The sequence below is a fragment of the Mesoplodon bidens genome, assembly GCF_964165515.1.
Source record: "Mesoplodon bidens genome assembly, chromosome: 4".
NCBI lineage: Eukaryota > Metazoa > Chordata > Mammalia > Artiodactyla > Ziphiidae > Mesoplodon > Mesoplodon bidens.
This window is the reverse complement of record NC_138160.1, coordinates 144,905,513-145,008,108: the sequence shown is the minus strand read 5'-3', so window position 1 is coordinate 145,008,108 and position 102,596 is coordinate 144,905,513. Positions and strand designations below refer to the sequence as shown.

The 102,596-nt window shown below is 54.2% G+C and overlaps 9 protein-coding genes across 12 annotated transcripts; 4 read left to right on the top strand and 5 right to left on the bottom strand.

Annotated features, from left to right (window-relative positions):
- Nucleotides 1-16,179: 16,179 nt before the first annotated feature.
- S1PR2 (sphingosine-1-phosphate receptor 2) lies at nt 16,180-25,062 on the bottom strand. The gene is made up of 2 exons (XM_081232230.1): nt 23,679-25,062; nt 16,180-18,643 (listed from the first exon to the last, which is right to left on the bottom strand). Exon 2 carries the CDS (start codon nt 18,599-18,601, stop codon nt 17,543-17,545), a length of 1,059 nt encoding a protein of 352 aa, XP_081088356.1. The 5' UTR covers nt 18,602-18,643; nt 23,679-25,062; the 3' UTR covers nt 16,180-17,542.
- Nucleotides 25,063-34,520: 9,458 nt separating this feature from the next.
- MRPL4 (mitochondrial ribosomal protein L4) lies at nt 34,521-43,428 on the top strand. Its single transcript, XM_081232238.1, has 9 exons — nt 34,521-36,027; nt 36,113-36,179; nt 36,266-36,416; nt 38,726-38,777; nt 39,913-40,030; nt 40,835-40,941; nt 41,033-41,142; nt 41,238-41,314; nt 42,594-43,428. Exons 1-9 carry the CDS (start codon nt 35,971-35,973, stop codon nt 42,737-42,739), a joined length of 885 nt encoding a protein of 294 aa, XP_081088364.1. The 5' UTR covers nt 34,521-35,970; the 3' UTR covers nt 42,740-43,428.
- A 7,681-nt stretch (nt 43,429-51,109) lies between these two features.
- On the top strand, nt 51,110-59,915 carry ICAM1 (intercellular adhesion molecule 1). The gene is made up of 7 exons (XM_081232179.1): nt 51,110-51,267; nt 52,907-53,167; nt 56,746-57,054; nt 57,423-57,710; nt 57,791-58,045; nt 58,261-58,509; nt 58,593-59,915. The coding sequence occupies exons 1-7, from the start codon at nt 51,201-51,203 to the stop codon at nt 58,772-58,774; spliced, it is 1,611 nt and encodes a 536-aa protein (XP_081088305.1). The 5' UTR covers nt 51,110-51,200; the 3' UTR covers nt 58,775-59,915.
- Nucleotides 59,916-60,307: 392 nt separating this feature from the next.
- ICAM4 (intercellular adhesion molecule 4 (Landsteiner-Wiener blood group)) lies at nt 60,308-61,406 on the top strand (the record flags this gene model as incomplete). Its single annotated transcript, XM_081232245.1, has 3 exons — nt 60,308-60,701; nt 60,820-61,125; nt 61,249-61,406. The coding sequence occupies 3 exons, from the start codon at nt 60,308-60,310 to the stop codon at nt 61,365-61,367; spliced, it is 819 nt and encodes a 272-aa protein (XP_081088371.1). The 3' UTR covers nt 61,368-61,406.
- Nucleotides 61,407-62,717: 1,311 nt separating this feature from the next.
- On the top strand, nt 62,718-69,969 carry ICAM5 (intercellular adhesion molecule 5). The gene is made up of 11 exons (XM_081232270.1): nt 62,718-63,109; nt 64,041-64,310; nt 64,492-64,812; nt 65,033-65,320; nt 65,716-65,970; nt 66,092-66,340; nt 66,830-67,072; nt 67,151-67,429; nt 67,531-67,770; nt 68,179-68,445; nt 69,203-69,969. The coding sequence occupies exons 1-11, from the start codon at nt 63,028-63,030 to the stop codon at nt 69,475-69,477; spliced, it is 2,769 nt and encodes a 922-aa protein (XP_081088396.1). The 5' UTR covers nt 62,718-63,027; the 3' UTR covers nt 69,478-69,969.
- A 2,798-nt stretch (nt 69,970-72,767) lies between these two features.
- On the bottom strand, nt 72,768-75,161 carry ZGLP1 (zinc finger GATA like protein 1; the record flags this gene model as incomplete). The annotated part of the gene is made up of 5 exons (XM_081232249.1): nt 72,768-72,897; nt 73,071-73,164; nt 73,513-73,598; nt 74,402-74,776; nt 75,025-75,161. The coding sequence occupies 5 exons, from the start codon at nt 75,159-75,161 to the stop codon at nt 72,768-72,770; spliced, it is 822 nt and encodes a 273-aa protein (XP_081088375.1).
- Nucleotides 75,162-75,653: 492 nt separating this feature from the next.
- Nucleotides 75,654-79,780, bottom strand: FDX2 (ferredoxin 2). Of its 2 annotated transcripts, XM_081232258.1 has the most exons (6): nt 79,610-79,780; nt 79,468-79,522; nt 79,217-79,259; nt 78,367-78,412; nt 76,280-76,367; nt 75,654-76,081 (listed from the first exon to the last, which is right to left on the bottom strand). In XM_081232258.1, exons 1-6 carry the CDS (start codon nt 79,764-79,766, stop codon nt 75,925-75,927), a joined length of 546 nt encoding a protein of 181 aa, XP_081088384.1. In that variant the 5' UTR covers nt 79,767-79,780; the 3' UTR covers nt 75,654-75,924. The 2 variants fall into 2 exon arrangements, with proteins under 2 accessions (XP_081088384.1, XP_081088383.1); XM_081232257.1 differs by lacking the exon at nt 78,367-78,412 and having other exon boundaries at nt 79,153-79,259; nt 79,610-79,779.
- Nucleotides 79,781-79,992: 212 nt separating this feature from the next.
- On the bottom strand, nt 79,993-93,772 carry RAVER1 (ribonucleoprotein, PTB binding 1). 3 transcript variants are annotated; one of them, XM_081232147.1, is made up of 13 exons: nt 93,418-93,772; nt 91,788-91,854; nt 89,734-90,203; nt 85,892-86,083; nt 85,643-85,772; nt 85,194-85,288; nt 84,289-84,376; nt 83,731-83,942; nt 83,342-83,635; nt 82,488-82,562; nt 81,945-82,085; nt 81,474-81,557; nt 79,993-81,386 (listed from the first exon to the last, which is right to left on the bottom strand). In XM_081232147.1, exons 1-13 carry the CDS (start codon nt 93,682-93,684, stop codon nt 81,240-81,242), a joined length of 2,262 nt encoding a protein of 753 aa, XP_081088273.1. In that variant the 5' UTR covers nt 93,685-93,772; the 3' UTR covers nt 79,993-81,239. The 3 variants fall into 3 exon arrangements, with proteins under 3 accessions (XP_081088273.1, XP_081088274.1, XP_081088275.1); XM_081232148.1 differs by lacking the exon at nt 81,945-82,085; XM_081232149.1 differs by lacking the exons at nt 83,731-83,942; nt 84,289-84,376.
- Nucleotides 93,773-93,959: 187 nt separating this feature from the next.
- ICAM3 (intercellular adhesion molecule 3) lies at nt 93,960-99,299 on the bottom strand. The gene is made up of 7 exons (XM_081232178.1): nt 99,020-99,299; nt 98,089-98,355; nt 95,739-96,047; nt 95,133-95,414; nt 94,606-94,860; nt 94,237-94,485; nt 93,960-94,148 (listed from the first exon to the last, which is right to left on the bottom strand). Exons 1-7 carry the CDS (start codon nt 99,099-99,101, stop codon nt 93,964-93,966), a joined length of 1,629 nt encoding a protein of 542 aa, XP_081088304.1. The 5' UTR covers nt 99,102-99,299; the 3' UTR covers nt 93,960-93,963.
- Between the last annotated feature and the right edge of the window lie 3,297 nt (nt 99,300-102,596).

Sequence of the window (102,596 nt, the reverse complement as noted above, 5' to 3'; positions counted from 1 at the left end):
GAACTTGAGCAAGGATAATCTCTTCAACACATGGTGCTGAGAAAACCGGATATCTACATGCAAAAGAATGAAATTGGACCCTTACCTTACACCGTATATACAAGTTAACTCAAAATAGATTAAAGACCTAAACCTAAACCTAAAACTATGGCACTCCTAGAAGAAAATGTGGGGGTGGGGGGGAAGCTTCGCAACATTGGACTTGGCAATGATTTCTTGAATATGACACCAAAAGCACAGGTCACAGAAGCTAGAATAGACAAATGGGACTACATTAAAATAATCCTAACCCCAACTCATGCACAGCAAAAGAATCAAAGTGAAAAGGAAACCAATAGAATGGGAGAAAAATGTTTGCACATCGTATATCTGATAAGGACTTAATATCCAGAATGTATAAAGAATTCCTACAATGCAAAGACAACTCAATTAAAAAACAGGCAGGGGATTTGAATAGACAGTTCCATAAAGTAGGTACAAATGGACAACAAGCATATGAAAAGAAGTTCAACATGACCAATCGGGGAGATGCAAATCAAAACCACAATGAGGGGACTTCCCTGGTAGCACAGTGGTTGAGAATCCGCCTGCCAATGCAGGGAATATGGGTTCGATCCCTGGTCCGGGAAGATCCCACATGCCGCGGAGCAACTAAGCCCGTGCGCCACAACTACTGAGGCTGCACTCTAGAGCTTGTGCTCCGCAACAAGAAAAACTACCGCAATGAGAAGCCCGTGCACCACAACGAAGAGTAGCCCCTGCTCGCTGCAACTAGAGAAAGCCCGCTTGCAGCAACAGAGACCCAATGCAGCCAATTAATTAATTAGTTATTTTAAAAAACAAAACAAAACACAATGAGATCACTTCACAGGCATTAGGATGGCCACCATCAGAACAAAAAGTATGGGGGAGAACACGGAGATTAGGACCCACGTACACTGTTGGTAGGGATTTAGAATAGTGCAGCTGCTATAGAAAAGTGTAGGGACTTCCCTGGCAGTCCAGTGGCTAAGACTCCGTGCTTCCACTTCAGGTGGCACGAGTTTGATCCCTGGTCAGGGAGCTAAGAACCCGCATGCCGCTCAGCACAGCCAAACGTTAAAAAAAAGAAAGAAAAAAGTGTGGAGGTTCCTCAAAAAATTAAAAATAGAATTATCATATGATACAGCAATCCCACTTCTGGATATATATTCAAAAGAATAGAAAACAGTATCTCAAAGAGATACTTGCACACCCACCTTCATAGCGGCACTATTCACAATAGCCAAGAGGTGGAAGCAACCCAAATGTCTTTGGATAGATGAATGGATAAAGAAAATGTGGCATATACATACAGTGGATTATTCAGCAAATCCTGTCCTTTTGCGACAACCTGGATTAACCTTGAGGTCATTATGCTAAGTGCAATAAACCAGTCATCAAAAGACACACTGCATGATTCCACTTATTTGAGGTATCTAATTTAGTCGCCTTGTAGACAGAGAAAGAACAATGGTTGTTACCAGGGGCTGGGGGTGGGGTGGGGGGAGGAAGGGGATTTGTTCAATGGGAATGGAGTTTCAGTTTTACAAGATGAAAGTTTCAGAGATCTGCTGCAAAATAATGTGCATGTAGTTAACACTACTGTACTATACACTTAAAGGTTAAGATGTAAATGCTACGTGTTTTTTACCACAATAAAGAAGAAATAAACCATTAATAGGATAGGGTTGAGTTGAAAAAAAAAGTACTTAACTGCCACAACAACAAAAAAAGCATCAGAATGGAGTTAGAAGTTATGGCATATATTTACATTTTTGTATTAAGATTTACAAGTGAACATGTTTGTAAACACACACAAACTAGGTTCCTCCAACAGCTGGTGGAGAGCTTCTAGAAGTGGACCTCAGACCCTCTGGTCGCCATGCATTACCCACACAGGGCAGAATCCAGGAGGACTGAAATATTAGGAAAAGAACTAATAGCTATTAATTTAATATTTAATCCACACTTCTGTACTTACTGTACCAGAATCTAGGAGTTATTCAATTTAATCCTTAACCGCCACAAAGGGAGATATCAGGACCCCCATTTCCCATGGCCTAGGATATTTGTCACAAAGGAAGCTGCTTACCCAAGATCACAGGCTCAGTAAGCAGCAGGGACAATGAATCCAGGTGCTTTTAGTTCCAAAGCCTGAATGTAAAACAGTGACCCAGCTGTCAAGCCCTGTAGACCTGTCAGAAGCCAGCATGTGGGTTCCTAACCCACCTTAGGAAAGGGGGCGCTCACAGGACAGGGAAGGAAGAGGAGATAGATGAGCTGACCTGCTCTTCAGGGGCCTCAGCTCACAGGAGAGCAGCTGCACTTACTGGAGCCTCCCTCTCAGGTAGGTTCTCTTTTTAATCCCTTTGCCAAGGGATGATTTGACCCATTTTACAGATGGGGCAAGAGCTCAGGGAAAAAGATTTGCCTAAGGGCCCCCAGCAAGCTGGTGCCAAAGCTGGGCTTCCAGCCCAGCTGCTCTGCTCTCAAGTTGCTCAGAGACAAAAAGCCAGGCGCCACCTCTAATTCCTCTCCTTCCCTCACATGCAGGAGGTGGGCAATCTTTGTTTGTTCTTCCTCTGAAATACACCCAGATCTTTCTGCTTTTTGACTGGGCTGCCGCTCCAACCCAGACTGCCATCATCTCTCACCTGGACTATTGTAACAGCCTCTTCCCCAGTCTCCCAGACCATTGCATCCAGAGGGCATTTTAAAAAAAATGTGGGACTTCCCTGGTGGCAGAGTGGTTAAGAATCTGCCTGCCAATGCACGGGACATTGGTTCAAGTCCTGGTCCAGGAAGATCTCACGTGCCGCGGAGCAACTAAGCCCATGCACCACAACTACTGAGCCCACGTGCCACAACTACTGAAACCCACATGCCTAGAGCCCGTGCTCTGCAACAGGAGAAGCCACCGCAATGAAAAGCCTGCACACCGCAACGTAGAGTAGCCCCCTCTCGCTGCAACTAGAGAAAGCCCATGCGCAGCAACGAAAACCCAATGCAGCCAAAAATAAATAAATTAATTAAAAAAATTTTAATGCCCTTGAAATAAAATGTAAGCCTTTAACTCCATTTACAGGGTCCCGCCTGGATGCAGCTCATTTCCCTCTCATTGAGCTCCAGCTTCGTTGACCCACTTTCAGTCTTTCAAGCTCTTAAGTGCCACAGGGCTTTGCCTTTGCTCTCAATTCTGCCCAGGCCACTTTTCTGGGAGATTCACAGTTCAAGGATTGCTACTACCCAGAGGCTTCCCCCTGCCCACCTGGAAGCAACCCCTCACCCCCAGTCTCTCTCTCCTATTATCCTGTTGCTTCATAGCATTTACCTCTGTCACAGACTCATTTCTGTCTGTTGTAGTCCTTCTGTTCCACTAGAGTAGAGGAGAGGTCAGCAGTTTTTCTATGAAGGATCAGATAGTAAATATTTTAGGTTTTGTGGGCCACACGTTCGGTTTTAACTACTCAGTGCTGCCCTTGTAGCGTAAAAACAGCCATGGACAATACACAGATGAATAGGTATGGCTGTATTCCAATAAGACTTTATTTATAAAAACTTGACAGGCCAAGGAATTCTCTGGTTGTCCAGTGATTAGGACTCGGTGCTTTCACTGCCGTGGGCCCAGGTTCAACCCCTGGTGGGGAAACTAAGATCCTGCAAACTGTGTGGCACAGACAAAAAAAAAAAAAACTTGGCTGGCTAGATTTAGACCATGGGCCTTAGTGTGCCGACCCCTACAAAGACTGAGCTCCAGAGGGCAAGGACTTGGTGGTCTGCCTCGTTCACAGCAGACCTCTAAAGGCTCACTCAGTAGGAATCCAAATATCAGTTAAATAAATATATAGGACATGGGAGATCGCACCTGGGAGGCGCCTGATGCAAATGTTGGTAGGTATAGAGCTGTTTTCTGCCCCACAACAAAATGATTTCCAGTTCACAAACAGGGAGACTGAGGCCCAAATCAGCTCAGTTGCAAACCCAGGGTCTGTCTTTAATCCCTGAATCACCTGCCTCACTTGACTCACCTGACCAGTAAAATATCAGTCAAGGTCATGGGGAAGGGATATCGATGGCTTCCAGGAGGCTCCAGAGTGACTGGCTGGACCACCAGAGACTCCTTCCCCACCTAGAAATGGGCTCATCCCTTGAGAGAAGCAACTGGAACTTCCAGAAAGTTAGATTCAGCTCCTGTGGGCATTCACTCCGACCCCATCTCTCGGTAGTGTTCACAAACCCCTCAGAAGATCTGCCCCAGCTCCCTGCTTCCCAGGCCACATTCCTGCCTCGCTAGAGGGCCATACTCAAGAGGCCAGGAAAGACCAGGGGTCAGCACCACCAAGGTCCAGGCAGCCCAGAGCACAGGGCTGGTGGAGGGATGGTCACGTGTCCTGAGCCACAGTCAGTCAGTGGCTGCAGCTGAGTCACGCCACATGCTGGGGACTTAGTCTGAGCTCTCACTTGGTGCCAGCCCAGCAGAGGCCCCGGGCGGTGACAGCAGCACCCAAGGGTTCAACAGGAACACTTTGCCGCTCTCACTCCAGGCAGGCGGCCAGGCAGGAAGACCACCAGGGCAGGCCTCGCAAGCTCTCTCTCCAGGCTCAAGTGACCGGAAAGCGGACCTGGGGAAACCAACTCTGGAGTATGCTGGGCAAACCTGCCTGCTCCTTTGCAGGGCCCTTGAGCGGGCGAAGGGCTTTCTGTTTGGGATCAAAGGAGGCTTACTGCCAAGCCTGGAGGGGTTTTCCTTCAAACAGCCCTTGAGTCCATTAGCTGATCTGCCCCTCCAGGGCTACCACCCCAGCTCAGGTCATCCTCCCCTCTGTCCTGGATGCCTGCCCGGCCTCCTTCCTGGGCTGTCACTCAGTCCTCTCACCACCTATTCTCTGCAAGGAACTGGGAAGGATCTTCTTAGAATCCAGATCTGACCGTATCACCTCCTCCCTGCCCCACTGAAGGTACCTGAATGGCTTCTCAGTGCTCTTAGGGTAAAGCCAACCCCTACCCCTGCAGCCAACCCCTAGCTCTGCCCACATCAGCTTTTGCCACTCATTCCTTGGCTCACCCCAGCTGAGCTACATCCTGGACACTCCCTACCGCTTCCTGCCTCAGGGCTGTGGAAGCCAGCCTACTAGAGTGCCTCCGACATTCCTTGCCTCAGTATTCATGCCTTGGTGGAGTCCTCTCCAACAGTGAATCAGGGCCAGTCTCTGTGGCCAAGGGAATATGGTGGAAGTAAAGGTGCAGGACTTCTGAGGCTAGGCCATAAAAGCCATCACAGCACCACCTTGTTCTCATGGGGGAAGCCAGCCATCATGTTGTAAGGATGCTCAAGGAGCCCCATGGGGATGCCCATGGGAAGAGGAACCATTTTGTCAGCCATGTGAGTGAGCTGCTTTGGAAGTGGTTCCTCCAGCTCCAGTCAAGCCTTCAGATGACTGTAGCCCCAGCCTATATCTGACTGTAACCTCATGAGACCTCTCAAGCTGGAACTGCTCACTTTGCTGCTCCCCATTTCCCAGCCTATAGAAACCACTGAATGATAATGTTGGGTTGGCCAAAAAGTTCGTCTGGGTTTTTCCATAGCATCTTGCAGAATACATGGGTGGTAGTGTTCTAAGCCACTAGACTGTGGGGCTTTTTGTTATTCAGCCATAAATAATTATTGCAAGGTTTTAGCGCTTGCTGTTCCTTTAAACTGGAAAGCCCTGCTGCTCCATATGTCTACTTCTCCTACTTGGAGAGTCGCTAGTCATTCTTCCTATTTTAGCTCACCCATCACCTCCTTCAAGGAGCCTTTTCTGACCTCCCCCAACACTATCAGTTGTCTCGGTAGGCTCTTAAAACCACAGATCTTTCTTTTAGAGCCTTTGCCTCAGCTGGTAATCACACATTTTGAGGTGATAACTTTATGCCAGCACCTAGCAAAGTACCTACAATGTAGTTGGCACACAGCAAAGACTCATGTAGCCCTGCATGAGTGAGCATGTGATGCCTCTTCCCCCACATAAAATGCTCAGTCTGCAAACATCCATCAAAACAACAAATGCACACACCCTTTTATTCAGCTATTCTACTTCCGGGAATTGCCCCTAAGATGTACTCACAAACACGTGCAGTGGTTAGGACTGCACGTGGTGGTCCAGTGGTTAGGACTCAGCCCTTTCACTGCCAGGGCCTGGGGTTTAATCCCTGGTCGGGGGACTAAGATCCCACAAGCCGGGCAGTGTGGCCAAAAAAAAAAGAGAGAGAGAGAGAAGAGGACACAGCCATTCACTGAGCCTTGTCTGTAGCAAAATACTGGGAAGAACCTAGTTCCCCATCAGTGGGAATTAGATTAAGGAATTGTTTACCATTCATATAGTGACAAACTCCACAACAACAAAAAATAAAAGGATATTTTTCTATATAATATCCTAGAGCTTGTTTCCTATCTGTAAGTGGGTGTAAAAAAGGACGTAGGACGGAATGCATAGTGTGTTACTGTTTATGTAAAAAAGGGAGGGATGGAAGGAATTATGTATATTTACTTATTTGCACATAAAATCTTGGGAAAGAAACAAGAAATGGATAAATTCCTGGAGATAAGGAATGTTAATTAGCAGGGGTAAATCTATTGGCAAAGGAATTTTTCTGGATCTTTTTGCCCTTTTGGAATGCTGGACCATGTGGCTATATTATTTATGTCAAACAAAAACAACTGGCAAAGCATTGGTGAATGGATGGTCTTTTTGGTAAATGGTGCTGGACCCACTGGATGGCCCTATGGAAGAAAGCGAACTCTGATCCCTACCTCACACCACATACAAAACTCAATTCCAGATCTTGCAGATCTAAATAGGAAAGCAAAGTCAAGAAAGCTTTTCAAATAAGACATAGAACTTCTTTGTGACTTTGGAGTAGGTGAGTGTTTCTTCAACAGGACACAAAGCACTTTAATCATAAAGGAAAATATGCCAGGCTGTATTAAAATGAATTTGTTCATCAAAAGATACCACTAAAAGACAAGCCACAGACATATGTCTGCCAACCAAGGACTTGTATCTACAATACACAGAGTTCAATAAGAAAAAGACAGGCAATCTCTTTTATATTAAGTAGACAAAAGAGTTGAACAGGCACTTCATAAAAGAGGATATCCGAATGGCCAAGACTCAAATGGGAAGCTGCTCAATTTCATCAGTCATCAGGGAAATGCAAAATGAAACCTCAGTTTGATTAACAGCTCCCACATACACCCATCCAAGCCAGGATGACTAAAATGAAAGAAGAAATGCTCACAAGTTTTAGTAAGACCAGAACTCTCCTGTGTTGCTGGAAGAGCCCCAAATGGTACAGCCACTTTGGAAAATGATTTGGCAATATCTACTAAGGCTAAATGTATTCCTGCCCTCTGACCCAGTAATTCCACTCCTGGAATGAGTGCTTTGGTCCAGGGTACTTCTCCCCAGTTCTGTCACCCACTTCAAGCTTGGGCCTCGTTCCTTTCTTCCTTCTAAGACACATAGGTCCCACCTTGCCTCCCTCAGCCCACCCCAGCCATCTTCAACTGGCCTGGGTCCCATGGCCACTGCCCATTTGCAGCCACCTGTCCCTAGAGAAAAACAGTGGTCAGCCCTCCAGGCATCACTCACCTCCTGGCACACGAAGTGAAAACACACCGTGTCCACTCCTGAGCTACAAAGAAAATCGTCCTCACCACACTAAGCAGGGATGAGAATGGGGCCTGCCCTAGCCATTGAATCGAAGAACTTCACATGAAACCCTCCCTTCCCAGAAATGACCGCTAACTAGCCAAAACTGCCTCTCCAAAAGCAATCACCAAGTTATTACAACTATCTGGCAAAGAGAGACTCCAGTCAGGGCATCTCCACTCTCCCAGGTGAACCAGCTGACCAGCTGGAAGGACCCGGAAGGACAGGCACCACTGCCTGGACACCACTTTAGGATACTTGGAGCCAAATGAGCCTTTGTCATGTGAGACTGTCTTGTGCATTGCAGGATTATTAGTGACATCCCTGACCTCTACCCACTAGACGCCAGTAGCACCCCTACCCCCAGGCGGGACCATCAAAAATGTCTCCAGACATTGCCAAAGGTCCCCTGGGTGCGTGGAATCACCCTGGATGAGAAGGACTGGTTTAGACCCATGGAAGTGACAAAGCAGTGGTCTCGTCCCAGCCATATTTCCTCTGGGCAATATCTTACAGCCTAAAACCAGCCCCAAATCAGCATTTTGAAAACTGTAAGTCAAGGATGGTTCACATCAGGAGGGGTACAGTATAAAAATGCAGAGTCCGGGGCTTCCCTGGTGGCGCAGTGGTTGAGAGTCCGCCTGCCGATGCAGGGGACACGGGTTTGTGCCCTGGTCCAGGAAGATCCCACATGCTGCGGAGCGGCTAGACCTGTGAGCCATGGCCGCTGAGCCTGCGCATCCGGAGCCTGTGCTCCGCAACGGGAGAGGCCACAGCAGTGAGAGGCCCGCGTACCAGGAAAAAAAATGCAGAGTCCTGGGCCCTGGAGTCAGATTCTCCAGGCCCTGGTAGGGCCCAGGTAGCTGTATTTTTTTTTCACACCCTCCCCACTTGGGAAGTTTAAGAAGCATTTCCCCCCAGCTTTATTAAGGTATAATTGACAAATAAAAATTGCATATATTTAAGATGTACAATGAGATGATTTGACTTATGTATACATTGTGAAATGATTGCTACAATTAAGCTAATTAACACATCCATCACCTCAGTTAGTTACCATTTTTTGTGTGTAGTGAGAACATTACTGTCTTAGCAAATTTCAAAAGTACAATACAATTTTATTAACTATAATCACTATGCTGTACTTTAGATTCTCAAAACTTATTCATCTTATAATTGAAAGTTTGAATCTTTTGAGCAACATTTCCTCCTTTCCCTCATCCCCCAGCCCCAGGGAACCACCATCCTACTCTCTGCTTCTGTGAGTTTGATTTTTTTAGATTTTACATGTAAATGAAATCACACAGTATTTGTCTTCCTGTTTCTGGCTTACTTCAATTAGCATGATGTCCTCCAGGTTCATCCATATTGTTGCAAGTGGCAGGATTTCCTTTCTTATGGCCGAATAATATTCCCTGTGTGTATATATGTATGTGTGTACCATGTTTTCTTTATTCATTCATCCATTGACAAACACTTAGGTTGTTTCCATATCTTGCCTACTGTGAGTAATGATGCAGTAAACATGGGAGTGCAGATATTCTTTAGGATACTGATTTCATTTCCTTTGGATATACACCCAGAAGTGGGATTGATGGATCATATGATAGTTTTATTTTTAATCCTTTGAGGAACCTCCATACTGTTTTCCATAATGGAAACTTCCTAACATTGTATTATATATTTACTTGTATGGCCTGTCTCCCCCACTAGGATGTAAGATCTCTGAGGGTAGGAATAAAATAGAGTGTTCAATAAGTATTTTGAGAGGTTGGAATTATTTTTTAGTAAGCTTATTGAAGTAAAATTTATATATCACAAAATTTTGACCCATTTTAAAATGTAGAAATCAATGTTTTCTTAGTAAATTTGCCAAGTTGTGCAATTATCATCACAATCCAGTTTTAGAATATTTCTGTCACTCCAATAAGAATCCTCATGCCTGTTTCCAGTTAATCCCCATTCCTACCTTCAACCCCAGGCAACTACCAATCTACTTTCTGTCTCTATAGACTTGCCTCTTATGGACATTTCATATAATGGACCATACAATTTATGATATTTTGTGTCTGACTTCTTTCACTTAGCATAATTTTTTTTTTCGGTATGCGGGCCTCTCACTGTTGTGGCCTCTCCCGTTGCGGAGCACAGGCTCCGGACGCACAGGCTCAGCAGCCATGGTTCACGGGCCCAGCTGCTCCGCGGCATGTGGGATCTTCCCGGACCGGGGCACAAACCCGCATCCCCTGCATCGGCAGGCGGACTCTCAACCACTGCGCCACCAGGGAAGCCCAGCATAATTATTTTGAGTTTCATCATGTTATTATGTGTGTCAGTATTTCGTTCATTTTTATTGTTGAGTTATATTCCATCATATGGAGGAACCACATTTGTTGATCCATTCATAAGTTGATGGACATTTGAGCTGTTTCCACTTTGGGACTATTATGAAAAATGTTGCTATGAGTATTCACGGACAAGTCTCTGTGTGGACATACGTGTTCATTTCTCTTGGGTAGATATCTATAGTCAATTTCTAGGTCGTGTGGTAAGTTTATGTTTGGCTTTCTAAGAAACTGCCAAACTGTTTTCCAAAGTGGCAGTGCCATTTTGCATTTGAGGTTGGGATTATGAACATACCATTTTACAGATGATGAAACTAGCTTAGACTTGTCAGGTGATTTGCCAAAAGTCTACTTGGGTTGTCAAGTGTTGGATTTGAGATTCAAATCTGTTTATTGTTTTGGATTTTTTAAAAATATAGGGGCTTCCCTGATGGCGCAGTGGTTGAGAGTCTGCCTGCCAATGCAGGGCACACGGGTTCTAGCCCTGGTCTGGGAAGATCCCACATGCCACAGAGCAGCTGGCCCCGTGAGCCACAATTACTGAGCCTGCGCACCTGGAGCCTGTGCTCCGCAACAAGAGAGGCCGCGATAGTGAGAGGCCCGCGCACTGCGATGAGGAGTGGTCCCCACTTGCACAACTAGAGAAAGTCTTCGCAGAGAAACGAAGACCCAACACAGCCATAAATAAATAAAAATAAATAAATAAATAATAATTTTTAAAAAATATATATATATAAATTTATTGACTTTTTTTTAAAATTTTTGGCTGCATTGGGTCTTCGTTGCTGCACGCAGGCTTTCTCTAGCTGCGGCAAGTGGGGGCTACTCTTCGTTGCGGTGCGCAGGCTTCTCATTGCAATGGCTTCTCTTGTTGTGGAGCATGAGCTCTAGGTGTGCAGGCTTCAGTAGTTGTGGCTCATGGGCTCTAGAGCTCAGGCTCAGTAGTTGTGGCACATGGGCTTAGTTGCTCCGCGGCATATGGGATCTTCCCAGACCAGGGCTCTAACCCGTGTCCCCTGCATTGGCAGGCAGATTCTTAACCACTGTGCCACCAGGGAAGCCCTTTCGGTTTTTTTTTAACTTTAGAGTATGCACTCTTGAAACTAACACCACAAATGCCGCTGACAATGAGTCATACCTACCCAAATTCACTTCCCTTTCGTGACAGATTTAACTATTCTCGGACAAGACATTTAGGGAAAGGTGGTGGATGTCGGATGTCTGACTTCGGGGAAGTACAGTTGCTTTGTAGACAAATGAGAAAGATGGCTAGAATGTGAGGATGGGGAGATGGATTAGAAAACCTTTGAAGATGACTAGTGAAATGATAGGTCCAAGCAACAGTCCACGGGTGATCAAACCATCAGGGGACAGTCGGATGGGGAATTTACAAACACAGGATCAGGCTGATGGCACGTGAACCCCTTGATCGGTCTTAGTCCTCAGTAAAAGAGAGAGACAGCCAGACATCATGTCCTCCTGGTGAGTTTCCAACACCACCTAGAAAGAATTGAATATCTTTCAATTATTGAATTTGGGGACAAAGGAACATGTTAAATGACATAAGGGGATGCCATCAGCCAGTACCAAATTATGGGAAACTGCAGTGTGTCCGTGCAGGTTCATCAATAGTAACAAATGTGGGCTGCCCTGGTGGCACAGTAGTTAAGAATCCACCTGCCAATGAAGGGGACACAGGTTCGAGCCCTGGTCCGGGAAGATCCCACATGCTGCGCAGCAACTAAGCCCATGCACCACAACTACTGAGCCTGCGCTCTAGAGCCCGCGAGCCACAACTACTGAGCCCATGAGCCACAAATACTGAAGCCTGCACGCCTAGAGCCCGTGCTCCGCCAACAAGAGAAGCCATGACAATGAGAAGCCCGCGCACCGCAACGAAGAGTAGCCCCCACTCACTGCAACTAGAGAAAGCCCTTGCACAACAATGAAGACCCAACGCAGCCAAAAATTAATTAATTAATTAGTTAATTAATTAATTTTAAAAAGGGCTTCCCTGGTGGCGCAGTGGTTGAGAATCCGTGTGCCAATGCAGGGGACACGGGTTCGAGCGCTGGTCAAGGAAGATCCCACAAGCTGAGGAGCAACTAAGCCCGTGCACCACAACTACTGAGCCTGTGGTCTAGAGCCTGCGAGCCACAACCACTGAAGCCCGTGTGCCACAACTACTGAAGCCCGTGCTCCACAACAAAAGAAGCTACCGCAATGAGAAGCCTGCGCACAGCAACGAAGACCCAGCGCAGCCAAAAATTAATTAATTAATTAATTTTAAAAAATAAAGTGGAGAAACTTGGCAGGTACTTCCAAGGGATCAGTTAACATTGCTAGTGATGGAACTAATTGAGAAAGACGCATCACTTCTTTGGCATTTCTGCCAAAATTGCATAACCTGAATTTAATCATGAGGAAACATCAGACAAACCCATGTTGAAGGACATTCTACCAAATTACTGACCTATATTCTTCCAAAATGTCAAGGTCATGAAAGACAAAGAAAGGTTCAGAAACTGCTCTGATTGAAGGAAACTAAAAAGACAACTGAATGCAAAAAGTGAGCTGGGATTTTCTTCTGCTATAAAGGTTGGTAATGGGACAATTGGTGAAATCTGATTAAGGTTTGTAGATTTGCTGATTATGATAATTTTACTGAGGTTATGTTAGAGAATGCCTTCTCCTTAGGAAACACAGTGAAGTATTTAGGTAGATGTATGTGTGAATAGATAGATAGATAGATAGATAGATAGACAGACAGACAGGAGCCTGGACTGCGGGTAAGTGGGCATCGTCCTTCTTACCCAGGATCAATTTTCTCTGAAACGCTTATATATGAGAGAGAAATTAATTTCTCTTATTTAACTTACGAATATTTTGTGTTTTCTGTCAGTAGCAGCAGAATATCATTGATATCATTATTAAAAGAAATAGTCCAAAAATCATAAAGTGATGTATGGAAGCTACAATGTCATTCACAATGATAGTAGTGGAAGACAGGAATTCTTGTTGAAATGGCAGCTTCACGCTAAGTGAGTTCAGCTGCTCAGATGCTGCAGAAACTACAGATATGGAATCTAGAATTGTGCAGTCAGTACTGTAGCCAATGGCCACATGTGGCCAACTACACTGAAATTAATTAAAGTTAAAATTCAGCTTCACACTGGCCACATTTCACGTGCTAAATGGCCACAGAAAGTTCTACTAGACAGCACTGCTCTAGATTAAGGAGTCTAGGATGTTTCTCAGAATATGGTCCCAAGGTGATGCTTTTTCTTTAATATTTATTTATTATTCATTTTGGCTGTGCCAGGTCTTAGTTGCAGCACATGGGATCTTCGCTGTGGCATGCAGGATCTTTTGGTTGCGGCATGCATGTGGGATCCAGTTCCCCAACCAGGGATCGAACTCGGGCTCCCTGCATTGGGAGCTCGGAGTCTTACCCACTGGACCACCAGGGAAGTCCCAAGATGATGCTTTTTCTAATCACTGGCAGGGCTTAATGAAAAACATGCATCACTAGGGTCACTCCAGACCTATTTAATCAGAATCTCTGACTGGGAAGCCTAAGAATCTGCATGTTAACAGGCTCTTCCAGGTGATTCTGATGCTCCCTAATAGCCAACAGCCTCTGTAGGGAAAAAGGAGGTGAAAGTCACCTTGCATCCCTACAGGTTGGTCCATTCCATTCTAGGCTCTGAGATTTGAGAGATATTAGCAAATCAGTTCTTCAGACTGCCATACTGAGGAGAATGAGATGTGATTTGGTATTCAATCAAGGACTGCCTGAAAAAAAGAAAAAGAAAAAAAAAGGGGGGGGAATTCCCTGGCGGTCCAGTGGTTAGGACTCCATGCTACCACTGCAGGGGGCCCAGGTTCGATCTCTGGTTGGGGAACTAAGATCCACAAGCTGAGTGGTGCAGCCAAATAAAAGGACTGCCTGGGTTCAAATCCAGACCCTTTCACTCACATGCTCCGTGACCTTGGGCACATTACTTGACCTCTCTGTGCCTCAGTTTCTTTCTCGGTCAGAGTGCCTATAATAATGCCTTCCCTGCAGAATACAGTACCCCAAAATTGTTGCTTCTCCTATTTTATTTTCTTCACAGCACTTAACATTCACCCATTCGCTTTGGCTTTCATTCATTCAACATTTATTGAGCACCTACTGTGAGCTGGCCACTGTTCTGAGCACTGAGGCCATTCAGTGAGCAAGATAGACAAAAACTCCTGCTGTCTGGCATTTAGAATGGGACTGGCATCTTAAAGGGGAAATAGAAAATAAACAAGACAGGTACTTCCCTGGCGGTCCAGTGGTTAAGACTCTGCGTTTCCAATGCGGGGGGCACGCGTTTGATCCCTGGTTGGGGAACTAAGGTCCCACATGCCGTGCAGCATGGCCAAAAATATAAAATAATAATAATAATAATAATAATAATAATAATAATAATAATAATAATAATAAATGAATAAAATAAAGAAGCGAAATGTGTTGCATATTAGCGAGTAGCAAGGGAGGTAGATAAGATAAAATAAAAATTGTGTTCATGGCCAGAGGCCTCACCCAGGGTGTGATATTTGAATACAGACTTGAAGGAGGAGAGAAGAGTCACAAAGATGTCTGCAGGAAGATCATTCCCAGCAGAAGGAACAGCAGGTGCTAAGGTCCTTTGGTGGGAACGTGTCAAGTACTATGAAAGATGCTAGAGACGGTGGTGAATAGGATGCAGTCCTATCTGCAAGGTGTTCATATTTTAATTAGGAAAAAAATTAAATAAAAAAGGGACTTCCCTGACGGTCCAGTGGTTAAGACTGTGCCCCCAATGCAGGGGACGCAGGTTCAATCCCTGGTCGGGGAACTAAGACCCCACATGTTGTGTGGTGCAGCCAAAAAAAAAAAGTAAATATTTTAATTAGGGAGAAGTAGACCGATGTATATTACACCGCCAGGTGGTAAGAAGGTGAGGGGCTAGATAGAGGGAAGAAGGTGGTCAGGGCAGGCTTCTCTGAGGAGATGGCATTTGAGCGGATGCCTGAAGGAGCAGGTGAAGGAAGCATGTGGGTATTTGGGGGAAATTTATTGACTCTGGCTTGGCCTGTGCTTCTTCCTCCTCCCAATCCCAGCGAGGGCTCAGGTTTCCAGAGGTTGTCTTTGAATTGCTGGAGGAAGGGGAATTCCGATGGGGGGGTGTGGGTCTCAGCTTCTGGCCACCGTCTGCCCCACTCCTCGCTTCAGCTGGCTGCCCTAGCTTTGCGCTGGTGTTGCTGGGCGGAGCGTCAGCTTGAGGGCCTGGGTTCCCCATCAAAGCTCCAGATCTATCTTCAAAGGAGCCGCTGGGCCCTGTGCCTGTGGGCAAAGGAGGGAGTGTCACTCTGGTGCCGAGCTAGGGACCCACCTTTCAGCTGCTTCCCAGCTGGGCATATCCTGGATCCTGCTGATGCTGTGGAGGCTGGCAGCCCACACTCCTCACTCCTTCCATGGCAAAGAGGGGCTTGAGGATCTTTTCTCTGACCCAGTGGTGGAGCTGGCAGGATCTAGAGTCAGCCCGCCTGAGTTCAAATCCAGACAGGCACTACCCCAACCGGCTGTGTGACCCTGAGCAGCTCACTTAACTTCTCTGAACCCACATCTCCATAACAGCAGTTTATAGTAACTCCAGCCTCCTGAGGATTCTGTCTTCCTGCTTGGAAAGTGCTTGAAGAAGGTGGGCCATTCCTTTTGGGAACACTGTGCTTCAGAGGGGTGTCTGGGCCCGTGTCTCCCAAGACCATCTCTCCAGCTCCCCAGGAGGGATGTGTACTGGGGATGAAGAAGGGGGGCCCCCACCGACCGCCAGGCTCTCTCTTTGAAGGATAGCATGGAGGTCCTGGGCCTAATTAATCACTGGGAGGGGCCAGATAACTGCCCTAGGGAGAAAGTCAGTGTTGACCCTGTTTTCTCTGCAATCCTGTCTCTGGCTGGGCCAGGGCTGGGGGCACCGAGGAAAGGCTGGCAAAGGATGAATTGTCTGAGCAGTAACCACCCTCCCCTGTCCCATCCACCCCCAGCCACAGGATGCTAATGGGGGAACTGCCACCTTAAGCCTAACAAGACAACAACCACCAGAAAGAGACATTGAACCGTTTATTGGCCTGGGCCTGGGTCTCAGGCATGAGGGGCATCCGGGGAGCTGTATGAGGGGAGACAAGCCCCCAACTGGCTCCTTGCCCCCCCAGAGATCCGCTCTCCCAGCCTTTGCAGTCATGAGAAATCACTTTGAGGTGTGAAGTTTCCTTCCCCCAGGTGAGCTGCACCCCAGCTCTCAAGTGGGGATATAAGCAAGGAATTACAAAGGAGTCTGTGAGGGGACCAGACCCCTCTTTGGCAGCTTCAACACAGACGTGAGGAGACAAAATAGCATCCATTCTGGGGAAACAGGGTGAGCAGAAGGGATCACAGACATCACACACACAGACACACACAGACACTGACAGACACACATAAATATACATTTGTACCGCAATATCCCTTCCATCTGTCCACAGAATTTAGCAAAGTCCTGCTGAAGCGGGCAATAGGAGGGCATCCCATAATTGTCCCTGGCACCCCTACCCCCATGCTCCGTTCAATACAACCTGAAAGGAGGCACAGCGGGCTCAAGGCTGCCCTGCCTTATGAGATCTGGTACCTCAGCTGGGTCTGGAGGTGAGAGAGTTTGGGGGTGGTTGTTTTTCGGGGGTCTGGGGCCCTGTACCAACAGCTCCCCTAGAACTTTCTCCAATTCCACCCTGCCCCACTGGAAGGCCCAGAGCCCTCTTCAGGCCCCCAGACCGGTTTTTCCAGCCCTGGGTGATTCCTCTGTGCCCAAATAGTGCAATTGGCCAATGAGGTCTGAGAATGGGCATTAGTTCCCCACCGCCATGTGCTTTCCTGGCATCTTACTCACAGAGTCAGAAGAAAGGGAAGAAGTTGCCAAAGTGGCAGCTGGTGAAATTTGGGGAAGCTGTGGATTTGAGCCCGGGAACTGTTAGCCAGGGCCGCCCAGTACGGTCAGGGAGGAGGTCTCCAGCCCCTCAGGACAGTGGTTCTAGGGAAGTGGAACCACAAGAGAAGGTGGCAAGGGGGCTAAATTCAGAGAAGGGAGTCAGGCACAGGGCGGAGGCTCAGACTGCCCCTGCGCTGTGCTCCTCTCGAGCACCTGCCTGCTGTCACCTGGGCTCTTTCCAGGTCTGCCCCCCGCCCGGCCCTCCCCACGATCCAGTTCCGAAGAGGTCACTCCAGCCACCTCGCTGGCCTCCAGGACCCGGCTGCAGTTGCGCCATCCAACTGGTCAGTGCCTCAGTCAGCCAGCCCAGGTGTGAAATATCTTCAGCATCACCCAGGTCTGTGGAATGGGGGCATCTTGCTTGGCAGCCCCATGTCTCTGTCCCAGGGCACCCGGTGCCTCTCCATGGAGCCCTCTGCTGTGGTGGCCTGGTTGTCAGCCCACCCCCTCAGACCACTGTGTTGCCCTCCAGAAACGTGGGCGATGTGGGCATGTGTGTGCCCCTCTCCAGGGAGCTGGAGCTGCGGAGAGGCAGGAGGCGGTGGCCCGGGGTCCCGTCTCGCCCCCCTTGCACCCCTGCTGCCCGCCGCCAGCACTGCAGCGGCCGTAATACCTCCCGCCTCAGGTCCCGGCTGCGCCATGTGTAGATGACAGGGTTGAGCAGTGAGTTGAGGGTGGCAAAGGCAAAGAAGTAATGGGCCTGGTAGAGGACAGGGCAGGCCCGGACAGGACAGGCATAGTCCAGGAGGAGGATGCTAAAGGCGGGCAGCCAGCAGAAGATGAAGACGCCCAGCACGATGGTGACTGTCTTGAGCAGAGCCAGTGTCTGCGGGCCAGCCACATCGGCCTGGCTGGAGCGGACCACACAGTAGATGCGGATGTACAGGGCTACGATGGCTGATAAGATGACCGAGAAGATGGTCACCACGCAGAGGACGTAGGGCTTGGCGTAGAGCGGCAGGACGGTGGAGCAGGCCTCCAGGTGGCCCAGGCAGTTCCAGCCAAGGATGGGCAGGCCGCCGAGAACCAGCGAGATGAGCCACGAGGCCGCAATGAGCAGCAGCATGCGGCAGCTCTTGTCGCTGCCGTAGAGCTTGACCTTGGCGATGGCCACGTGCCGCTCGATGGCGATGGCCAGGAGGCTGAAGACAGAGGCGGAGAGCGTGATGAAGGCAGAGCCCTCACGGGCGAACCACTGCACGGGTGTCAGCCCCAGCGTGACAGAGCCCGAGAGCAAAGTATTGGCTATGAAGGCCACGCCCGCCAGCAGGTCTGAGGCAGCCAGATTGCCCAGGAACAGGTACATGGCCGAGTGGAACTTGCTGTTGCGGGCAACCGCGATGAGCACCAGCAGGTTTTCCACCACGATGGCGCAACAGAGGATGATGATGAGGGCTGAGGCCACCTGGCGGGAGGGTGTCTCCTTCGTGTCCAGATTCTCCTTGGTGTAATTATAGTGTTCCTTGACCTTGCTGGAGCTTAGGTACTCTGAGTACACGTTGCCCATGGTGGGGCTTAGTAGCCGGCTGGGGCCATGGGGCTGTCAGAGCTGCAGAGAGAAAAGACAGATAGACAGGTCAGTGCCGTGGCTGCTGCCTGGGCTGACTCTGGACGGCTGTGGTTCAAGTCCCAACTCTGTCACATGAAGTCAGAATGATCATCATCTCTGCTTTGCAAATGGGAAACCGGAGCGCTCAATTCACTTTCCCAAAGCCTCAAAGCTAGTCAGGGCAAGAGCCTCAGAGACCCACTCCAAAGCCTCTATAACCTCTAGGCTACAGTGTCTTTCAAAGGAGCAGAAGCTCCCCCAAAGGTTGGGCATGAAAGACACAAAACGGACTTCCGGAAGCCCTACCCACCTACCCAGAGTGGGAGTCTTAGCCAGGACCTGGAGGGATTGTCTCCTTTCTTGAAAACACTGGAGCCTCGGGTCTCATGCTGCCTGCCAACCTGGGTCAGTGAGATGCTCTCGCCAATAGCAGCATCCTCTGCTCATTACCACCCACTGCCCTGGATTTCAGGCTGGGTCTAAGCCTAGAGGCCATACGTGTTCCCAAGATAAGGTCTTGGGGAGACACCTCAAGTTTGAGCATCACAGAGGTCATGTCATTTTCAAGGACTCAGACCTTGCAGGCAATCCAAGGTTCAACCCCACTCCACCTCTGACACGCTGTGGGATATTGTGCCAAGTCACTCAACACTTGGCCTCTAAGTCTCAATGGCCTCATCTGTGCAGTGGGGAGAAGAAAGCCCACTTCAGAGGGGTGATGGGAAGATCCCGTTGAACGATACACGAGGCACCCTTAGCATACAGCAGGCACTCAATAAGTATTAGTGAATATTATTAGCTTCCCTCTTCCTGCCACACCCACAGCTAGGGACTAGGTGCCCTCCTCCCAATCTTTTGGTAAGGGATGTTGAGTGAGCCAGCCAGGCAAGATTCCCAACAGCCTGTTCTCATCAGCACCATCTAGCCCTGCCCTGGGACAGAGGGTCCTAGCAGGGTGGGCAGGGCGCTGGCACCACCCCCTCCCCAGCCAAGATGAAATCCAGATGTGAGGCCCTTGGAACAAACAGGGTTGAGTCCCGGCTCCCCAGTCACATCCGGTGCAGGGAGGCTGGGAGGGGGTGATGGGGTGGGGGAGCCACAGGAGACCCGTCTGGGAGGTCCTGGCTGGGAGGATGGGGCAGCTGTGCGAAGCCATGTGAGTGGTGAGGGGGCGTGAAGCCCCGCGGGGAGGGGGGAACGGTATTCGCTTTCATGAAAGCCTGAGTCACCCCTCTCTCAAGGAAAACTGAGCCTGAGCCGTAGGGGGAAGGGGCGGGAAGATGCGCGTGGGCAGAGAGGGTGAGAGGCCGACTTCATGGCCTCCCCCCAGCTTGGTAGTTGGGGGGCGGGGTCTCAGAGGAGCTGGTGCAGTGTCCGCCTTTCACGAGGGGCACAGGGGAGCCAGGAGGAAGCTCCAGACCAGCCTTTAGTTCAATGGGGGAGGCCGTGGGAAGAGACCTCCCCAGGTCCCTGGAAACACGCCTAGCAAGGACCACGTGCACGCCAGGAGTGCCAGGAGCACCGTTCCAGAAAAGGCTGGTTAGGCCAGTTCCCAGTGAGCCTGGGAGTGATGAGGAGCTTCCGGGGTCGTCCAGCCATCTCAGTCCCGGACACCCCCTCAGAGGGGGTGCCCTGGCTCCTGGCCCGATAGAGACAGCTGCTCCCCCTGGGCGAAGGGACATCCGTCCTAGTTTGGGAACAGAGAAGGGCTTGTGCACATCCCCAGGGACTGTCGCCCCGCCCAGATCGCCACACAGAGGCTCCTTGTTCCCCGGCCGGACGGGCCCCGGTCGCCCCGATGCCCTCTGCCCGTTGCAGCCGGCTTGGCCCAGGTCTGGGCCTTACCAGACCGGCCGTCGGGCCAGAAACAGCCCGCGCCCTGATTGGCTCATTTTCAATTCCAGGGCATTGAGCAATTCGCCTATTGGCCTGAGCTTCCATCCTCGACATTCGATTGGCCCAGTTGGGGGCGCTCTATGGCTAGCACTACTGATCTGGTCCTTTACAGGCGGTTGGAGCTCACTTCTTTCCAGGACATTATTAAGACTGTGTGGATGTCCCCGGGGAGGGTTTGAACCACGGCCTGACCGCTGGGTCACCCCGACCAGACGCCCCCAGGCTGCCCTGGCCTACTGCCCCTCCTGGGGATCATAATTGAGAATCAAGGACCCATCGCAGGTCTGGGAAGCACACTTGCTGGTAGGCTAGAAGCCCAGGGTGTGTCCCAAGGCCGCCCCCTCCACCGCCGCTCAGACCCCTCTCTTGTCTGGCAGCCAAGAGAAAGATTTATGGCCGCTTCCTAGGGAAATAAGAAATGGTTTCAGGACTTCCCTGGTGGCACAGTGGTTAAGAATCCGCCTGCCAATGCAGGGGACACAGGTTTGAGCCGTGGTCCAGGAAGATCCCACATGCCGCGGAGCAACTACTGAGCCTGCACTCTAGAGCCCGCGAGCCACAACTACGGAGCCCGTGTGCCACAACTACTGAAGCCCGTGCGCCTAGAGCCCGTGCTCCCCAACAAGAGAAGCCACCACAATGAGAAGCCTGCGCACCGCAGCGAAGAGTAGCCCCGCTCGCCGCAACTAGAGAAAGCCCGCGCGCAGCAACAAAGACCCAACGCAGCCAAAAATTAAATAAATAAATAAATTTATAAAAAAAAGAAAGAAAGAAATGGTTTCAGTCCTCGTACCCCAGGGACTGACCAAAATGTCTGTCTTCTTCCCTGAGGGGAAGATCCTCACTTCGGGCAGCCTCAGGGGGGGTGGTTCATTAGAGAAGGGGAATCTGAGGCCCACAATGCCTCCGTCTTCTCCACTAGGACCTTGCTTAAGGCAGGTTCATGCTTCCCAGAAAGAGGAAGCAGGGTCTGGAGGTTGGGGCTGGCACAGTCACCCCCAGGCCTTTCCGGCTTCCCCTCCCTGTGTCAGGCTCCCAGGCCTGGCTAACATAGGGCCTGACTCCCTCCCAGATGCTCAGTAAGACATCCCTAGGCTCAGCACTGGGGAATGGCCAGGCCTGAAATGGAGCAAGAGGGACAAGTGACAGGGTTTGGAGGGAAGGGAAGCGAGACAGACCAAGACTGTTCAGGGGGAGATTAGGAGAGTAGAAGGCAAGAGGAAGCCTCAGTGGCTTCCAGGAGCCCCTCCCCCAAGTTCCATGGAGGCAGGCCCTGTGGTTACTGCTCCCCTGGGCACTCACTGGTCCCATGCCCCATGCCCTAGGGCAGCCCCCTAGGCTTGGTTTCCCCTCAGTTGCCCTCTACACTGGCATTCTCCATGCAGCATCCAGGGGGAGCTTTTAAATTTATAGCTCCAATATGTCACTCCTCAGCTCCAGATCCTTCCATGGCTCCCCACTACCTAAAATGGCCTGGCCCCTGCCCACCTCCCCTCCTCCCATTCTCCCCCAGGGTCAGTCCACTCCAACCACACTGGCCTCCGACGTGTCAGCCCCGTTCTTACCTCAGAGCTTTTGCCTCTGCTGTTTCTCCACCTGGCATGGCCTTCCCACAAAGCCCTGAATGACTGTCTCCCCATCTTTCAGGTTTCTGTTTGGTGGCTTCCTCTAACCACCAGGCATCCTAGCCGCCTTCCCTAGGCCCTTTCTACCACAGCATCTTTTTATTATATTCACAGCACTTGCCAATTTCAGCAATAATGATTGTATTTCTTGTTTTCTGTCTGTTTCCAGGGTAGAATGTGCGTCAGAGGACAGCAACTAAGTCTGTTTTCACTCCCTGGAATGATGCCTGGCATACAGAAAGCGCTCAGAAAACGTGTAGGATGGATGGATGGATGGATGGATGGATGGACGGATGGATGGGTAGATGGATGACCAAACGAACGAGGCCCCAGTGGGCCCCCGAGGGCGGAGGCTCCTAAACTCAGCCCAGGCCCAAACAACAGCAAGGGAGGTTGGAGACGCCCCTGGTCCGCTGGGAGGCCACCCCCACCAGGCGAAGCCCAGCCGGGCGTCTCCTTGGAGACGGCACCACGACCCGCCCCCGCCCTCGGGCTGCAGTCTCGGCCTCCTTATCTGGCGGTGGAATGCACGGTATCCACACTCGCTGCCTCTGGGGCCGCGCCTCCTCTCTCCCGCGACAGCCACACGCGGGTGACCCACACATCTCCAAGTGGGGGTGGGGGGCTCCTCTGCGTCCAGCCAGGGTCCCAGCCTCGATATCCCCAGAGGACTGGGGAGAGGTGGGGAGACATCCCAGCAGCAACTGCACCGTGAATGCCGCACGCGTGTCGCACCACGAGGGGGACCGTGGGCTCAGCGCGTGGCGCCCGGAGCGTCCGATTAGGGCACAGTCGGGAGAGGGGATGGAAATCCCCGGGTGAGTCAACTCGTGCCAGAGGAGTGGGCGAGCTTCCCACGCTTGGCTGGGCCCGGAACCACGCGGGGTCCGCGCCACGGGTGCCGTCACCCACGCCCCATCCCCGGGTCCCAGGGGAAAGAAGAGACGCCGGAGCCACGCAGTCAGGTTCACTTTCCTTCCAGAACAAAGCCACGACCCCGCGGGGGGACTGGAAGAGACGAACCACTCGGGGAAACTGAGGCAGAGGACCAGATGTGGAGGAGGTGGGCAACTGCCTTCCTCTGGGGCCCCGCCCCTTGGCCTGGAGGTACTGCGGCGCGCGGCACCTTTCGCCTTCAACCAGCCGGAGTCAGCAAAGAGGGGAGTCCTCCCCTCCCCCATACACACTCCCCAAACCCCCGGTCCGGGGGCACGCCATCCAGCCTCCCAGTCTCCGGCCGAAAGCGCTCGGATTCCGCCTTCTCCTCGGGGCCAACTTCCTGCCGCTGGAGAAGGCGGGGAGCTCAGTCTGGGGGTTCGCGGCTGAGGCAGTGGGGCCTCCTGGGGTCGTGGAGAGGGCGCACGATGACCACTCTCTCGGTGCAGCAGGAGCACGGGCGGCGCGTGCGCGCCCGCGACGCCCCCGACCCCTAGCCGGCGCCCCTAGCTCCGATCCCGCGACCTCCGGGGACCAGGGCCCGCCCTTTCTGCTTCCCCCTCGCCACGCACGCTCACCTGGCTAGGCCGACCCGGGTCCTTGCCCTGGCCGGAGGGGCTTTGGCGTCTGCGTCCCCGGGACGGCCGCGGCTAGGGCTGGGACTGCCCGCCGGGCTCCTCTGCGTCCCGGGGCTGGGGACCGGGGACGGAGGGGGACCGGGAGAGGCGCCGCCTCGGCCCCCACTTGCCCCGCCCTATCTCCGCCTCCTTTCCGGCGGCAGCAGCAATGAATTCCAGATGTGGCCTGCCCAGCGGGGCGCGCGCGAGGGCGGGCGGGGAGGAGGCGCGCGGGGTCCCTTTGTCCGCACCCCCACCTCCAGCCCTGCCCCTCCCAGCCCCCACCCGTGAGAAGCGGTCGGCGCATGACGTCACGCAGCCCCGTGCTGTCCAGTCGCTCCTGGCCAGGTGACCTCAACCTGAAACGACTGTCTTGGATTGCAGATGTACTCTTGGCCCATCCCTGGGAGCCTGGAACTGGAGGAGCGCGCGGAATCCCCTTTATTTACTCAGCGAGGAGCCACGAAGCACCTACTAAGTGTCAACACAACAAATAGGCATTAAGTGCCCATTGTGTGTTCATCCAACAAATAAGCAAGTTCCTACTATGTGCCAGGCCCTGCCTCAAAGAATGGGTTGGGTTTTGCCTTGATAAGGCCCCAGAATTCAGGCGCTGGCCCCTCTGCCCTAGAAGACTGGGAGCACCCGGAAGCTTCCACTGCCTCTGTCAATCGATTGCTAGGCAGGTTGAGTCCTGCCTTTCAAGTTTTGAGGCCCAATCTTCTATCCACTCCCTTTTTTTTTTTTTTTTGCCGTGGCACGAGGGATCTTAGTTCCCCGACTGGGACGGAAACCGTGCCCCCTGAAATGGAAGCGTGGAGTCTTAATCACTGGACCGCCAGGGAAGTCCTATCCAGTTCTTTAGTTTCCCTCTTTTCCTCATTCAGCTTTTCCTGGGCATATCTGGGTGCCTGGCTGCAGAGATGAAGCACACCTTCATTTACTGATGCGTGTGTGTGAAATCAGTGACTAGACAATATGCCCCTCACTCCTTCAACAAATGTTTTTGGTGTACCTGCTGGGCACAGCGGTGAACAGAACAGGAAAAAAAGCCCTTGCCTTCATGGAACTTATGTTCAGGAGGGTACTATTTGTGAAGATGAATACATAATCTGCTTATATGTTTACTTACCACATACAGTAAGCACCTGCTATGTGCCAGATACCATACTAAAAGGCTGGAGATAGATCAGGAAACAAAACAGATAAAACTCCCTGTTCCAATGGAGTTGATGTTCTACTGTATATGCTCAGAATATCCAGAATATTGCAAGAAGAAGAAACTGATAAATTTCCTGGGCGAGGAACTGAAAGATAGGGGACAGGGGACAGGAGGGAGGTAACTTTCACTCTGTGAATCCTTTTGTACCTTTTGACTTTTGTAACATGTGCCCTATTCCAACAATAAATTAAATTGAAAGTTAGACTGCTTGATACACAGACAGTGCAAGAAAAAGGAGGGAGAGGGTATTATCTATCTTCTCTCTATCTATTTGTGTGTGTGTGTGTGTGTGTGGCACCACGTGGCTTGTGGGATCTTAGTTCCCCAACCAGGGATTGAACCCAGGCCCTCAGCAGTGAAAGCGTGGAGTCCTAACCACTGGACCACCAGGGAATTCCCTATATGTATATGATACTTCAGTAAAGAGTGTTGAAAAGCAAAATGACAAAAAAGTGTATCTGCACTGCCATGTTCATTGCAGCATTATTCACAATAGCCAAGGTATGGAACCTAAGTGTCTGTCAACAGATGAATGGATCAAGATGTGAGATATATATATATATATATACACACACACATATACACACACACAATGAAATATTATTCAGCCATGAGAAAGGAAGTCCTGTCATTTTCAACAACATGGATGAAACTTGAGGGCCTTATGCTAAGTGAAAAGAGCCAGACAGAGAAAAACAAATACCACATGGTATCACTTTTATGTGGAATCAAAAAAGAAAAAGTCAAACTTACAGAAACAGAGAGTAGGAAAAGTGGTTGCTGGGGCTGTGTGGGGGGGTGGGAAATAGGGAGAGATTAGTAAAAGGGTGCAAACTTTCAGTTATAATGAGGTCTGGGGATCTAATTTACAGCATGGTGACTACAGTTGGTAATACTGTATCAAACAATTGGAACTTCTGAGAGACTAGAGCTTAAATGCTCTCACATCCACAATAAAAAGGTAAATAGGTGAGGTGAAGGATGTGTACATTAACTAGATGGGGGGAATCCTTTCACAGGGTATACATATATGCAATCACCTGGATGTACACTTGAAATATCTTGCAATTTTACATGTCAGGGATACCTCAGAACAGCTGAAAATTTAAAAAAATTGTGGATGCTTAAATCCCAGACAATGCAACCAATTTTAAAAAAGGGAAAAGTTCAGCACACCCTTCTGTATGCATATTATACTCCATAAGCAGTGTTGAAAAGCAAAACTTTGAAAAAGGAAATTAAAGTTGATCCGTTTATGCCAATTACAAGTAAAATTGGAGTAGTTTTGATATGAAACAGTATTCAACACGTTAAGATGAAAAAAGCACAATGTAAACCAGTTGCTTGCTTGCCTGCCTGCATTTCTGGGTATATTTGTAAGGGCTGTATAAATACACACACATTTGCCTGTGGACATACAGGCCATCTCCAGGAGAAGGGCACAAGACATCGTCACAGCAGTTACCCCCAGGGAGGGGGACGGGGGGGCAGGGGAACAGGTGAGAGGGGATCAGACTTTTCATGGTGTACCCTGGGGGTGGGGGGGGACTGTCTGAAATTTGTAGCTCATATTACCAATTCAAAAAATTTACAAAGACATGAAAAATCAAATCGAAGGTAACAAATCGCCAGACTTCTAATGTAAAATTGTTCCTGTAATAATAATAATAACAAATAGTATCAATAATATAAATAAACAATAACATTGTTAATAAACATCTATGCTATTATTCAACGTGTCGCTATGAAATAAATTTATATTAAGAAGAAACATATTGGGCTTCCCTGGTGGCGCAGTGGTTGAGAGCCCGCCTGCCGATGCAGTGGACACGGGTTCGTGCCCCGGTCCGGGAAGATCCCACATGCCGCGGAGCAGCTGGGCCCGTGAGCCACGGCTGCTGAGCCTGCGTGTCCGGAACCTGTGCTCCGCCACGGGAGAGGCCACAACAGTGAGAGGCCCGCGTACCGCAAAAAAAAAGAATAAACATATTTAAGTTATGAATAAGGAAATGAATATTAAGAATCAATATATTAATGTTACATACAAGTATAGAGCATATATATTTATATAATGCAACATAGAATGCTCTGTGCCAGCTCTAGTGATACCTCGCTGGTTTCTGCCATCCAAAACTGACAGTCCAATGGAGGAGACCGAAGAAACCAGACCATTCTAACACAGGGTAGCAGGGCTTTGATGGGAAGGTAAGAAAAGCCAGAGAGTGAATTCACTCCTTTTCCTGAGCCAGATTTCAGTGTCCACTCAGCTCCAGGCCAGATCTTGGGTTCCACTCAGACCTCAGCACAAGCTTACCGAATCCTCTGCCCAAATGAAGTGCGGCTGTACAACCTCTAGAAACCAGGTGTTCAACCCACAGAGGATAAAGTACTAAAAAAACTGGGTCCTCTCCTCGCTGGAGAGCTATCAGAGCGGAAATCTAAGCCCTCTGTGAGGATCTGAGAGCTGGGGAGGAAGTGGCCCCCCCCAGCTTGCCTTGGCTGGCTCAGCAGTTTGCTATCCCCTCAGGGACCTGTGGGTGGGGGGGTACTATCAAGGCTGCAGACATATCCGGCCGTCTGTTAGGGGGACCATGGCTCCTAGACAAAGGTGATGTCCCCAGGGATACACAGATACACCAGCAAGCCACTTCTGCCTCCCCCCCTCACCTCCCACTTCTGGGGTATCATGAGATCTCCACTAGGTCAGCTGAGGGAATGGGCTAGAGAATTGGGAAACACTGGCATAGATGCCCTGATGGTCCAGGGGGTCAAGGGGAAAGGTGAACCCTCCCTAGGGGGGATCCCTGAGTGAGAGAACAGCAGAAGAGGAAGGAAATGGGGCCCTTTCCTCGGGGAGCTCCCAAGCAGGGGAAAAAGAAGAAAAGGAAGAGGCTTGGAGCAGCCTCCACTAATTACAGGGCCGCTGACAATAATGGCTAACACTCACACAGACAGACTGTGCTGGGTGCGGCTCTATGAATCCTCCAACCCTAGGAGGTGGGTATTATGATTATCATCATCATCCCATTTTTTTAAATAGACGTTATTTTTTAGAACAGTTTCAAGATCACAGCAAAACTGAGCAGAGCTAATTCCCTGGTGGTCCAGTGGTTAGGATCTCATGCTTCCACTGCAGGGGCACAGGTTCAATCCCTGGTCGGGGAACTAAGATCCTGCATGCCACGTGGCATGGCCAAAAAAAGAAAACGAAAAAGAAGAGAAAAGCAAAAAAACCCAAAAACAAAATTGAGCAGAAAGTACAGAGATGTCACATATGTCCCTTGCCCCCCACACACATACCCTCCCCACCATCAACAGCCCCTACCAGAGTGGCACATTTGTTACCTTTTTTAAAAAATTTATTTATTTATTTATTTATTTATTGGTTGCATTGGGTCTTCGTTGCTGAACACGGGTTTTCTCTAGTTGCAGTGAGCGGGGGCCAGTCTTCGTTGCAGTGCGCGGCCTTCTCATTTTCGTGGCTTCTCTTGTTGCGGAGCACGGGCTCTAGGCATGCAGGCTTCAGTGGTTGTGGTGCACGGGCTTAGTTGCTCCGTGGCATGTGGGATCTTCCCGGACCAGGGCTCGAACCCGTGTCCCCTTCATTGGCAGGCAGATTCTTAACCACTGTGCCACCAGGGAAGCCCACATTTGTTACTATTGATGAACCTACACAGACACATTATCACCCCAAGTCCATGGTTTACATGAGGGTTCACTCTTGGTGTTGTACAGTCTGTGGGTTTGGAAGAATGTATAATGACACATATCCACCATTACATCAATAGTATCATACAGAGTAGTTTCGCTGGCCCAGAAAGCCTCTGTGCTCTGCCTATTCATTACCCCCCCACACCCGTCCTTAATCATTGGCAGTCATTGATCTTTTTCTGTCCCCATAGTTTTGCCTTTTCCTCACCCCATTTTAAAGATGAGGAAAGTGGGGCTTCCCTGGTGGTGCAGTGGTTGAGAGTCCGCCTGCCGATGCAGGGGACACGGCTTCGTGCCCCAGTCCAGGAAGATCCCACATGCTGCGGAGCGGCTGGGCCCGTGAGCCATGGCCGCTGAGCCTGTGCGTCCGGAGCCTGTGCTCCGCAGCGGGAGAGGCCACAACAGTGAGAGGCCCGCGTACCCCAAAAATAAAAATAAAAAAATAAAGATGAGGAAAGTGAGGCACACAGTCGTGGTAGGATTTGAACTAGAGCTCTCTGCCCTCTTTTTCATCCCAAGTCCCAGACCCAGTCCGGCTGTAGTGACGCCCGTCCCCATTCCTCCCCCATTGATTTGGAATAGAAGGGAAGTGGTTATCACTGAGGACCACGTCGGTCATTGGTGAGATGTAGAATGTTCTTCTCTGTAGTCCAGAGGTGAAGGAAACCCTCTGACCTCTGATCCCACACCCCCCCAAAACTTTGTGAACTCCCCCAAGTTGATGAGGTCTGGGACTGTCCTCCATCCACTGTGGGCCTCCACTCTCCCCCCACCCCCAGCTCTCGGGTTTTGGCAGGAGGAACTGCACGAGGAGAAGTGTCTGAGACAGGTCCCAACTTTCTCGACATCACCCTAGGAGCTCGGGGGAGGGGCCCAGCTGCAGAGAAGCTTTCCAGATGCTGATCTTGGCAGGCAGCGGAGCTGCAGCGGCCTTGTTTCATCCATCCATGGGCTTGAGGCCCACTTTCAGCTTCAGGAATGGGGTGGGGAGGCTGCCGGTGGAGGCCAGTCCCTGCCACGTCTGCACCAGATGCAGTTTTAGCCCATTGAGCCTGGGAAGGGTGGGCTGTCTCTTCCAGATGAGGGAGACATACATAGTTAGGGGAGAGAGGAACCCCAAAGGCCCACTTCAGCCCCCCTCCAGCATAATAATAACAGCTGACACATATATCATGTGCCAGTTACTGTCCTAAGCTCTTTGCAAATATCAGCCCATCAAAAGCTCACAACAGCTCCTTTTTTTTTTTTTTTTTTGCGGTACGCGGGCCTCTCACTGTTGTGGCCTCTCCCATTGCGGAGCACAGGCTCCGGATGAGCAGGCTCAGTGGCCATGGCTCTCGGGCCCAGCCGCTCCGCGGCATGTGGGATCTTCCCGGACTGGGGCACGAACCCGTGTCTCCTGCATCGGCAGGCGGACACAACCACTGCCCCACCAGGGAAGCCCTCACAACAGCTCCTTTAACTAAAGGATGAATAGACACACTGCAGTTTATCTTCACATGGAAGACCACTCAGGCATATTTGAAACCTCGAGTTCTGAAAGGAACAAGCGATATAGAACAACATGGATGAATCTCACATGCATTATGATGAGGGAAAGAAGGCAGACACAAAAGGCTATATACTATATGATTCAATTTCTATGCCATTCTAGAAAAGGCAAACTATAGAGACAGTGAGCAACCAGTGATTCGTAGGGCCTGAGGGTGGAGGGAGGGGTTGACTACAAAAAGGCGTGGGGGAATTTTTCGGTGATGGAACAATTCTATATCTTGATTGTGGTGGTGTTTATATGACTGTATATGTTTGCGGAAACTTGTGGAACTGTACACTGAAAAGGGAAGACTTTATTTATTTTTAATTGTATCTTAAACAAAAACCCCTCACAACTGTCTTCCATCAGTAAAAGTCCACTTAGGAAAATAGACATATCTCAAACAGAGGGGTTTTAATACAGGGGTTGGTGACCTAGATGAGAAACCAAAGGAGGGGGGGGCAGGTGAGACAACTTGCAAATTAACAAATAGGGAGGCCATGTCCAGTGGGAGATGCTGTCAGAAGCAGATGAGGAGAACTACCCTGGCTTCTCCCATCTTCTCGCCCTCCAATCTACCCTCAGTGCCTGCCATTGGCTAAATCTGGGCACAGAAGGCAGAGAACAAGAGGGCTATCCTGTGCAGGGGTCAGCCCTTAGCCATGGGGCAGGGACAGAGCAGGGAATGGGTGACCTGAGGGTACAAGGTGCAAGGCTGACACAAAACATATGAGGAAGGGGTGATTATACCCCCATTTTACAGAGGGGGAGACTGAGGCCCAGACAGCCCATGTGACCTACCCAGACGTTCAAGCCCTGAGGGGGTCTGACTCTCTGCCAAAACCCAGGGGGCTGTTTCTGTGCCTTTTTTTCTGCTCCATGGACCCGCTTTGACGCTGAACTGAAGGGAATGGAAACATCTATGCAAATCAGGCCCATCCCTAGGGGTTGGGGGAGAATGCCTCAGTGGGGACTCCTCCTCCTCCTCACACGCTTGGCAGTTACCCACAAACTGAGCTGCAGACAAACACACAGCAGATGTTTTGGCAGTTGATGGGGATGTACTTTAAACAGCTCCCCCAAAGAGGTCAGACCGCTCCCCTATCTATCCTGCACTCATACCCTGCATCTTCTATCTGAAGGTTGCCCCCCAGTATTCCAGCCTTGACTCTGGCCTTTGAAAACCCTGGCACAGTGATGGGGGGCTAGGAATGGCCAGATGTTGGGGGGCCCTCCAGCTTCCAATATATGCTCCCTAAATTGCTATCATGCCCGTGGCCAGCAAAGACCCTCGCCGGGCTGCAAGGCTGATGCTGGCCCAATGGGGACAGAGGTCACCTACAACTGAGCCTTTGATCCACAGGAATGGGCTGGGCACCTCGACCTTTGACTCCACCCAGGCTTGGGCCAAAACGGTCAAACTTTGAGCCTCGCAGTGTGAAGGTCTCGAGGTCATTACCTCCCTTTCATTAAGGCTCACAATCAATAATGCCAGTGGGGGAACCGTGTGCAAACTGCTTTCTCTACATTCCATTTGTTCAATTACTATGTATTGAGAACCTTCTGGGTGCCTGGCACCCTTCTCCTTCTTACCATGGGGGCCCAGCAGTGAAAGAAACAAAGATCTCTGTCCTCCAAGCGTTGATGTTCTAGTGGAGGAGAAAGACAAGAAGCAGGATAAATAAGAACATGATGTCATCTGTTAGAATGTGGTGTAAGTTCTGGAAACAATGATACTGGGAATGCAGATTAGATATGTGGGGTAGGAAGGGACTGTGATTTTTAGACCCAGTATCACCTGAGAAGGTGACATTTGAGTAAAGACCTGAAGGAGATGAGGGAGTGAACCATGCAGATATTTAGGGGAGAGTGGTCCATGTAGAAGGGACAGCCAGTGCAAAGGCCCTGAGGTTGGTGTGAGATTGACAGGTTCTGGTGAGAAGACCTGTGTGGCGGAAACCACAGAGAGACAGAGGGGGACAGTGAGAGGAAGTGAGGACAGGTCCTGCAGGGCATTGTGAGCTGCAGTGAGGACTTCGGCTTTTTTTCTAAGGACTTTGGCTTTTGCTGTAGGAGGCATGGAGGGTTCTGAGCAGAGAAGGGATGGATCTGACTCAGATATTTACAGGCTCCCTTTGTGGGGGTGGGGGGAAACACTGTGGAGATTGAGGATGGAAGGAAAGAGAACTCATCCTCCACACAGCTCAGTAGGGGGGAGTTTGTGTGTGTCCCACCTACCCACTAGGGCCAAACTCTGAAAGTGCTAACCACTTGCCCAGGGACACCCAACCAATTAGCAGCAGCCCCTGGATTTGAACCTGTCCATGTGACTCCAGTGCCATTGGGTAAATAATCATTCATTGGGTACCTTATGTGCCTGTGACCTCAGGGGGTTACAGATCTTGAGACCCAAGAGACAGAGAGGGGGGCTCTGTTTCTGGTAATACCCCTGCATTAGGATGATGAACAAAGGAATTCACTCAAGAAACATGTATTGATCACCCACTGTGTTACAGGCACTGTGCTGGCTGCAGGGAAGAAGACAGAGCAAAATTTCTGCCAAGAGGGCGAGACAGAATTTCTCCTCTAGTAAGGGAGACAGACAAAAAGCATTAAAAAAAAAAAAAAACCCAGGAGGGACTTCCCTGGTGGTCCAGTGGTTAAGAATCTGCCTTCAGTAAGCTGTGACAAAGCGAGAGAGAGGCATGGACATATATACACTACCAAACGTAAGGTAGATAGCTAGTGGGAAGCAGCCGCATAGCACAGGGAGATCAGCTTGGTGCTTTGTGACCGCCTGGAGGGGTGGGATAGGGAGGGTGGGAGGAAGGGAGACGCAAGAGAGAAGGGATATGGGAACAGATGTATATGTATAACTGATTCACTTTGTTATAAAGCAGAAACTAAAAAAAAAAAAAAAGAAATATATTATAAAGGGACCATGGCAGTAATTTGGCAAAATAGCATGAGGAACAAAACCAACGAGTTGAAGCAGGCTATCCTAGTGACTTTCCCTAGAGTGAAAGTTGAGTCAACCTCACATTGGCTGATTTTTTTCTTTAATAAAATTTTTCAAAAGGAAAAAAAAAAAAAAAAAAGAATCTGCCTTCCAATGCCTGCCTTGGATCCCTGGTCGGGGAACTAAGAGCCCAAATGCCGCGGGGCAACTAAGCCCGCATGCCGCAACTACTAAGACCCCACGCTCTAGAGCCCACGTGCCACAACTAGAGAGAAGCCCGAGTGCCGCAATTAGAGAAGCCCATACGCCACAACTAAGACCCGATGCAGCCAAATAAATAAATAAATATTTTTAAAAAGATAAAGATCCTTAAAAAAAAAACACCCAGGAAATTATATAGGATGTTAGAAGATAAGTACTGATGGAAAAAAATAGGGCGGGATAAGGCGGTCAAAAGGGCCAAGGGTGGGGATTGCAATTTGAAATAGGGTGGTCAGGACAGGCTTCTCGGAGGAGGTGACATTTGAGCAAAGAATTGGAGATGAGGGATCAAGCCATGTGTAGCTCTGGGAAAAGTATGATCCAGGCAGAAGGAACAACAGTACTAAAGGCCCAGAGGTGGGTTCAACATAAATGACTGAGTCAATGAACAAAGCTTGTGGCCATCAGGAAAGTCCAGTCACCCCCTCCTCCAGTCCCCACTTCTGGCTTTTGCAACTGCTGTTTCCTCAGCCTGGATCACATTTTTTCCTTTGGACAAACTCCTGATGGACCCTCAAGCCTTAGCTCTCTGGTTGCAGCTTCAGAAAAGTTGCCTCTGAGACCCCCGCCGCCACAGATTAGCAGTTCTTTCCCTGTGCTCCCACAGACCCTGTAGACCTCCCCTCCCCCATTCTGATCTTTCAACCTTCTGCACTGGGCTGTGAGTATCTCAAGGGTGTCTGCTGGATTTACCCCAGCAGTACACAGTAGGTGCCCAATAAATCATTAAGCAGCTAAGTGCTGTTCCATCCTTCACCACATAAAATCTAAATTCTCTTGCACAGGACAGACATGTAAATCTGTCTGTAAAATAATAAACTGGTTCTGGGAGAAGACACACAGCTGGTTGTGGTGGTGGCTTCTGGGAAGGGAAAGAGGTGGGTGGGGCAGGGCAGGGAACAGAGGGTGGAGACAGACTTTTCACTCTAGCTTTCTTTTTGTAGTTTTTGGAATTTTCTTTACTAGGTGTGTGAATTACTTATGCAAACATAAAATGAATAAACAAAATTGTACAAAATTAAGACTTTTTAAAATTGCAAAGTGTGTGGAGTTTGAAACATATATCCACAGTTCTTGCAAGGATAGAATGAACAATGAAATACATTATAAGTTTTCATTAATACTTCACAAAAATATCCATATGTTATATATCAGATGCAAAAAAACAAAACAAAAGCCTTCAAGTCTTCCACGGTCCACCCCCATCCCTGCCTTGGCTTTTTTTTTTTTCCTTTTTGACCTTTTATTATTTATTTTTATTTGGCTGCATTGGGTCTTAGTTGTGGCACGCAGGCTCTTCATTGCAGCATGCAGTCTTCTTTCCAGTTGCAGCGCCCGGGCTTACTTGCACCGCAGCATGTGGGATCTTAGTTCCCCCCACCAGGGATCTAACTCCCGTCCCCTGCATTGGAAGGCGGATTCCTAACAACTGGACCACCAGGGAAGTCCCCCACCTTGGCTCTTGCCTTGCTTTGATGATAAAACTCACCTTCAAAATAAAAGTAATAATAATAATAATAATAAAGCTACGTATGTTCTACACATGGCATGCTTTGCCTCCATCATTTCATCGAATCTCACACCTCCCCATTTTCCAGATGAGGACACTGAGGTTGGCTCCCAGGCCACGTTCTCCGCGGCTAAACTCGGTCCATTTCTCACTGGCAATCCAGTGCTCAGGTCTGGCCCGCCAGGGCAGGCTGCTATGGGCTCGTGGCGCCGCCTGGAGGCCTGACGGGGAACGCAGCAAAGAACCTAAAAAATGAGCGTTGGGATTTCTGTTGGTGAGAGTGGACGAGGGAGGCAACGCAGGATCTGTGGACTCCCCAGTTTGCTCTCCGAGAGCCCTGGCAGTCTGAGATGCGACAGGACCTTGGTCTAGGAGATGGGGGGAGACACATCTCCTAACCTGACGCATTTGAGGGGGACGTGCCCTGGGGGAATTTAAGAGGAGAAGCACGATCCGCCAGGCCCTACCCTGAGGGCTTTCTGTGAGAGATAACGCCCTGCATTTAAACAAACAAGCAAACAAAACCACGTCCCTGGAGAAACCAACGGCTAGGGTTTTGGAGGCCCAAAGCGGGCGGGCCCTGGGGACGTGGCTGACAAAAAAGCGTAACTGTTATTGGCCATATTCCCTTAGGTGCCCGCCCTAGCACCGCCCAGCCACTTTTCCAGACTGAACGAGCTCATTGGCTGGACAAGGAGCGTGCCCTTTGAGGAGGGAGGTTTCATTGGCTGGATTACCGCACCGGCTCTTTGGGGGCGGGACCGAAGAGGGGGCGGGACCGAAGAGGGGGCGGGGTTTCTTGCTGTGGGGTCGCGCTCCCAGGTGTTGCAGAGGGTTCTTTAAGCCAGCAGTGAAAATTAGCTTCTGGGGTTAGTCTTGGGGCGGAGGTGGGGACGGCGTTAGCGGGCCCCGCCGTCTTTGCTCTTGCTCGCCCAGCTTTCTAACGCCGAATACAAGCCCGGCCGGCGGCGTCGCGGGCGTGACGTCATCGCGAGGCGTCGAGAGAGTCCAGTAGAGGAAGCCTTGACCTCTCTAAGCGTGGGGAGCTGCGCGACAATGCTGCAGCTAGTCCGGGCTGGGGCGCGGGCCTGGCTTCGGCCCAAGGGCTGCCGGGTGAGGCCGGGGACTGAGGGCGGGGTCGGAGGACAAAGGTTGGAGGGTCCGGGGATCGTCTCTCACTCTTGCTCACCGTTTACAGGGCCTGAAGGCGCTGGCAGAAGAGGCAGTGCAGCCGGCGGAGAAACCAGAACCGGTGGCGAGCGCGGGTGAGGTTGCTGGGGTTGCCCCAGGAGGGGTGGCAACCGGAAACTCTGACCCTTGCTCCTGACCCCTGACCTCTCAATCCCTCCAGGTCCCCGGCTGCCCGTGCTGCGCAGGTGCGAGCTCCCGGTGCTCGCGCACCGGCGTCCCGTGCAGGCCTGGGTCGAGTCCTTGCGGGGCTACGAGCAGGAGCGCTTGGGTCTGACCGAGCTGCACCCAGACGTTTTCTCCGCGACGCCCAGGTAAGTGGGAGCCGAAATGGTGAACTGGGTGGCAGAGGGACGAGGAGCGGGGATTTAGGAATCAGGATGACCTGGACTGGAGCCTCAGTTTCTCCACCTGTTAGAAGAGAGTGATGAAAAAAAAAAAGAGAGAGAATGATGGTTTTTCTTGCTGCAGAGTTGTGTGAAGGTGAGGGCCGAGAGGTAACATCCTCTGAGGGTTAGGGACGCAGAGCTCTGGAACCCGAGTGACTGTATTCAAATCCTGCCTTCCCCCTTGAGCTTCAGTGTCTCTATTGTGTCAAACCTCAAACGATTAAATGAGATAATTCTGGCCCATAATATGGTCTGTAGAAATGTTGGTTATTGTTGCTGTTATTGGTTTTTGCAAAAATGAGCATTAACTGTGGTTAAGTCCTTACTGTGTGCCTGGGACAGTCTATTTGTATTTTATTTTATTTTATTTTTGGCCACGTGGCTTGCAGGATCTTAGTTCCCCGACCAGGGATTGAACCTCAGCCCTCAGCAGTGAAAGCACAGAGTCCTAACCACTGGACTGCCAGGGAATTCCCTTTTTTTCGGGGGGGGGGCGTATTTGCATTTAAAAGATACATGTTTATTTAGCCGCGTTGGGTCTTAGTTGCCACAGGCAGGATCTTCGTTGCCGCGTGAGGGATCTTCGTTGCAGCATGCAGGATCCTTAGTTGCGGCATGCAGAACCTTTTTAGTTGCGGCATGTGAGGTCTAGTTCCCTGACCAGGGATCAAACCCGGGCCCCCTGCATTGGGATCGCAGTCTTAGCCACTGGACCACCAGGAAAGTCACCCTACTTGCAGTTTAGTTAACTAGATCCTCATAGCAACCCTAGGAATGGATTCTATTATTCTTGTTTCGTAGGTAAGGAAACTGAGCACAGACAAGTTAAGAAATTTGCCCAAGGTCACACAGCTTATAAACTTTAGAGCCAGATCTCAACCCTATATGGGCCAACTCCCAGGACCAAGCTTTCGCTTGCCAAGGTGTGTGATGTCTCTTACGTGTATGTGTCTGGCACATAAGTGCTATTAATCTATTACTATTACTTATTTGTATGGTTTGCTCTCTGTCTTTACAGAGTCCCAGTCTGCTAGATGGTGACAAAAAAAGATAAAAACGACATATTTTGTTTATTCTGTAAATACTTATGAAGCACTTACTATGTGCCAGATTCCATTCTAGGTGTCAGGGATACAGCAGTGAATGAGCACCGAGGTTGCTGATGTTGCTCCCAGTCTAAGCCAGGATCAGCAAACTTTTTCTGTAAAGAGCCAGAGAGTAAATGTTTTGGGCTTTGCAGGCTGTAACGTCTCCATGGCAACTACTCATCTTTGTTGATGTAGTACAAAAGCAGCCATAGGCAGTGTGTAAATGAATGAGCGTGGCTGTGTTCCAGTAAAACATATTTACAAGAACAGGCAGCAGGCCAGATTTGGCCTTACTAGCCATAGTTTGCCAACCCCTGGCAAACCAGCCTGGCAGCGCTGTCCAATGCGAGCCACACATGTAATTGAAATTCTTCCAATAGCCAAGTTTTCTTTCAAGTAGTGAGAAACAAATGAGATTGATTTCAATAATATATTTCGTTTAGCCTGATAAATCTAAAATCTTGTCATTTCACCATGTGGCACTGGCCACCTTTCAGGGCTTTAGTAGCCACACATGTGGCCAGTGTCTACTGTATGGAACAGCACAGGGGTAGAGAGGCAAACCAGTCTGTAAAGAAGTGGCAGTGAGGAAGTGGTAATGGTAGGAAAGGAGTAAGGTAAAGCCCTCTAGCAAGGGGATTCCTCTTGGAGATACCATTTGGGCTAAGACTGGTAGGCAGAAAAGGAACCAGCCATGGGAAGAGCATTTCAGGCAGAGGGAACGGCAAGTGCAGAGGCTTGGAGGCTGGACTCCACAGAACGGACACAGAGTGGAGCTGGAGGTGGTGCAAGATGGGCTGAGAGAGGGACCGGGGCAGGTCACACAGGGCCCCGGAAGTGGATGGGGACGAGCCGGAGTTTTTTTTGTTTTGTTTTGTTTTTGTGGTACGCGGGCCTCTCACTGCTGTGGCCTCTTCTGTTGCGGAGCACAGGCTCCGGACGCACAGGCTCAGCGGCCATGGCTCACGGGCCTAGCCACTCCGCGGCATGTGTGATCTTCCCGGACCGGGGCACGAACCCGTGTCCCCTGCATCGGCAGGCGGACTCTCAAGCACTGCGCCACCAGGGAAGCCCTGGAGTTTTCATCTAGTCGGGCGGAGAGGGTTTTAAGTGGAAGTGAGCCTGTCGTGTCTCCTTCCTCCACAGGCTGGATATCCTGCACCAGGTTGCCATCTGGCAGAAGAACTTCAAGAGAATTGTGAGTGCCCAGAGTGGGGTGGGGGTAGGGGGGCAGAGGATGCCCCTGCTGTGTCTTCTCTGGACTGCGGGGCTCAGGCCCCATCTTCTCTCTCCTGACCCATTCACCGATGGGCCATTTGCCAGGCATTTTGTGAACTGCCACTGTGCCCTGCACATTGTGCTGGGGGACAAGACAGGCAAGGTCCCTGTCCTTTTGAAGCTGCCAGTCTAGTTGGTGAGGAGAACATGAATCAAGTAGTCATGCCTGTGAACGTATAATTAGGGAAGTTGTCTCAGAGAAAGGGGCGTTTAACCTCAGGTGCGTGACAGGCGCTAACCAGGTGAAGCGGGCAGTGGGGCTGGGGTGGAGGGCGTCGGAGCAACACAGGCACATCCTCTGTGGCAGGGATCAGAAGGGGCCCAGTGTGGCCATGGAGGTCAGCAGGGGCAACGGGAGGTGTTTGGACCTTAAGCCAAGAGCATTGATGACGCTCTTATCAATCAGAGTCCCTGCCTTCCATCTGCCCACCTCAAGTCTGGCGAGTCCTCCCCTCCCTGGCTCGCCGTGGCCCTGGAAATGAAGTCATCAGCCTGGCATTGGAAGCCTTGCATGATCCCCTACCCTGCACCTCTCCGTGATTCTCCCTAACCCCCGCGTCTTTCCCCATGCCCCACCTTCCTTTTATTTTTTAATTTAATTTAATTTATTTATTTGTGGCCACGCGGCTTGCAGGATCTTAGTTCACTGACCAGGGATCAAGGGATCGAACCCCTGCGCCATGCAGTGGAAGCTCAGAGTCCTAACCACTGGACCGCCAGGGAATTCCCCTAGCTTCCTTTTAGTTACAACCACATGGAAATCATTCAAAAAATACTAAGTACCTACTGTGTGTCAGGCAGCAGAGCCCCTGCCTCTCTGAGGCTGACGTTCTGGAGTGCAGGAGGGAACTCTTGATTCCTTTATCCCTCCCTCCCTTCCTCCCAGAGCACTCTGTGCTTGTCCCGATGGAGCCCCAGTCTCTGTGTCTCCTGTCCGGCTCCCCAGCGGCAGGCCGGTCCGCCCAGCTCACTGCTGTGTTCCTGGGCCTGGCACCTTTCGTCTGCAATGGCACCTCCCTTGTGAACCTGACTCTTTCCTCACTCTGCGCCCACAGAGCTATGCCAAGACCAAGACCAGGGCCGAGGTGCGAGGCGGTGGCCGGAAGCCCTGGCCACAGAAAGGCAGTGGGCGCGCCAGGCATGGCAGCATCCGCTCCCCAATCTGGCGAGGAGGTAAGCAGGTCTGCCCACGTGCGGTCAGAGGTTGGAGAGTCCGTCCACTTCGCCCCATTTCCCCGCAGTTCTGGCCTTGGCCTCTCATCAGGCCATGGCCACAGCCCCTTTTGCCCCACTTCCCATCTCACCCCTCCTGGCCCACACTTCACACAGCACCCAGAGGGCTCTTCCTAAACCTCCCAGCTCCTGCGGCCTTTGCGTGAAGTCTGAGCCCCTCGTCTTGGCCTCCAGGCCCTGGTGGCTGCAGACCGCACCCCCTTGTCCCTTGCACACCCTCTCTGACCAAACAGCTGACTCAGAGTCATCTCCCATTTGTCTGGCCAATCCCTCTCATCCTTCTGATGTGTTTGGGCCATGCCTCCTCCAGGAAGCCCTCCCTGACCCTCTTTGAGTCTCCCCACCCCCTGCAACCCCCTGTGCTGCCTGGCACGGCCCTGGTTCCCTCTGGCATCAAGTCTCTGGCTGAATATGAATGGTGTGGGGGCAGGGATCCTCTCCCGCATGTTCCCTGCTGCACTTCCAGCGCCCAGCAGAGGGAGGACACACGGGTAGACCCGTCCTCACCCCAGGTTTGACGGCTGAAGACACCAAGCCCCATTGAGGTGAATTTACCTGTCCCAGGTGATGCCTGATGCAACCTCCCCTCTCCATCCCTACCTGAGGCCCTGCCCTCTTTGCTGGGGTTCTGCCTGGCCGCGGGCAGCCTCCCTCCTACCTCCCCTGTGCCAGCCACTGGGGCAGATTTCTGACCTCCAAGCCCAGCTGGGGCCTTCACCTATTTACGTACCTCTGCCCCCGCAGGAGGCATTGCACATGGCCCCCGGGGCCCCACAAGCTACTACTACATGTTGCCCATGAAAGTGCGGGTGCAGGGCCTCAAGGTGGCGCTGACCGTCAAGCTGGCCCAGGTACAGCAGCAGTCCTGCCGGGAGCCACGGGAGCCCTGGGGTGTGGGCTGTGGGTGCAGGGTGGTCTCAGACTGTCCTTTCCTCCCACCAGGATGACCTGCACATCGTGGACTCCCTGGAGCTGCCAACCGCAGACCCCCAGTACCTGATGGAGCTGGCCCGCTACCGCCGCTGGGGCGACTCAGTCCTCCTTGTGGACTTGTGAGGGTGCCGGGCAGAGCAGGGGCAGCTGGGGCAGGGGGGCAGGGTGGGCGGTCCGTCCTCGGCAGGGGCTCACCTCTTGGCCTCTGTTTCAGAGAACACGAGGACATGCCCCAGAACATTGTGGCAGCTGCCTCTGGGCTGAAGACCTTCAACCTAATCCCTGCTATTGGTGAGCCAGGGGCCCCGCTCTGTCTCTCAGACCCCCGGAGAGTGCAGCATGGGCCAGCTCAAATCCTGTATCTGCAACTTGGTCACAGAGTGCCCTTGGGCAGTGACCACCCTCCCCCACTCAACCCTCAGTTTGCCCAGACGGAGCATTGGGAGAATGATGTGTTTCTTAAAGAAAACTTCTGAGGGGAATTCCCTGGTGGTCCAGTAGTTAGGACTCCACGCTTTCACTGCCGTGGCCCAGGTTCGATCCCTGGTCTGGGAACTAAGATCCCACAAGCAGCACGGTGCAGCCAAAAAACACAAAACACTCTGAGGTCACACCTGTCCAAGCTTGGGCCACAGGGCCAGGCGTGGAGTGAGTTTGAGGGCCCACTGGCTGTCCCCACCCGGCTCCTTGCTCGGAGACACAGGATCAGGGCTGTCCTGAGTACGTCACACCAGTGGCTGTGGTGACTAATGCCCAGGGCTCTCTCCTGGTCTCCTGTTTGTGTGCCCAGCTGCCTCCTGGACAGCGGCACATGGGGTCTGCTAGTCATCCTGGCACACGAGACCTTCCTCCCAGCAGCTCCGGCCCCAAACCACACTGTCCCCCTCCACTCCAGGCTGTTAGCTCACCCTGTCAGCGCTGTCTCTAAACATCCACAATCCAACCGCTTTTCACCGCCCTGGGCCAGCTCCCACCATCTGCCTGGACCGGCACAGTTAGGGCACAGTGGCCTCTGCCCTGGTCCCAGGCTCCTGCTGACCGACTCCTCCCCACAGTCTGTCCTGCACTCCCGTCCCCCCACCCCCGCTCCCACTACGGCCACCAGAGGGCGCCTGAGCACCTGAGTCAGGTCCTGTCCCTCCTCTGCCCACCACCCTCCAGGGCTCCCTCGTCACTCGGGGTAAAAGCCCAAGTCTTCCCCGGAGGACCACAGACCCTGCATGCCCTGCCCTGCCCCGCCCTCCCCTTCCTTCCCCTCATCACTCACTGCAGCCCCATGGGCCTCCCTCAGTACATCGTGTTTATCTGCTCTGTTTATCGTCAGCCTCCCCCACTGGGGTGTGAGGTGGGAACCGTGCCCAAGCGCAGGGCAGAGTTGGGTACTCAGGATGCTCTCAGTTGGAAGTTGATGAGCTAAGGGTAGTCTCTTGCCCAGGGTCTTGCTGGGGGTGAGCGACTGAGCCAGGGTTTGAATCCAGGCTATGGGGCTCAGGACCCTACACCAGACCCTGGTGTTTCTGTCGGGGGCAGGGGGGACCCGCCCTGACTGTGCCTCCACCCCGCCCCCCAGGCCTGAACGTGCACAGCATGCTCAAACACCAGACCCTGGTCCTGACCCTGCCAACCGTCGCCTTGCTGGAGGAGAAGCTGCTCTGGCACGACTCGCGCTACACGCCCCTCTACCCCTTCCGCCTGCCCTACCGCGACTTCCCCTGAGCCCCACGCTGCACCCCCCAGGGCCCATCGGCCACCCTCCTCCTTGCTCGCTGTCCATGCGGTGCGCCTGCTCCGAGCTAGGCCGAGCCCCTGGTGGGCTTGGGAGCCTCCCGCTCATCCTGCAAGGGCGGCCAGAACCCCTCATCCCGGTGGGAAGCTGAGGCCACTCGCAGAGCAGCCAAGCAGGCGTCACTAACCGGAAGGGGCTGCTGACAGGAGCTTGGGGCAGCTTCTGCCCCAAGTCTCTTTTGTGTAAGATAAATTTTACTTTTTAATCAAAGAGGAGAAACACAACAACAGCTCATTGCCGTTTTGTGAATAATTCCACTTGGCAAGTTAGGCTCTTTCCCCGGTGCGGGGCACAGCTGGGTACCCGGCTGCCTCAAGGCACTGTTTATAGAAACGACCCACCATCAACTTTTCAGCCTCGGAGCACGCAGAGAACCAGCCGTCGCTAGGAACCCACTCGTGGTGTCTCCCAATCCCAAGCACTCTCACCGAGCGCTTGCATCCCTGACGGGGCTTGTGGTCCCATTTATTATGGTCCTTCAGTCCAAGTGTGGACCTGATTGCCCAAGTGGGTACAGTGTGGAAACCTGAGCTTTCATCACAGTGATTTTCCCTAAGCACAGAGTCAGTATCAACGTGGTCAGTAAATGAGTGAATAAACATTTTTTAAAAACACCAAACCGGTATCCTGATCCTTGAGTCTGCTGGTGTTATTTGCCCCCAAGTTGTTACTAATTGTCACAATACAGACTATAAAGTAACGTGGTCAGTTTCTTTAAAGTCAGCCAGGAGCTTCCTTGCTGGTTCAGTGGTTAGGAATCTGGCAGCCAATGCAGGGGACACAGGTTTGAGCCCTGGTCCGGGAAGATCCCACACGCCACGGAGCAACAAAGCTCACGCGCCACAGCTACTGAGCCCACGTGCCACTACTGAAGCCTGTGCGCCTAGAGCCCATGCTCCACAACAAGAGAAGCCACTGCAATGAGAAGCCTGCGCACCGCAACGAAGAGTAGCCCCCGCTCACCGCAACTAGAGAAAGCCCGCGGGCAGCAACGAAGGCCAAACGCAGCCAAAAATAAATAAATTTTATTTTAAAAATCTTAAAAAATAAAAGTATGAATGCAAAAAAAAAAAAAAAAAACAACCAAAACTGCCATTTGGTATGCAGGCCCAACCAGGCAGCCACAGTGACCCATCGACTGGGCTGCTCCTCGCTGAAAACATCTCTGGAATGTTTTGGGAGTCCCTTCAGAGCTTACAACACGTTCTTTGGAAGTCCTCAATGAACATAAATTGTGATCCTTAAAGCATCAGATTTGACTGAGTGAAAAAGAAAAAGCTAGGGCTTCCCTGGTGGTCCAGTGGGTAAGACTGCACTCCCAATGCAGGGGACCCGGGTTCAATCCCTGGTCGGGGAACTAGGTCCCGCATGCCGCGGTGAAGATCCTGCATGCGGCAACTAAGACCCAGCACAACCTAATTAATTAAATAATTAAAAGAAGAGAAAGCTATTTGGAACCAGTAGTAAAAAGGGGGTGCAGGGACTTCCCTGGTGGCTCAGTGGTTAAGAACCCACCTGCCAATGCAGAGGACATGGGTTCGAGCCCTGGTCCGGGAAGATCCCACATGCCGCGGAGCAACTAAGCCCGTGCACCACAACTACTGAGCCTGCGCTCTAGAGCCCATGAGCTACAACTACTGAAGCCCGCCCGCCTAGAGCGCGTGCTCTGCAACAAGAGAAGCCACCGTAATGAGAAGTCCATGTACCGCAACGAAGAGTAGCCCCCGCTCGCCACAACTAGAGAAAGCCCGCACGCAGCAACGAAGACCCAATGCAGCCTAAATAAATAAACTTATTTTTTTTAAAAAGGGGTGCAGAGGCTGGGTGGGAAATGCTGGGCTAAACCCAAACCATTACCTACCTCTCCCTGTGCCTCTCACCAGCCCCGCAGGGACACTGAGGCCCCAAGTAAGACCCATCTGTTGTCCTGACAGTGACCAGCCTAGTCGTAGCTATGCATAATCAGGCTCAGTTGTCCACAGTGCAGCCGTCAGGAAATAGGGTGAAGGAAGAGGTCAGAACCTGTTGCTGACACTGGGATCCCTCTGCCAGATCAAGGATGGAAAAAGACATCAGAAAAAAATGATCCGGGGTCTAGAATGTGCTAATAATCAGGGCATAGTATGTGTATTAGTTTCCTAGGCCACCTTAACAAAGTACCACAGACTAGGGCTTCAACTACAGAAAAGTACTGTCTCATGGTTCTTGGAACCAGAAGACCAAGATCAAGATGTCATTCCTTCTGAGGCTGTGAGGCAGGCTCTGTCCCATCCCTCTCCCCGAGATTCTGGTGGTTTGCTGGCATCCTTGGTATTTCTTGGCTTGATACGTCACCCTGATCTCTGTCCTCATCTTCAAATGGCATTGTCCCTGTGTGTGTGTCTGTGTTCAAATTTCCCCTTTTTATAAGAGCAACAGTCATGTTGGGTGAGGGCCCACCCTAATGACCTCACCTGAATTTGATCATCTGCACAGACCCTATTTCTAAATAAGATCACAATCTGGGGGTTAGCACTTTTTTTTTACCCTGGGGAAGAGAGGTAGTTGAACCCATGACAGGGTGTAAGGGGAAGGAAGGAACAAGATTGGCCATGAGGACTGTGGAAGTTGGCACATGTGGCTTCATCACATGTCCTCTTTGCTGATGTCTATTTTGAAATTCTGTATAATTTTTTTTTTTTTGAGAAAGACAGAGATGGGTGATGACATTTTTTCAGGGGAGCTGTTGCTACCGGCACATCCATCCCTGTTCGGGGAAATAAGATCCCACATGCTGCGCGACACGGCCAAAACAAACAAAAAAGCCCTATCACACCCTCCTGGGACATGGGTTAACTCAGAGTCTAGAGCGGGAGGAAGGTGACTTCACAGCCTCTGAAAAATATCCCTGAAGGCAGGACACCAAAGACTCAGCCTGATCGTGGCTTAAGAAAGCTCAAGTGAGTCAACGGGGCTGGGATCTGACCCCCAGGAGATCCAGGGGGCAAGAGGTAGGCGGTTCTCATGGTGGAGTCAGGGTGTCTGCTTCTTGGTGGTCAGCATGGAGGCCCACCAGAAGAGATGAGAGGGTAGGACCAGACCCCAAGGGCTGAGGGAAGAGCCACAACCCATATCAAAGATGCCTCCATGCCAGCGAAGGGGTCTCCAGGAAGAGGAGGCCTCAAAGAGCCCCCCCCAGAACACTTTAACACACGGCTGGGGTACCCAAAAGGGCAAAGCCACCAGCCAAAGAGGAAATGCCCTGTCCCCTCCTCCTTGCACCTGGGCAGGAGGGACCCACAGGCTGGTGAGAGGAGGTGAGGGGGACAGAAAGAGGGTCAACAGCAGGGGGACCAGGCCCTTCTTCTCTACCAAGGCTTCCAGCCTGGAGAAGCCTGACCTGGGGCTCCCATCCAACACCAAGTCCCAAGATTTAAACGTGATGCTGATCAGGGCCTGAGTCCGGGGCAGGATTCTCAGCCAGAGGCAAGGCAGAGTCCACCACAGAATAAACTTTCAAAGAGTGAAAGGAGAAGGTAAAGTTATGTTTTGATCAACATCCAAACGTCATGCATTTTTGCTTTACACCCTGGGGCTCTGATGAGGAACCGTGATGCTAGAATGAACTAACCTGTGGGAACAGAGGAGGAAGTCTGTATTTCTGCCTAGGAAGTTTGAGGGGGGATTCTCAGAGCTGGGTCCTATGGAAACAGACAACTTGTAACTCCTGTTATCTGTTCTCCCTGCACACGAATGGTCTTACTGAAATCTCAGGACTTCCCTGGTGAGGCAGTGGATAAGACTCCGCCCTCCCAGTGCAGGGGGCCTGGGTTCGATCTGTGGTCGGGGAACTAGATCCCACATGCATGCCACAACTAAGAGTTCACATGCCATAACTAAGGAGCCTGCGAGTCACAACTAAGGAGCCCACCTGATGCAACTAAGAACTGGTGCAACCAAAGTAAGTAAATAATGTTAAAAAAAAGAAGAAAAATCTTAGACCCACCCTTTGAGGGATGCATTACCATCCCTTTCTACAGCTGAAGCCATCTAGGTACCACCAGGGGAAGTGGCTTGCTCAAGGTCACAGCTGGTGGCAGGTGCACTTTGGCCACATCCCCTTGGTACTTGCTGGTCCGTGCACACCCCCAGTTGCCTTTGCTGCAGGATTGTGCTTGACTTGTCCACTGGACAGATCAGAAGGACTGGGAAGCCACAATGAGATACCACTTTCCACACATTAGGATGGCAATCACCATAATAATAAAACAAAATAAATATTGGCAAGGATGTGGAGAAATTGGAAACCTGGAACCTTTGTACATTGCTGGTGGGAATGTATTGATAAAATGGTGCAGCTGGGCTTCCCTGGTGGCGCAGTGGTTGAGAGTCCGCCTGCCGATGCAGGGGACACGGGTTCGTGCCCCGGTCTGGGAAGATCCCACATGCCGCGGAGCGGCTGGGCCCGTGAGCCATGGCTGCTGGGCCTGCGCGTCTGGAGCCTGTGCTCCACAACGGGAGAGGCCACAACAGTGAGAGGCCCGTGTACTACAAAAAAAAAAAAAAGGTGTAGCTGCCATGGAAAACAGTCTGACAATTCCTCAAAAAGTTGAACATGGAATTACCATGGGATTCAACAACTCCACTCCAAGGTATACACCCAAAAGAAATGAAAGCATGTTCATACAACAACTTGTACCTGAATGCTCATGGCAGCATTATTCATAAGAGCCAAAATGTGGAAACAACCCAAATGTCTATCCATTGACGAATGGATAAACAAACTGATATAGCCTTACAATGGAATATTACTCAGACTATGGCCTGAACAGTATGGCAGTTCCTCAGAAAATTAAAAATAGAACTACCTATAACATTATAAATCAACTATATTTCAACAAAAAATTTTTAAAAACAAAAAATAAAAATAGAACTACCATATGATCCAGGAATTCCACTTCTGGGTATTTATCTGAAGGAAACAAAGTTGTTCTCTTGAAAAGACATCTGGGAATTCCCTGGCGGTCCAGTGGTTAGGACTTGGCACTTTCACTGCAGGGGCCAGGTTCAATCCCTGGTTGGGGAACTAAGATCCCACAAGCTGTGTGGGAAAAAAAAAGAAAGAAAGAAAGAAAAAAAAGATATCTGGACCTTGTGCTCCTAGCCCTGTTACAACCTGGTAGATGAAATCCTCTGGTACCCTTTTGTAAAAGCAGTAGGAAGGGAATCCTGGGCTGGAGGAACAGCATGTGCAGAATGTTCAGAGAATAAGAGAAGTTCATTCATTCAACACATATGTATTGACCATCTGCCTATAATGACCAGACATTGATTCAGTTGCTGGGGCTGAGAGGGTCCCTGGCGTTCTGGAGCTCACGCAAATGGACGTGACAAAAGTCAATCAAAAGAATTTCAGCAAGTGAATGAAGTTTCAGTAATGAAACCATTAGAGCGAGTGACAGGGAATGTTTAGGGTGTGGCCCAGGATGGAAGGAGTCAGGGAGTCAGGGAGCATACGGGAAAGCTTTTAGGAAGAGGCTCAGGACACAAGAAAGGGCTGGCCATATCAGGGACAAGAAGAAGAGCATTCCAGGTCAAGGGAACTGCAAGGTGGCCACGCCAGACCTCAGAATGAGGGGCGAGCAGGCATGATGCCATGGAGTGGGGTTTGGCTACTTCTGCCCTGGGTCCACAGCCTCTGGTCTGCAGTGGGGCCATTCCCTGACCTTTCTGAGACTGCCTGGCACCCTGGAGGAAGCCCTGCCCTTCCTGGTGGCTGCAGCAAAGGGATGGGGAACATCTGCTTCCCTTTCTTTCAAGAAAGCACAAAGGGAACGTAGACTAGGGGGTGCGTGCTTCTTCCGCTAAACTGCCCCCTATTATCACCCCATTCTCATCTCAGGAAATGGCCCTCCACCCTCCTAGGACCTCAGACCAGGACCAAGGAGTTGACCTTGACTCTGCCTGCCCCCACATCCAGCAAACACAGTTGAACCTGCTGCCAAAATAAATGCCAAATTGGACCGTATCTCCCCAGTGCCATTGCCCACTCCAGGCTCCATCGTTGCTCCCCTGCACTGGAGCAGTCACCTCCTCTCCAGTCTCCTGGCTTCCTTCTACCCTGTCCTCCCCACCACCTGACTCTAGCTCCTGCTGTCTTAGGAGGGTGCCTGTAAAGGCCTGAGTCAGGGCGTGTCCCTGCTCTGCTCAGAACCCTCCATGGCTCCCACCTCACTGAGAGGAAAGGCCAAAGTCCTCCCCAGGCCATGCTCTACCCCATTCCCTCCCTGCCCTCCTCTTCCTCCAATTCTCTCCCTCCCTTACTGCATTTCAGCAACACTAGCCTCCTGGCTGTTCCTTAAGGCAGTTCCTTCCTACCTCAGGGCCTTGGCACATTCAGTGCTCTCTGCTTGGTACATTCCTTCCCTGATATTGTCAGGACTCTCTGCTCTTTGCTCAAATGTCACCTTCTCAGTCTTTCCCAGAATACTCTATTTAAAGGTTTATTAACCTTCACATTTCCTACTCCCCTCCCTGCTTTACTTTCTCTTAGCACTAATCACAAGCTATGTCTCCATATATCTTATTTTTGTTTCTGTCGTCCGGACTAAGACGATCTCTGCATGATGGTAGGGATTTTGGTCTATTCTGTTCATTGCTGCGTCCCCAGCACCTGGAACAGTGCCTGGCACACAGCAGGCTCTCAATCAACGCTGCGTAGCAAGTGTTGAGAGACAGAAGGAAGCAGCACGATTTTACCGCTGTAAGGGGGACCAGAGCCGCGCGGGGGAGCTCGCCGCCCGCGCACTTGGGACAGAGGCCAAAGCAAGCAGTGATCTGAACCTGGTAAAAATCCTCCGGAAAATGACCCCCCAGCGGAGGATTTTCCCAGACCCTCCCAGGGACGTCCCCGGCCCCCGCTCTGCGCCTCTGCCCAGTCCGTTTGGGGCGGGAATTCAACACCCTCCACCCTCCAAGAAGATCCCCGTGGAAATTCCTTAGGAACAATCGGGGCGGAGCGAGGGACTCTTTTCTGGCTGGCGAGTAATTCGCAGCCCCTTCCCCGGAAGGAAGGGGTCGAGCGTCCTTGGAGCCCCCTGCCTTCCCCGTCCGCTGCGCGACCTCCTTGGCCCATCTGAGGTCTCCCTGGCGACGTGGCGCGCGCGCCACAACAGGAAGCCTTAGGCGGCGGGGTTGCGCGCTCGGAGACTCTAGGATCCCCAGCCTTGACGTGGTGGATGCCGAGTCTTGGGCGGTCACACGCGCAGGCGTGGCTTGGGGGGAGGCGGTGGCGTGGGACGGCCTATAGACGCGGCGCGGGACCTCACAATGTCCCCAAAACACCCTAATGGAACAAGCCGGGGCAAACACCCGCACAGATTTAGCGCTGGCGCCCGGCGTTCGAGTTCCGGGAGCTGCGAGCAGAGGACAGGGGTTTGAGCGCCCCCTCTCCCCGCCCCATTCCGGGGCCTGGGAGCTGCCTCAGTTTCCCTGCAGAAGGCAAGCATTCGAGCGCCCCCTCTCTCCTCCCCCGTCAAGGTCTGCGGCCTCAGTTTCCCTGCGGAGCCTGGGGACTGCAACGGAGGGGCTCGGCACGTCAGGACCACGCGGCTTCCTTCCTTTTTCTGGAAGCTGTAAAGACGCCCCCGCGCTGGAGGCCGAAAGGGGAAGCGAGGCCGCGGGGGAGTGGGAGCGCCCATCGGTGGGGGACGCGGAGCCCCGGACGTGATGCGCCTTACGTCCTCTCCCCCAGGGTTCACAGGCGCCTGAAAGTGCCTGGGCTTTCTGCGGCCGCTTCTCAGGAAATCTCGGTGTCAGCTGGGCGGGGACATGCCCCTTTGGGGAGGGGCACCCTTGATCGAGAGCGCCCCAGGAGGATTCCTGGGGCCCCACCGAAACGAGGGACCGTCCACTCGGTTAAAGAGGCCTGCTTGCGCTGGGGAGTCAGACTTGAGTTCGAATGACCTCGCAGCTTGGAGCCTCAGTTTACCCCTCTGTGGAATGGACACAATAACAGTCCCTACCGTCCAGGGCGGTTGGCAGTATCCAATAAAGCACTGTAAACGCAGAATCAAGGGTAGCCGAGCCCGGGGACGGGACCCCTAGCGCCGGGAGCAGTCTCCGGGTTGTTTTCTGGCCGCTGCCGCCAGGCAGCCCTCACTACTTCAATTCGGAAATTCCGGTGCGAGAGCAGCCAGCGAGAGGGGACAACCCTGCTCGGCCCCGGCACCCTCTCAATCCGGAAATGCCAGAGCCCTCGTTCCGGAGAGGAAAGCGCGAGGTTTCCGGGAAAGCAGCACCGCCCCCTCGGCCCCCCTTGGCTGGCCGCTATAAAAGGACCCACAAGGTCCTCAGCTCCACAGTCCGCGCCCACGCGTCTGCACCACCTCGTCCGCCCTGCCTCCTCCTGCGATGGTTTCGGGCGCTGCCCATCCCGCGCTGCTTGCGTTCCTGGCCCTGCTCGGGGCTCTGCTCCCAGGTGAGTCAGGGGTGGGGGGGGCTGCCGTCGGGCTAGCTCTTGGGATCTGGGCTGCGCCCTGGGAGCGGTAGGAGGACCGGCTCCCCACCGGCTGGGGACACTGGTACTTAGGTAGCTGTTTATGGGAAGTTGGGGCTAGAGCCATCGATTGAAAGTCAACAACCATGGGTTCAAATCCAGACCCTACATCATGGCTTGCTGTGTGCCTTCGGACTATGGGCTGCCCCTCGCAGAGGAGCTTCAGTTTTTCAGCTGTAAAATGGAGAAGTTAATAGCGTTCACCTCGCAGTGGTTGTGTCCTGGCCCCAGGAGGTGGTCAGACCGTGTAGAGATGTGGCCCCGTGCCAAGCTTAGGTAGACTGGGACCCACCCCCCCCCACACACACACACAGACATTCTGTTCCTCATCCCGTGCCCTTGGGGGAAGTCCAGGACTCTGCTCAGGGGAATTCCAGGGCTGACTTGCCAAGGGAGCGGAGGCTAAGGAATGGGATGCCCCAGCAGCCCTTCACCAACTCCAGCTAGGAGGGAGGGGACAAGAGGGACAGTTGGTCTCAAATGGTGGTCAGTGTCGGGAAGCAGGAGAGTGAAAAATTCAGGAGCAGACCACACCACGGTTACCAGCTCAATGAAGCGTTCTAATCCGGACTCTAATCTGGACTCTACCACTTTCTAGCTGAGTGACCTCCCTTCAGGTCTCACCATTTCCCTCTGTGAAATGGAAGCGACCCCAGAATCACCCTTGAGAATTCATGGAGCTGCTGTTTCCACACGCCTCCATCCCAGATGGAGTAGACCCAAAGCTGAAGGCAGAGATCTTTGGCGGGTGCGGGGGTGGGTGGCTTTCAGATGGGTGGGCTCAGACAGACTTTGTTTTTTAGCTTTGGATACACCACAGTCTGCGGGAGCTAATCCCAACAAGCCCCCTCCTTCTCACCTGCAGCCACTCGCTACCTGCCCTGTGCTAGGAGTTACTTGCTTCAGCAGGGGGTTGGAGTGACTATATTCACCCACTTTACAGATGGGGAAAGTGAGGTCCTGAGAGGGGAAACCAGTTGTCCAAGTGGGTAAGGAACCAGCCTGACTGGAACCCCTTCATCCCCGGAGGACTGACTGCCTCCACCTGACCTCTTGGGGGGGAAAAGAACACTGACTTCATGCCCCTCTTTTGCTAAAATCCTCCATGGCTGCCCATTGTCCCGCAATGAAGAACACTTCCTTGGCATGGCTTAACACTGCTTGCCTGATCTTCCTGACCTCAGTTCCCCCGACTCATCCCTGTGACTCTGCTCCCGCCACCCTGCCTCAGGACCTTTGCACTTGCTGCTCCTTTTGCCTGGAACTCATTTCCCTTTTCTCTAGATGGCCAGCCCCTGCTCATCATCCAGATCTCTGCTCACACATTACCCTGTCACCAAGGCACTGTCTGTTCTATCATCCCATTTTGTTTTTGCCAAAGCTCTTGTCAGCATCAGTTATTAATTATGTTGTGTGCTCATGAATTTTTCTGTCTCCCACACTGAAAGCAGAGTTTTGTCTTGTTCAAGGCTGTGTCCCCAGCACCCAGAACAGGCTGGGTGCAGTAATGTTGATGAGCCTGATTTGTCATGCCTGACCCCTCCACATCTTTTGGTTCCAGGGCCTGGAGGTGCCCAAACATCAGTGCAGCCTCCAAACGCCATCATACCCCGAGGAGGCTCCATAATGGTGAACTGCAGTACCTCCTGTGACCAACACACATTCTTGGGCCTAGAGACTCAGCTGGCCAAGAGGGAAGTAGACCATGGGAACAACTGGAAGATTTTTGAACTGAGTGGCGTGCAAAACGACAGTGTACCAATATGCTACTCGAGCTGTTCCGATAACCAGTCATTAGCTTCAATGGACCTCACCGTATACTGTGAGTGGCTGGGCCCAGGGGCTGGACTAGGCAGACTGGGTTGGGGAGGTGGACAGGGGAGTCCCCAGCAGGTTGGAACAGCCTTTGTTACTTGGGGGTGTGGAGGGGGCAGGGTCTCACTGAAGGGCAAGGGGGCCCATCTTCAGAAAGTCTCATTGTCATCTAGAACCCTTCCGTGAACTTCCTTGGGGGTGACTTCCAAGTATGGACTCAGTCCCCAAAATGTCACATGCATGAGTCCTTTGACACAGAAAACTCACTCCTGGGAACTGGGCCTATAGGTGTCCCCACCCACCAGGGTACTGAGGGAATGTGGGGTTATTCACTGTGGCTTGATCTGAAAGGGCAAAAGTGTGCAAGGCACTCAAATGTAGAGGGCTGGGGAGAGAAACTGTGGTTCAGGCATCCCATGGAATAGTATGCAACCGTGTAAAAGAATGAGACAGACGCTCTGAGATGTATTGTCAAATTCAAAAGTAAGGTATGCCCAGAATGAGTGGCATGCCAACCACAGTGTTAGGGAGCCATGGGCGCGGGGTTAGGGAGGCTGTGTTCCTGCATTAAAGAGCCCTGAAAGGAAATACAACAAATGACAATATTAGCTGGCCATGAGGAGAGAAGGTGCAGGGCTCCGGGAGAGTGCAGGGGGCGAGTTTTCTCCATGTGTCTTTTTTTTTACTTTGGGCATTTTGAAGTGTGACACTGAGTTGGCATGACTGTAAGCAATAAGTAGGTAAATGAAATTCAAATGAAAACAAAACAAAATAAAAAAGGAAGAAAGAAAGAGAACTGGCCAACTGGCCTTGGGATCAGACAGCCTTGAGTTCTAGGCCCAGCATGGGCCTCACTAACTGGGTGACTCTGATGTGGGGAGGGGGGAGGGGGGAATACGTGGCTTCCTGGTTGATTTTCACATGAGACCTCCTTGGAAGGTTCTAATGATGCAGTGAGGCCTGGAGGACATTCCGCCTTCACAGTGCCTGCGTAAAAGAAGCTTTGGGGCAAACATCAGCTTTGTTTCTGATTTGGAGGATGTCTGAGCAGCTGCTGGCCAAGTGAGGGAAGTCCCCAGACATTCCCGGTGGCCTCTGAAAACTCCCAGAAAACCTCTTCACAGGACCTTCTGCATCTCACCCTGAGAGTTGAAAGTCCAATCTTCCAGGTTTGAGTCCTGGCCCTGATATATTTTTCCCTCTTTGGGTGCCAGACTTTGCCTTAGTTTTCACCTCTGTGAATTGGAACAGACGGCTGCACACAGTAGCAAGGGGTCACCTAGGAGAGACTCTAGCTTGGTCCTGCCCCACTGCCAGTGTGAAGATGAGGGAGCATCCCTGGGTGGCTGAGCTTTCTCTAGAAAGAGTTGTAATTCCTGCAGGAAGTGACCCCTAACTGGGCCTTGAAGGATGCGTAGGAGTTGGTAAAGACAGGCATTCTAGACAGAGGGAATAGCCTGGGCAAAGATTTGGAGTGGGGAAACATGCTGACTTGGGGTTGGGGAGGCAAGAGGGACTGAATATCAACAGATCGGTGTGGCTGGAGCTGAGTTTGGCAGGACCTTGAATGCCAGGCCGAGGAGCTGAGACTTTCTTCTTAGGGTGACAGGGAGCCATGGAGGGTGTGTGAGCAAGCCAGGGATCCAGAGCAGAGGGCTGACCTTACAGGAAGCCAGAGAGCAGCTGCCCGTGGAGCCAGTCCAGGTCGTGCATGTTGAGGGCAGTTTCGCATACAAGAAGGGAGGGGCAGACAAATATTTGAAGGATGGAGTGACCAGAACTTAGTGAGGGACTAAAGATGGGGAGTCAAGGAGAGGTATGGGCAGGACAGACCTCCTTCCCCAGTCTGGCCTTCAGGGCAAGGATCTGGGCTCCGAGATGTGAGTTCCATTTGGAGGCTGTGGTTTGAGGGGGCCGTCAGCTTTGCAAGTTGGAGTTTGCAACAGATGGTCAGAGGTAAGAGTTGGATGTCTGAGGGTTTTCTCAATCTTTTTTTTTTTTTTAACAGCTTTTAGCATACACTGCAATGAAGTTTGGAGTATTTATAGTGTTGTACAGCCACAGTCTAGTTTAAGAACATATCTCTCACCTTAAAAAGTAACCACACAAAAAATTTTTCAGATGTGGAAAACACAATATATTGGCTTCAAAATTTTTAAAAAGGCAAAATTAAAATGAATAAACATTTAATCAAAAGTCAAAAAAAGTAACCTCATGCCCATTTACAGTCACTCTCAGCTTCTGAGGTGGATTAATAATAGTCCTAATAATAATAATAACGATAATAATAGTCCTACCTTCATTAGCCCCAGGTTACAGCTTAGAAAACTGAGGCGTTTCTGTAGCCCCGAGGGCTGGGACTGTTCCAGTGTGCAAAGTCACTCCCCCACAGGCCAGAGCAAAGAACCAGCAAAGCTAGGAATCAACTCCAGGCTCCTGACATTTTAACATCACTGCTTTTTTTTCCCCTTAGGTTGGAAAAGGAAAGGTTGCTTTATTCAGGAGGCTGGCAACCTGGGGAGAAGGTGGACTCATGTCCAAAAATCAACTCCCAACATCACTACTGTTTAAGTGACATTTCAGGGCCTCTTGAGAAGGGACTAAAAGTGGGAGGCTTCAAGACCCTTCCCTAGGGAGCCTGGGGTGGGGGGGTGAGTCTCAGGCTAAGCCACAGCTCACCGGGGCTCTGCTGGCAATTTCCACTGGCGATCCAGGCTTGGAATTCTGTTACCTCATGCAGAATGGAGACCCTGTCAACCAAGCCCGCGTGTGGTGTTTTCAGGGGATATTCAGGGTTTCGTTTTGAGGGTCTGTGGGTTGTTCTTAGATTTTTAACATTTCAGGGGATGACATGGTTCATTCGGGAACCCTTAAAAGCAAGCTCCTGAAAGGCCTCGAATTGGTGTGGGTGACTCAACCTTATTCTTTCTACAAACATAGAGTGCCTAAGGGACTTCCCTGGTGGTCCAGTGGTTAAGACTCTGCGCTTCCACTGCCAAGGGCGTGGGTTCGATCCCTGGTTGGGGAGCTAAGATCCCGCAAGCCGCGGGACGTGGCCAAAAAAAAAAAAAAATAGAGTGCTTATCGGGTGTCAAGGATAAAATAGGGAACAAAACAGACAAAGATCCCTGCCCTCCTGGGCTGACATTCCATGGCAGGAATAGTGGAAAAGCAAATTAACTGAGTAGATGATCTTGTACCTCAGAGGTGAGGGATGCTATGGAGAAAAGGCCAAAAAGAGGAGAATGAAGAACAGGAGTCTTTTTACAACAACATCTAGAGACTGGACAGCTTAAATGGACTGTATTCATTTGCCAGGACTCCTGGCAATAGACTTCGAAATTCTTTCCCACTTTTCACTCTCAGATGCTTCAGTGAATAAAAATTATTTTGCCTCCTTCACAACCACTTGGGGACTTCTCACTGGGTTATCCTGAAGCTCTTAACATTCCTCTCTAGCTTAGGTGGTTTGGGGTGTGTTCTGGGAAGAGGGTGGTGAGACTTCCTGAGCAGGTGTAGCCCGGGCGCCAACGTTCCTGTGGGCAGGCGGCCAGCCAGGTCAAACTACACTCCCCTCCCCTCCAGGGTTCCCGGAACGTGTGGAGCTGGCCCCCCTGCCCCGCTGGCAGCCCGTGGGCGAGCACCTCATCCTGCGCTGCATGGTGTCTGGTGGGGCCCCCCGGGACCACCTCACCGTGGTGCTGCTTCGTGAGGGGAAGGAGCTGGGCCGGCAGCCAGCGGGAAACGGGGAGCCTGCCGAGGTCACGGTCACGGTGCTGGTGAGCAAAGATGACCATGACGCCAGTTTCTCTTGCCGCACGGAGCTGGACCTGCGGTCCCAAGGGCTGGGACTGTTCCAGGACAGCTCGGCTCCCAGGAAACTCCGAACCTTTGGTGAGGCACTGGGGAGACAGAGAGGACGGGATGACAGGGATTTCCTGCTTGGGGTGCAGGGTCTCTGGGAAGGAGAGGCCCCTGGCCGTGGGGGCATTGAGAAGGTGGCAACCTTGATTGCAAAGGCTTCTGGGAAGAGCATCTTCTTGGCCACTGGGGTGGAGTGTTCTGGGATGCGGTGCCTGGACTGCAGGATCCTCTGAGAAGGCTGTGACCCAGGGCAAGTGGTACATGTGTCCTGGGACAAGGGTGACCCAGGCCACAGTTTCCCGGGAAGAGGGTGTTCCAGGTGGGGGAATGAAAATGCCCCAGGAAAGGGCTTCAGGATGTCTTTCTCCTCTCTGTTTACACCCACTGTCTCTCGCCAGTCCTACCAACGACCGACCCGCACCTTGCTACCCACTCGGTACTGGAAGTGGGCACACGATGCCTGGTGAGCTGCACCCTGGGTGGACTGTTCCCAGTCTCGGAGGCGGAGGTCCACCTGGCGCTGGGGAACACGAGGCTGCAAACCACTATCACGTACAATGATGACTCACTCTCGGCCAAAGCCTCGGTCGAGGGAAAGGTGGAGGAAGAAGGCATCCAGTACTTGACGTGTGCGGTGAATCTGGGAGGACAGAGCCGGAGGTCTCGGCAGAACGTGACCATCTATAGTAAGTAGAAACCCAGGTGGGGCTTCTGAAGGGGTGGGGCTAATGCCAGGGGCGGGGCTCACTGTGCACCCCACCTGCAGGCTTCCCGGCTCCCAACCTGACCCTGAGCCAGCCCGAGGTCTCGGAATGGACTACGGTGAACGTGGAGTGTGAGGCCCAGGCTGGAGCTGTGGTGATGCTGAACGGGGCCCCAGCCAGGCCTCCGGGCCCGAGGGCCCAATTGCAGCTGAATGCCAGCGCCGAGGACAACGGGCGCAGCTTCTTCTGCTCTGCTGCCCTGGCGGTGGCTGAGCAGGTGGTACACAAGAACCAGACCCGGAAGCTCCGTGTCCTGTGTGAGTGGGGCTGCTAGACAATGATCCCTTACCTCCAAGGCCCAACCCCTAAGGCCTAAGACCCCAAGAACTCCTGCCTCCACCAAGGCCCACTCCCACCCCCACCCTGGTGAGCCCCTTCCCCAGATTCCTACCTAAGTCTTCTTACCTAGACCTAGATGGTGAGTGATATCCTGGTCCCCGACCCCATCCCTCATCTTGCTGTGTTTCTTCAGATGGCCCCCGACTAAACGAGAGGGATTGCCTGGGAAACTGGACATGGCAGGAAGGCTCCCAGCAGACCCTGAGGTGCCAGGCCTGGGGGAACCCAATCCCCAAGCTGAACTGTAGCCGGAAAGAGGATGGGGCTTTGCTACCCATTGGGGACCTGAGGCCCGTCAGGCGGGAGGTGGCAGGCACCTACCAGTGTCGGGCCACCAGCACTCGCGGTGAGGTTACCCGTGAAGTTTGCATCAATGTGATCTGTAAGTGCTGGAGTTCAGGGCTGGGCAGGGCAGGGGCAGTGAGGGCAGCTCAACCCTCACTGCCCCCTGTGTCCTCCCCACAGACCACCAGAATAACATGGCCATCGTCATTCCGGTGGCATCTGTGATCATCTTGGGCGCTGTGGGCACAGCCGCTTACATCTATAACCGCCAGAGGAAGATCCAGAAATATGAGCTACAGAAGGCCCGGAAGGCCCAGGAAGAGGCTGCCATGAAACTGAACACACCAGCCACGCCGTCCTGAGCCTACCCCCTCCGGACAGGACCTCCTCAGCCCCCAAACCGTGACAAGCAGGGCTGCATCAAACAATGGTGGACATATGCCATTCAGCTATACCCACCTTCCCAGGGTGCCAGAGGACAGGAGAGAGGCCTCAGTCAGGATACAGACAGCATCTGGGGTCATGGCCCCTGCACACTTATAACCCCCAGGCCTCACCCCTGATGTGGAGCCACAGGACTGAGACAAAAGAAGGGGCCAAGGCTCAGGGCATGAATGTGAGGGATGTCAAAGTCTGACCTGGCCGGAGGGCGTATGATGGAGACCCTGACCTCCAGCATGGGGACACCCAACTGGGAAACATTGAAACTCACCCCCTACTGCGTGTGCTGAAGCCTTACAGTCCTGAGAGAGAAGTGGCCCTGCACAGACACATGCAGCACTGAAACACAAATCCCCACACGTCCTCTGACAGAAGCCAGCTCCAGCATTGCTGTCCACAGACTGTTCCCAACTCTCGATGATGACATATTTATTCATTTGTTCTCTTACTAGCTATTTATTGAGTGCCTTTTATGTGGGCTAGAACGGTAAACAAGAAGAACATTGATTCCCACCCTCAGGGAGCTCTCAGTCTAATCTCATTCAGGGTCGCCAGCTACAGTTGTACTGACTGTGCACTGCACAAGAGTGCCTGGCAAAAAGATTAAGTGGGGCTAGAATTTCCCACTCCACTGGCCAAGCTGCTTTCTCCCAGAAAGGGATTAGTAATGGTGACAAGGTATAGCTGGTGACATGCCCAGAGATGACCCACAGAGCCCTTACACCCCAGCACTGGCACTGACCTCTCATAATCCACCTCTCCACCTATACCCATGTCTGCTAGTGCTCACAATGACACTTGGTGGCATGCCTAAACGTGGGTGTTCACTCCCTGATAGCTAAACCATGGAGTCCCATGAAACTGTGCCCAACCCCTGTGTGTCCCTGCCTTGTCCTACCTGTTTCCATCTCAGTGGGACCATGCAAGAACAGAACAGTCTGCAGCTCCAAATTGCTGCAGTGATGAGGGTCCTGCAGGCAGTGGGGAGGAGAGGCCTGGGAGAACCCCCTCCCAACTGCGGAAGCCTCTCCCTTGTGCTAATAAAGCTATTTCATCCTTCCAGCCTTGTGTGAGTTGAGGGGAGGTGTCATGTCCAGCTAGAGCCTTTTCTAGCCTGTCCTCCCACTTCCTGCCCCAAGAGAAGGCTGCCAGTTCAAGGCCCAGCCCTCAGGCTCTAATCCAAATCTGGGGTTTATTAGGGCCTTTTGAGACTTTAGTGAAAATTAAAGTTCCCTCTCCAGAAAAACATGATGACATTTGGTTTACAATGGGGTGGAGAATCCCATTCTTAAGCTGTGGAAGTGGGGTGCATACCGCAGGGCTCCAGGGGCCCCCCGGAGCATCTGCCTCTCTCTCCCCGGGGTGGGGCTGAAGAGGCGGTGCTGCGGGCCTCCTTATCTCCAGAGCCAGCCTTGGCTCCCTGGCGCGGGGCCCCTCAGTCCGGGCTTTTTGCCATGGGGTCTCTGCTCCTCCTCTTGTTGCTGCTTTTGCTGTCGCCCTCCTACCCGCGAGGCGGGAGCGCGCGGAGGCGCCGGGGTGCGCGGACGCAAGGCCCGGGAGGCCCCTCTCCCGCGCCCCCGGAGACCTCAGCACCCTTCTGGGTGCGCATAAGCCCCGAGTTCAAGGCCGTGCCGCCGGGGGGCTCAGTGTGGCTCAACTGCAGCAGCAGCTGCCCCCTACCGGAGGGTTCCAGCCTCCGCACCGAGCTGCGGCGAGGCGACACGCTCAGTGGGCCCGGTTGGGTATCCTACCAGCTGCTGGATGTGAGGGCCTGGAGCTCCGATGTGCACTGCTTCGTCACCTGCGCGGGAGAAACGCGGGGGACCACCGCCAGGATTACCGCCTACAGTGAGGGACAGGGGCTCAGGCCTGGCTGGGGTGAGGGGAGGAGGACGGAGCGGGGGTAACTGACAGTCGCGCCAGGGGGAGCCCTCGGACCTTGCCCAGCGGCCCCCTCTTGCTTTAGAACAGCCACACAGCGTGATCCTGGAGCCTCCGGTCTTAATGGGCAGTGAGTACACTCTGCGCTGCCATGTGACGCACGTGTTCCCCGTGGGCTTCCTGGTGGTGATTCTGAGGCGCAGTGGCCGGGTCATCTACTCCGAGAGCCTGGAGCGCTTCACCGGCCGGGATCTGGCCAACGTGACGCTGACTTACGCGTTACGCGCCAGGCCCAGTGACTTCGGGCAGCCCGTTACCTGCCACGCCCGCCTCAATCTCGATGGCCTAGTGGTCCTCAGTAGCTCGGCACCCATGACGCTGCCAGTCCTCGGTAAGGCACCCTTATAACCCTGGGAAGAGTGGGGAAGGATTATGTGGGCCAAGCCAGAGCATGTCCATGCGGGTCGTCACCCCTCCAAGGGCTCTGTTCCTAATTCTCCCCTCTTGTCTCCAGCTTGGAGCCCTGCGTCCAAAGCCTTGGCCTCCACCTCCATCGCAGCCCTTGTGGGGATCCTTCTTGTAGTGGGGGCCCTCTGCCTGAGAAAGTACCTCTCGATGAAGTCTCGGGCATAGAGGCAGTGGTCCATGCTGGCTGAGCTGGAGGAAAAAGGAATCTGGAACATTTGGGGGAAGCTTGCCTGGATCAATAAAGCCTTCCTCAGCCAGCTTCTGCCCCTGGGCATAAAGGTCCCCCATTAGTGCACCTCCTCTGACTGAAGTGGTCTTCTTTTTTGGCCTTTCCTCTAGCATTTTCTCCAAATTCCTGTCTCCCTGAGGGCACCTGAGGTTTTTCACTCTGGGCTCCCATACCGGAGCCCCATTCCCTCTGCATTCCCAGCCGATGTAGTAAAAACTTCTCCCGCAGGCATTATCGGTGCGGTGCAGAGGGGCAAGGCATGGGCCCAGGGGGGCTTTAGGCTGTGGGAAGGCTGGTTCATGGTATGGCTTCTCCTGATTGGCTCCAGCGCTGCCACGTAGCATCTCTGATTGGATGTTAAGTTTCCTACCCCCGCCCCCCCGCCCTTTAGACCCTGCACTTTCCTGGAGGGCAGGGGTGGGGAGAGAACTAATCCCCATAGTTCACCATTAGCTCTGGGAGTGAGAGCACAGGTGGGCTGGGTCAAATGTACTTTGTGAGGGACGTGGATACGCAGAAAGGATATCCATGTGTTGACTGCGGGGAAGGAGCAACCAGATGGTGGGGTGGGGGGCGTGGTGGTGTATGTCACAGGTTCGCATCCTGGAAACGTCCTGATAGTCACCGGGCCTGGTGAGCAAATGGAGGGTGTCCAAACCTGGAACCCAGATGCGGGGTCAAAAGTATCACAGTTGGTCTCTTGATCTCGCGTGGACGCAGAATCGGGGCCTGCAGTGGATGCCTGGCAAGGCCCCCGTGGTCCAGGGCCCCGCCCGCCGAGCAGAAAGCGGATTCAGGAGTGCTCTTTGGCGGCTCCTGCTCACACAAGTCGCGTAGACACGTGCCCGCTGCACGCTGGGTAAATACAGACCCAGAGCCGAGCCGACCCTAATTTAGACGCCCGAGAACGCTGCGCGCAAGCACACGTGTTCCCAACTGGCTGTCACTTTCGTGCCCGCCCCTTCTGTCGCGTGCGGGGGCGGAGCCAGAGAAAGACTAGAGGCGTAGCTGTAACCCTCAGTTCCCAGGGGTTAAAAGGGGAAGGATCAGTGAGGGAGGCATCCCCACATCCTCCCCTAGAGCCTTCTCATCCCCAGCCTGCGCGTCTCAAATCTCTCCTAGACCCCAACCCATCTCCGCTCCAAGGGGGGGCTGGTGGGAGGGGCTAAATGTGGAGGCGGAGCTCGGAGTCCAGCTCATTATCATAGCATCTAAGCAAGGGGTGGGGTGGGGGTTTGAGAAGGGCAACACTGCATCCCCACCACCTCAGCGTCTCCGCCGGGGACGACGCTGGAGTGCGCAGCCGCCCCCAGAAGGCTCCGGGCAATGGGGCCGGCCTCCATTTAGACCCTGGGGGTCGCTCGCTCCTGCCAGCACGCCTTCATCAAGGCCGGTAGCCTGGTGCACGCTCGCCTTCCCGTCCTCCCCGCGCCGCCTCTGCTGCCGCCCCCTCCTTGGAAACCAAGTTACCAACGTTAAACCAATCCCCAAGCGCAACTCAGCCTCCTCCACACCCCACCCGCCGCGCCGCGCAGTCCTCTAGCCCAGCTCAGCGCTCGCGCTCCCCTCGCCTCCTGCGCTTCCCCCGCGGCGGCGATGCCAGGACCCTCGCCAGGGCTGCACCGGGCGCTGCTCGGCCTCTGGGCTGCCCTGGGCCTGGGACTCTTCGGTCTCTCAGGTAAGACCCGGTCCGGCTCAGGGTGGACAGGGCGGGGTCGTAGTTTCTGGACCTGAGAAGTGGCCACAAGCCCCTCCCCGCTCCTCCCTCGCCTCGCTCCCAGGCTTCTGACCCCACCTTGAGCCCAGGGCCTTCTTCTCTATCCCTCTTCCCCCGCAACACACACTGGAGACCAAGCTTCCGGACTCCTCGCTCACTCAGGTCTCTACCCTACCTTCTTCGAGATCCTGGGTGCTCTTCTGCACCCAGCCTCGAGCTCTGGAGACTCCATTATCTCCTCTGTCCCCTCCCGGGGTACCTCCTCACGCTCTGCTATGCACCATGGTCCACGGACTGGCATCTTCACCACTCGAAATCCACGAAGACCCAATCTCACCAACTGCCGTGACTCCGAGGCGCTGTTCCCGCTCCACCCGGAGCCCTGGCAACAGAGTCCATCGGCTGTTCCCGCGGTTCCTTTCATGAGCCCAGCCCCGCGTTCTCTTACCGTAGTCTTCACCCGGCTTTGGATTCCTCCCTTAGCCTTGCTTGACTCAGCCTCATCTCTCTTTTGCCCTCGCTTCAACCAGTCTCCCCCTCTCCTGCCGAGAACCGTGAGAACCAGTCCGCTTCCCTTCCCCCACCCGGGGTCCCCTCTTCCCAGCATTGCTGTGTGCGTTGAAAACCCCATGTTTCCTCTCATCTCCCCCTCCCCCCCATTCTTCCCCGTCACTCCATCCGCACCTTGGAGAGAAGGGCTCTCCGTTGCAATGTACCAGAGACACCCTCGAGGTCTGGACCGTGGGAGCGCGCTTGTAAACCTGAGACCTGGGCAGGACTTGGGACTCCTGGCTGTGGCCTCTGCTCATTCCCTGGGAATCCTGGGTCTGCATAGGGGCTCTTAGATCCCAGGGAGGTGGCTCCCAGGCTGAGTTCGCGTTTCTCCGGACAGTGGTCGCGCAAGAGCCTTTCTGGGCGGACCTACAGCCCCGCGTGGCGCTCGTGGAGCGCGGGGGATCGCTGTGGCTGAATTGCAGCACCAACTGCCCACGGCCCGAGCGCGGTGGCCTGGAGACCTCGCTGCGCCGGAATGGGACCCAGAGGGGTTTGCGTTGGCTGGCGCGGCAGTTGGTGGACATCCGAGAGCCGGAGACCCAGCCCGTCTGCTTCTTCCGCTGCGCGCGACGCACACTGCAGGCGCGTGGGCTCATTCGCACTTTTCGTGAGTTCTCAGAGGCCAAGCTACTTTCCCTCCCTTCCAGGCCCCGCCCCCTGGGTCACGGGGTCCTCTCCTACAGGCCCCACCCTCTGGATCATCACGCCCTCCCCCTCTTGGCCCCTGGGTTCCAAGCCACGTCGTGCTGAGCCCTGGCATTTCCAACAGCCGTGGTTCCCCGTTGCAGAACGGCCGGATCGTGTAGAACTGGTGCCGCTGCCTGCCTGGCAGCCAGTGGGCGAGAACTTCACCCTGAGCTGTAGGGTCCCCGGCGCTGGGCCTCGTGGGAGTCTCACATTGACCCTGTTGCGGGGCGCCCAGGAGCTGATCCGCCGCAGCTTCTCCGGGGAGCCACCCCGAGCGCGGGGTGCGGTGCTCACAGCCACGGTACTGGCTCGGAGGGAGGACCATGGGGCCAATTTCTCGTGCCGTGCGGAGCTGGACCTTCGGCCGCATGGCCTGGGGCTGTTTGAAAACAGCTCAGCCCCCAGAGAGCTCCGAACCTTCGGTGAGTGGGTGTGAGAAGGGGACCAAGGGGGGCCGGGCCGATGTTTAAGAAGCTTGGAGGCAGAGAAATCTGAATTCTAGTTCTTACTCTAACACTCACCAGCTGAAAGTTATTTTCCCCTCTGTGCCTTGAGGATAATACCATAATAGAGTGCCTGTAAAGTGCTTACAACATATTGAGCGTCAATACATAAGTTCAAGCTCTGTTCTTCTACTCCCAGCTCTGCCTCCGGAACCCCCTCGCCTCGCTGCCCCCCGGCTCTTGGAAGTGGGCTCAGAAGGACCTGTAAGCTGCGCCATGGACGGGCTGTTTCCAGCCTCGGAGGCTGAGGTCTACCTGGCGCTGGGGGACCAGAGGCTGAGTCCCGATGTCACCCTCGAGGGGGACGCTCTCATGGCCACTGCCACAGCTACAGCTAGCGCAGAGCAGGAGGGCGCCAGGCAGCTGGTCTGCAACGTGACCCTGGGGGGCGAGAGTCGAGAGACCCAAGAGAACGTAACTGTCTACAGTAAGAGCGAGTGAAGTGGGGCCTCGGCGGCTCGGGGGTGGAGCCAGAGGAAGGTGAAGGCGGGGCAAATAGTGGGTGGGGCCCCTGGTATCGGAATAGGCGTGGCCCGAGAGTCCCGAAGGGGCGGGGCAGATGGAAGACTCAGTAGTAGCTGGAGAGGCGGAGTCTGAGCTGCCCAAAGGGGAAGCTCGCAAACCCGACGAGGATCCCTAGAGATGTGGCCTGACCACCTCAAGGGGGCGGGGCGAGAAGGGAGAGGAGCCTGAACAGCCCGAGGGGCAGGGCACGGTACCCACGGTTTGGCTGAAGTGGGGAAGGTTCGGGCTGATAAGGGGCAGCCTTGAACCGCAGGAGGGGCATGGTCAGTGGTCTCCCGGCCAATGCCCCGCCCCCAGGCTTCCCGGAACCCCTCCTGACCCTGAGCGAGCCCAACGCCCCCGAGGGGAAGATGGTGACAGTAACCTGCGCAGCCGGGGCCCGAGCCCTAGTCACACTAGACGGAATTCCAGCCGCGGTCCCGGGGCAGCCTGCCCAGCTCCAGCTAAACGCCACCGAGAACGACGACAGGCGTGGCTTCTTCTGCGATGCCACCCTCGAAGTTGACGGGGAGACCCTGAGCAAGAACGAGAGCGCCGAGCTGCGCGTCCTATGTGAGTTGGCCTTTAACCTCTCGCCTACCTCCGCCTGCCCGGTCTCTGGCCGTGTCATGGAAGTGGAGGATTTCCCCACGGTCCACGTCTAGCCTCTTGTATCCCATGCCCCTGCCCGCAGACGCCCCCCGGCTGGATGATTCGGACTGTCCCAGGAGCTGGACGTGGCCGGAGGGACCAGAGCAGACGCTGCGCTGCGAGGCCCGTGGAAACCCAGAGCCCTCGGTGCACTGTGTGCGGCCCGACGGCGGGGCGGTGCTGGCCCTGGGCCTGCTGGGTCCGGTCACTCGCGCGCTCGCTGGAACTTACCACTGCACCGCGACCAACGTCCAGGGCCAGGCGGTCAAGGACGTGACTCTGACGGTGGAGTGTGAGTGGAGGTGCATAGGGCGCACCTCTGTCTGGTTCTCAGGGTCAAGGGGTGGCCTGACTACAGAGGAAGGTGGAAACAGGGTCTGAGGCGTGCCTTTGAGCAGGATTTTGAGAAAGGCAAGAGGCTGGTGAGCCGGATTAGGGGAAGATCTTAGAGAAGGATGGAGGGGAAGGGGTGGACATGTCCACAGGGGCCTGGGGCCTGGCGTTTGAGCTGAGTCTTGGAAACGTCGGTGCTCCAAACTGGCTAACAATTTTTAAGCTAAAGACTGGGGAGGGTCCTGTGGGCACTTTGTAAGAATCAGGGAAAAAGCACACTTCAGGGCTCAGGAAGTCCCAAAACTGTGCACGGCTTGACTGGAGAGAAACTCCTTTGCTTTGGGGTCCCTTTGCAGAGCGTAGCCTACCCGCCTGGGATGGGAAAAAGGGTCTAGGGATATTAGACCAGTCCCTAAACCCCAAAACTCGACAACGCTCTCCTCTCTAGACGCACCAGCGCTGGACAGTGTGGGCTGCCCTGAACGCATTACCTGGCTGGAAGGAACAGAGGCCTCCCTGAGCTGTGTGGCCCATGGGGTCCCGCCACCCAACGTGAACTGTGTGCGCTCTGGGGAAGCCAGGGTCGTCGAGGGCCTACTGCGTGTGGTCCGGGAGCACGCGGGCACCTACCGCTGCGAAGCCACTAATGCTCGAGGGTCTGCAGCCAAAAATGTAGCCGTCACAGTGGAATGTGAGTGGGGACAACACAGGGCAAGATGGGGTACGTCAGAATAACCCTGTCCTGACTTCCAGTCCCTCTGCCCCCCAGATGGCCCCAGTTTTGAGGAGGTGAGCTGCCCTAGCAATTGGACATGGGTGGAAGGATCTGGGCGACTGTTTTCCTGTGAGGTGGATGGGAAGCCAGAGCCAAGCGTGGAGTGCGTTGGCTCCGGAGGCACCAGTGAGGGGGTGCTGCTGCCGCTGGCACCCCCAGACCCTGGTCCCAGAGCCCCTCAAATCCCTAGAGAACTGGCACCCGGAACCTACATCTGCAACGCCACCAATCAGCACGGTTCCATGGTCAAGATGGTCACCGTGAGCGCTGAGTGTGAGCGAGGCCCAGGCGGGCGGGGAGTAGGGGGTGTTCCAGGTCCCGGCTTCTCCCTGAACAACGAGCCCCCCCGCCCCCACCCCATGGCTGTTTTGCAGCGCCACCGCAAATGGATGAATCTACCTGCCCAAGTCACCAGACGTGGCTGGAAGGTGCCGACGCTGCTGCGCTGGCCTGCTCCGCCCGGGGTCGCCCCTCCCCACAAGTGCATTGCTCCCGGGAGGGCGCGCCCCGGCCGCAGCGGCTGCGCGTGTCCCGACAGGATGCAGGCATCTACCGCTGCCTGGCCACCAACGCACACGGCACTGACGCCCGGATCGTCACCGTGGGCGTGGAATGTGAGTTGCGGGCAGCACCAGATAGAGGGCATCCGGTCTCTAGAACAGTGACTAAAAGAGGTGGGATTCCCCGGGGGAGTTCAAGGGCACCTCCCCAGTCCCATTTCTGGGGACAAGGAATCCTGGCCTTAACGTGAAATGTTAAGGGTAATGAAAACTCTAGGGAACAAGAGCCCGAGCCCGCCCCCGCCCCCTCAAGTTCTGGGTCTGAAGGGCCCTGGCGTGGGTCCCCACCTCCTTCCATTCAGTGAAGCAGGGCTCAGGATTTTAGTCCCGACAGCAGTCCAGTTGTAGTGGGAGGGGGCCCTGAAGCGAGGCAGGATCTTCGCCTGCTCATCTCAGGAGGGGCGGTCTCAGAAGGGGGCGCTCGGTCAGCGGCTGGCCCCTTCAACTTCTTGTCCCCTGTAGACCGCCCCGTCGTGGCCGAGCTGGCTGCCTCGCCTCCAGGAGGCGTGCGGCCAGGCGGGAATTTCACGCTGACCTGCCGAGCCGAGGCTTGGCCCCCAGCCCAGATCAGCTGGCGTGCGCCCCCGGGGGCGCTCAATATCGGCCTGTCAAGCAACAACAGCACGCTGAGCGTGGCGGGCGCTATGGGCAGCCACGGCGGCGAGTATGAGTGCGCAGCCACCAACGCGCATGGGCGCCACACCCGGCGCATCACCGTGCGCGTGGCTGGTAAGTAGCAGCTGGCGGCGGGGGGGGGGGCCTGGGCGAGGGATCTACAGGGGGCTGCGACCTGCGCCTTGGGACTCTTGAACCCGTCCCTGCCTCCCTCTCAGTCCCCACAGATGAGACAGAAGTGAGCCTGGGTGGAAATTAGGGGCGCCCTGGTGGGTGGGGCTTTGATGGCGCAGTGGGGGTGGCAAGTGGAAGGAGAGGGAGCTGACTGGAGCCCAAGGGAAGGGAACCTTCGGGGCTGTGACTGCTGTGAGGAGGGACTTAACTTGGGGTGGGTTCTGCGTGGTGAAGGCTTGATCCAATTCACCTTCCAGCGTGCGGCTGTGGAGAAGGGGGTCTGGAGAGGGACAGAGGCAGAGGATAGTGGTGGGGGCCCAGCAGGATCCTGCTGCCGCTTCGCGTATCTCTGGGGCCGGGGTCTTTCTGGGGTGGATGAATGACTGGGTTCCCCCTGCCCCACCATCCTTTTGAGGGTGGGGAGAGTTGCTTGACTTCCTGGGTATCTCTGGGGCTAGGGGCTTAAATCCTCCCTGTGATGGGGTGGCCCATAAAATGGGTCTAGGGTCTCACCCGAGCTGGGGGTGGCCTTACTGGGGTCTCTCCTTTCCTCCAAGGCTGGGTTCCCTGGGGCTCCCTGCCAGGCGCGTGAGAACTGACCTCATGCCTGTGGGGAGGGGCAGAAGTGGCCCGGGCTTGGCGTGTTGGACGGGTGGGAGGAGCTCGACCACCTTCTTTGAGCGTCTGCACCCCGCAGGTCCGTGGCTATGGGTCGCTGTGAGCGGCGCGGCTGGGGGCGCGGCGCTGCTGGCCGCGGGGGCCGGCCTGGCCTTCTACGTGCAGTCCACCGCCTGCAAGAAGGGCGAATATAATGTGCAGGAGGCCGAGAGCTCGGGTGAGGCCGTGTGTCTCAACGGCGCGGGTGCCGGCGCCGGTGGGGGCGGGGGCGCCGAAGGTGCAACTGAAGCTTCGGGCACCGCAGAGGCGCCGGCGGGGGGCGAGGTCTTTGCCATCCAGCTGACGTCAGCGTGAGCCCGCTCCCCTCTCCCCGCGGGCCGGGGGACGCCCCCCAGACTCACACGGGGGCTTATTTATTGTTTTATTTATTCATTCATTCATTCATTTATTTATTTATTTTATTCTATTCAATTCCAGGGGCGTCACCCCCCATTTTCTACCCCCCTTACCCAATAAAGTTTTTATAAAGGACTTCGGCTCCATCTGTTTCAGTCTGCGATGCAGAAGCAACGCAGGGCTCGTATCCCAACCCTGTGGGTTATTTATTCAAAAAACCCTTTTTGCTTTTGAGGGCCTACTATGTGTCAGGCACGGTCCAGGCCGCCATTTCGCGATGTGACCGGGAGTTTGCACTCTCCGTGACCTGTTTTGTGCTCTCCCTGGACCCTTGGGCGGGGGTGGGGACCTGGCTCCTTCCTCCCTCTCTAATGCTTATCTCTTCCGCCCAGCGCTGCCCTCTAATCCGGCTAATGTTGGGGGTGGGAGCTGGGTGCTTCCCCCAGGCCTGCTTCCAGGAGGAGCTGAGGCTGCCTTCCCTGGATGGGTGGAGGCCCTTTCCCAGGGGTCTGGGCATCGCCTCAGCCCTGAGGCCTTGCAGGGATGGGTAAACAAAGCTGCAGCTCCGAGTGTCAGCCGCTGCGTTGCCCTTCCTATTACAGGGTGCACCCCTGCCCCACCCTCAAGGCCTCCTCCATCCTGTGTCCATCCGCGGGGCCTCAGTTTACCCGCAAGCTGCCTTTCGACTTAGCCCATCACGATTCAGAAGAGACACATAGGGTATCAGCCGCATCCCCGCCCCCTGCCCACCACCAGTCACCCCCCTCACCCCCCACAGCAGAAGGAGAGAACAGCTGGGCCTCCTCCACCCCCAGTTTCCTCCTCCCTCAAAAGCAGGAACACAGAGCTGCCAGAAGGAAGCGGGCCTGGACTGCTCCAGCTCCACCGGCTGCCCCCCACAAACATTTCGGGAGCAAAAGTGAGAGCAGGAAACTGGGGCACTAGAGGCTAAGCCAGTGCCGGGTGCCAGGTACAAAAGGCCACAAGGCCCAAACGAGGTGCAGCCCCTGCTGTCCAGCCCCCATCACCTCTCTCCTTGCCCACCGCATCCTTGAGGTTCCGTGAATCCCAAAGTCCCGCCTGCCACAGGGCCTTTGCTCTTGCCGTTACCTCTGCCCCAGGTGTCCTCACTTCAAATAGTCCCATAGCTAGTTCCTTTTTTTTTTTTTTCTGGCCGCACTGCCAGCATGTGGGATCTTAGTTCCCTGACCAGGGATCGGAACCCGTGCCCCCAGCAGTGGAAGCGCGGATTCCTAACCCCTGGACCGCCAGGGAATTCCCAGCTAGTTCCTTATTGTCAGGTCTCTACACAAAGGTCACACCTGCTCAGAGAGGCTTTCCCTGAGAACACAGTAGCAGCCCAACTCCTCACCTCCTTACATACTTTATTTTCTCTGTAGCATGATCACTACTTGACATTCTATTAGATACTTATTGAATATCTGTTTACTGTCACTCTCGAATATTGGCTTTGCTAGGGATCTTTGTTCTATTCATAACTGAGTGCCTCATTGGGACCTGGCACGTAGTTGCTCAATAAATGTTGACCACGTCAATAAAAACAGCCAGGGGTTTGTAGACACACAGTCTGAGATCCTCGTGTGCTGTGTCTCTCCCCAAAGAGCTTCTCCATGCTGGGCACTTGTGGTGGTGTCGGGGGGACAGGGCGTATCACGGTCAAGAACAGAGAGGTGGTGACCTTGGACCTCTGAAGTCATGGTCCAGTAGGGGATATGAATGTGAATGAAATAACCCTGGACCAGTACAGAGGTGAAACTTCTGGTAGGTTCTAAGAGAGAGATGAGCAAAGAGCTGAACTAGAGCCTGACGTGGGGTGGGAGGGGGGGTGTCCATTTTAGGCTGGGTGGTCAAGGAAGGGGTCTCTGAAGATGTGGTGTTGGGGCAGAGCCCATCCCCACTCCAGTGATGCGAAGGCAGCAGCTACAGGAGACCTGGGGGAGGGTGTTCTGAGGCCAAGCAAGCGGGGGAACTGAATGAGTCAGGGATCCAAGGGCTGAGGAATCTGGACCCAAGCCTTCCCCCACAGGCTCACTCAGGAGAGTCAAAGGGGGTCTCAGAGGGGCTCGCCTTCCCAGGGCCAGTGGACCTGCAGGCCTCACTCACCCCTCACAGCAGGGACCACCCCTGCCCACTCTGCATCTCACCCATCCTTGATGCCCCCTCCCCCCCACCCCAGTGAGTAGTGGTAGCCTCTGTGTCCCAGCAACAGGGGTAGAGCTCAGCGTCTCCCATGTGGCTTTTGGCTTCAGGTTGGGGACACACTTTGGTGGGGTTAGAGGGGGGACACAGTAGGGACTGGTGTGTGGAAGGATGCAGGACGGGGACATTCTGTAGGCAAGGGTGGAGCTGCCAGATGAAGGGCCCACTTGTGTGTGTATCACCATGGGCCAACTTGTGCCACCTATGTGTCTTGCATGTGTGTCTGTATCGTGCATGTGTATGTGTCCTGTGTGTATATCAACTCGTGTGTCTATCGGTGGATGTGCGTCTGTCAATGTCTTGCTGTCTTGTGTGTGGTCTGTGTGTCTCGTGATTGTCGGCACATATGTGTCTGCTGATGCGTCTCTGGCCGTGCCGCGAGGCATGTGGGATCTTAGTTCCCTGACCAGGGACTGAACCTGTGCCCCCTGCAGTGGAAGCGCGGAGTCTTAACCACTGGACCCCCGGGGAAGGCCCACTGTGTGTATCTTTCTGAACGTGTGGTCTGTCTCTGCATGTGGTGGCTGTCGCCCTGTATGGGGTGCTGTAATGAATGTGGCTAATTCCCAGGTGGTGCCTGTCTACATGACTGTGTGTGTCCCTCAGAACCCCACTGAGAAAACTCCTCCCCCACATTCCTGGGCCGGGGCGGGGCGGGGGAGAGGCGGGTGTCGGCGCGCAAGGTGGGATCTGGAAGTCACAGGGCCCCTTATCTGAGTAGTTCTGCTCTTTATTTTCACTGCTATTCACAGTATGAGTTTCACAGCCATGAGCATTTCCGGAGGGGGTGAGGTGCTCAGCCAAGCCTGGCTGAAGCAGGGGCCAAGGAGGGGGCCAGTGACCCCCTGAGCCAGGAGCTCTGGGGCCTGAGGCCTGGGTCTTCCACCTGGGGTCTCTGAATGGGGAGGGGGCAGAGAGGAGGCAGGCTGGACCCCTCAAGACTCAAGCTCTTTCCCCTAGGAGGCCTTCAGCCCATTCTTCCCCTGGAGAAACTGAGGCAGGACAGGCTCGGCTGGGTGAGGAAGGGCTTACCCTTCCTGAGTTGGGACTGGGTGGGGACCCAGCGACACCCCACATCTGCCACACAACCTCTTGGGCTGGACACTTTTCCTGGGCACCAGCCAGCAGCTGGAGCACCGGGTGCCATATTTCTTGTACCTGGGATGGGGGTGCAAGAAACCAACATTCAGCAGGCAGCAGGGGCCCAGAAATCACCACGAGTGAGCCACGTTCCCCAAAGGGTGGGTGTTTTCTCTTCCCAAAACCCCACACTGGCTAAGCATGGACTGATGTGAGGACCCCACCCCAAATCCCTCCTCCATTTTGAGGACCTGATACCACAGGCATTGCAGAGGGGGGTCCCATCTTCGGCATCTCTCCAGAGTGGGGTCCTCTGGGTCCTACAGGAAGCACAGCATCGGGGCCCTGAAAGGGAAGAGGCCAAAGGGCAAGGGTCAGAGGCCAAGAGTCCGAGCTCAGGAGGCCTGTGTGGGGTGGGCATTTTGGGGGTGGGTGGGGTCTCTGTGAAGGCCCCACCCAGCTCCGGGCCAGCCCCGGTGTTGCCAGATCTAAGACAGAGGGAAAGCCAAGAAGGGAGACAGATGGCAAAGCTCAGCAGAGGAAGAAGCCGGGGGTGTGGGTGACTCAGCCTGAGTGGAGGGGGATGCTGAGACTCCTCCTGGATGGGTCTAAATAGGGAAGCGGGATGGGGAGAAAGACAAGGAAGAAATGAAACCCCCAAGTATTTATAGCTCTCAAGTCTCCAGGACTCACCCAGAGCCTCGCTGCCTCCTGCGTTGGCCTCTGGGCCTCTGGCAGGGCCTGGCGGGGGACCCTGAGAGCGGGTGCTGCAGGCCAGGCTGGGGAGTAGACAAGGTGTTAGCACCGAGGGTCTGTCTGTATGCTGTACCAGACAGCCCCCAATTGAAGATTTACGATCAGGCAACCCCCAAGGGGAGGCATCTGATGTCTGAAAGGCCTGGCCTTGCACCTCATTAATATCACAGACATAATCATTTGAAAAGACAGTAAGCCTGGGGCCAGCCTGCCAGGTTTGTTTTTGTTTTGTCTTGCTCTTTTTTTTTTTTTTTTTGGCTGCCACAAGCGGCTTGTGGGAATTTAGTTCCCCGACCATGGATTGAACCCGGGCCCATGGCAGTGAAAGTCCACGTCCTAACCCCTGGACCGCCAGGGAATTCCCCAGCCTGCCGGGTTGAAAGCTCAGCTCTCCCACATCCTTGCCGTGTGACCAAGGACAAGAGATCTCCTCTGTGCCTCAGTTTCTGCATCTGTAAAGTGTGCCTCACGGGGTTCAGCAAGCCCATACACACCAAGTGCTACCTGTTACCTCTATTACTGTTGTCATGTCTGACAAACGGTAGCTACTATCATTGCTTGGAAAACTAACAGAAGCAGCAGCCCCGGGTATGATCAGGCCTCTTAAGAGGAGACCCGGGCTCAGACCTGGATGTGACCGGCTCATAGCAGCAGGGACAGGGACTGACACCAGCCTGAGGTCTCGCCCAGAGATGGGGCCATTTGTAAGGCAGGGCTGAGGTGGGGGAGTCCATGACGGCATTCCTGGGAGCGCCTGCCCTCGGGCCTCTGCACTGTTACCACTATTACTTGCATAAAGGGTGCCCTTGCCCAGGCCAGCCCCTACCTGTAGGTGGGTATGATCTGTAGGCTGGAATCTGGCTTTATCTGAAACTTCAGGGTCACCCCCTCGAACCGGGGGTCCACTTTCTCGGCGCCCCGCTGGGGGTTCGACTGCTTCCGGGGTCTCCTCTGTGGCTGGGCTGAAGAGGCCGGGGGAGCCACTCGGGGCCCCAGGCTGGGGCTCTGCTGGCTGATTGGGGTCAGCATGTTCTTGGCATCCTTGGCCAGAGGTAGGGCTCCCAGAGTCTCCAGGGCCTTCGGCTCCCAGCAGGGCCCTAGGGCCTGGGTGTCCCAGGTGGCGGGCTGGGCCAGCCCCTCTGCTGTCTCCTGGGGGAAGTGCAGGGCGGTGACCAAGTCCTGGTGTGCAGGCCAGAAGGACCTGGGGACAAGGGGCAGTGTGGTCACCCCACTCCCTGGGCGGCACCTACATGAGTCTCAGGCACAGGGGGCAAGGAGAACTGTATAGCCTCTGGCCCCCATATGACTCCAAGTATCACTGGGGATCAGGACCTCTTCCTTGTAAGTACCAGTAACTAACATTTTGACCCCTGAGTAACCCCAGGAACCAGAGGTCATGATCCCTTGACCACTGGGCCAGGTTGGGGGAAGGGCCGCTCCTTAACGCACCTGCCACTGGGTCTGAGGCATCCTGGGGTCCTTGGCGCCTGCTGGGTGGCGAGTTCCGGGGGCGGTTCGGGATCCAGACAGGGTGGCGCCAGCAGCTCTCGAAGCAGCGTCAAGTCCGGGTCTGGCTCGGCCTCCATTGTGCCCCAGCCCTTACCCACTTCCCAAATCTCGCCCGGCCCCGCCCACGCCAGGCCCACCCGATGAGCCCCACCTGCTTGGGGCGGGGGCGCTTCTGGCCCTGGGTGCAAGGAGCTCCACCTGAGGAGGGCGGGGCCGTGGGATCCGGCGCCTCTGGCCGGCAATATTGGGTACCGGCTTCGAAGCCTCCACCCTCAGGGCAGCCTCCGTCCCTCTCTCCCTTCCGACTCTGCTCAGGTGGCCTGATCACCCCTTGCGGCCACGAGCAGCCTGGACCCCTCCAAATCACTCCGCGGCTGAGGGGCGGGGCCTTGCCACGCTGATCCTCAGGCTCGCGGACCCTCACTATGATGAGGCCTCTTTCTCAGTTTCCCGCTGGCTCATCACCATCGTGGGAACGGAAAGCTGGAGGCCTGGAAGTTGCAGTTGTAGACCCCAGGGCCTGTACTCCCCCCCCGCACCCCCCGCAAGGACACTCAAGATGCTAGAAGTCTGTGAGACGGTTTTATTATCTCTCCGGTTAGATTCCACCCCTATCCACACCCCCATTCTCAGGGGTTTGGGGGAGGCTGCCCCAACAGGGGCCCTGTCCCCACCAGAGCCTGGACGTGGGATCTCTCTGAAGCGGGGGTTCTGGCCTTCCGGTTGCTTCCGCCATCTTTCCCGGGCCCGTCCCGTGCTCTGGGCGGGGCTGGCAACTTGGCTATTCCTCCAGTCCTGGCCCTGGGGCCGTGAGTGTCTGGGACCATCCAGCTGCCTGTGTCAGTGGGGCTTGGGGACGTGGCCATCCACGTAGAAGTTCCTGGTGATCTTGGGCAGGGTGAATTCAGCTCCTTCCAGCTCAGGTGTCAGCACAATCTGGCAGCCCAGCCGGGAGTTCTCTTGGAGGAGGGGGGCCATGTCCAGCATGTCGTCCTCCCTGGGGCAAGGGGGGCAGCGATTATTAATGGGTCCGGGGTAGTGGCCAGAAAGGAAGCTCTCCTGCCAGCAGCCGGAGCAGGGAGAAAAGCTGGGGCTGCCCTCTGCTGCTGCCGGGGTGGAACTCTGGACACCCGGAATGCAAAGGCTCAGCAACCAAGCCCTGCAGCTCAGAGCTGGGAGGGGCCACCCTGCTCACCTCTCGTCAGGAGGAGGCAGAAGGTCCAGGTGGTCCTCGCTCACATACACGTGGCAGGTGGAGCACGCCAGGGAGGCTTCACAGGCCCCTGGGGGCAGCAAGTGAGGGAGCATTGGTAAGGGGAGTGGTCAGGCAGGTGCCATTCAGTGAAGGACATAAAGGAGAATCCCCTTGTTTCTTTATTATTATTATTATTATTATTATATTATTATTATTATTATTTTTGGCCACACCACATGGCTTGGGAATCTTATTTCCCCGACCAGGGATCAAACCCAGGTCCACGGCAGTGAGAGCCAAGTCTAAACCGTTGGACCACCAGGGAATTCCCAAGAATCCCTTCGTTTTACCACTCGACCCTCATTTCTCCCTCCCGGGCCTGCAGGCCCACTGTGGGCACCCTCCACCCTGTCATTGGCTTAGCTGGCTGTTCCCGACCTGCACATAGTTTTTGCAAAAGGATGCCCGGGGTTTCCCCCAAACTCCCCAGCAGGCTGAGGACCAGGCTGGATACCTGGAACCGTTAATGAGCGTGGACCTGACTTCAGTGTAGCTGAGAGGGGACAGGCCGGGCAGGTTTCCTGTAGCCTGTGGGACCTTGCTGCGACCCTGCCACTGTGCTGGGCTTCCCTGCTGCTGCTGAAGGAGGGACCGGCTCACTCAGCATCTAATGCTGCAGCAGGGGAAGGGGTTAGGGAATAAGGGCTGGAAGATGGAGAGTCTGGGATTTCCTGCTTGCCCCTGGACACATTCCCAACCTTCTGATTGATCACTGGGAACTGTGCTCTGGAATAACGTTCCTCCTGGCCTAAAGCCTTCTAAAGGGTTTTTATAGCTAGAATAAAATCCAAACTCCTCCACTCAGTCCTTGAGATGCTTCCACCCCCGCACTCACCCACTTCAGCCACACCGGCCCCCTCACTCAACTCCTCCATGCCAAGCTCATCCCTACCACAGGACCTCTGCATCTTCCATACTCTTGATCTGGAATGCTCTTCTCTCCACTCTTTCCATGGCTACGTCCTTGATGTCTTTGGGGACTCAACTGTCCTCCAAGTGCCCCATTTCTTGTCCTTCCCCTGACCCTTGTTATCTCTTTAATAATTTCTGGACAGTATTTATCACAGTGTGAAATTACCATCATAATTTCTGGGTTTACCTGTGCTCTGCCAACCTGTCCTCTTCTCTCTGTACTCAGCACTGAGCCTGGCAGGTTGTAGATGCTCGAGAGATACTTGTTATAAGTGAACGGGACAGAATTCTCTTTTCTCTTCCAGACATGTCGGACAATAGGGGTGGTGCTGCAAGGCAGCCTCCTGAGCCAGCAGACCATCCCTGTGGGCTATGGTGACTAATTTGCCCACCCTTCCAGTCTCTGGGGAAGAAACTGTCTGGGCCTCGAAACTGCCAGTATTTCCCAGGCATCTCTTCCTCAGCCCTCTTTCCCAACTCATTAGCGTCCTTACCCCATGAGACAGAGATTGTCTAATGTAATCGTCCCAACTACTCACTGCACACCAACTATATGCCAGGTACTACAAACTACACATGAGATCTGTTTAATCCTCACAGCAACCTGGTGAGATAGGAACTAAATTATCCAATTTTATAGATGAGGCCGAGAGATGCTAAGGACCTTGCTCAGGGTCACACAGTTGGCAACAGCAAAATCTGAACACAGGCCACTTGCCTTGAAAATTCATGTTCTAATCTCTGTCATGAACTGCCAATCACTGGATTCCAGAACAGAACTTGAGGTAGGTTTGCTATGACCCCCACGCCCCCCCCCACATTCCTACAACTCTCCCCGTCTAATGATTAAATCAGCTCCTTCTTACATACACCCAACAGCTAGCTCTGTACACTTTTTAAAAGACTGCTCTTCCCAGTTGCTCATGATATAATTACATGTTTATGCATGGGATTATTGTCCCTATCAGGTTGAAACTGGTGTGAAATGACACGGGCCTTATCTGTTTTTTACATTGCTACCTGGCACACAGTAAGTGTTCAATATTCATAGAAGAGCAGCACAGATTAGTGGCTAAAATAGTCTGGGTTTGCTTGAATCTAGTTTTGCCACTTACCTGAACTTGGACCAGGTCTGCTCAACCTGGGGCTCAGTTTCCTCACCTATAAGATAGGATAATATTCTCCCCTACTGCATAAAGTTTTCATGGGATAGATTCAATCAGTTAATATGTGTTAACAGGCTTAAAGTAATGTCTGCTATTATTGTATTTCCTCTAACAAATACTGATTTAATACCTGTTACATCTAAATACAATGACAGGCAACAGATAAGTGTGAACAAGGCAAACAGGGTTTCTGATCTGATTCTGGGGAGAGATGGCAAAGAAGGGAACAAAACAATGAGAAGTGCTATGCAGAGAATAAAACACACTGAGATGACAGTTATCGGGGCATGGGGACTTTAGTTGGACCGAGGGGGATAAGACTGTCAGGAAGATGACATTTACATCAGGACCTGAAGGATGAGAAGGAGCCAGAAGATCTGGTGGGAAAGCACTTCTGATGGAACGGCAAATGCTAAGGCCTTGAGGCAGGCATGAACTGGGCTGTTTGAAGAAGAGCAAGAAGCCAGTGTGGCTAGAAGAGAGGGAGGAAAAAGGAAGAGAATACAAGCTCCTGGAGGGCAGGAGTTTTAGTAACCTTTAGCAAATGCTCAATAAATAACTGCTGAATGAATGAAGGTTAAAAGGCAGGGAGTGAGACTGTGGTGAGGAGTCTGAAGTTTACCATGTTTGGTGGGAAGCCATGCAGGGTTAAGTAGTGGAGAATCATATCTGACTTATGGTTTTTTTTAAACGAATGAATAAGGGCCTCCCCAGTTCCCTGTGCCCGGCTCCCACCTTCCAGATCCACCCCATGGCGCTGGGCCAGGTAGAGAACATTGTCCCCGACTCTGCCGCTCACCGGAATCCGTTGGCCTGACCGGTCTACGAACACCACGTTCACCCTGGGGACAGATCGGGGTGCAGATGACGAACTGGATGATGGGCACAGGGACCAGGTGGAATCTAGGATTAGGGAGTCGAGTTTGGGGCTCGATGGACAGGGGAACAGGGTGATACAGAAGGGGGACCCAGGGATGAGGCTGTAGGGCAAGGTGGGGACCGCAGAAACCTCGTGAAATTAGTAATAGGGGACCTGGCTCCCACACTCACACGTCCCCGGGCCGCTCGGGGCCGCCAGCTTCTTCCTCCCCCGCCGGGCGCGAGCCTAGAAAACACGGTTGGGTGAGCAGCCATGCCGCGCCCGGCCGGCGTCCAATGGGTTAACGCTGCCCGCCCGAAGCGCCCCAGGTACCTGTCGCCCGGAACTTCTTGGCTGTCGCAGGCGCCGCCGCCTCCCAGGACCCCCAAAAGCCCCCGGGTCGGCACCACCAGGCACCCCTGGCAGCCCGCAGCAGGAACCCAGCATTCACGCCTCCCCAGGCCACGGAGGCGGCCATGACAGGCATCATGTGACGCGGAGACTAAGCATGCGCCGTGGCTCACACGAGAGGGAAGGGCCCCTAATTGCCCGAATATAAGCGCTGACATTTTTGCGTGGGGGCGTGCGACAGAGGTGAGTCCAGGAGGAGGCTGCCAGAGTGAGGAGCCGGGCAGGCTCGGCTGCACCAAGACCTGCAGGGCTTTCCCAGACCTCCCACCAGGCCCACTATTATCCCAAGAACCAGACAGGTCTGCTTTCTTTAAAACCATTTACTTACAAACTTTAATTCAGCAAAGGTCTGTGTGAGAAGACTGGGGAGAGGACATCCCCCCCCGCCCGGAGTGGATGTGGACCCCCAGAGTCAGGGGAGGGAAGCTGGTGGCCCAGCCGGCCAGGACCAGGGCCCAGGGTCACCTCAGGCTGACATGTCCTGCTGGTGGGCAGGGGCAGAGCTTATTGGCATGTTGTTGAATTTTCTAGCACTGGGCCAAAGGGAGGCCAGCTCCGGGTGATCTGGCCTGGGGATGAAGAGGCAGAGCTATCTTCAACATGGAAGAAACAGCAGAGGCTCAGTGAGATGCACAATGCCTGACAGACAGACAGCAGGGGGACCAATTTAAGCTGGCAGAGAAAGCCCATCCCTGCACCTAAGCCTGAGCAGGAGGACTGGTGGGACTGGTTTGCCAAGACCAAGGCTTTGGCCTTCTGCTGTCCCCACGATGGGGGACCGCGGGTAGAGAGGCCCAATCCCCAGGCCAGAGCCATTTGGTCCTGAGTCAAGCTTCCGGAGCTCAGCATCTGAGAGGCTCTGGCCAGCGGGGCCTGGGGCCTGGAGCCTGGCTTTTAAGGCATCAGAAGGCGAGGGGGCTGTGGTAGGGGGTGGGGGACCCGGACCTGGAGTACAGCTCAGAGAGGGCAGGCAGGGGCAGGAGACAGCCATGCCTGCAGCAGTTGTGAGAAACAGAAAAAAGGGCTGAGCCATTTCAAACCGAAAAGTGTGGAATGGAGGCCCAGACACGCTGGGCCATGAAGGAATCAGAGCTGGGGGGTCGTCCTGGATTGTTTAAAAAATAATAAAAATTAGAAAAGGAAACCAAAGTCAGCTGTCAAAGTTAAAAAAGGGGGACAGTCTCTGATCCTCACGGGAGGTCAGGGAAACCTCCAAGGCACTCGAAAGGCCAAGATACAGAAGCGACGAGGCAGGAGAGAACTCCCAGAGAGACGAACACAGGCGGACACAGGGGTGGGGAGAGAGAGCAGGCCATGGCCTCTCCCTCTTAAGGCTGCAGGGTTTCCACACTGGGAGCAGGCCAGAGGTGCAAAGTGGCTCCCAGACGCCCCTACATTCCTTGGGCTCCTGCTGGTTGGTCAGCAAAGTCTTTCAGAAATTTTTCTATTCCCGAAAGGAAAAAAAAAAAAAAGCAAAATAACACAAGACAAAACACCAGAAAACCCAAAAGCGATTTGGTGCAGGCCCTTGAGCATCTCCAGCACTGGCCCCTTAGAAAATCCTCTTGCGCTTCAGGTAGGAATCTGCGTAGTGGCCTCCAAGGCCCTGGGAGTGCTGGCCCACGTAGCTGCCTTCTGGGCTAGGCTCGGGCGAGGGCAGCAGGTGGGCGAAGCTGCGTTTCTGGCCACCCAGTGGGGTCTGGAGACAGAGGGGAAGGGGTAGCGGGTCAGGGGCCACCCAGGGGCCACCAATCCCCAGCCGAGTGTCCCCACCCCTTGCCCGTACCTTCAGCAAGTGGCTGTGGCCATTGGGCCCAGGGCCGAGGCCCAGGAGCCCTTCTCCAGAGCCCAGTGGGGAGGAGCCGACCACCTGGGAGAAATGGGAGAGATGTGGGATGGGAAAGCCAGCAGCCCCCAGAGCAGAGGCAGGGGTGTCAGGTTCAAATCTTGCTGCTGCCACTTACTAGCTATGAGACTGGGGTCAGATTACTTCATCTCTCTGGGCCTCAGTTTCTTCATCTGTGGATTGAGGCTATACCACCCACACCCTGGGCTGCCGGGGGAAGAAGTGAGAGGCCAAGAAGCCTGGGCAATACTGGGTATAAGACACACAGGCTCAGGGAGAATGGCTTGTTTCAGCTCGGCCCTGAGCAAAACTGACCCCTGCCACCACCCTGGCCTTGGCGCTGAAGGTCACAGGGCCCCGTGTATCCTGGCTGTCCCTGGGGACCTGTGCTCAGTCAGGGAGGCTCCTCACCTTGTTAAGGTGGCTCTGCTTGAGACCAGCCTGCAGGCCGCTGGTGAAGTAGGAAGTGGGTGAGCCCGGGTAGAAGTGGGAGAGGGGCCCACCGCCACCTCCGCCACCCCGCTCGCCAAAGCCACTGGGTGGGGGGGACATCTGCAGAGAGTGGGCTGGCTGAGTAAGACGGATCATTGCAGTATCACCCCTTCTGTCCCCCAAACAACTCTGGGCTTTGGCCAATACGACAGTGGTGTGACAATGCCAGCAGAGGGGCCTGCCCTCCCTTCCTCCTCCGGGGACCCCTCCTCCAGGGAACCACATGCATGAGCACAGGGGGGCCTGCTGGAGGATGAGCTCCATGTGGAGCAGATAAATCACTACAGCTGAGGCTCTTCCCCAGCCTACTGACTGCAAAGAACTGCCCACCCACCACCCCACAGAATGGTGAGAAATAATAAAATATTTGCTGTTCTAAGTCACAAAGTGGTGGAATTGCTTGTTATGCAGCAAAAGCTAACTGATACACCCAGGAGGTAGGGTGGACAAGGCAGCTCTTACTTTGTGTCGGCTGGGTCCATGAGGCCCGAGGGTTGGCTCCCGTGGGTGGGAGAAGAGCCGCCGAGGTCCCACATCCTGAATGAAAGTGGGAGAAGCACATTGGGTTGGGGTCTGTAACCAACCTCACCCTTGATTCAATTCCACGGCACAGCTGTCACCGGGGAAGTCAGCCCCCTCCAGGAGAGGGCAAACTCTAGTGTATGAGGACAAACTCAGCCAGCAGGGTGGGGCAATGAGACAGAATAGGTACCCAGTTCCAGGGGGGTGACTGTACCTGGACCCCAGAGGGCTGTGAGAGTGTGTGGCCCCAGTGGGGCCAGGGGTTTGGAGTTTTCAAGGCAAGCAGGGCATCCAGGTTGTGTGAACTCCTGTGGTTTTTTTATGTTGGCACTGGCATTTATTTCAGTTACTTTTTTTAAAACCCACTGTGGACCAAACACAACACAGGTGGCCAGCCTGCAACGTCTGGCCTAGAGGAAGTTGGAATCATAGAAGGAGCAGCTCTCCAGGGACAGAGACATGAATCGCAGAGGGGAGGAAGGGGAGAAGGACAGAGAGACAGAGAGGAGGCTGAGCCCTGTCTCTAAGGAGAAGCAGAAGTGTGGCTGCAGGCCTCTCGGGAGAGAAAAACTGACTGACAGGAAGCAGGGTTTGATGATGTGCAGAGACAAACAGACAAGAGACTTAAGGGCAGGGACCGTGTCCAGCACGTTCCCCGCTGTCTCCCTAACGCTTGGCCTGGCACAATCAGTACTAGAGAAATGTCGGCTTGGAGAGTGACCTGCTCCCAAGGGACAAAGGGCCACAGCAGCCGGCCTTTGGGAGGGCTGCCCACAGGGCGGCCAGGTACTTACTGAGGGGTAGTCGAAGCCATAGCTGTCGGGCAGCCCTGGATCGGGGGGCAGGCGGGCGCTGGTGAGGGGGCTGAGCAGGCGGGACTTGAGCTGGAAAGCTTTGCTGCTGCCACCACCTCCAGGGGCTGGGGGGTTAGGCAGGGGGCCCTCAGCTGGGCGGCGGCTTCTCCCAGCGCCTCCCCAGCCCCGGGCCTCCTTACCCGCCAGATTGCTGGCTGGGAGCAGGCTGTGTAGGTTCAGGTAGGGATTCAGGGGGATCCGGAAGTCCTTGGGAGGCTCCCCCAGCAGCGAGACCTGTGGCAGGAGGACCGGGCTCACGAGGGCCCCTGGCAGGGGGACCCTCACAAGGCAGGGGGCTGGAATGGTGCTGGGTGCAGGCGGGGCCTTACCCCAGTGGGCGTTGGCAAAGGCCCACTGTCCTTCTGCAGGCCTCTGAGACCAGTGCCTCGAAGCCCCACAGGAGCAGGGGGTGGAGTGAGTTGGGGTGCTGGGGGACCCAGGCCCATGGGTTCCCGGTCACCCCCAGAGGGGCCAAGCAGTGGCGGCAGCAGTGGCGGTGGCTTCCCTCGCCGGGGCGGCAGCTCCGGGGGCAGGCCCCCTCCTACAGAGAGAAGGAGGTGGGCGTCAGCAGCCCGACCACACAGGCCCCCTCCTCCCAGGGCCCTACAGCCTCCGCTTGGACCAGGGCCAGCAGCCGGGGGGCAACTATGTGCTGGACACTGAGCAGGGCCCTCAAAGTACATCAATTCCCAGATGTTCATGGCTCCCCAGGGAGGTGCGCACCCACGCACTCAACTGACAGGTGAGGACACTGAGACCCAGAGGGGTTAGGTCACTTGCCCAAAGCTGCACAGCTGGGAATTTACCACGCCCAGTGAGGAAAGGGGCCCAGGAAGGGGAAGTGGGGTGGGGCCCACAGAGATGGGGAGGAGCAGGGTCTGCATTACCTGCAGACAGCTCCCCGAGGAGGGGGCTGGCCGGCTGGGTCCCGGGCTGGAGGGTGCCTAGGGGAGAGTCTCCCAGGATCCCGGGTTTCTAGGGACAGAGCACAATCAGCTGGAGGCGAGGGCAGTGGGTCACAACGCCCAGCACACCGAGACTCCAGCCCACAGCCAATCACAGACAGACACACAGGGTGTCTCCCAATGTCTGTGACAGCCTGGCCATCACCCACCCAGCCGATAGTGACCGAGGCCTCCTGCATGCCAGGGCCTGCCCGAGGTGCTGGGGAGACCCAGGGAACACGGACCATGCGCAGCGGGTCAGAGCCTGTCACCCACACTGTCAATTACTGTGAAACATCCACACTGTGACAGTCCTCCTTTGGCACCCATCTCACACCCAGCCCCCTTGCTGATTATCTCGGAAGCACAGCGTCTTAACACGCACAACACCACATCGACTTCAGGCACACAGCGTGTGACAGCCACATATGGATTCAGTCACTCTTAGCCACACAGGGCCCAAGCCCACAACCTTACCTTCTGTCAGTTACCATCAGACACATCTGCACCACTGACTTGGCCCCAGTGAATCAAACCAGACAGGGGAGTGAGTGAGTGAGTGAGTGAGTGAGTGTGTGTGTGTGTGTGTGTGTGTGTTGAGGGGGCGGGGATGAGGGGCCCCTCTACTCCCCTGTGAGGCCTCAGCTTTGACTGAGTCACTTCCTGAGTCCTGAGCACCTGCGACAGGCCAGGCCCCATAATGGGCCCCAGGGACACAGCCTGATGGTCCGCAACCCCACTGATGGTGAACCACCCGTTGGTGGGTACAAGTGGTGTTGGAAACGGAATGACGAGGGGCTGTGGGATGTGAGTGGGGAGGGAGCCCGTGGCCCACGGCCTGCTGTTACCTTCTGACTCTGGGTCTGCAGGGCGAGCTGCAGCAGCGCTGTGGACAGGGCGGGCCCATTGAGCAGCGGCATGGCCGGGGGTGCCCCCAGGAGGCCTAGGGGGAGACCCAGAAAATGGGAGGCGGGCCCTGGGTGGAACCCCCCATCAATTAAACACAGTCCAGGCCTGTGGAGAGCAGGAAACTGAAGCTGCCAGAGGGTAACTGACAACCAAAGAAAAGGGCCTGGGAGTTGAGTCCCCCCAGGAGGGGACGGTCCCTCCCCCCACCACCCTGCCTCCCTGCAGGCTGCCCTGCTTCCCCTGCAAGGGGCTCAGGGCACCAGCTCCCTCGGGGGAGCATCACTCTCATCCCAGCCCCTGCTCATGGGCTCATGTCACTCGAAGCTCAGGTGGGAATGGTTGCGGGAGGTGCCTGGTTCTGAGAGCGCTTGGCCCCTGCTTGCCTTACCCTGCTTGCCACCCGCGCCACCGTGGAGCAGGGGGTTGAGCAGCAGCTGGAGGGAAGCGGAGGGCCCCAGGTTGTTGAGCAGCTGCAGGATGTTGGGCTCAGGCAGGAGCCCTTTGCCCCGATTGAGTGCCTGCAGAAAGGAATAGAGAAGCAGCTCAGGGCCCTGCCTGGCCACAGAGGGTGCCCGCCCGGTCCCCTGGCCCCCCCATCTCCACCCTCTGGGGCACCCTCCCTCTGGCACGTGCTCACCGTGGCCTGGGCAGCAATGAGCGCAGCCAGCATGCTGCGGCCAGGGGGCCCAGGAGCGCAGAAGGAGACGCGCAGGTGGCTGCCCCCCAGGGCCAGGCCGTCTGCCCGCTGCTGTGCCTCTTCCGCCATCTCCGCCGTCTCGTACTCCAGCACGGCGAAGCCCTTCAGCTGCCCGTCCTGGCCGTACGCCAGCTGGGGGTGGGGGCAGAGGCAGTCATAAGCACCTGGGTGGCAGTGACCACCATCACATGAAGTGACAACGGTGACCAGATGAGGATCCTGATGACAGTGACCCCCAGAGAGAATGGACTCAGGGCCCTGCACTGTCCTGTGCCTGGTTTCAGTGTTAGCTCGTCGAATCTTCTGAATGGCCCCAGGATGCTACATTCTGCCCATTTTTCAGAGGGGGCAACTGAGGCTCAGAGAGGTCAGCATGCCCCAGGTCACACTGGTTGGTGGGAGGGCAGAGCCAGGACCCACTCCACACGAGTCAACTCCCCCAGGCCTTGCGCCAGTGCCACTTCGGGACTTTGCCTGGGATTCCCGAGTACATGCTGCAGGGCTCAAAGAGGAGGGGCCAGCGGGAGAAGCAGGTTTGGAAGTGCAGCCCTGCCACAAACCTCAGCCCGAGGATGCAGGTGGGGCTGGGAAGGGCACACAGCCTGGTGGTGAGGCAGGTGGCCACCAAGCTCGGGTTTGAGGCTGGTGGTGCTGGGCTGGAGGGTGGAGTAACACAGCCAGTGAGTGGCGGGAACAGGGATGTGGTCACGAGCAGGCCAGAGAGGCCCCTTCACCCCCCTTGATGCAGTCATTTGATACTTTCGGCCCACAGCCCCCTCTCCAGACCCTGGGGCCAGATATGTTCCAGGATTGAGGCTGTTTGGGAGATGAGAAAGGAGGGTGCCGCACACACCCTGTATTATGTATCAGTCACTCCCAGTGGGTTCTGAGGCGCCCTGGAAATCAAGCTCGTGAATAGCCCAGCAGCAAGTTGCAAAGACAAAGGCCACAGACACCCCCACGTCAGTTCAACTCAGGCTTTGCTGCCCAGTGAGCCTGCCCAACTCGGAACAAAACTCTTGGTTTTCAGGGTGTTGTAGGTGCTGGAATTGTGGGCCGGGGCTGTCCCAGGGCGAGCAGATACTGTGAGAGCACTCAGCTGGGCCCTGCGCGCCCATGGGCCAGATGCCACAGGCGCTACTTCAGCACACCCACTTTGCAGGTGAAGTAACTGAGGCTTAGAGAGGGGCAGTCCCTTGCCCATGCCACAGAGCTGGAGCTGGGATCAGACAAGGCCAGGCAGAAGCCCTCAACAGGACTGGGCACCTTGGCGTGGCAATGGCTGTCCTGAGAACCAGTGCTGTTCCTCTTGGGTCCAGAATGTCGCATGGGTGACTGCAGTGTGGTTTGGAGCAACGCACTGCCCGCCAGTAGGACACAGCACAGAGTTCATAAAATGGAATATGGCGCAGCTACAGGAGAAATGAGAAAGCTCTCATTTCTGAACATGGAAAGACGCCCAAGATAAAGTCAAACCAATGCAGGCATGGCAATATTTGAGTCAAGAAAAGGGGAATGCAGGAACATATATACGTATCCATTTGAAATGCGTAATAAAATCTCACTGGAAGGACACACACAAACTGCCCTGAGAAGGGGCTGTAGGAAAAGACCCTGAGGAGCCAGGAGGGAGTCTTCACCGCAGGGCCCTTGTGGACATGCTAAATTTCGAAATGGGCCTGGACTGCCCATTCATAAGAACGAATCAAGTTGAAAAGGCTTTTTATAACACCCCAGGGTCTTGGGACACCTGCTTTATACACATCCATAGCATTCAAACATTTTTAAGCAACTTCGCAATAAAATGAAGCAATTAAGATACATAGGGACTTCCCTGTGGTCCAACAGTTGCGGCTCCGTGCTTCCTCTCCAGGGGGCACAGATTTGGTCCCTGGTCAGGGAACTAGGATCCCATATGCCGCACGGCAGTAAATACATAAATAAAAATTATATATACATATAAAAAAAGATACATCAATTGGCCTGTGGATAACTGGCAAAGTGAACTGGACTGGGTCGCTGTGGGCTTTCCTTCACGATCTCCTCTTGATTATGTCAAAAATAAAACACTCCCCACATGGGCAGCAAACTCCCGTCGTGGGAGGCAGGGGCACCCAGTTGAGAGCAGGGGCCCCAGGGTCAGCTGCCTGATCTTGGCTCCCAGCCCACCGCTTACTGGCAGGCCAGCCTGCGGAGGCCACTGCACGTGCCCGTCCATGGCCCTCAGTTTCCTCATCTGTAAGATGGGCCCAGCCACTAGACCCACCTGGCAAGGTAGCGGTGGGGATTCAACAGTGTGCTCAGCAGGGGCGGGGAGGCTGTGGGCATGGGCCCAGCGCCCACTCTGAGTGCCCAGGCAGAGCAGGCTCGGGCCTTCAGCCCACCTCTAGAGAGCACTTCACCTTCGCCTCTGGCCAGGCCCGGCACCAAGGCCTGGATGTGCTTCTTCTCACAGTCACGCTTGTCTCATCAGACAAATAGAGAAAGGGGTCAAAGAGCAACCAAGGCCACAAGGCTCCTAAATAGGGGGACCGAGGCTCACACTTCAACCTGCCTGACTCCCAAGCCCAACCTCCATTCAACCAGGATGCCCAGCATGACTGGGCTCCTCAGAGGCGGTCACCTCAAGGCCTGGGACTCAACAGGTGCTCAGTAGACATCTGGTGAATGCCTAAGTAGAGGAATGCGTGAGTAGCCGTTTGCAATAACCTAGTCACAGAGCACGGCCAGACCCATTTTGAGATGGGGAAAGCAAGGCCCAGAGAGAGAACCTGTAGTTGGCCACAATCCTACAATCTCCACACGAGAGGAGGTGGCTGCTAAGCTATATGTATATGTCATCTGTGTCCTGAGTCCCAAACAGGGCCTGGCACACAGTAGGTGTGCGGCAGAGGCAGCATTGAGCAAAGAGAGGGGCTCCCACCAGCACCAATTCCCCAGCACCAACACCCAAGGCCACAGAACTGGGGTCCGAGCCCAGTACCAGCCTCCTCCAGGGTGGCCTGGGGTTCCAATGCTGGCTCTGCCACACCCTGGCTGTATGTCCTGGGGCATGTCAACTGACCTCTCCATGCCTCAGTGTCCCCACCTGAAGACGCAGATGACACCTGCCTCTCCAGGCTGTTACAGGATGGAGGGATTGCAGGTAAGCCCAGTGAGTGCTGAAGGAATGTCCACCCTGGAGGTCTGTGGGCACGACCACCTGGGAGCTCTCTGAGAGCTGGGTCTGGCCTATTCTCGCCCCACCGTGCCTGTCACGGGGCTAGACACCCTCACAGAAGGGCCCAAAAAGTGAGACTGGAATGAACCAGGGATTGTTTTGCTAAACCAACACATGAGTATTGAACCCCTTCTTACCAAGGAGGGAAACCAAGATTCAGAGAGTGAGTGAGTTGCCACAGAGCAGGGCTGGGATCTGGCCAAGTCCAACTTCCTGACCTCAAGGCTTAAATGGACTATGGGCTCCTCCAGAGTAGCCTCCTTGATGCTGGGCCCGGGGCCTGGGACCCAGGAGACGTGAGCACAGAAGTGGATGTGAACACAGAGTGAGCAGGCCTCACAGCCATTTTTTTTGAAGCCCAGCCACCTGGCTCCTAGGTGGGCTGTCATGCACTGCACCACGTGGCCTTCCTAACAAGAAGCCCCTTCAAAGTGGCATCGCTGCTGCCTTACTGAAATGGGACCCAGGAGACTGGAGAGAACACGTGACTCAAAGGGCTCCCTGAGGTGCTCTGGGCTTCGCATCTGCTCCCCGAGATCCCCGCACTGGGCACAGGGCTCACCTGGCAGAAGGTAGGTGTGTGGACGGCCGAGAGCGCCCGGCGCAGGGCATCCACATCACTGAAGCCGGGTGGCAGGCGGTCGACACAGAGGCAGCGGGAGTGGAGCAGGGAGGGCGTCAGCTGCCCGGCGTCTGTCCAGTGCACGTAGAGGGTGCGTGGGCCCAGTGGCTTGCCCAGCAGGTCCGACTTGGCGCGGGCGGCCGAGTCCTTCTTCATGTACTCGGCGAAGCCATAGCCCTTGGAGTGGCCGGTGCGCTCGCTGTAGACCAGGAAGCAGCGCTCCAGGCTGCCAAAGGGCCGCACCAGCTCCTCGAACTGCTGCTGCGTGAGGCTGGGGGGCAGGTTGGCCACGCACAGCAGGGCGTCCGTGGGCTGCAGCTGCACCGACAGCTCGCGCTCCCGCAGGCGGCTCTGGTGGAAGGCGCTGATGGCGGCCTCGGCCTGCTCCCCGTTCAGCAGGGTCACGAAAGCTGCGGCGGGAGGGAGTGTGGGTCATTGGGGCCCCCGAGGGCCTGCCCCTCCACCCCATGGTCGCCCGCACCGACCCCCCTCCAAACCACATGTGACCTCAGAACACCGAACAGCCAGGACATCACAGGCACCAGCTGAATGGAACAGTCGCCAGCCTTGAGCAACAATAGCCAGCGCCTCCTTGCAACCCACGGTGACACTCACCTACTGGGAGCCTGGCCCCGTCCTAAGAACTACATGTGTAACTCGGGTGACACACAGGGTAGTGGTTAAGCATGTGGTCACTGGAGCCTGGGTTTCAACTCTAGCCCCCGAGTGGCTTTGAGGTCTATTTCCTTGTCTGTCAAACGGGAGTAACTTACTCCTCACAAACACTATTTTTGCAGCAATGAAATGGGCCCAGAGCAGTGCCCTGCCCAAGTGCCTGGACTTGAACCCAGGCAGGCCGGCTCCCAGGCACCCAGTTTTTCAGGTGTTTTAATACGTTTGGCTTCACGGCCAATTCCAACAGGTCATGTCCAATTTGTTGGTAAGAAAACCGAAGCTGAGGAGGGTAAATCATTTGCCTACGGCCATAGAGTGAGGACAGACCAGGACTAGAACCCAGGTCCATTTGCCTCCAGGGCCCAAGACCTTAAGCAGTACTCCAGCCCACCAGCTAGGTCTCGAGGGGTCACCAGTCCTCAGTTCCTTCTCACCCACGTTATAGTTCACAGGCAAAGGCCCTGGCTGCTTTAACACCTGGCACAATGCCTTGTGGGCACAGACACCCACCGAGAGCCTTCCATGTAGGGGGCCACGGCTGACAAGACCTGTCCCTGTTCTCATAGAACTGACCACCCCATGCAGGAAGCAGGTGAGTAGGCTGGCAGCGACAGCCTAGGGTGGTCGGTGCTATGATGGGTGGGGGAGGGTGCGCTCAGGGCATTGTGAGGAGCTGCCTGATGCCAGCTGGACGGAAGAGGAGACAGCTAAGAACAGTGGCAGAGGGAACAGCCTGGAAGCTTAGGCACCTGAGGAGATGGTGAGGCTGAGGCACATCCTTGCAAGGTAGTATCAGGAGAAGCCTCAGACAGGTTTTGAGGAGAGAGAAGAATGATCAGGGTTAGGACCAGGTATGATCAGATTTGCAGTCAGATCAGAGCTGGAGGTCTGGGGAAAGGCAAGCAGGGGAGTAAAATTGTGGAGGCAGAGAGGCCAGAGGGAGGCTGCCATTTTGGCAGAGATGTACCCTAGGTCCAGCGCAGGACAGACTGTTGCCCCAATCTGTCCCTCATCTTGGGCGCCCATCGTGGGGCATCCTTGATGTTCCTCTTCCAGGCTACCCAGCAGATACCTGGGCACTGGGTACCCATTCCCAAGCCATCCCCCCAGCCGGCCAGTCACCCACGCCTGTCTGGTGTTCTCCTTCAACTCCTCCAGAACAACTGGTGCCCCTCCATTCTCTTGGCTTCCTTCTGGTCCACATCCCCTCCATCGCTGCTGAATGTTGGGCCTGAAGTTCATGAGACACTGGGCCAATATTCTCCCAGCTTCAGGGGCTGTCATCCCCTGCCCCTAGCCCACCCCACAGTCCCACAAACCTGTCCCTTTGTATTTGTCCACAAAGCAATACTTGAGCTCATAGTCGCCGAGCAGGTCATGCACCTCCTGTGGAGACAGAAGCCAAAGGACAGGGAATCACCAAAGGCTGAAGGGAGCAACCCAGTGCCACCTTCACGTGGACCAGCTATGAGGGCAGGTCAATTACTATCCCCATTTTACAAAGGAGGAAACTGAGTCTCAGAGCAGCTACTTGCTCAAGGCCATTGAGGCCATACCTGGCAGAGCTGGGATTCAGAGCTTAGCTGCAGATCCCATGCTTTTAACCAACACAATACACTCTTATTAGAGAGTCAGGTGTGTCTGAGTTCAAGTCCCAGCTCTGCATACACCCACAGGGAAGTTGTTTAACTCATCTGAACCTCGGCTTTCAAGACTGACTCTTTCCAACAACCTTGCAAATCAAGTATTAACAAATCCATTTTGTACATGTGGAAACTGAGGCTCAGAAAGGTGAAGAAAATTGTCACAGGTCATGCAGTTGGTCAGGGCAGCAGTGGGAATGCCACCCATGGGTACCTGACTGGGGACCCTGTGTACTTAATAAGCCCACATTGTGTGGCTTCACGTGCCTCCCCGTTCCCTCCTACTGGCAGGGCTGCCTTCTTGCAAGCCAGCTATGGGGGCGAGGCTCTGGGGCCTGCTTGTGCCAGACACACTGTGCACCCTGCAGGAGAGACAGCGTGTTCCCAGCTGAGAGATGGTGGGCACTAGAAGGATGGCTGACTCTAGAAACAAACCAGACTATGCTTAGGGGCGCCTGCCCCAGGCCTGTCCCCAAGTCACACTCCTCCCGACATTCCTAGGGCCCCACCAGCCATGTGACCACCCATGGGCAGAGAGAGCCAATGGCAGGTGTGTTGGTGGGCCAGAGACCAGAGATTCTCCACAGCAGGGACAAAGAACCCATTCCATCGCTGATGGGCAGGGCAGACCAGATGCAATCTTCCTGGGTTCAAAGAGCACTGGGAAGTCCTGCCCCATTTGGCCCCAACAGAAGAGCACCCTTGGCCAGATCAGCCAAGGTGGGGCTACGTGGAACAACGCCCCCCCCCCTCCACTTTTCTGCAGGTCTGTGGCATGGGGACAGGAGGAGACTCCATTTTTCCAAATTAATCCCGAGGCTACTGGGGAAAAAAGACCCCAGAAGCTGCTACAACTTCCGGATCTACCTCTAAAAGGAGTTAATAAACGCTTGCTAGGAACAGGCATAGTCTAGTCAACCATGAAACTTATGGATATGAGGTCCCACCACTCCATGGTAGAGCAGGAAGCAACTGGCGTCCCAGTTTCCACAGTCCCAATCTGGCTGCCCATTCACAATCCCCCAACGTGGCCAAAGCTGCCCGCCCCCTTCCACTCCCCGCCCCCTTCAATCACTGGTTTCGTCCAAGCCTGTGGTCGCCCCTAGCAACGTCCCCTCAATCAAGTTGGTTTCACCCTCCGTCTCCGACCCCCCACATCCCGCTCTTGGTCTCTCCCGACCCCGCGTGGATCCCGCGCTTGGACTCTGCCTACGCCCCCCGGCCAGAGCGTTGGTGTCGCCCGGTGCCCCCCGCGCACGCGCACGGTGGTATTTCCCGCCACGCTCCCACAGGGCCCCCCCCACACCTGGTTGGTCACGTCCCCCGGGAGGCCCCGGATCAGTATCTTGCGGCGGTTACGGAACTGGCGCTCGGTGTGTTCCAGGCGTTTCCGGATCTCCTCGGGATCTAGCGGCGGCAGTTCTTCAGGCGCCCGGCGCTCCGCGACATCATCAGCCTCAACCTCGGCCCCAGCCTCCGGGCTCAGCGGGGGCCGGTGAGTAACGGACACGTCGGCCGCCATCTTGGGAAACCCGGCGCCTTCTGGGACCAGCGAGCCGAGGCGGAGCGGCATAGAGCGGCAACGAGGGCGCGTCCGCCGATTGGCCGAGAGAAGCCCCGCCTCCTTCCCGACTCCTCAGCCCATTGGGTAAGGCCCCGCCCTCCTCTCAGAGTTCAAGCCGCGTCTGGGCGCTACAGGCTCCGCCCTTTTCCGCTATCAAGGTGTCACTCAAAGGACGCGCGGAGCAGTGGGATGGCAAGCCACAGTGTGCGGATTTTAAAGCCTTTATTAGTGTGGAATTCGGGGATGCAGCCAAACCTCCGTATCATGGCACTCTGATGCTCAGGATAACTACACTGCCACAGCCTCGTCGGGCTGTTCAGGCGCGAGGGGCAACTGGGTGCTGCTTTGCCTCACATGGTAGATGCCACGCCGCTTCTGCGCCCTAAAGACGTACGCTGAGGCCGCAAGGAGGATCATCAGGCCCAAGATCGTTAACACCCCCAGGACAATGGTGATGGCGATGGGGTTCCGACCTGTGCAGAAAAGCGAGGAATAAATACATGCGTCTCGGCCCCTCCTAAGCTTGCCCGTCTAGAATAAATACGCCCCGCCTAAGCTCACCCTGAACGTCCATCATCACTGCCAGAATGTCCGTGCCCCGTGAGCTTGCCGCTTGGCAATAGTAGGTGCCACTATAGTTTAACCTGACGAGGAATGGGATGCCGACGGGCACCTTGAACATGGAGCCTTCCTGCAGACACTGTAGTTTGGGGTTCGGGTTGCCCCGGGCCTGGCACTGCAGGATATGCATAGTCCTGTCTTTCCACGTCAAGCGCTGGGGACATTTAGCTCGGTCAATCTTGGGGCCGTCTGTGGGACCACCAAATGATCAGATACACCCGACACACCCGAGGCACAATGGGACAAGGGAGAGACAAGTCTTCCCAAATCAAGGAAGCAAGGGATTAAAGGTCAGAATGACCTACGCACACAGGACACGCAACTGGACGCTCCTGTTACGGTGCAAGATCACCCCATGCACCTCGAGGGTGGCATTGCAGAAGAAGGTGCGCCTGTCGTCCTTCGCAGTGGCGTTTAGCTGAAGGTGGGCAGGCTGTCCCGGTGCCGCGGCTGGAACTCCGTCCAGCGTGACCAGGACTCGGGGTCCGGCCGCGCAAGTCACAGTTACTGTGGCCCCCTCGGTGGCGTTAGGCTCTCTCAGGGTCAGGTTGGGCCCCTGGAAGCCTAAAGGCGGAGCATTGCCCAGGAGTTTGATGACTACACACCTCCCTTGGGTCAAGCCCCGCCCCCACCCGCTTCCTTCCCCTCGGGGTATCCAGGCTACGCCTTCATCTACTCTGCAGCCTCCGCCCAGTTTGGGGCGCTCAGGCTCTTTTTCTCGGGTCACTTAGGTCCCGCTCCTCTCCGGTTTAGTCTCCGCCCAATGCCACGCCCACTTGGGCTATGGAGGCCCCGCCCCTTGCCTCCTGAGCTATTTTGGCTCCACCCCCTCTTACTATAGGCCTTCACGTTCTCCCGGGTCTCGCGGCTCTCGCCCCCCAAGGTCACGTGGCAGACGATCTCCTGAGTGCTCTCCTGCTCTGCTTTCGCTGTGGCTGTGGCCGTGAGTGTGTCACCGTGGCTCACGACTGTGGCATTCAGCATCTGGTCCCCCAGCGCCAGTTGCACCTGGGCCTCCGATGCTGGGAACAGCCCATCCAGGGTGCAGTTAACGGGCCACGACGTTTCCACCTCCGAGAACCGGGGGACAACGAGGCGCGGGGGGGTCATAGGCATGGCTTGAAAGAAGGGTGGGAGTGAGCGGGAGGAGGTCTCACAGCCGTGGAGGCCCCTTTTCCCATGACACTCATCCCCACAAACCAGGGTCCTTCTTTCCCAGGATACCTTGCGGCCTGGGTCACCCCCTTCCCAGGACACACACTCACAGCCTTCTCCAAAGGTCCCATGGCTGCGAGCCTCCCATATGAGGCTACCCATGGCTAAAGGCATGTTTTCCCAAAAGCTCTTGAGGTCCAGGCCACCCCCTTTTCAGGAATCCCGTGGCCAGGGCACCCTTACTCTGGCTCCGCTCATCACCCACCGTCTGCAGTCCCTTCCCTCACCAAAGGTTCGGAGCTTCCTGGGGGCCGAGTTGTTCTGGAACAGTCCCAGCCCTTGGGACCGCAGGTCCAGCTCCGTGCGGCAAGAGAAATTGGCGCCATGGTCATCTCTGCACGTCAGCACCTTGACCGTGACCTCGGCAGGCTCCCCCTTTCCCGCTGGCTGCCAGCCCAGCACCTTCTCCTCACGAAGCAGCATCACGGTGAGGTGGTCCCGGGGGGCCCCACCGGACACCATGCAGCGCAGGATGAAGTGCTCGCCCACGGGCTGCCAGCGGGGCAGGGGGGCCAGCTCCACGCGTTCCGGGAACCCTGAGTGGGGGGTATGAAGGGGAGAGTAGAACTTATCAGCCAGCCTGGCAGCCTCCACACTAGGGAGTGGCGAGGAGTCAAGGGTGGCCCAGTGCAGAACTGTGAACTTTGAGTTAATAAACCTCCAGGGCTTAGAAATGTGCTATTATAAGTGTTTGCTATTATCATTAGCATCATGATTATTTCCTGTTTTGTCGGACACTTGCCAGGCATTGAAATAAAAGTCAGATTTTCTGTTCCCAAGGACCTCACGGTTAAGGGGGGAAAAAAAAAGGAAGGAAGGGGACTAAAGTTTATGGCCACTTATGATGTTAATAGTAATCATAAAATTTCCTGTTTATTTTGAGTTTTCCTTAGACTTTCCAGATGTCATCCACCTTCATTCACACAACAACCAAGTGAAATCTCTTCTATTATTCTTCCCTTTTATGGATAGAGAAACTGAGGCCCAGAGAGGTGAGGATGAGGTGATCTGCCCAAGGACGCACAGCCAGGAAAGGGCAGAGCCAGGGTTAGACAGGGGTTTTCCCAAACTCCAGACCTGTGTGTCCACCTGCCTCCTTGATACCAGGTCTAGGAACTCCCCTGACCCCTCCTCCCAGCTTCTGGCCTGGACTCTGGCCTTGGCCTTTCCCAGAGCTTGGTCTAGCCCTCCCCAGTCAGTCCCAGCTGCTCAAGGCCTAGGGCAGCCTCTGAGGGTGTTCTGCACAGTCCTGGGGGACTCAACAGCCCCAGGCTGGGTCCTCTCCCAGCTGCAGCTGCAGTGGCCCTCACAGGTACACATACCAAACCCTGGGCCTCCTTTGGGGGAGCATCTCTCAAGCCTGGATCTCAAGCTGTCACACACAGGCCTACGGACTGGCTGCTATGGAAAATATTTAACATCTAACTATAATTTTAGAATATTTAACAAGGAGGCCCCCATCTTAACCTCTGGTTAAGGGACAGTGGTATGCTGGCCAATGCTGATTATGCTTGGTCTCTCTGGGGTGAGATGGGGGAGCCCCAACATGGAGCATTTGCCAATTTCTGTGGTGTAAATACTTTGGCTGATTTCAAGCTACTCAGTGTGACACATTGAGTAGCTTGAAATCAGCTACTCAATGAGCTGGGAAGAGACGAGCGCCATGGGCTCTCATGAGCCAGGACCAACAGACTCCTGCACAGCACTGGACAGAAGCATCTCACGGTCACACAGATGGGGACACCCAGATACACACATAGGCAAACAGATATACACACGCAGACGTACATGTTACAACAGAAATACGCACAAAGACATATACAGACATGTACTGACACACATCCACACATGCTGACACACAGAGATACACAGATACACAGACACAGATACCGACATACAGACATATACAGACATTCACACATAGAGGTATACACAAATCCAGAGACACAGGCACACACAAACATACAGACAGACATATACAGACACACAAGTACATTCACACTGTCTCACAGAGATAATGACAGATACAGAAGCTCACAGACACACACATAGGTACACAAACACGAATACAGACACTGGTGCACACAGGAGGAGCATACACACAGTTACACATGTACACTACACTTTTCTATGGCTTCACAAAACAGTAGGCACCATGAGTGATGTACTCTGCTACTTTCTAGTCTATTGTATTTTTTTTTTTTTTGGCCACACTGCATGGCTTGTGGGATCTTAGTTCCCTGACCACGGATTGAATTCAGGCCCTCGGCAGTGAAAGCACGGAGTCTTAACCACTGGACTGCCAGGGAATTCCTCAGATATTTTTAAAATGCTTATTGGGACCCAAATAAACTAATTCACAACTGCTGACCTGGCATGTGGTCGAGATGCATCTCTCTGTCTCTGTCTCTGTCCCACACACCCACACACACACATTCAGGTCTGAGACCTGGGTCAGAGCCCAGGTCCATTCCTGCAAACTCAGGGCCCCCATGCCCGCCCCGCTCCCCTGCACCACTGGTTATCTAGCCCCACTGCTGCCCGAAGCCAGCTCCACCTCCAGGCACAGCCACTCACGGTACACTGTGATGTTAGAGAAGCCGATCATCTGGGAGCCATCGCAGAAGCTAGAGCAGAGGAGCTGGGTGTCACCAGTCACATTGCTGAGACGGAAGGCTGCCCAGCCCAGGCCACTGCCCACCGACTCCTTGAGTAGAGACGTCTCCAGGGAGATGAGTTCAGCGCTGGGGCAATCTATACTGCAATTTACCAAGAGGGACTCTCCGGCAGGCACCACTGGGTTCTGTGGCTCCACTCGCAGCTGGAACTCCTGCCCTTGGGTACCTGCGGGAACAGAAGGAAGCTCTCCTGGGGGTTCCAGTGCCCCCCCAACTCACCCATTTGCAGGCTCCACCATTCAAAACTTCCTCATATGACCACATGATGGTCTCTGCCTTCATGGTGCTTCAGTTTAGTGAGGAAGACAGATGATGGATCAGGAACCAAGGAGAGCTGGGAGGGAGGCCAGGGGAAGCCCTGATCAAGCCTCTAGGAGGAATCGAGTCAGGGAAGGCTTCCTGGAGGAGGGGACCACTATGGTCAGTTTTAAAGTGTCAAGGAGGCATTAGCCAAGTGAAAGGGAAGAGTGATCCTGGCAGACTGAAGAGCATACGCAGAGGTCGAGGGTCCAGATGGACCAGGGAGGGAATGTGTGCATGCATGTGTGCTTGGGTGTGTGTGTGTGCTTAAGTGTGCGGGTGTGTGTGCGTGTGTTGTGCAGGGGGCGAAGAACAAGTCAAATGCAGGGACTGTGTCTCTCCGGGAGCCCTGATGGCTGTGTTAAGAGGCCACCACTTTCTCCCGAGGACACTGGGGAGCCCCCTGGCCAATCTGAGTTTAAGAAGTGTTATTGGCACAGCCCGGGCAGCAGGGTGTGAGGCGCTCTGTTCTCCTTCCCCTCCGCCACCAATCCCGCAACCCCAGCCCTCCCCAGCTTGCCGGGCCTCACCTGGGGGCAGCAGACAGCAAACTAGAAGCAGAGAGATGAACGAAGTCCAGCAGGCCCTGGGCAGCGGCCCTGAGGGCATCATGGTGGCCAGCCTGTAGGAGGAAGTTGCCTTAATAAGGCGCTGGGCGCCAGAGAGCAGGCGGGCCACCCAGGGGAAGGAAGCACAGCCACCGCAGTTAAGAATGCACAAGTCCAGGGGCTACACCTTGCCCAGGCCTAGGGAGGGGCAGGGGGATATTGCACGGCCCCAGGGCTCCAGAGTGGGGGGCCCAGGGAGGTGGAGGGCGCTGGCCAGTCTCCAGGGAGTCTCAGGTAGGGCTGACCTCAGTCACCGCCCCTCCCCACACCCCCGGCCCCCAGATGAACCCACAGGAAGTGCTAATGCAGTCTTCTTCCTTTGTTTTTAGCACGGGAAAGCCTGCAGGGGGGAGGGTGTGGAGGTGGTGAGATACCTCCTTCCTGTTGAACTTAGGTGAAGGGGGGGTGTTCTGTCCCCAGAGAGGAAGTTAACGGGGGATATTCAGACGCTTTCCTTGAAGGGATAGGGTGGGATTTCAAGGCAACATTTCAAGGAGGCAACAACAATGGGTGGACTTCTAGGCAGGGCTTCACGCAGTTAGCGCGAGATCCCAACATTCCTGGGGGGCAAATAAGAGATTTGGGGGGTGATATTGAGGGACCCCTAAGATGAGTGAAGCCATGTAAATGAACAGAGCTCACATTTATTGGGGACTTGTGTTGGCTGCCTGGGTGGCTTTTATAGGGCCCCTTATCTTTGAAGATCTTGTGGGTGGGGTCCCCCGTTCCCTGTGTGCAGTGCGGAGGTGGAGTGTTTGGGGGACAGCTAAATGCTGAGCCACCGTCTGCCAAGGGTGCTACTTGTAACCGGCTCTTACCCCTGTCCCCCTCCCCCCTTGCCCTTCTTCTCCAGGTAGCTGGTCACTTTATCCCAAGAGCAGGGACTTGGTGGGGCGGGGAGGGGGGTCAGGTGGGGACTCCCACCTCCATCAGTTCCATCTCTCAGGCCTCTGACCTGCCTCCTGTGCCTCTGATCTGAGCTCTAGAGAGGGACTTTGTTGAAGATCTTGATGGCACTCAGCATTCATCCACTCTCCCCACCCCTAAGGCCACACCCCCTCCTCTCTCACCTGGAGTACCCTTCCCAATGAGGTCTCTCCTCACCTGCCCCGCCTCCCCAAAATCCGTTTCGCACATGGTGCCCAAAGAGCAACTAAAACCCAAATCAAAAGTATTTGTAAATAATATATCTGATAAGGTATTAATACCCAGATTATAAAGAATTCCTACAACTCAAGAACAAACCCAATTCAAAAATGGGCAAAGGACTGAAGTAGACATTTCTCCAAAGAAGCTATACAAATGGCCAATAAACAAATGAAAAGAAGTTCAACATCATGAACCACTAGGGAAATGCAAGTCAATGCCACAGCAAGAGTCTTCCCTGGTGGTCCAGGGGTTAAGACTCCGTGCTCCCAATGCAGGGGGCCTGGGTTCGATCCCTGGTCAGGGAACTATATCCCACATGCATGCATGCCACAACCCAGAGTTCACATGCCACAACTAAGGAGCCCGTGTGCCATAACTAACTAAAGGAGCCTGCCTGCCGCAACTAAGACCCCGTGCAACCAAATAGATAAATAAAACTAAATAAATATTTTTTAAAAACCACCACGACATAGCACTTACACCTATTAGGTTGGCTACTATCAAAAACACAAAACAAAACAGAAAATAGCAAGTATTGGTGAGGATGTGATGAAACTGGAACCCTCATACTCTGCTGTCAGGAATACAAAACGATGCCAACACTGTGGAAAAAGAGTTTGGTGGTTCCTCAAAAAGTTAAACATAGAATTAAATGATTCAACAGTTCCACTCCTAGATATATAACCACAAGAACTGAAAGTGAGGATTCAAACAGATACTTGCACACCAATGTTCACAGAAGCATTATTCATACTAGCCAAAATGTGGAAGCAAACTAAATGATGTCCATCGACAGAAGAATGGATAAACAAAATGTGGTGTATCCACACAGTGGAATATTATGCAGCCTATTCACTAAAAATAAGTGAAGATCCACCAGAGGGCAGACAGCAGAAGCAAGAAGAACTACAATCCTGCAGCCTGTGGAGCAAAAACCACATTCACAGAAAGATAGACAAGATGAAAAGGCAGAGGGCTATGTACCAGATGAAAGAACAAGATAAAACCCCAGAAAAACAACTAAATGAAGTGGAGATAGGCAACCTTCCAGAAAAATAATTCAGAATAACGATAGTGAAGATGATCCAGGACCTCGGAAAAACAATGGAGGCAAAGATCAAGAAGATGCAAGAAATGTTTAACAAAGACCTAGAAGAATTAAAGAACAAACAGAGATGAACAATACAATAACTGAAATGAAAAATACACTAGAAGGAATCAATAGCAGAATAACTGAGGCAGAAGAATGGATAAGTGACCTGGAAGGCAGAATGGTGGAATTCACTGCTGTGGAACAGAATAAAGAAAAAAGAATGAAAAGAAATGAAGACAGCCTAAGAGACCTCTGGGACAACATTAAACGCAACAACATTCGCATTATAGGGGTCCCAGAAGAAGAAGAGAGAGAGAAAAGACCAGAGAAAATATTTGAAGAGATTATAGTTGAAAACTTCCCTAACATGGGAAAAGAAATAGCCATCCAAGTCCAGGAAGCACAGAGAGTCCCATACAGTATAAACCCAAGGAGAATACGCCAAGACACATAGTAATCAAATTGGCAAAAATTAAAGACAAAGAAAAATTATTGAAAACAACAAGGGAAAAATGACAAATAACATACAAGGGAACTCCCATAAGGTTAACAGCTGATTTCTCAGCAGAAACTCTATAAGCCAGAAGGGAGTGGCATGACATATTTAAAGTGATGAAAGGGAAGAACCTACAACCAAGATTACTCTACCTGGCAAGGATCTCATTCAGATTTGATGGAGAAATCAAAAGCTTTACAGATAGGCAAAAGTTAAGAGAATTCAGCACCACCAAACCAGCTCTACAACAAATGCTAAAGGAACTTCTCTAAGTGGGAAACACAAGAGAAGAAAAGGACCTACAAAAACAAACCCAGAACAATTAAGAAAATGGTAATAGGGACATATATATCGATGATTACCTTAAACATGAATGGATTAAATGCTCCAACCAAAAGACACAGGCTCGCTGAATGGATACAAAAACAAGACCCATATATATGCTGTCTACAAGAGACCCACTTCAGACCTAGGGACACATACAGACTGAAAGTGAGGGGATGGAAAAAGATATTCCATGCAAATGGAAATCAAAAGAAAACTGGAGTAGCAATACTCATATCAGGTAAAATAGACGTTAAAATAAAGAATGTTACAAGAGACAAGGAAGGACACTACATAATGATAAAGGGATCAATCCAAGAAGAAGATATAACAATTATAAATATATATATGCACCCAACATAGGAGCACCTCAATACATAAGGCAACTGCTAACAGCTATAAAAGAGGAAATCGACAGTAACACAATAATAGTGGGG

Bases quoted from the DNA above. Each gene is read 5' to 3' on its own strand.
- MRPL4 (XM_081232238.1), top strand. From the start codon at position 35,971: ATGCTGCAGCTAGTCCGGGCTGGGGCGCGGGCCTGGCTTCGGCCCAAG. The intron at 36,028-36,112 runs GTGAGGCCGGGG...CACCGTTTACAG, and splicing joins TTCGGCCCAAGGGCTGCCGG to GGCCTGAAGGCGCTGGCAGA. The intron at 36,417-38,725 runs GTAAGTGGGAGC...CTTCCTCCACAG, and splicing joins GTTTTCTCCGCGACGCCCAG to GCTGGATATCCTGCACCAGG.
- FDX2 (XM_081232257.1), bottom strand. From the start codon at position 79,766: ATGATGCCTGTCATGGCCGCCTCCGTGGCCTGGGGAGGCGTGAATGCT. The intron at 79,523-79,609 runs GTACCTGGGGCG...CGTGTTTTCTAG, and splicing joins CAAGAAGTTCCGGGCGACAG to GCTCGCGCCCGGCGGGGGAG. The intron at 76,368-79,152 runs GTGGGAGCCGGG...TGCTGCCCCCAG, and splicing joins CCATGGGGTGGATCTGGAAG to GGGCCTGTGAAGCCTCCCTG.
- ICAM1 (XM_081232179.1), top strand. From the start codon at position 51,201: ATGGTTTCGGGCGCTGCCCATCCCGCGCTGCTTGCGTTCCTGGCCCTG. The intron at 51,268-52,906 runs GTGAGTCAGGGG...TTTTGGTTCCAG, and splicing joins GCTCGGGGCTCTGCTCCCAG to GGCCTGGAGGTGCCCAAACA. The intron at 58,046-58,260 runs GTGAGTGGGGCT...GTGTTTCTTCAG, and splicing joins CCGGAAGCTCCGTGTCCTGT to ATGGCCCCCGACTAAACGAG.
- RAVER1 (XM_081232147.1), bottom strand. From the start codon at position 93,684: ATGCCGCTCCGCCTCGGCTCGCTGGTCCCAGAAGGCGCCGGGTTTCCC. The intron at 86,084-89,733 runs GTGAGCCCTGTG...CCCCACCCCCAG, and splicing joins ACACACCTACCTTCTGCCAG to CTGGCGTACGGCCAGGACGG. The intron at 83,636-83,730 runs GTAAGGCCCCGC...CTCCTGCCACAG, and splicing joins CTTTGCCAACGCCCACTGGG to GTCTCGCTGCTGGGGGAGCC.
- ICAM3 (XM_081232178.1), bottom strand. From the start codon at position 99,101: ATGATGCCCTCAGGGCCGCTGCCCAGGGCCTGCTGGACTTCGTTCATC. The intron at 98,356-99,019 runs GTGAGGCCCGGC...CTGTTCCCGCAG, and splicing joins TTGCTGTCTGCTGCCCCCAG to GTACCCAAGGGCAGGAGTTC. The intron at 94,861-95,132 runs GTAAGAGGGGGT...CTCCGCCTTTAG, and splicing joins GGAGAACGTGAAGGCCTATA to GCTTCCAGGGGCCCAACCTG.
- ICAM5 (XM_081232270.1), top strand. From the start codon at position 63,028: ATGCCAGGACCCTCGCCAGGGCTGCACCGGGCGCTGCTCGGCCTCTGG. The intron at 65,971-66,091 runs GTGAGTTGGCCT...CCCTGCCCGCAG, and splicing joins CGCCGAGCTGCGCGTCCTAT to ACGCCCCCCGGCTGGATGAT. The intron at 66,341-66,829 runs GTGAGTGGAGGT...TCTCCTCTCTAG, and splicing joins CGTGACTCTGACGGTGGAGT to ACGCACCAGCGCTGGACAGT.
- S1PR2 (XM_081232230.1), bottom strand. From the start codon at position 18,601: ATGGGCAACGTGTACTCAGAGTACCTAAGCTCCAGCAAGGTCAAGGAA.